At 39.8% G+C, this 144,179-nt stretch overlaps 1 long non-coding RNA gene across 1 annotated transcript; it reads left to right on the top strand.

The window, feature by feature from the left end:
• The first annotated feature begins 61,402 nt into the window (after window positions 1–61,402).
• LOC115911100 lies at window positions 61,403–120,476 on the top strand. Its single transcript, XR_004061243.1, has 3 exons — window positions 61,403–61,907; window positions 89,276–89,323; window positions 118,805–120,476. It is a non-coding gene; the product is annotated as an uncharacterized LOC115911100 (long non-coding RNA).
• Window positions 120,477–144,179: the final 23,703 nt, after the last annotated feature.

Raw genomic sequence — 144,179 nt, 5'->3', positions numbered from 1 at the left:
AAGAGGAAAGTTTGTTCCCATTTTTCGAGCCTAACTTGCATGTCAGGTCCAGAGGGCTAATCTCCCTAGAGCTTCTTTTTGGAGCTGAATGAGGGAACACTGAATAGGTGAGCCAGCTACCTCTCCTGTGCAGCACTAAGCCACGGACTGCATGTGCTCATTTGCAAGATGTACTGGCACAGGGATGTAAAGCATCATATCTATTAAATAGCATGAGAAAACAACAAGTTTAGAAAAAAAATGGTCAGGAGAAGATTAGAATGCATCGGATTGGTTCTTATATCCCAGCTCAGCAGGAAATTACTGAACTTCAGTGACGAGGTTTTGTCCCTAATTTGGGAGACTCAGCTTCTGGAAAGGGCATGACACAGACCAGTCAGGCAAGCTGAACATGCAGTATCCAAGAAGCACTAAAAAATGCAGCTGTCTTGCAGGATACATTAGTCTTCAGCATAATTTATGCCACATATTGTCAGGGTCATAGGCAAAACACTAGTTCAACAAATGTTATCAATCAATTGCTTACTTTTCCAATCCATGGGTTTTTACACAGATATTGATGGCTTTCAGCAACTTCACCCAGACATCTGCACTCCTGATTCAGACATGCAAGTTCCTCATCACACAGAAACAATCAAATGGCTGTATCAGTATAAAACAGAGACTTTATTCCAGGAAATCGCTTTATTCCAGGAAAAACATTTTGTCCTAAAAATGGACAAAATGTGCAGTGTTTGTTCCTGTTAGAGTTTCCTAAATCTTCAGAGTATTTCACAATTTAGTTGTTGGCATAAAACTTGTCCTTCATAAGTCTGGAAACAAAAATTTTAAGTGACTTTATTCTAGCAGTAGATAGTGGGAATGCTTACCTCTGTAGGGCTTTTTTGCAAGATTAACATAACTGCTGAGAAAGAGCTACATAAAAGAATTTTACTAAATCAGTTTTTACGTTTTTGCTAAGTGTGACAAGGCCTAAAACTCATCTTGGTGGCACTTCTGCTCTGCTTTATGACACAAGGCCTTCAGAGTGCTGTCACTGTGCTTTCCTTTCCTATCTCCACGTGTCCTCTGGCAGCATTAACTGCAGAGCCTCTTGGAGCTCCTTGACCGCAGAGACCACACCCTGCTTCACTGCCCCCTCTCCTGGCTGTCCAGAGCTTCAGCAGGATGGTTCCATATCCCTGACCTCCTCTCCTCCTTCTGACTGCCAGGTTTTTTTCTGTGGTTGTGGGGCACAGAGGCTGTTGGAGCTCTGTTACCAGAAGGGTCTTATAGAAACTTGGTTTGTCTACAGAGTCGAAGGCCACTGTACAATTTGCTTATGGCTCTTCTGGTCAAAATACGTTGGGCAGCACAGGCATCTCATGGAGCTGTTGAAAAGATCTGGTAATGAAATAACCTCTCGAAAAATTTCCTTCTTTTTTCCCCCATTTATTTTACCCCACCCCAAGCCATGCCCTACACAGAACAGGGCACTTCTTGAGTCCCATCATTTGCTGTCTGTCAAGTGGCCATTTATTGCCACATGTCACTGCCTGTCTGTAGAACTTCTGACTCCTGTAGCCACAGATCTTCCTGATGCAGGATTTTGTCAGAAGTTTAAATGACTGAAGTCAGCGTATCTCTCCTCCTACGTAGCGTCCTGTTGATGTGACACAGGAGATCAATACACACAAGCTCAGGAAGAGCTGTTTGCACCTAAAGGAGTCAGCATGGTTAACCACAGTGACCTGTTTCTGCACAGGAACAAAGAGCTGCTGTCTCACACCAGGCCACCAGCCAGCCCAGCAAGGTGACACACTGCCATCCCAGACAGTGCAGTCCAGGTGCTGCTGGCTCTGAAAGGAAGGACAGAAGTTGCACTTGCACTATATGGAGGCCACTGGTACCTGAGGAGGCACTGCCAGGTGCCACCAGCTTCCTTCTGCCTAAATGCAAGTCTGAAGCCTCCAAGAAGACTGCATCTGTTGCTGTTCTCTGACATGAGGAATTTCACGCTTGAATTGGATTTTTCCTGGGCTTATCCTGCACCTTGAGTCTTTTTGCATTCTGTGCCTGAGCAGCAGCCAGCAGAACAGTGAACGATTGTCTTAATACTGGGGTCTCTTCTGCCTGTGCCAACTCATTGGAGCTATGTGCTCTCTCTGATGGTTTGCACCAGGCCAGCAAAGCCTGGGGTTCACTGCTGTGTGGTTTTTGACACGAAAAGAGATGGTTAAGACAAGATCTCCATCAGTCAGTGGTTTATATTTCATATTGTGCCATGGGGTTGGTTTTTACACTCCCTAAGGTCTTGTAAACTGTTGAAAAAAATTATATTCCACTGCCACCTCTTTAGCTGACCTTGGCAATAGGCTGGGCACAAATTACATTCCGCACTTCCCCAAACGTAGTCTGTGTCACTCAAAACCTTGCAGGTTGTTCAGCTCCCCCAGCATTTTCCTCTTCTCTCTGTCAATTGCTCATCTATGTCCTGCCTTTACCTCAACCAGTGCTCACTGGGCTCATTTACATCTACTCTCATTTTCTAATGAACAGATGAACAGAAAGAGGAAAGTGTTCATAGAAGGTCCCTCTAGCTAAATATTCTTTATTGCTCTCATTCAAAAAAAAAACCAATTTACCCTGGGAGTTTTTTCACAGCTTGTTTTGCTGGGGTTTGGGTTCATTTGTTTCATAAATCATTAATCCAAGCTAGCAAGTCTCTCTGCCTACAAGGAAAGCAACAGACGGTCCTCTGAGACTTCTACCCCCCACTGGGTTTTTTATCTGAAAAAAAGGAGGAAAAGAGTTTCAAAGAAGAGACTGCTACTGGGAAAGCACCAAGATAAAAAAGGAGGACCAAGGACAACTGGAAAGAATTACCTCACCCTGCATCCTGCATGTGTCATCACCCTCCACACCTTACCTCTTGTTACTCCACACCAACCTTTTCCTCCTGCTCCCAGAACCAGTGACTCCTCCATTCTGCTGGCATGGAACTTACTTGCACTCAGCCTTTTTATATCTTTCCTAAATTTACCAGAAAGGCTTCCTCCTAAGAGCCCACGAGGACATGCAGTGTCAAAGACAGTTCTCAGTTCCCAATGCCTTCCCAAGGCACCCACAAACACTTTTTGCCAAGGTTCATAGTGAGTAAGTGGTCAGAAAAGTATAGACATTGTGAAGTAAGCTGGAAACCCATGAACTGGACCAGGAGGGTGAAAGATGACTCATTAGTCAAACTGGATATAGCTCTCTTTGCTTTTCAAAAAAGAGATTAGTGGGAGTGCTCTCAACACTTTCAGTCAGTCTTAGAGAAAGGCATCATGATATTACATCAGCAACGTTTACTTTATTTTCATTATCACTACCCAAAGAATAGTTAATCACACATGAGAAGACAGTGTCAGAGGGAAATCATTTTCTATAAAAAGCCTGTTTCATAATAGGTGACTGTATTATCTTTCCTGCCTATGGGAGATGATGAAAAGGAGACTCATCACCAGCCACACTGTCTCCAGCATGACAGGTCAATGTACAGGTGGTATTTCACTCTGCTTAGGAGAAAATTCATATTCATCTCTAAAACAGAAGGACATGAAAGAAATTTGGAGGAAATTGATAGAATGCCAGGCAATGATATCATGGCCCCAAGGGAGGGGCACTTTTAAGACTAAAAAAAATTGACCCCAAGAATCAGAAAACACTTAGCAATCTGCTTTGCTTCCACACCTTGGAAGCTCTTGTTCTTGGTCCACAGGCCATTCCTTCTTTCCTTGCCTTCATACCACAGTGGCATCTCTTCTCTGTCCTCTCCCATGAGGACAAAAAGCCCCATCGGACTGCGCAGGACTAGAAGGATGTATGTAATCTGTAACTAGTGCTCCCTGTTTTCCAGAGTTCAAAGGGCATTTTAAGGACTTTAGTGGGTGTCCTGCACTTTAGAAAATGGTTCCTTTCAGAGTAATTCAAACAAGAAATTGTATCATCCAATGGACCTGGACTTGAGGCTTAGAATCAGCAGATGTGAACTCCACAATTAGTTGACTAATTATGAAGCATCAACTCTGGAACCCAGTTTCTTTGTCTAAAAACTGTGACTGGTGACTCTATGTGTTCAAAATGTTTTGAGTGCTGTTAATAAAGGTGATATTAGGGAAGCATTTGCTGTTCTTACATCCAAATCCATTTCCCTCCTCCCTTCCCCCCTGAATATTTCTTTCAAATTAACATTTTCTAGACTCCATTGGATAACACTTTGGAGTGGATTAGTAGGGAACTTGACAAGAAGAAAGCAGAGAACCTACTGCCAGGAGAACAGAGGGTATGTGCTCTTCTTAATTTTTTTCTTCCTGACTCAGTTACTTATGGAAAAATGTGGGGTGGTGTGCAGGGGATCTGAGGAGAAAAAAAAGTCATCATGAAATGACAATACTTCTGAGCAGGAATAGCACTGTGGTATTTATTTAATTGAAGCTGTAGGCAAATGCAGATTCAGAAGAAACAGGAACCACAGAGACTTGATTTGGTTTGGAAAATTTCAAAACCCTTCCTGGTAAATAAGTTTGGAGGCTGGGTTGGGTTGTTTTTTATTTTTTCATTTGTAGTTTTTCTTTTTGGCATTAACTTGGTCTCACAATCAGTGAGATGGTAAAAATTATTGCAGAAGGATCTCAGTTCAGGCTTCTTGGGTTTTATGTGCATAATGCCTAAATGAGGAGCTGTGAGCTGTGACAAATGCCTCGTGCATGCCAGCTGACTTAGAAAAGGTGACTTGGAATTTTTCTAGTTCAGTATTTTCATTCTTTTTACAGTTCTCTGTTCTTATCTCCTCCCCCTCAGTGTATTTCCTGTTTCCTCATCCTGTAATAGTTATGTACACTCAAACGGTGGATCAAACACCTTTTGAGCTGTTGTTGTCAAGTTTCATTAACATTTCTCACATCGTTTCCTGTTTTGATACTGATACCCCAGCAAAGTCTGCATAAGTGGGCAGTGTGGCTGATCAATACCTCCCCTGAACTGCTGGCAGATCATTCTCTTCATAGAGCATCATCCATTCCCAAACCCATTAAAACGCTGGTGCTGCAGCCATAAACTTAGAAGACATTGAAGGAAACATGTCCCCATAACCAACAGAATTCAGCCAGCTTTGAAAGAGATGCAACAAACTTTAAATATATAGATATAGCAAGACTGAACATGGACCTAGGCCAGGCAGTAGCAAAGGAAGTTGCATGTGCCAAAATACAGGGGAGGTATATGTTGGTAGAAAGATGTTTCTCATCGTGGTGTAGGCATTATGCATCCCACAAAAAAAAAAGACAGAAAATGTCATTTTGTTTGTGTAGGCTGCAGCACATCAATACCAAGTCCCATTTCTGAGACTACACTTCTAGCACTGCTGTGTCCCAAAGAGCACTGGAGACAGGCACTAATAAATTTAAGAGAAAAAATAAAGTTTCCACTGACTTCAAAGCCACAACTGCAAGAACAAGGCTTGTGCTTGCAAGCATCAAGGTCTACTAGCACAACACTTTCGGCATACAAGATGTCACAGTCTATGAGTATGCAATGCCTTAGTAAAACTGATTGACTAAATCAGCATCAAGCAGTGACTTTATGAAGGTTTGTACATTGGTCTCCCATATAATTCCCCTGCAAAATATGGCAATATTTTTCCACAGAAACAAAAAAAAATGTGTGTCAGTAGGAGGAAACAAATCTAGTGCTCTTTGTTAGCCAGCAATACTAAAAGCAGCGGACACATCAAGGCACATTCAGAATATGTCAGACAGTGACTGAAAGCAGTAGGGAAAAAAGCCTGTGTTCTCCCACATCAAGCTTCAACAGGGTTTGAGGGAGGGGAGTGGAACTTTATATGGTTTGAGGATTAAAAAGAAGCCAAATCACAAGAGAAAGCCATTTCAGATGCAGTATATTTGTGTTTCTAACCAAAAGTCTTTGTTAAAAAAAGGAACAGAGAAGTGTGTTTTTCACAATTTTCTCTTTGGTGTTTTGCTAAGTCTGTTACTTCACAGGATGTTCTATTGTCTTCGCTGCCACGATGCACAGAAATACCCTGCAAGCCGCTGTGGGCTCTGATACAGTGTCTGGGGACATGAAAGAAGCGTTTTGTTTTTAATACTGACAGACTGAAAATCAATATTTCAGAGCTTTGCCACCCACACCTGGCAGGCAACCTTCCCAGTTCAATGATATTTAAATGTTAAGGAGGAAAGCCAGTAAGTCCACTGCATCCAGATGCAGCTTGGTGTTTGTCAGACTCCTGAAATCTACTTCCTAAAGAAATCTCAAGACTTAACTGTAATTGTGCTCTTTTTTGGTGCTTTCTACAAACCTAGGCGGGGTGGAATGAGGAGCACTGACTTTTCAAGCTTTTATTTACCCTGCTGGAGCCAATTTATTTTTCAAAAAAATATTTGCAGCCAGGGTTACTGTGTGGTCAGCTTCTAGGACTACAAGAAAAAGCAGCAAAACTTTTCTGGAAAAGTTGTCAGCACAGTCCTGGGACTCCACCAAGACCTGCAGCAATCATGTCTTTGCTCTGGTAACCTGAAATGAAGGGCCCAGCATCAGAGAGAGAGAAGCCCATACCCTGTACCATAGATATCAAAATCCCTTTTTTCTCCATAACTCAATAGGACCTGGATTTCCCCATTCCCCAAGAAGCAAGGTCCTGAAGCAGCGGTAAGTAGGAATGGGAAAAAGTCGATGTCCAAAGATGTGGGACTGCACTGCAAGAGAAGGAGCAGACTTAGGGTGACTTACCTGCACTGAGACCTTTGGCCAGCATCTGTCTGCACGTCTTTAGCAAAGGGCAGCTTAGGCCAAAGTGGGCATTTCCACATGGGTGGTTTTGGGAAAGTAAGAGCAGCAAACCCTGTTCACATAAGGCTCCCTCTGGAACCAAAAACAAGAGGTCCTTGTGAAGAATAACTTCAATAGCCCCTTGAAGATCCAAATCTACCTCCATGGACATGTCCTTCCCCCTACCAACCGGCCTATGGGTTGTCTGGGATGAATCCTGCCCAGAGCTTCCCCAGGGTGCAGGACCCTGAAAGGGCCAGGCTAGGCAGCCCAAGAGGAAGTTCAGGAACCCCTCATCTTCTTGGAGACACCAGGATGCAGATGAGATGGGGCAGGGGCTCCTGGAAATACTATGTCTGAGAGCCACCTCAGATCTCTGCACTAACAGCAAAGTCACCATACCTCAGTTTCACTGTGGAAAGGAGCCAGCCTGTCTGGAAGAGCAAATTCTGGAGAAGACAATCTATCATCCCCTAGAACCATCCATTATCATCATGCAAACGTGCTTCTCCTCATACAAACCCATCCCAGGGCATACTCTCTCACAAGCATCCCCACCAGTCCACTGCTCCTGATTTCCACACCATGCCTCCAACTATTAAAGCTTTCTAGCTCATGGCAGGTCTTTTTCCAGAAGCCACCTGGCTCAACATGTTCCTGCAGCCATAGAGCCATCCCTCACCTGCAACAGACCCCAGGGCAGAGTGGGGTGTGCAAATCTCTCCCTCCCCAGCATTTGAACCCAGTGTAGGGTTTGCCTCAGCTTTTGAAGCCTGTGACACTCAGTGTTGTGCAGATGACTGGTGGTGTGTATCCCAGAAGAGCTGTTGGACTTGTCTGCTTCCCCTTCTCCCTGGCCATGTCCATGTACACTAAAGCACAGTCCAGTTTGGAACACTGAAGGTACAACAAATCTCTCAAAGAGAGGTGAAATGAGCCAAAGTGTCAAAATAAGAACTCTGTGTGAGCATGGTTACACCCAGCTTTGAGGCAGTTAGGTTTGGCAAGAGGGGGTTAAAGGTATGGGAGGAGGTTAGTCCGTGTCATAAAATGTCAGTAAGCTTTTTATACAACCACCAGAAAAAGTTTTTTTGGGTTTTTTAACACCTACGGAGTCTTACATGTTGTCTTTTAGATGCCCCAAAAATTCCCCTTAGCACTTTTATCATTCAGCATCACTCCAGAGTTTAGTCAGCCAAACCATACCCTTTCCCAGTGTTAGATAAATTGCATCTTGAAAACAGCACTGACACCAATATCACATCGTCCTAGAGCTGAGCCACATGTGAAATCTCTATCCTGTTTTTCTACAGAGATGAGTAAGATTTTCCTGTGTAATTAATTTATAATATCTTTCTGTGCATTTGTGTAAATATATAGAGCAAAGATACCACTGCGAAGATAACGATTTGCCAAAGCGCTTTTTGCATTCTTTCAAATGTGGTGGTTTTACTTGCAGTATACAGCATTTTAGTCATGTTTTGACATTTGAAGAATTTTCACTGAAAACAGACCTTGTACCAATAACAGAACCAGACATGAAACTCGTAGTAATAAGGAGCAGCAGTAAACAACAGATGCACTATTTATTGTATGTGTTTATTATGTATTAATGGAATAGAGCATTTAAGTAAAATTGTGATATTTCTAGAGTTGAATTAATCAGGCTAAAATATATTATTTAAGTACCTTCCATATATTTAACAGTGATAGTAATTATCATTGTTACATATTTTTGGGCAGATTTTGCCATTTTTAGACCTATCACCTTCTTAAAGACATGACATCTACTTCTCTATGTCTCTCATATTGTGAGGAAGGCTGCAAATTCTCTAATAACACCAAGATAAAAAATAATTTACAAAAATAAAAGAAAACAAAGTCGTGGTTGAAAGAAGCCCATTATTGTCAGAACTGCAAAGAATTGGGAATTTTGCCAGTTTGGGATTCAATCCTTATTTAATAATTCAGCAGTTCTTTTAAAATTATCAAGCAGATCAAAATATTCAATTTATCAAGGGTTTTTACAGAATAAGATTTTCTTCATGATAAGCTATGGGGACTTATGAAACAGCATGTTCTTGAGAAAAAACACAGGAAAAAAAAATCACGAGTGAGCAACAGACAGGGAGCATGGAAAGACTAGACCATGACTAAAATAAGGACAGCCGGCCCTACCTGCACTTGTTGGGTTTGTACAGGAGGCATTTTTTCAAATACATTCATTTCTAGTGGGAGGCTTTTCATGTTACTTTTGCTTGGACTCTCCCAGAAATGTGATGCTTCTGATCTTTTCGCAGAGTTAGGAGCTTATGCACCATCTGAAGCACTGGAGCAGGGAAGGCGACAGGGCCGCTGTGCACACTGTGTTGGCTGCTTGACATGACCAAGCCATGCTCACACAGAAAAACATTAACTCAGCTCCACTTCTTTGAGCACATCTAGCACAGGCCTTCCTCCTCTTCCTTCCCCCTTTTAGCTGCCCTTGTGCCTCCCAGCTTGAAGTTTTCATATTCAAAACAAGGCTGCTTGCAGTCGCAGCTGCATCTGCAGTAAGCGTGACACCTGCTCCCAGCAGTGCCAACCCTTTGCCTGCTGTCCTTTGGGTGGCCTTCTGCAGAGCTGTACAGCTCCAGCTTGTGTTTATCACCATTTACTAACTGCTGGGCACATTAAGGTGGCACAGTTTACTTAGCACACCTTTCTGCTTTGCTCTAAAATCTGAGCAATTACAGCAAGGGAAACAGTTCAGCAATGTACCATTGCCTTGGTTCTTACCCTCTGTTCCCACCTTTTTAGGATTCTTTTAATTTCTGAGCAGACTCAGGCACAAAACCACCTGTGTGCCCTATAGCTGCAACCCACATGTGCCAGAAGGTCACCCTGTCCCATGGAACGCTGCGGCTGGGAATGCCCCACTAAGGGCCTGTTCAGGCATGAAGTCTGACCAGATAGGCCAGAGGAGTATGGTGTGGAAGGGAAAAGGGAAAGGGTATTTCCCAGGAAAGGCTAGGCAGTTTGACTTTTTGCCAGTTTTGCTTTGAATAATTAGCAGTGCTCAGGAATGCCGGCTGTGCCGTCAGCAGGGTGGTGTCTGGTTATGCACTCTGAGGTTGTCTCCACATTTGCCAGCAGCATCCAAGACCCCTGTGCAAAGCTCTGCTCTCTCATACACAGCATGGGGCTGTGGCCCCTCTGTGAGGCCAGACCCTGCCCCAGAGCTGGGCACAAGAGCAGAGCTCTCCAGGCAGGCACATGGAGCACCCACTGCCCTCATGACACTGGCACCTGTTGTCTCATCTGACAAACTTTGCCTCTGCAGAAAGGTCAAATTCAGAGGCTAAAGCAAAAAAAAAAAAAACATAATTTATTTCAGAAACACATTTCTGAATGTTTCCTATTCTCCTCCCCCACCTCAGCAGAGCCCCATTTTCAGAGCACAGGTGTGAGAGAGGTCCTGTTCAGTGGGACCTGCTGCAAGCACAGGCACAACACAAATGTCTTCTCAATGAGCACATCTGCCCTACTTGCACCACACTGTCACACAGTCAGAAGTGTCTGTGTCATACAGAAACTAGGTTAAATGAAAAGGGTGTAGCCCTGTGAACTTTGATTTCAGCATTGTTTTGCACCTTCTGGGTCAGGAGCTGAAGGTTTTTATCCATTCTTGTACAGATAGGAGTAGAGCCATAGGAGGTTTGCCTGAGTAAGAGCTAAGGCAGGAAACAGGGATTTGAGCCGGCTGCTGTGAGGGGAAAAAGACACCATCCCGAAAAATAAGCCTCATCAGCCTTCAAGTGCTACTGTGTGCGCATGTTTTATTGTGTTTTTAGCTGCCCCACTGAACCCAGCCTTCCCAAAGGATGCATTGGAATGTCCAGCTGTGAAGCTGCAGATACCCCACCTTTCCAACTACTGCAAGTCTCCCTGTCAAAATAATAAATACTTGAAATGATAAGTTAGCGTATTGTGCTGGGGGCAGGGAATTCCCCTGCTGGTATGGACACACTCCCCATCCCATGCCCCCAGACTCTCACCTGCCCTCTCTGCCCAGGGACAGGGATCACCTTCCCAAAAGCTGCTATTCGCAACCCCCAGGGATGAGGCGCACACTGACATTTAAAAATACTGTTGTGTTAGAAGTTGTGGGAAAGCCATGAGCAACCTGAAGCACAACTCTGGGCAGGTTACTGATGACTAACTCCTACATGGGCCACATCTTACTCTGCAAACATGGAGCAGGGGCCCAGGCTGTGCTTTCACAAGCAGTTCAGCTCGGCAAGACTGAGAAAATCTGCTTTACCCCTCTTGGCAACAAATCAGTACACAGCTTTCCCAGGTGGTGTCATTCCTCCCATGCTTTCAGCAATTGCTATTTACACTGGGAGAGAAGGAAGAGGGGGCTCATGCAGTCCTGGTCTTGTCTTTAAACAGGATATTGACCTTAAAAGGTGATCTAAGGTTTATCTAAACAAAATTTCACCTATGAGACATCAGGCAATGAGCTTTCAGGTGGTGGACACGAGTCAGGTCAGTAAGCTGGTTTACATTGTCTGTAAACTCCGGTTTTATTACAGGTAAGGTATTTAAATGCTGCTGGTTCATGTTGAGTTCCAATGACATTGTGCTTGTTTTTCCATATGTATCCATAATGTGGCTATCAGCACCAATTGTGGTTTTCATGGCCAGCTTGTCTTTACTTTCCTCCTCCAATCTGTGCTCACTAGTACCGGCTACTGAAAAACAAGCCCGTTAGCAGATTCACAACATCCTCTCATTTCTGTACCTTCTTTTCCTTCCTGGAAACCTCCTGCTAAAATGCTGCTTAATACATGTAGAAAGCAAGAGGAAATCAACATCATACAATTGCATTTTAAGCCCAAATACCAACCAGAAAGATTCTGCAATATGAAAAATTATGTTTACAATGTGATAACAGCATTTTCTCAGTGTGAATCATAAAAGCAGACACCTTAGTACTGGCAATCATAAAAGCAGGCACCCTAGGCCAGGTCTACTGAGCACAGCTTAAGGTATTGGTCCTGGGGGAGCACGAGGACTCCCGTGCTCAGCGAAGGATCTCTGGTGTAACATATCCACTGACCTGCACTTGAACCTACCACTTGCTGTTTTCCTCTTATAATCTAAATCTGGAAATGTGCTGTCTGGTCAGTAGCCTACTACCAAATCATTCAGCGAAATGCTCTGGATGCCATAAAAGCGTGCCTGTGCTTGCAGCGCCACAGCAAACAAACTTGTAAAATATAGCCCGAGCACGGCCCGCAGCCGCTGGCATGGCAGCCGGCGCATGTGCTGCTGTGAGGCACCTTTGTAATGCAGCCAGGCAGCAGCTGTGTGCATTGCAGACATTGTGGGTGGGTGGCTGTCTGCGAGCTCCACAGCTGTCCCCGCCGCCAGCGCCCGGCCTCCCCGGAGAGCGCCCTGCATCCCTCCGCCGGAGACCAGTCGGGAGCGCCCCAAGAGAGCGGTGCTGCTGCTCACACCCGTCCTCCTCAGTGGAGTTTTGAGGGATGTGGCTGCCCCAGTCACAGGGAGAGCCTGGTCAGCCTGGGCTGACAGGGTTCAGCTCTGAGTAACTCAATCGGCTGCTGTCCACCTTCCCAAAAAAATGACTGCAGACACCGACTGTTTGGTGGATATATTTGTGTTAAAAAATACCAGGCAGTAAACTGCAGCTTTGCAATTTTGCTTGTTTTTATTCCCCAGCCCTGAAGTTCGGTCAAATCCACGCATTTTGTGAGCCTGCAGGCTTGCTGCCTTTTGGTAAACCCCATGTGTGGATCCTGGTTGTTCTAAAATCATCCGCATGTTTATGATTGCAGCTTTTGTAAAGCTTACAAATAATCTTTCCATAAACCTTCTTACTTTATGCCATTGAGTAAAAAAAGCAGCCCTTGGTTTTGTTACCCAAGGAAATCAAAATCCTTCATTTCCAAGTCTACTTGAGTGGAGGGATGTCCTCGGCCATGCTTGTAGAAGCTCCTGGCTTGTGGTGTGAGGGGGCTGGGGCAGGCCAGCATCTCAGAAACATGAACTTCCAGAACTGCATCTTCTCACTGAAATTCAGAAACTGCTGCAGCAGCTGTAGGGGCTACCAAAGGCTTGGATGGCTGTGAACCCCAAGGATAATGGCAGTCAGAGAGAGCAAAGTGCATGACCTCACCTAAAACCGCCTGAAATCATTCTGCTTCTTTCTATTGACTTCAGTGATCTTTGCCTCCCTCCCTGAATGAGTAACAAGGATCTCCACAGATTAGGCAAGTGAGAGGCATGAACAGACAGCAATAACAGCTTTGAAAGTGCTTACTTATATTTAGATACTTTTAACTTTCTACAAAAGTCTGACAGTCTCCATGAGTTGTCACGGGTTGGCTTCTGGGGTGTTTCCCAGTTTCGCAGCAGAATCCCTACCAGCCGTTTTAATTGATCCTGTGAGCACAGAGCATTTTTCACTGTGAAGTGGGGGTTTTTCAGGCTGTATTTTGCACTGACACTTGAATAACATCAAGCAAACTGTTGACTCTTTTTAAGTTGAAATGTGTTGCTTAGAAAGCCTTTAAAGCAGGACCATATACTTTGTTCATTCTGATTAAAACACAGTTTTTAAAGCTGCACAATAAGCAGGAAAGCACCAACTGTGCAAGCAAAACCTTCTTTTTCCTTTCCAGGGTAACTGGTGAGCTCTACTGGATTTTCCATTCTGGTGGTTTGCTCTGGTCAGAGAGGCAGGGCTGTGGCCCTTGGGGGAGGAGGGGCTGGCAGGGCTGGGCACACAGAGATCTGACTCTTCAGGACTATTTGGGGAGTGCACAAAACATGGATGTGGGGGCTGATTTTAAAAACAATGTGTTCCTTGCAACTGTCAGTACTGAAGCTCCAGCTCAGAGCACAGGGATCACAAAGATGCAAGTGAAGGCTAAGCAGCTTCAGCGCAGGACTGGGAAACCATAGCTCTAAACCCTTCTGCAACATCTGACTAAAAAAAGAGAAGAGGACTTCTTACAGGCTTGATGTCATACTGAAGGGGATTTTTCCAGGTTTGGAAGAGCGGGGGAAGACAGAAAAATGAACAGGATTTTTTTAAATCCTTCTCTGACTTCTTTTTATTTTTTCACATCAGAATATTCATTTCTTCTTTCCTCCCTCTTCATATGGCAAAGCAGCTGCCCCCAAAGAGAGGCAGGCACAGATTAGGTATTGGGGCTAGTTGGGCAAGCATTTCTCATTGCCTGGCTGAGGTCCTTTCTCAGCAATGAGTCTGCTCTACCTTACCTGAAAACACCTTCTAAAAGCAAATTGAAAGGAGGAAAGGAAAATGGAGTTACTTGAAGGATTTTTGTCCTGCTTGCTCCCTCTGACCTGAGAGAGAAGAGGAAGGTAGAAGAGAAAACAAGCTCAGAGGAGTCTGAGCAGATGCTTTTGTGCTGTCTCAAAGCCCTCTAAGTGCACCAAAGATATCTCAGAGCCCAGAGCCAGCGGCAGCACAGACACCAGAGGTCTCAGCGAGCCTGACACCCTGCGCTGCTCTGTGATGCTGGAGTTGCTCCACTTAGATAAGAGTGAACAGCAACCACCAGCGCCCACGCTTCTCAGCAGGCCTCCAGGGCTTGGCAAAGGGAGCACAGGTCCATTTTGGGGACCTCTTTGTCCCTTGAAGAAATCAACTTACAAGCCAAAGGAGAGAGGTAGATCTGTGGTTTCCAATGAGGCCTATGGGCCAATGCCAGAAGAAAACCACATGATAAATTACATATTGTATGAAATTATCAAATCTTAAACTGTGTATTAAGAAGTGTCCAGAAACAGTTATTTTCATTACTCACTGAGGACCGTCTATCTAGCAACTGATAGAGTTTGGAAGTTGATTCATCAGTGCTTGCCAGACACCCACTTCTCTTATCAGACCCTTGCTCCCAGGGAGCACCGGGTTGGGAGAGCCCTCCTATGATCACAACTTCTCCTTGGATTACAATGACTTCTTTATATTTACAAAATCTTTATTAGCCCCCAGGGGCACCAGATAAAGACAAAAGACCATAAAAACGTCCTTAGGAGGTCAGACTAAAGATCCCTCTAGCCCAATATCCTGTCTCTAAAGCTGAAAATGGGGAAGAGTACAGGACTAGGGCAAGCTGTAGTAAAACTACCATGATGTACTCTGTCAGCCTCCAGTGATTTGGAGGTCAGGAACTTCCTGACCCAGAAATGGTATGTTTGTGTTTGAAGGCAGAGAAGGATTTGAACCTCTATTCCAAGCATTTGAATGCTACAGGAAAAAAACACTTAACTCTGCTGGTGAGAGAAATAGAAGTTCAGTATAAATACAAAGCTGGTGGAAGCAGACCAAAAGTTCATTTCAAAGCCCATGACATTATCTCCAAGAACACACTCAGCTGTCTGAGGCCAAGAAGTATATTTTAGCCTGAGAGGCTCTGACTACTCAGTATTCCTGAAGCAGCACTCACCCAGCCCTCTTTTTTCTTTCAGTTGATTCTCCAGAAGAAAACAGGGAGGAGATTGAGCTCTTAGCGTGCAGGGCTGAGGCATTTGAAGCCTTCCCCTTCAATAACTCAGCCAAATGCTAAAGGTTCTTTTCAGAATAAATAGCAGGTTAGGTAGGTGTTTCCTTCAGGCATCAGACCAAAACAATATCTCATACTAGAATGTGGTAGGCAAGTGAATTATTGACTGGCCAGAGCACAGCTAGCCCAGCTGCACTTAGTGCAAGGAAGTATTCAGATGTTAAAGTCAAGGGGTTGTCATGGTGGCCCAGACTCAGGCCAGACCACTGAGCAATGCCTTCACCCTTGGCAGGTGTGTGTCAGCAGCACCTCGGGACCACACAGCTCCAGCAAGACGCTGCCACACCACAGCCAGCAGGCTGGGACCTGGGTCGCAGGGACAGCCACCACAATGGGCCTCAGCAGCAGCAACAACAGAAACAAGCACAGGTCCCTCTGCCACATGAAAGGCTGCACAAACATTTGCTCCTTCGCAACCTTTCTGCAGGGCCCCGGTGCTCACGTGAAAGAAAAACAGCACTTCAGACCTACCCCACTTTTTTCTGTGAGCCACCACATCCCCTATTGAAATAATTTCCTGTTTTATTTTTAAGATTGCTGCTGTCATAAGTTGTTGCTGGCATGGGGGTGGGGATGGGAAGGTGGTGTCTGCCCAGTGAGCACAATAGCCAGCTGTCACCTCCTTCCCAAGGCAGCTTTTGCTGTTGCTGCTCTGCACTATGGCATGGTGGCAGAGGGAACACCACGAGGAGGAAGGAGAGCGATGCTTGTCGCTTTGTAGCATCTGTCCTGGAAAATCAAGGAAAACAGGCTTGATAGGACAAGCAGAAAGAGAAGATTTAATGTTTCAGATCCTTGTGGTGCAAGAACATAAAAGCTTCAAGGGACAAAAGTATCTCTTTGAGAGTGAGTCTGTGTAATTGGAACAGAAAAGCAACACAAAAATCCAAATTCTAGCTAGCAAGAGTGGCAGCTGGCATAACTGTCCCCTCTCCTTATAGCACGCAGAGCAGGAAAAAAAAAAGGAAAATTCAAACTGAAAATGGTGCTAAATTATATTACTAAGCTTCATTATTCCTGATATTACCTTTGCCTCTGAATCCCAGGTCCATGCTCATCTTACACTGGGACAAGTCTGTTGGTCCATCACGCCCTGCTGTGAGATCTTTTTATTTGTCTTAAAAATAACATACCAAGTGGCATAGTTTGAGTGAGATGAGGGTCAGATCGGAAGGCAGAACTGAAATTAGTAACAAACCAGCTGCTGGAAATTACTTCACAGACTCTGGAACAAACTACTCACTTTCACTAGGGGCCACTGTGCAGCACAGGATCAGCCCTTTCCACAGGGCTGGCAAGAAGGACCAGTCACATCATGGGCACCACTTGGGAGAGGCGGGTGTGTTTTGGTGCAACAAATTGATTTGAGGATAGCCAAGATTTTTTTCTCAGAGGAACTTCTTAAAAATTCACCAGCAATCCCCTTCTGAAGCCAGAGTAACTGTGAAATTTAGCTGCTTCTTTTTTTTTTCTTTTTTTTTTTTTTTTAATGCCAGAACTCATGTAATTTTCATGGCTGTGAATCAGAACATCTTCATTCTTGTGGCATGTTTTTCAGTTTTATGAACACTAATTTCACTACATTTTTAGAGTGGTGACTTTAGCCACAGCGTGGCTGCTGCTAAGTTCCCACGGCTACCAGTAGGACTTTTATGTGGGAAATCTGTGGGCAGCAGGGAGCCTCCCTGTTTGTATCAATATGAACTTCCCAAGAACATCAGACTGACATTTTCTCAGCCCCAGTAAGAGCACACATGCTCTCACTTAGAGCTCTCTTTTCCTAAGCTGAAGGACATGTGTGATCATTTTATTTCGTCAGTTTTCTAGCAGGCCTTTTGCACACACAGAAATGCTGCCCCAGCGAGGTTTTTTCCTCTCCAGCCAGCGGAAGCCCAATCCTACAAACTGCTGAGTGCCAGTTGTAAGGCCCTAAGGGACTTCAGCAAACACCAGGACGTCCTGGTATGGGGCATCCTGCCAGCTTTCACGCTCCCAGCACTCTGGAGAGGCTCAGGGCTGCAGAGACACCCATATCCCTCCCCACCAGCGGAGCCCAGGCTGTCAGTGCTGGCAGGTCAGCAGTGGCACAGCCGTCCGCAAGAGTTTCCCAGCCTTTCGCTCGGCGGCTACGCATTCCAGAGATGACCAGACACAAACACATCTCCTGTACTTGCATACTGGAACACTTTCTGCAGCTGGATAATGAGTCCAAGAGCACATTAGAAGCATATATATACTGTCTCTCCCAGCTGAAAAAAAAAAAAAAACACGTGATTTTTTTTTTTCCTGTCTCAGAACATAAAAATGTGGAAGGGCAAAGGGTGAATTGTGCGGCTTCAGCTTTCTTAGAGATAATATATTGCTGAGCAAAAGTAGCCATGGTGGGACACTGTTCAGTCAACCTTTAGAGAAGCCCACAGACACAACAGGACCACACTTAGTGCTCATATCTAACTATTGCTTCCTATTTGCAGAACTGCAAACCTGTGGAAAGGTTTCAGGATCATAATCACTAATAAGAGGCATCCATACTCAGGAGTGTGAGGCACTGGGAAGCAGGGAAGCAGAAACACTCAATCTATTGTTTACCACTTTGGTCCAAAAGACTGGTTTCTTTGCCAGTGAGAGATGCCCCAGCTTTGCATGAAGCTGAAGCCAAGAGAAATCCTTAAACCCTGATCCTTCAAAACACTCACAGCTCCCCCTTTTAGATTCAAAGTGTTCAACTCTTGTATGAACCTGTCCTTTGGAAGCTGCTGCAGCCTTCACTCTTTGTACCTGGCTGCAGGTAAAGTCCACAAGACACTGCTCCGGGCATATTCCTCAACATCCTGCCACGTCCCACATGAAGACAGCAATATTGTGAGATATGCTGGTATTCAGCTAGCAGTGAGAATGTCAACATATAATTTAGAGGGCTTGAAACGGAAAATATAAAGCTGAAGGTAGTTTTTATAGTTCTTGCAGCCAAGATAGTCTAGGACTGTAAGTGTGGTGAGGTTTGGAAAGAGGCCATATCTTTCCCAAGACCAACAGACATATTTGGGGGGAAAACAAGATAACCTTCCTCTAACTCAAAATTGTCATTTCTGGGCTTCAAAGTTCTGCATATTTCACTGCAAAAACCTGGAAACTCTTTTCCCAAGCACAACTGTCTTGCTGCTGTACTCATTGTAGGCTTACAGCAGAAAAAGAAGCATTTGCTCAGCTGCTGAGCACTACACAGGGTTGTGCTGTTCCTTCACGATCAGAGGGAGCCCTGGGCATGTCAAATACCCATGAGCCACAGTGGCAGTGGGGAGAGAAAAGGTGTCTCCAGCCCATTGCTAAATGGTGTCATGTTTTGGCAGTGCTTTATGTAAAAGCCTCAGGACAATGAGGTTTTTTTAGGAGGGGAAGCATTGGAGAGTATACAGCAAAATTCAAAAGCTGTGAGGTGCATGAGGAAGATTAATCACAAAGGGTTTGTGTACTTCTCTGACATCAGGACAATATTTTAATATACCTGTTATGGGATGCATTGAGCCATTTGGTATTTCTCTTACTCTTTATCTCAAATAATGAGACTGGTAGCACATTCCAGGACTGTTTCAAACATTTCTCAGTGAAAGTCAGAAAGTGAAACACCTAGAGACACTACACCCAGATCAAATTTCCCAGTGAAAATCCTCATCAAGTGCAACCACTAGTGCAAGAATGCCAAAAAGATTTCTCTGCTGTCTGTAACTTGGGCCTGTTTTGAAGGCAGTGTTAGTGTCTGCATGTGCACATCTGTGTCTTTTCTCTTTGAAAAGCTGCCGAACTCCTTGGCCAGGGAAGTCAAATGAGATAAAGATCTCCAAGTTACCAGCTTTTCTAAAAGCCACATGAAAATAATTGGCCAAACAGAAAAGAGGAGACCCATACACAACCTCTGCAAGAAGTCAGGCTGAAAGTGGGGCTGTGGTACAACCCTCCATGTTATGTCCCCTGACACCCATCCCAGGGGGAAGAAGCTGTAACACTTTAAGAGGGAGAACAGCTTCAACAGCTCATTGCACTCACCTGTTACACAAATCCACCCACTCTCGGCAGCCCTAAAATTCAAGGGATTCCTTATGGACATCAGGAGTGTGCTCATTTTCAGGGCATGGATCTACAGATGTGGTTTGGCTGTGGAGCTCAGGGCTTCAGCCCTTTGAGTCAGCAGCCAGCTGACCGCACTCTACTGACTCCCTGACCTCAAACGCCCACTGGGCAATCCCACCTGGTGTCTGCAGGGAGAAGGCATACGTGGGGGTGAGCCGAGTGTTGGGCTGGTGAGAGGGGCTGGAAAATGACAAATGTGCAGAAAAATAAGGGGGAGCAACAAAAAAGGGGCAGAAAAGAAGAAGGTCAAAACTTCAGTCTCACTCTGCAAAACCTGCAAGAACTTTCTGGTATCGAGTCATATGAAGGGAAAGTGGGCGGCTCTTGAGACACAGTAAAAATGAGATTAACTCACCTACTAAATTCTCAGTCATCCTCCTCTTATAACCACTGCCAGGAAGTATGAATAACCAATCTAAATTTAAATAGAACAAAAAAGAAAATACTATACAGTATGACTAGTCCACAAAGAAACCATGAATTTGCTCTTTTAAAAATTAAAAGCAATCCAACAAGTTTTCCAGAGCACTCATGTCTTGTTCATGAAATACAGCACTATCTTCATTGCTCATGTATGCCAAGTGTGCTGCATTATCTGCCCAGATAATTGCATTATTTTTCCCGTTTGGATGAAATTGCATTTTGTGAGAGTGACGAAGTAATTCCCCAAGTGCCAGTTATTTCTCTGCTTAGAAAATACCATGTACAATTATTCCATTCATGGAAGAATCGAAATGCTTTAACTACCTACTTGCTCATATTTTGTAAATTAAGGAAGAAAAAAAATGTTCATTGCCACTACCAGCATGAGACAAATGTTTTACTGCATATGACCAGGGCTGGCAAAATTTCCACCCCAAGCCCATTTGAGTTCAACTTGGGACAAGCTTTACAGACTTCTTTGGGGCTTTTTTTAAATTCTTGCTGTGCAGAACCAGTATACTCCTACAGCTCAGCTAACAGGCTACGTGCTTTGACCTTCAAAACCAGATTTCTAGATATCTTCACTCTTGGATATTTGAATGTATTTACTTCACCAAAAGTAGAGGTTTTAGAAATTTAGTATTAGAAATATTATTAATCTCTGTGTCTCAAGAGCTCTCCTCCAGATACTGCCTGCAACGTAGCTTTCTGGGAGCCATTTGGAGAGAGACCATTTTTAATCCCTTTCAGCAGAACTTTTTCACTCAAGTCAGTGAGTGGGGGTACTATGCAAAATGAGTAAAGGTGGTAAGAATGAGTTCACAGGCAAAACTCTCCATGAGTCAAACTGTCCCCCAGCTACCACATTAAATTGTGCTGATAAGAGGTGAGATTGTCAAATGCCATGAAGAGGGTTTTGGCACATTAGCATCTGATAGCGTTTTCCCAGACATGAGTGTTGTCCCCAGATCTGAAGTCCATTAAAGCCTTTTAGTCACTCTGGATTTGGCTTTAGGAAAGAGGGCAGTTTCTGGCCTGGTTGAGTTAGAGCACTGAAACAACCCAAGTCGTTGAACTGCCAGCGCTGCTGCGATGGAAACAGAGGAGGAAGCGGAGCTGAAGGGATTTCTGAGAAACATTGCAAACCAGTGAAGGGAGCAGGAATTGGACAACCTATCAAGCCTTATAGAAAGAGGCTGCTTTCCAGAGATATGCCACCTACAGCCATTTTGTCTTTCAGTGCTCCAGTAATCAGATCCATACATACGGATTATGCTACTGGGCAAGAAAAAATACGTCACTCAACAGTGTCCATAAATTACAGACATAATCAAAGTTTTAAAATGCATCTGTTTCTGCACCACTATGCACAGCAGTTCCTGACTAAAAATTAATAATGTATTGCTGACTGTGCCTACATACTGAACCTCAACAAGTCTGATTTCATGTTAAAATCACAAACCTTTGCCTTTTATCAGAGAGAGAAAAGAGAAATTAGCATTCTCTTTTTCATGTTTCAGAACAGAAGTGTGAGCTTTGAAGTCCTGTATTTGTGAAAGAAACCATCATAGCCTGTTAAAATGAGGTTTTGGTAGTGAAAAGGTTAACTAATTTGGTTTCCCCGATAAGTTTATCTATGATCAGAACTGAGTCATACAGAAAATACTCCTACAAGATTTGACCTTTTACTTGTATCCCACACTGAGATAATATACTTAAAATGGATATCAATAAGAACTTTGTTTTAAAAAGCATATTTAAAATAAATTACTTTTAAATAACAGAAACTGTTTTCAATTAGCCCTGTTAAAGGAAATCAACTAGAAAGTTATGTATGCTTTTTTATTTTCTTTATATAAATTATACCCAGGAGTCCTATGATAGCAGCACTGTACAAACTATGCACTACCTTTATATTTATTTCTTATCAAAATAAACTTAACAAATTAGATTTGTTTTTACAGCACTTTATATCCAATAATGACAATGTTGTATTGGTCCCAGGATAAAAACAATGAAAGTAGCAGCTGAATGGTATTTTTATTAAGAGTTAACAAAAATGTCTTGTGCAAACAGAGTATATAAAGAAAATTAATTCCATAATTCCTCGTGATGAAGGCGTTCTTCTCTTCTTTCTTTTTTTCTCACAATATCAATCTCATTTGGAAAGACCATTTTGAGGGGAAAACTTTAAGTTTTAACATGACTTACTCAGCAAAATGATATGGCTGAACTTAAACATTGCTGACTGCTAGGATTTAATATTAAGACCTGGCAAATGTTTTGATAACTTAATACTTTTCAAAAGAAAACTTGTTTGTTACTGAAGATTTTGGGAGCCCAGAAGAAATATAATCTAAAAAAATAACAGATAGAAAGATCCAAAGAGATGTTTCTTCTTTTTCCCATTTTTTTCCTTTTCTCTACCTTGAACTGGTTCCTCCATGCTAGCATTTTAGAAGCTTCTTGACTGGTAGTAGATTCAGATATAGCCAAGATATTTACCATACAGCTCAGCAAGAGTCCACATTTTCCTCCAGCAGTGGAAAAATGGCAGAGCTAATAGTCTGGGGTTTGTTACTAAAAATGAGTCCTTATACAAAAAAAAAAAAAAAAAAAAAATAGAACATTGTTTAGAACATGTGGTTTGCTGCTATTAAGTTAACAGTGGGAAATCTCATTACTTTTAATTTTATTTTGTGGTGGGATTGTTCTCTAGACTGAAGCAGATTTTGTCTTGAGCAGAGCCTCTAATCCTACCTTACAGTCTTCTCTTCAGCCAGTCACTTTCTGCATAGTTTGGCTAGATGCATGCTTAAAGTCAAGTGATGCATTAAAAGGTAAAAAGGAAGAAAAATAACTTTTCCCCATATGTGCCCCTGGGGCTGCTAGCAGTCACTCATGTGCTATCTTCTCCAGCTCTTGCTCTAACCAGAGGAGTTGTCCAATAAAGATCTTGGGTTAAAGATGCTCTTTTAGCAGTACTAACAATGTTTCTGCTTCTAATGCAAGATTTGAGTGCTCTGCTGGGACAAATTAGAGGTTGGGCAAATTCTAACACCAGCTCCATGCAGGAAGCACCATGGAGAAGCAGGGGTGTAAGAAAAGTTTAAAGTGATCTGATGGCCCAAGGGCTCTGAAAATCAAAGGGGTGAAACAGAGAAGAAAGTAGTAGCCTGTAAAGATTTCTAGCCCACTTTTATTTTCAAATTTTGGAAACAACTAAGCTGACTTCTGACTTTCAATTGAGGCTATAATGATTTACAGTAACAGAGAATGAAATCTACAATTTGAGAGGGAAATTACTTCAAGACATTGGGAGTCATTCAACAAAAGCCTTGTTTTTAGCCTGCATGCTATATATGCATACATATATATATAGATATATCTCCTGCTTACAAGTTCTGATGACTCAGATCTAAACTGTCATGGTTTAAAATACCAAGTGAGATTCAAAGTCACATAATATTTGCGTTCCACCAACAGTCCAATGTTTTGGGGGTTTTTTTGGTACCATATGATCATACTATAAAAAATTCACTCTTGTGCAAAGGTGAGCTATTATATTGCAAATTCCACTCACAATAAGTCTTGTATAGCTCAAGTCTGTGACCTACATTTCAATACACCCTAAAAATTTTGTACTCAGCCATTCCCCTTGCACTTTTCTATACCAGCTCACGAGTAAATTTTGACATGTGAATAACTAAAATACATGCACACAAGATCTCTGATTATTTTATATTACATTTTTTTTCGGAGCATCACTCTAGCTCTTCTCAGCTAAGTTGCCAAAGTATGAGAGCTGCATCTAGAAGCCCCCACCTTAGCCCCACTGCTGCTGAGGTCTTGCTTCTCCATCAGTGATAATTTAGAAAACTCAGGAGTTCAGTCCCTCAGTATTTTGGGGGAAAGCAAATGGACCAGCTGCCCAGCAAACAAAGGAGTTCTGAGCTGTCTGAACTCATAAGTACACAGCAATGCTCTGTTGAAAGTGTCTGTGTCTCTTACAGTTTAACCCCAGATGGCAATCAAGTACCACACAGCCACTTGCTCACTTCCCCATCTGCTCTGGTGGGGAGGAGAATTTGAAGAAAAAGTAAACGTCTTGTGTTGAGATGAGCAGTGAAACAAAGAAAATATTAAGATAATAACAATTGTAATGAAAATACACTGGGGATCTAGGGCATGTGTAAATAAAACCCAGCAGAAACAAGTCATGCTCAATACATTTGTTTACCATACACTGCTCAGCCCACTCCCAAGCACTGATAGCAGCTCCTGGCCAAACTGCAGCAGTTTATATACTGGGCATGATGTTCTGTGGTATGGAATATCCCTTTGTCTACTTCAGCTCAACCGTCCTGGCCATGCTCCCTCCAGATTCTTGTCCTCTTGTCCACTGGCAATGCATGAGACAGTGAAAAGTCCTTGATTCAGAGTAAGCACTACTTAGCAACAACTAAAACACTAGTGTGTTATCAACATAATTCTCATCTCATAAACATAAATCCAAAACACAGCACTGCACCAGCCAGCTGGAGCCAGTTCAATATCAGTGCAGCATCAGTTTGTTGTGTTTCACTAAAATTTTACAAAAGCTGAAAACAGAGCAGAGGACTGCTCACTGCAATAAGAGCACCTCGAGATGAGGGATCTTCACAAGGGTATGAGTTTCTGCAGCTTCCATACCAGCTAGGAACAGCAGCAGGTGTTCAGTATCCCTGAAATACCAGGTTTTGAACTTAAAGCACATGAATGCTTGCATGACCTCCAAGTGGTGAAGTGTCTACTCTCATTTTGGGACTAGGAGCCATTTAGAGCATTGATAAAGATTTGGGAAATGAGTTCTTGGTGCTGGATACAACTATAAAAAACATACAGGCTGAATTTGGGTCTTATCACAAATTCCTTGTTCTACAGATGTACAAAAGCTCAATGTAACTAACCTAAAACTGAGAAAATTTCATCTCTTGGCAGATGAAAAAAGTATAAGCCAAGACAGAGAATGAGAGCAAGACCTTTAGAGCTGTGCTGTTTATCTGTGCCATGGGGTTGTGAAACTAACTCATTTTTGACATCTCACACATGTGCAATTGAAAAGTGAACTTGCAGAATGGGGTTCTTTCAAGAGCTTTCACATGAGCTTTTCATGTGAAAGCTGAGTGAAACTAGCTTGCTCAGTTTGCAGAGTTTTTGTGTTAACTTTCTTATGTTTTATTTCATGCAGTTCTATACTCCAGGAGTTTTGTTTTGAGTTTTAGCTTCAAACAAAGCAAAAGTGATTGTAAACCGCTGTATTTTGACTTTTCATGTTGAAACTGTATCTTACACGGAAAGTTTCAAAAGCCAAAGTGCACAGGGCTGGTAGCCGGGGGTAGTTCAGCCTGTGTTCAAGCAGGCTGACTGACTGAGGGTCAGAGACAAGATCTCCCTACATGCAGTGATGCTGATACCTGGCTTTTCTGTGCAGTTCCATGTTTGTATGAAACTACACAAACCCATCCAATTTTATGTCATTTTCTTCCAGGAATAATAGAAGAAGCTTATAGGCAGAGTTGTCAGATTAAATTAAGTAGTGGCAAATTAGTAACTTATTATTATTAGACTTTTTTCTAGCTAGGTCCAGTAGGATTATTATAAAGGCTTTTTCAAACAGAAATCCAGACATACAGATAGCACTATTTTCTGCTAAATGAATGCTGATTGTTTACATGTATATTATCAGATATGATTTGCCAGAAACAGCATGGCAGCAAGGTGTCCAGAAACACCTTCTTGACAGAGGCTTTCCTTTATTTTCCACATTCATGTTCTTAGCAGCCCTTCAGTCCAACTGTTAACAAATTGGAATATTTTAAATGGACACAAAATAATTTCTCTTCATTTTCCAACAGCACTTATTATCATGTTTCCATGATCATCATTTAACTTTCCACTATATTAATAACTAAGACAAATTTTACCTAGCAAGCAGCAATCTAAATCCTCTAACTTGACAAAAATATCCTGTGCCTATTTCTCTTTCTAACCATCAAAGAAAGTCACTACAACAACCCTGGGTATCAGCATTTTTCCTGTGTGATTCACTTACACCAAGCAAACCCTCTAGATCTACAGTTTTCCTTTTTTGAATTTCTGCTTAACCAGTATGATCAACAGGTCCCTTTCTCTGTGGGTGGTGAAAATGTCAGTATACCACTGCCCAAATAACCTTTCTCTATAGGGAAATGCTAACATTTAACTCTTTAGATTTAAACCACCTGTATTTTGGTCTCATAACTGCACTCTGTATTAACTGACTTTTGTTATTAATTTGTATCACTAAAAATCTTAATGAAACCAGTTATTGGAACTGATAAGTTCAGTAGACATCTAAAATTTGTGTATGAGCTAACATATTTAAATGCTGACTAAATATTTTCCCAACCATTGTAAACACATTTTCAGAATTGCTGATGACACTGCTCTGTTCATGTTCACTGTAAAGCTGGGTCTCAGAAGAGTTGTTCTTCCCAGTCCATTCCAGGGAACATAAGCAATGGCTTTCAAATGGTTTCTATCTCTTACCTTCACCTTATCCAGAAACATAAAGTGTCATTCAAGTGCTGCCTACATGAGACCTCCACCAAGAAGAGCAAATTCTGTGTGCTTTGATTACTTCCAGTTTCCCTCCTGGTATTCCCTGTGAGAGGCACTGCTGCTGCACAGGGTCTTTGCATGCATTGCCATCAGGTGACCACAAATATACAGCTGCCAGTGTAGGAAAAATATTGGTATTTGGGACAAACGCTCAGGGACTTCTTGTTCAAACAACACAAACCACAGATTCAACGGTTTCCCCAAACTAAATTGTTCCTCAGTAAAATTTAACAAAACTACAAATGTTAAAAAGCTAATATAAGGATTAGCTCTAAAACTGCAATTATATTAAAATCTAGTGGGGGAAGAGGTGGAAAGACTGTATAAAATCTTTAAGTGTTTTCTGTAACCTTTAGAAATGAAACCGTTTATTTAATGTTTATACATATGATTTAGGTAGTATTTACACAATTCTATACTTATAGCCATTCTTTTAATTACACATATCATGTTTCATCGTATAGGTGTGTTATTTAATACATATGAAAATGTAAAAAAATTATCTTTAGAACAGCATTTTTTAAAACGGATACCAACTCCTAGGTACAAATTAGCACCACTTTTTTTTAAAATCTGAGTTCTGTAGCAAGTCCCCTAAACTATATGTTTCACTGGTCAGAATACCCTCCAGTCCCCTGGAGTAATATTAATAAAAGGAATGTATTTTCCCACTCTGTCTGGGGAAGGGTGCAGGGGCTTGCAAATTATATTTTAAAACAACAGTCATCTGAGATAGTTCCATCACCTCTAGGTATTCTGTGGGCTCAGTTACAAATTTCAGAGTGCTTACGTTGTAGTTCTCCAACACTTCCCATAATGTGAATTCTTTCCCACTTCACAATCTTTCAATTAATTCCCAGTCCATAAACTCTTATCACCTGTCCTGATATTTGGTAGAGCTTTAAAAATGCCATTATACCCCTCTTACAAGACAAATTATTCCCAGTGCTCTGTAGGAGTTTTCTTTCACCTTCCTTCAAGCTCTAATTCCCAGTGATCAGAGATGAATGACAGCAAGAGGGTATCTGTTTCTTGTTTCAAACAACCATTGCAGCCATGCCTTGGGAGTCCATCCTGAAAAAGATTGATAAATACTTAGAAAAAAAACCAAAACAACAGAGTACATGGAAACAGTTCTCTCTTTCACTCCCAAGCTATAAAATTCATATTGGACATCACTGAATCAGATGTTATGATTGCTCCGCCCATCATGACCTTTTCTGTAACAATTTCATTTCTTTAGCTTCTACAAGAGTAGTCCAAACTCCTATCAATTATAATGCTAGTGAGTGACTTTTAAAAGTTCACAGGAAAGTGTTCTCTGTCTACACAATCCTAATTATTGACTGTGGTGGATTTTATACAGAATTCATTACTTTCCATTTGCTTTAATTTTATTTTAGGATGAGTTATGTATTTTATACATATACGATACATAATTTTTATGTACTATATGCAACAAATTGCTCTTGTTATAAAACAACAATTCAGAAATACTCAACCCCACATTGTGCAATTTATATAACTATACTGACTAGTATAGTCAAGATTTTTAACTTTCCTCTTATTCAACAGACCATCAAAACTGGACATGATTAATATAAGTTTCTAATGGTGTATGTAATTATTGCATTTTTTAATTTCATTTCTTTAATTAAAAAGGGGTTTTTTTAATTAAAGAAGTATTTCTTGTGTCTATCTGAGTGTCTTGCTACCTGAAATTACCACTTTCTTCAGGAAAATTAGTTTGCTGCATCATGCCCAAAACTGGGAATTAATCTTCCTTTAGCCAAACTCCCAAGAGTTTTGAACCTCCAACCAGTCCTGAGGAGAAGCCCCAGGCTCCTGGCCAGGACCTCCGTGGTGCATTTGCTCAACAAGAGCCACTCCCAGCTCACACACAGGTTCAGTTCAGCCACTGAAATTCAAAACAGATCCTTGACAGCATCCCATTGACTACAGCAACTCTGCCCTTGGTAGATAGGAAAGAACTCTCCTGCCTCTAGGCCTTGTTAACCTGAAATAAAGCACCTTAGAGGGAATTCCCTTCCCAGACATGATATCTTTAATTTTCTTAAGCATTTGCAGAGCCATATTACCATTTACAGCAGTTTTCTAAAGGGGAAATTCAGGTTCCTGAAAGAAGGCACCTAATGGCTGCTAGGATACCCTGGAGTACCCAGGATACATGTGCAGGGCTGGCATGTTGTTGGACCTACAGGGGACTTTTGACCTTTGACAAAATCCCACACCTTTGAACTGGCAGTGAGAGGCCAGATGGGATTCCTACAAGCTCTAAAATGCACAGGCCTATGTTTAGGCACATGAGTTTTTTTCTAAAACTAGTAAAATAAATCACTAAAATTAAAAACCAAAAGAGACTAAACATAATTTAATGCTATTTCACTTAATTAAAAGCCTGAGAAAAAATAGTAAAAACTTTAAAGAAATAACTTTGTCTAAATCTCATCCTTTACTGTACAAAAACCTGCTGAAGATTATCATGCCTTGTTATCTTGATCCTATAAAGGCCATAAAAAAGGCCACTAGTCATATTTTCAATGGTTTTATACTTTCTAACTTCAAATTTTAGAATACCACTAAATTTTCAAAGTTAAATACTTAAAAAGTCAGAAAACGTCAATACAGGCTTCATGCAAACCCAAGAATACAGCTTTTAGCTATTTTGGAGTAAAGTTTTTAATTCTATGTTTACATACTATTTTTTTCACTCAGCAACTGAGTCCTTGGTTCTGTTCATAAGTGTTGTTACATTTGTAATTAAATAACATCTTTGAAATTAATGGCTGCCAACAGGACAACCGTTTTACATCCCTTTGTTGCAAATAAGAATTCTAAAAAGGTAAAATCAATTCCCACTTTAATGTCCTCCTTGCAGCCAAGCCTTGGAACTTGCTTTCATGTTTTCCCTCAAGCAAATTTCCCTTTGTTTCCAGGAAGAGTTTTGGTGGGCCACAGTAGCACACAGTCGTTTGTAGGCCTTCTAGAAATAGCTGAGAAGTTGAACCTGGCTGGACTAATCAAAGGGAAGATGATTGTGATGAAATTACAAGGAAGAAATTAGATACAGGGCTAAGATGTAGCAGGTGAAGTGTTTCCAGCGGGGCGTGGAAGCTCCTGCATTAATGGTGCATGCAGGGCAGCAAGGAAGGGAGCACACTTCTGTGTGCTTTTGTTTAAAGCAAAGCAATTTAACTTAAAGTAATGCCAGAGGATTTGAAACCTAAGCTTCTGGAAGAAAACAAATGCAATTTGGGTTTGTTCAGGCTAGGGTGCTCAGCTACATGCCAATGCAAATGTTAGGGGGAAACTATTTAGTGTAAAAGGACAATAGAGATACAAGGGATCTGGATAAATGCAAAAGACAGAAAGACAGAAAAACATCTATAATCATCAGAGCTGTGATGGGTTGGAACAAATTTCCAGTAGCATACAGGGTGGTCAAGGCAGCTCCTGCATGGATTTCAGAGTAAGTTTGGTTTTAACAGCCAAAGATTAGACTTGATAGACCAGGAGCCCTCAACAATGAACCAGCAGGGCCTTGGTTCTTTACAGCTCTGACACAGCTTTCTCACTGTGCTCATGAGACATCAAAAACAGCTCTACATACTAAAGGAGGTTGCAGTTAATACCCAGATGAACACTTAAAGGAAAACATAAACATTATAAGAGACATTAAAATTATTATGAGATTATTTTCTGCTTGAGGCTTATTTATGGAGTAGAAAGTTAAATACTACTTTAGGTTGTTTCGGACTGAATTCCAAACATTTATACTTCAGTTGCTTCAATGAGATTACTTCAAATTTACCTTGAAGCAAATGAGATCTGAATTCAGGACCTCAATTCTTTGTTTACTGTGGCAAGGTTGATGAATATTGCTGATTTCATAGTCATGGAGGGGGGCAGTGCTTAGCAGTGGTAAACACATCAGAGAAAACAGTAAAAAGCAGAAGACAGCTTTAAGTAGACATTGGTTTGCCTTACCAGTTGTCTGCCCTTTGTTATTTATAGGTCAAGATTACACACTGCACAAAGATTATTAAAAAATGCAGACCAGCCAGCTTTCTCTTCATTTTAGTTTGAAGTAACCTTCAAAAGCTATATTTTAAGCAAACATTTTTTCTTCTTCTTTGTCACAGCCAAATTCTCCAGTTCAGGAATTTACAATATTTTCCTTTTTCCAGAATGACACCTGCTGGTGGGAGAAGCATGGATGAATTGCAGATATTTTAGAGGTTTGATTGTTGCTAACCAGACATATTCTCTGAGCATGCTCATCACCCGTGTGCAGGCCAACTGTGGAAAATAAAGATTTGGAAACTATAAAGGTGCTATAAGGAGGTTTTTTTAGAAGTAATATCATTTTCCAATATGATTTAATATTTGTTCTTAGTAAACCACAAAGCTATCTACTACTAAGCCAGTGCTTCCATGGTGTTTCAGTGCTGGACTCCAGCCCTGTTTTGGGAAGCCTAAAGCATCATTCTGTCAGACTCAGGCAACAGACAAAAGGAAACCCTCCCTACACAATGCAAAAAGCTGCTGGGCTGCTTCAAGCTCTCAACTGCAAGTAAAACCAGCTATTAATGAAACTATTTGTGCTCACCATCCCAAAAGATTAGCTCTCAGAGACAAGTATTGTGCACATATCCCTGACTCAGTATGAGAGGACACAAATATGAGAGACAGAAAGCAACATGTGCTTTTGCCAAAACTGTGAAAGATCCTGCTCAATGCACCAGGCAGTGTTAGGCTCTGCAATGAGCTTCCATATTCACAGCTCCTCTGGTGCTGGGTCTCTTGCCACAGCCTCCCCTACAGCTAAAACAGAGTCAGACCTGAGCTTTTGAGACTTCTAACACATTTACAGCAATATTTCTAAAAGTGATTTCCAATGCTAAGAGCAATAAATAACTCTATTTCCTTTTTCTGAGCTGCAAACCATCTACTGTCCTATGTAAAGGCAAGCTGAAGTGTAAGGTGCTCAGGATCCTGAAGAAGACTCCGAAGTTGAACTCTAAACGGTTTGTTTTAAACACAATTTTTGAAGAAATTGTTGTGGGGAAAAAGAAAACAGTTATAAAGAAAACCACTATATAATAAATTCACTATTAGAACTCAAAGAAATCTTTCTAACTATTTACAAGACCATAGGCAAATATATACATTCAATTGTGTTCCCCTTGGATAAATACCTAAGTGTTGTTATGGCACACCTCATTGTAACATCAGAAAGCAAACTTTCTTTTGATTACACTGGCTTGTTATGGCATTAGATGGCAATTTAGGAGACTTGGATTCTACACCTGGATTTATGATTGGCTTCCTTTATGGCTTTGAACAGGTAACTTCACAGCTCTGTTCCTTCAATTCTCTCATTTGTGGAAAGAAGATAACACTGCGCTATTCTGATGGTTTAAAGGTTGATTTCCAAAAACCTTTTTTTTTTGTAAATTTAAACACATGAGAAGGGGGTACCTTTCTAAAAACTCACTTATAAATACAAGACACACAAGACTTCAAAAGATAGATTAGATCTGGAGAGTTTTTTGAACATATCTTTTGCAAAGTTGATCAGAGTTTCAGTCCTACCCATGGCTGTACATACTTCTTTTTCTACCATCCTTGTTTGTCACACATACAATTAAGACTATCAGAATCTGGAAACATGGCTACTGCAGTTTAACTTTCTTAACCTCATTAACAAAGCAGTGGCTTCACGAAGAGCCCAGCTGCATCTCAATGCTTTCAGAATAGCCCAGGGTAAGCACTTTGCTGTAAACAGCAGCAGGATGGAAGCAGAGAGACTGATCTAACACCAGAACTGTGGACATCCCCACAAGGTTCAAGCTAGATGAAAAGCAAAGAGGAAATAGCAGAAGTAAATGCATGTGCAAATATGTTCCTACTTTTTAGAGCTAGCGCCTGAGGAGGTTTAGTGAAAAAAAGTTTTCTAGCTGCTTCTACTTAGCTCAAGGAGTGTCTCCTTGAGCATATCATTATCAATGATTGACCATGACAGTCTCCATTCTGTGCTAGAATCCAGCAAAAAGATACTTCCAATCCCAAAGGGATAACATAGCTTTTTGTGTCAGATTAGAGGTCAGGATGAGTTTGAGCTCAGGTTGCTGCTCACCCTTTAGCAGCCATTCCAGTTTTTACTGCCATACATGGGGAATGAAATGACTGCGCGGGATACAAATAGACTGAGATTCAAATAAACCTCTGCACAAGGATAAGAGCTCTGAGAAAAATGGTCACATTTTTCTCCTCTCTACTCTCTACCTATCAAACTTACATTGCATGGAACAAACTTGGGAATACTTTCAGATCCCATTCTCTTTATTTCACCTAGGACACTCTTAACTTCAACACTTTAACTCTTGAGATGATGCGTGAGATGTGCATGATTGCTATAGATCACTCCAACTTCTTATTCAGCAGCTATTGGGAAACTCGTTTGGACCAGAGCACTGCAGCTGCAATGTTTTTAAGCACTCATCACTCCTGGCAATGTGTTTCCAGCTTTATTTCCCATAGAAGTCCTTCCATCCCTTCCCCCACCAAGCAGCATATGCCCCTTGATGAGTCACGGCTCATCCAAACTCCCTTAGCTGCTAAACCACACAATGACCAAGAAGCTCTTCCTCAAAGGCATCCTGGCTCCAGCTGACCTCCTCAGGGACAGCCACAGGCTCTGCAGAAGTGACCTCTAACATCAAAGTTAAACATTACTTCAAACTGATACACACAGAACAAGACATAACTGTATATGATACCATGGCTTCATTTTCTCACTAGTTTTGCATGTGCAGCTTTTTTTGTGCCTGAGGGACATACTTTACTTTCCCCTGTAACCAGCTTCCTCTAACTTTAGTTGGTTCTGTACTTCTAAGAGTACTTTCCTTCCTTCAAAAATACGTCCTTACCTTCCTCTCTATTGTCTCGAGCTTTCTTGTCTTACCCACATAACTCTGTATTCGTATGGATCTTTATCAGCATGTGCTTTTTCATTTGCCTCAGAGAAATTTTTCTCCTTTCAACCATAGTCCTTTGCAATCAAGTCAGAGGGAACTGTTTATCTGTAGGGTGCAGTAACTTCTTTGGGCTGCACAGACACTGTGCAGCGCTTCTCAGCAATCAGGTATTTGTTCCACGAGGATGAATACCAGGTAACATATAAGTTTTGGGAATGTCACCATATATTGGCCTGAAGAGGTCTGGAAGACCCAGTTTTACAACTGGGGAAGTGAGTCCATTTCTTCAGAGCACTAAAGGCTGGTGAGCACTGGGAGTCTCCAGTGTGCAAGGGGATGCAGTGTGCACTGGGAAGTGAAATACTGTGTAGGGAACAGCTCCCAGAAACCTGAACCAACCCATCTGTCTGCACGTCTGTTTGTGGGTCAGATCTGATTGCAGGCACAAGTATGTGCTACCCTCACCACCCCTGAGGAAAGCCCACTGTGCTTTTTCCTGGGCAGAGTCTCCCTGTCCAGAGCACAGGGCAGCAGAGGAAGTGCATACCACTGTTTCCTTCCCTTTGGGAATTGTTAGTGCTATATGGGAGTTTGAATGCCAAAAGTGATACAGATCCAGAATCTCAACAGCTCCCTGCACTATGGAAGTTAAAAAGTTCCTGAGTGTTACATACTTTTGTATTTCTTCTCTTTTGCATTGTCTTTTTTTCCTTTCCACACCATTTCCCTTTCTCAGAGTTGTTTGCCGTTTTACAATCCTACCCTGAACACCAGAATGACACGTACGGTTCTCCATCTAAAGACAAAATGCCTTCAGCCAAAATGTCTTATATTTTAAACTCTGGTAAGAGCAAAGCAAGAGAAAATACACACTGTGAGTACCTTCTGCATCTGCACAAGACTGCTAAACACTGCAAACTGCACAGGATATAATGTCAGTCCATGGGGGAATAAAAGCATAATTACCTGACCCAAACCAGCAGATAAACTCAGTCAGAGAATTGCTATTTCCTACTTTTCTCCACCTTACATTTCCCCTACTTCCATATTTGTGTCCTTCTTCTCAGAGATATATCTTATGGGGATATATCAAGTATGTTCCTATACCACAGAAACTCTTTACTGGGATCCAGAAAGGTTAGCTTTTACAAGATGTCCCTTTTGCAGTAAATCAAAGTACCAGATTTGCATACCATGGGCAAGGTGGGGGCTTTTTTTTAATGAATGTTCCCCCTCCTACCCCACATTTACTATATAGAAATTTCTTTCCTTCAATATCTCTTTTAAAGCTTTGCACCCCTGAGGTCAGAATAATAGGCCAATCTTCACACCAGCCTTTCCTCCCTTCATACACAGAGGAACTGTCTCGTCACATGGTCCCTTTCATCTTCATGAGACACTGATACATATGGTTTCATAGACCTGTTCCTTCTGAATTTTGAATAACAGCTATCCCACTAGCCATGAACTGTCCTAAGATTTTTTCCTTTTTAGTTGGTTATCTGCCATTTCCACACCCTCGGAAAGCCTCCAGACTTTGCCCTGTTGCTAGATCATCATTAATTTACCCCACACAGATTAGAGTTCCTCTTCACAGCACAAGTCTTTCTCTTTCCCTTTCCCACATTTTTTCTAGATAAGAACTTTTTTCTCAAATGCTGCCTGAATACTTTTCTCAAGCTCCTCTCACTTGTTTGTACTTTATTCCTGCATTTCCTGCCTCTGAGATACAGCTTTCTATTCTGATCCCTCTTTTTCTTCTGTTCTTGCATTACCTACCAACATCTTTTCTGTGATGATTACCCATCAAATTAGACAAGGTGTTTTTCCCAACTGTCTTTTGTTTGGAATATAAGTTCTAGGTAGCTTTCATATCTGAAACTTTTAAAACTTTACACCTCCTCCACATTTCAACCCCGAGGCTCCTCAATCTGGTTGATTTGAGTAATTAAATCATATAGTTTATGAAAATTTTCCTCTTCAAAATCAGGAGCCTTAATTACAATGCTGTTTCTATTTAGTCTTATATTTAGTGTAAACACAACAGACCTGTGAACACTTCAAATTTCTTTTATTTTTATTCTTCCATAGAAGCCACAGTAGTCTTCAAAACTAAGGCAAAACAGGATTGACTGAGATGGCATTTGAAAAAGTATTTAATCTACCATGTTAATAGGTTCCTTAAGAAATAGATCCCTACTTCTGCACAGCTTCCTCCAACCTCCATCTAGCAAGTTTAAGTCTCACTTAGACACATAATTTCCAGTTGTCATTTATTTCTCTAATTATACTACAGAGATCTCTGTCCATGTCTAGACTGTAAAGATGAACTAAGGGCTACAGTAGCCATCTGGAATGGCTCTCTTTTACTAAATTTTACCAACGTAGTTTTGACACATACAAATTTTGTCTTAGGCCAGCAATAAATACTAATAATCTTTTTTTTTCCCGGAGGAAGAATTTATGACACACTGGGTTTTTTGAGAAAGGCAGTATACAATATTTCCAGGTCATTCCCAAAGCAATTGCATCACTGGGCAGGAAAACACCAGGGCTGCTGGACTCCTGGCTGCCCTCACACTGGGATACCTCAAAAAAGCAGTCTCCAGTGGAGCCTTGGGGAAGGATAACGAGAAGGGGCAGCAGTCTGAGGACTCAGTAGGCTTCAGGGGGCAGACCACAAAGGTCTGATCTGCCACCAGGCTGGCAGGAGACAAGGGAGGAAGTCAGAGAGCTGCTAGTCCACTGCATGGACAAGGTGGCAGGGGGCTATGCTGGGGTAGGGGAGACGTGGGGTCTGGAGGGAAGAGGTGGCTTTATCCATTTCAGTATTTATTACCATGCCATCAGTCTGCTCAGCCTAGCAAAGAGCCCAGGGCTGGTGAGGGGAGCAGCAGGGGCCAGGCAGCAGCCCCTCAGCTCAGCTCTATCTGCAGCTCCACTGGAGCTGATGCACCCCAGGGACACCATTTCCACCCTGCACAAGTGGCATTTTTCAACTGAGCATGGCCCCAACCAAACACTTTTGGCAAACTCTTATCTGCAGTTCTACCAACTCCAGTTACCAACAAAATATCTCCATCTTTCACAAGTGTTAAAAGTGTGAAGCAAGACCGGTATTTAGGCCACCAAATGAGTAATGTCTGAAGCAGACTCAGCAAGAAGCTTGTGGGAATTTTTGTCTAGCATTGTTAACTACTACAGATTACTTACCATATCTGGCCAGTTCAGACTGCTGTGCTTGTTGCACTAACACAAAAAAAACCTGAATTCTGTGAGTCTTTCTTTTGTTGTGGGGTACTGTCACTCACTTTCACTAACACGATAAAAAAATTATGCCTGGAATTACAATAGCGTGGTGGAAACTTTCTACTACACTGCAGTGAACCTTCAGGGAAAACATGTACACGTGCGCTACAGATATTACATGCATTTCCATGAACCTTGTCAAAATAGATCACATGAAAAAAACAAAACAATTACAAAGAAAACTGCTTCATCAACTTCTTCCGTTACTCACACCATAGGGCAGATGTAAGATCAAAACCAAAAGTGTAATTTTCAAAAGCCTTTTGAAAATTGGAACATTTGGCTGGATTTCTTACCTTGTCACCTCCATGAACCCTGGAGAAAATGAGTAGTCTGCGATCTTTCGAGAAGGAAAACACCACCTAAAATATCAACATGGTTCAGGATTAGGGCCAAACACTGAACTGTTTAATTCAAGAACGAACTGCATTGTACTTTTCAAATGCATCTGTGAACAGAATTAGGATATGATGAAACAAAAAATTCTCCTTGTGGTTTTGTGTATATCATCCTTGCCACTTTCATAGTTAGAGGGCATAGGCTACCATTAAAGTCAATTGCAAAGTTCCCATTGACTTCACTAGATGTAAACCAGGCTTTAATATTATGCTTTTCAGTTTTCTTGAGGTTTAAACACCTCATAAAATAAATTTACAGATGAACCAGTAAATGCACACTTACAAAGAAGCCTCCTGAGGAGTCCCTGAAGCCATATTTTTAAATGCTGCTATTCATTCAGGTTATATCAGACAGATTAAGCAACTGTCAAACATAGATCAAGAACAACAATAAGAAATGCTGAAAATATACTCCAGAAATATAATTTTTAAAATATCATTTGATAAATTTGACAAAACAGACTTAGAAGAGGGTTTTATATTACGCTACATATTTCACAAGCTCAGAAAACCCTATCTATTTATCTGCCTATCCATTTCAGTGATCTGTAAATGAAAACGTGTACCATATATACAGCAAGTTCTAAGAACCATTTCAAAAAAAAAAAAAAAACCCACTCACATAAAAATGCAAGAAAAGTTAATTGAGAAAGGGAGAACAAGTGTGGGAGTAGAGAGAGTCTAACGGATGAGAAGTCAGAAATACTACCATCTGGAGCTGACATTTTCCACTATAGAGCTATGTGCCCACTGGGCATAATTTTTGGTCTTGCCGACTTTCCACAAGTAAGACTCCAATTGACTACAGTGCAAATGAATGAACTGCAGGATCTAATTAATCCTGCTGAGGTTTGAAAAACAAACTCACATGCTGCCTGAATATTTCAGTGAATTTCAGAGATTTTCAAGATAGTTTGCTCAATTCATTGATAAATAATTGTTTATAAATATTTATAAGTATAAAGTAGAAATATAAACAGAAGGTGAACATTACATGATAAAGAGATATAAGGAAGTAATAATTACCTAACCTGACTTGATGAAGGCTTTATTAGATGTATCATCATAGATGACATTGCCAAAGAAAGAGTTGTGATTGCAGGATGACATTTGCACAGTCATCTTTTTCCAGATACTACTGGAACAGGCAGAAATGGTCTTTTGGCAATTAACCACTGGGGAAATGTCTGCCCATTACCACACAGGATGACAGCAGGAGAGGCAAGGATAGTGTCCAGCTCTCCAGAACAGACTTCAAATACCTGAACCTGGAGATCTTGTTTTCTTTTTCTACCATGCCCTGTTTCAATCAGAAAATACCTTGTACCTTCTCAACAAGTGAGCCAGAGTTCTGCATCCACCAAACCTTCTCGGTGCTGCTTCATCTCCAGAGCAGATCCATGCTAGATACAGAGATGAAGCCATGTGAGAGAAAACACAGTGCAATCACAAAACTAGAGTCAGTGCTTCCACACAAACACATGTTGGAAGCATACTGAGGCTTCAGAGATAATTTTTTTAATCTTAATCCAGATATCTTTTAGGATATCTGTCCATGCATCTTGAATATTATCTTAATAGGTGTTTTGAATACACTTGTTTTTAAAAATACAGTAATAAATAGTATTTCCACTGTGTGCATCATACCTACAGAAACCCACAAATGAGGATGTTGCCTTTAGGCCTACACACACTAGTGGAGAAATGGTCAGTAAAGAGTCACAGGACCATGGACTTAAACAGAGAAGGACTTTCAGGATGTTGTCTATTCCCACCCCCTGCTCAAAGCAGGACTCGTTCCACCATTAGATGTGGCTGCTCAGGGTCTCGTTGAGGTTGTCCAGCTCTCTGTGTGCGTTCAGGCTAGCAGCAAAGAGAAACTATGCTGGAGGCTGGCCAACAGCATGCAAACTAAAACTTGGGAGCCCTAAGATGCATTCCAGCTCAGGAGGGAGTGGCTCCCTGCTCCCAGGTCCACTGCAGAGCATCACTGCAGCTCAAAGGAATGCCCAGGGACAGTACAAGAGGGGTTGCCTCAGTTTTGGCCTCTGGTGCCCCCAGCAGTGACTGTTCAGTCATCCTGTGAGGACGGTGCATGGAAAGTCTGATGGTGGCAAGGAGCTGTGCAAGGCGGAGAAGATGAAATCTCTGGAAATATTTGCTGTTAGGCTTTAGTAAACCTCTATGGGATATTTGGTAACTGTGGTTTTTTCCATGTCTTGAAATAGTCGACCAAACTTGAAAGGCTTTATGACGATGGCAAAAGGCACATACCTGATTCAAAGGCAGAGAAAGGCCTCTCTTTGCTCAAAAACACAGGGGGAAGATATTATTTTTTTTAAAAAGCAAAAATCTGGCCTTCTTCTTATAAATAGCTCAACAATTTTTCGATTAAAAAACTTAAAGACCTGGAAAGTGGCAGTGGATAAAAATAAATCTAGCCTAAATACATTCACATTGGCAGAACTCTGGGAAATTAAAATTTAAAAAATATAAATAAAATAAAATAAAATAAAATAAAATAAAATAAAATAAAATAAAATAAAATAAAATAAAATAAAATAAACAAACCAGACTATTGAAACAGGAAGCACTGTTCAGAAGACCTTAGCAATGGCCAGAGCTGCCCATCATGCCTGTAATATTGTTTGTTAAGCACATTGGAATCCCTAGAAGTGAACAAAATCATATCTCTGAAGCTGCTGGACTGCATTTCTCTGCTCCCCATTTTTCTGCTGTTAATTATTGTCATTATAAACCACAGCTGGCTGGTGGGAGCACCAGTATGTTTTCCTCAGGAACTAAACTCCAGGAAAATAAAAATCTCTGAATATGCATTGCATCAGGATTAAAGACAAATTTTGAAGTTTGCTTCCAGAGAAAATGCTGGTGAATTTAAACTGTATTAATGTACAGGGGAGGCAGTGCCAAAGGACAAGAGCACTCCACAAATACAGCTGCAATTCCATGAAGTCAGAGCAAGCAGCTCCTTGCCCACAAGATGAGGTAAGTATGGGATGCAGTGTAACAGCCTGCAGAACACAAACAGATCTTGCAGCTCTATCTGGGTTGTGAGGCCCCAAAACTAGCAGAGTTAAATACATCATACATACAGCTTTTGTATTCAGCTTGGGTTTTATTTGACAGCCCTAAATTTTCACTTTTAAAGAGTATTCTTTCTATCATTATTATTATTTAGGGTTGTTTTATTCTGAGCTTCCAGTATGCCATGTCACAAGCTGGTAAGGGATTGCTGATGGACTCTCCATCCTCTCATGCACAGTAGAGTGTTTGCTACTGGTTTCGGAGGAGCAAGATTTCACTCCACAGGAAATCAAGGTTAATGGGAAATAATACTCATTTCATTCAATTAAATAGTAAAGCTCACACATTTTCAGGATCGCAGTCCACAGACATTTCCTTTTTCTGTCACAAAAATGCAGTTGGAAGGATATGTAACATAAAGTGCCAAAAAAGGTGCTATAACACAGAGTGAGACAAGGGGGCCAAAGCTGTAAATTCCTTCCATCGACATGGTAATCTGTATTTGCAAAAGGCCAATATTGAGCAGGCAGTGAAAACAGAAATGCATAACCACATCACATCATTCCACTGCCAGAAACATTCATACCAATTTCCACCATCAAACACGCAGTATGATTACTTAAAAGCTTTTTTAACTTATAAAAACAAAACCCTCAAGATGGTATAACTTCTCATTTTCATATTCTGTAACATGAATATACATCAAATTGGCAACAATCTGCACCTTGTGTACAAGCCTCCTTCAGGGTCATTAACAGGGGATAAACTCCTTGTAGTAAGTAAACACTTCTTTTTCTTGGGTTTTATGTTAAAAATTGAAAATTAATCTTGCCAGCATTTTGAGCCAGCAAAACAGGATTGACAAAGCAAGCACTGTAGTATGATATCTTTTATTAGGCCAACTTAGAGTTCAAAAGTATGCAAGCCTCCTTGACCACACACAGGTTCCTGTATGCAGAACTCCAGGCTGGAGCCATAAAATGTATTAAACTACTTGCTTTGTCACTACCTATATATATACATAATATATATGTATATAATGCATATGCATACACATTTGAAATGCTTCAGAATAAACTGTTCATTGACACAGGTTTAAAATAACAACTCTGCAGGATTTCTGTGGGTTGGCATGTAATCTTGCTATGTATTACTGAGTTTAATAATTTATCAGTACACAAAACAAATCCTGCTTCTGATTTCTAATGAGGTCTAATTCCTATGAAAAAAAAGCCATAGTAAAAATGTTATCAAATATGCATTGTTTGTTGTTTATAATAATAACAATGAGAATACATGGCAAAGACACAGTGCAGTGTTTCACATCATGTGTTTTATAAGGAATAATATAGAGCGTCACTAACCTTGTAGTACTTATGATACTTCAGGATGCTTTATGCAGGTAAGACCCATTCTAAATAGAAATCTCTTCTGCATAAGAATTCAAATGTTTCTAATGTTGTTATGGAGCCCAGCGAGGTGTGTACATTACTTGCTCAGCTCTGCTCGCCACCCCACAAGCACACAAACAGACACCACCATGGTATTGAGCCGCTCTCAGTCCACAGGACAAACCTTCCTCCCTTGGAACAGAAGGACCAGTGCTGGGAGCTATATACAAAGAATTGTATCAAAGAACAGTGACAGAAGCAACCCCTCTTCTTCCTTTCAGTACTGGCACCTGTGAAGCTCTTTCTGGGTGTTTCATTAGGAGTGCTGTCACACCAGTAAATGAAAGCCAATCATTGCTACAAAGACTGAAGAATTGGTGTCCCTCAAGCCATTGGGCTACCATATGTAACACTTCATAAACATGAGTATCAATGACTGCGCCGTGTCTCTACAGCCCTCAGCTACTCCAACTCTGCCAGCAGAGGCCGTGGCACTGCCTTATGCTCCACCGGTACATGCCATGGGATGGGTTGGTGGGTCTGATAGCATCAAATGTGCCTCTGATGAAGTGTGCTAACTCACTTTCAATGAGCCTGAAGTTGATGCTACATTTTCTTAGATTTTATCCTGAACAACAAAGGCTGTTTAGGACCAAAGAACATCACAGATTTGTAGAAGAGTTTTGTCTGGCTACGGCAGTATGCTCACAAAGGATCAACATTTTGAACTGGATCATGGGAAAAAAATATTGGTAAGTAGATATACTGATTAATTAGAAATCTCAAACCACCTTTAGAATAAATTTAAGATGTGGCCTCAATGTTACCCTATCCACCTGAAAATAATATGGAGGATTAGACATGAAAGCTAGAACGTCATTTATCCCTGAGCTGAGGTAATGGCTACTAAAAATGTGGATTTCATTGACAGATGATTTAGTGAACATGATGACAGATGCTCAAACATGGCTCCATTAAAAATAAAAGCAACATACTTAAATCTCATGAGGAGGCATTTTTTCTTATTGGTAGAAAATATATGTCAAGACCTTTAGAAACTTAGGAACCACGTAACAAGAAAATAACAAAGCATCAGCACTCCTAAGTGTCTGGCTGAAGTTCCCACTAAACAGGTTTTGATAGATCATTTTTTCCTGACAACAAAGGCACCAGAGATATTGGCTGGATTCTAGTTCTCCACTACAACCTATAATGAAAAATACTTCCTGTGGCCAAATGAAAAGACAAGAACACTTTCTCCCTGAAAATGTGGGTTTGTTTGCACTTCTGAAGTGAATCTAGTCCAGGGATATCATCCAAGGACATCAATACCATCAGGGCCAAAGGGGGAGATGTAGTTATAAAAGTGTCCCATATATTGGGACATTGTGTTCTTTGAAGATGAGAGTTTTATCAATGACTGAGAAGATACTGAAAATCTAGACAATAAAATTAGTATTCTTTTGCTTCTGAGAGTCCAAGCTCCACTGCCAGATGTAATGCACTGCCTCAGTGTTCGGTGTCAGTGAGGGTGACTCAAAGGTGTCTAGCCCAGAGCTGTCCCCCTTTTCTCTGTGGGTCTCAGTGACAGCTGCCTGCTGCTACAGCACTGGTCTTCTGGAAACACTGGTCTTAAGTGCAGCTGATGACAGTGGGTGGCCTCAGCCCACTCATTAATAGGACACAAGAAGAGAGAAACAGACCCTTCTAACGAGGCTCTTCCCACCAAAAAGTAAATGTCAAAAATAGGTAAGCTGGATAATTCCCCAGAAGTACCCACTCCTCTCCTAAGGCGATGCACTTAGATACAAACATTCACGATGCAGACATCTACAAATAGATTAGAAGAATCCCACCTCAGACATCTGCATTTCAGAAGAGGAAAACATTGGAGCCTTATGGCACAAATGCACCTAAGAGGTGATATTATCATACAGTCTTACACATCACAAAGACTAAAGTCCCAAATCTTCTCTGGGCATTCACAAAGAATGTCAAACTGCACATTTGAAAGGAATGTGGCCTGTTTCTCAAGAGAACAAAAATTATGCCCATCATGTCATACAACTTTCACATATGGCTTAAAGCCTGAGAATTTCATGGAGTTGACTAATAGTCAAGGAAATTTCACGTATATTAACCACTATTTTGCTTATTTGACAACAAACTCAGAAAAACACCTATGACAAGAAAATATAGTACCTATGAATTACAGTAATAATAAACTATCCCAAATTAATATATCCAAGTAAACACTAGGACTTTGCCAAGGAACAATAAACTAAAGATTTGTGACGTTTGGGGCTCCTTTTTACCTTTGGATAGAGTCCTTGTAGAGAAAGTATACATACTGTGATTTAACAGACTCAAAGAAAAATAAGCTTTTAATCTTGCTCTATAACAAGATTCCTCCATAATATTTTCATAATTAAAAACTAGGAGTAGGCAGGTGAGAGGCAGAGCTGTTCCATGTGAACAAAGAGATGAGAAAGAAAGGCATAATTGGGGCTCCTACTTCCAGTTCCTACTGCTCAAGCTATAAAATTGCTGTAATGCCTTTCTAAGAGAGCTTTACGATGTTTTTTTTCATGTCTTCCAAACTAAAGTAGACCTAAAGGCTTCTTTTGATATGTTTACACTGAATTAACATTAATTAGAGATAAAGGGTAAAATGAATGATCTGTTCAGCTGACCCAATGTAGATGTCTAAATGAGAGTGAGACAAATTATCTCTAAGTTCTCTCTAATCTAATGACTCTAGTGACTAGTCTAACTACCTCAGGGGAGGTTCAATTTGGATATTAGGAAAGATTTCTTCATTGAGAATTAGGTTAAGCATTGGAACAGGCTGCCCAGAGAAGTAGTGGAGTCATCATTCCTGGAAGTGCTCAAAAAATGACCGGAAGCAGCACTTTCTGATATGGCTTAGTGGGCATGGTGATATTAGATCTAATGTTGGACTTGATCTTGCAGGTCTTTCCCAACCTTCATGATTCTGTGATCTATGATTATATGACTACAAAGAGCATTTAAACCCTCAAGTCACTTGTGGACATCTACAGTTATCTAACACCTCTCCCAGGCCTCACAACCCTCACTGACAGATAGCGAATATTCCAGACTAGCTTAGTGATGAATGAAATTACCCTAAAAAAAAGAAAATAAAAATGTTCTTAAAATAGGAGACAATTCTATTGAGACAAGAATAAAATTCTGTATTTGGGCAGCCCTTGGAGGATATTGGGCTAAGGAACAATTCTGAGAAAAAAAAATTAATAAACTGAAGATTAATCAACTGTGTCAATTGGTAATAAAAACCAAAACTGTCATAATATGATGGGATGTACATCCAACAAGGCATATGAAGGGATCCTTCATTCTATTTGTCACAGGTTATACTGCACCTAGGAATGCATGAGGAAAGATGGAAAATAAAAATAAAGCTATAAGAATGGCTGAAGGTCAAGAAAAATAAGTTATCCTCAATCATTTTCAAATCAAGATCCAGAAAATGGCCTTAACTTGCAACAAAAGAGACTCAGGTTACAGATCAGGCTTGTATGTGTGATTTGAACATGTCAAAAAGGACAGTTTTCTAAAATGCTTAAACACTGGATTTAACTACCTTGAGAGGATCTGCAATCTCCATTCTTGGAGGTCTTGGAAAGCAGATTAGTCAAATATCTGTTACAGAGAACATAGGATATTTAATGTGACTTGATCTGAAGTAGATGACCTCATATCTGCTCTAGCATTGCTTTCTGTAAATCTGTGATTACAAGTCCCTTTAGAGACTTGTCTTTGACTGCAACACTGTGTCATATCCAGGATTAGAATGTTCTGTCTTTTCTCATTCTTTTAAATAACACCAGCCAGTAATATTGGCCTATTCTCCAGACCAAAAAAAAAAAATCTCTTTTAAACAGCCACATAAACAGGTAATAAAATCACAGAATAATTTGGATTGGAAGGGATCTCCAAAGACCATCCAGTCTGATCTCCCTGCCATGAGCAGGGGCTTCTCTTACTAGATCAAGTTGCTCAAAGGCCCATGCAACATGACCTTGAACACTTCCAATGATGGTTCATCCACAGCTTCTCAGGGAAACCTGTGCCAATATCTCACCACCTTTAGTAAAAAATTTCTTCTTTATGTCTAATCTCAACCTGTCCTCTGTCAGTTGAAAACCATTGCCCCTTTTCCTTGCCACTACAGTCCCCCTGTGTTTCTTAGAAGTTCTCTTTCTATACTGAAAGGCCACAATGAGTTCTATCCAGGGCATTCTCTTCTCCAGACTGAACAACTCCGACTCTCTCAGTCTTTCCTCATAGTAGAGGTTTTACACCCGTCTGATCTTTTTTGTGACTCTCCTCTGGACCCACTCTAACAGGTCTTGTCCTGTACTGGGAAGTCCAGAACAAGTTGGTAACTGCCATCATCCTCCTTTTTAACACTTCAAAACTGGGGCTGATGTTTCCCTTTTTCTATCCACTTGTGACCTCACAGGATTGCCATAACTTTACAAGAATGATGGAAAGCAGTTTGGCAACTGCATCAATCAATTTCCTCAGGACTCTGGGATGCACCTCATCAGGTCCCACAAGCTTGTGTTCAGGAACCCGCTCTTCTCTTACAGTGGGAGGGACTTTGCTGCCCCTGTCCCTGTCTGAAGTTCGGGATTTTGAGAGAAGTGGGAAAGAACATTACCATTGGAAACTGCCAAAAAAAAAGAGAAGGAGTAACTGAACCTTCTCCATGTCACCTGTCATTAGTCTTCCTATTTATCGGGGCAGGAGTTGGTGGTGTAACCCTTGCAAATTTAAAATTTTTAAATATAAACTGAGGATTTCATCATTGTTATGTCTAAAAATACAAAACTGAGTATGCAATGTCATGCAGTACTTTTGCACCTTTTAAAGTTCCCTGTAAAATCCCTGAAACAAAGACACTAAAGAAAACTCTGAAGACTCTGACATATATAAACATCACTTTCATTTTCTTCAGCAACACCCCTGCAGAATAATGTTATCACAAACCAAGAAATACGACCTCACTCTTTGACCTTTTCAAAAGTGGTGGGTTGGGGGATCACCATGAAAACTGCAATTTCATAATCTTCTAACACAACTGTTAAAACCCTCTGCCTTCTCAGAAACATGCTGTCCATTTGCACTGAGTTCAGGCAATTATCTGGCATTATATTTAAATTACCTTTTTCCCAGGGCTGAAAAATTACTTTGTCATTTGTTCTAGATGGTCCAAGCATACACCCACCTCTTCTGTGAGGTCCTACAGCAATAATACAGCGCCTTCCAACAAAGTGATGTTTGGGAGGAGAAGTATGAACATGGCAATTAGCATTTTAAAGCCAAGTGTTCTTTTACATTTGTGGCTTCATCTGCCTATGCTTCTTAATTCCTGAAATTAATTATCATGTTACTGTTTTCTGTTTCTTGGGCATTTTTACCAAATTTTAGAATTGAATTGAATTGAATTTCCCAGTTCAGTTTCAGCATGAACATTCTTATTTGCATCACAGAAGACCAGGGGGGATTTCACACATAAACAGTGTCTCATGCTTCACATACAGCTGTAAATGGATACATAAATGTCTCTTCTCTGTGCCTTGGCAAAACTTCCTTAAAAACTGCTATTCAGCATTTTGGTTGTTTCTATACCAAGCTTTAAAAAGTAGAAAACATGCTACCGAATTCAATACTGTGACCCTATATATTTAAAAAGTCATCAGATCTGTCAGATTATACTAAAATTCCAATGCCATTATTTTGCTTCTATAACCCCTCAAGTAGCAATGTAGAAGCCAGTGGCTCTGGGACAGGCACTGTCCTCTAGAACTCCACCAGTGGCACCTGCTACCCAGATCCACAGATGCTGTAGCACTGGCAGTTTATCTCTGTTAGCAGATCAAAGACACACTCAGGATTTGTCTAGATAAGGCACTCCGAGAAAACTAATCTGGATCAACCAAAGAGAACTATATGTTCTAGATATTAACTTAGCTTTACACTCTAAGTATCTGCACAGGTGTTTATTACTATTCAGTAAATCTGCATTATTAATCTATTGAGATTAATTTCCATGTCTCATAGATAACTCAGTGGCAGCTTCTTAACAGGAAATTCCTAATGTGACCCATAAAGCCATCCTTTTTCTTAAGACTTCTTCAGCCAGGAGAGACTCAATCTAAACCTGCAGTTTTTAACCAGGCAACAAGAGGAATGATGGCAGCTATGACAGAAGTGATCTGTTAAGCTGACTAGAAGTATTTGGTATTAGATTCAGATCATTTAGATATTCCATATTTAAATAGAGCCCTGTTGCTATCAAGATTTCCTAAAATTTAAACTAATGCCACATTCCAAATGTGGAGATATTACCCCTCTTTCCATAAGAATTGAGAGAACAGACATGATTTGTTATGCACCTGACACAAGACAACAAAAAAGCCCTGCATAACGTAACATTAGACACATAAAATACATATGTCTACATCTTACCTGCCAGATCATGCTCTGCAAAGTTGGGTATTTATGGGTGCATCTCCTCTCTAAAATAGACAAGATGAGTTATATATTCAAAGTACCTACCTCTCTCTACTGACCGTAAAGAAGTGTAATGTGACATGGTACACACTGTGTAGCTCTAAACTACATCAATGTTTACCAAGTTTTCCCTAATATTTGTTTCATCTTGGCATGCCCTGCTAATGATGATCAAGTTAATGACAGCAGGTTTCAGATCTCTGACTGCAAGCTGTATCTCCCCTTCTCTGCAGGTCGTCTTCCATGCATTTTCATTTTAAATCTGAATGAAAGTCATATTTCAATGTTGGACTGTTCCAATGATCCAACTATTTTGCTACAAATAGCATCTGAGTGTTACTTGGCATGAGTGCTGGTGTTTTAAGAAACCATGCTCACCTGTAGAAAAGACAGATGGAAAATGCTCAAGGGCATTGTCTCACATGAGATTGCTCTAGCAGTCCCACTGCTAAAACTGTGACACCACAGTAACCCAGCAGATGTACTTCAGCCTGTGAGCCCCACTTCTCCAGTCTGATTTCAGAAAGGTTGGTGCATCCCCTCAAAGGCCCAGCCTTCACCTGAGGCCACAGTTTGAAAACCAGTGCTCCAGACCTCATAAAGGCTTGAATTAAGCATATATGGCATTTTCTGGATAAGACTAGGTCGAATCTAGTTTCCTTCTGTGGCAGGATAACAGATGGGAGAAGCAGAAGGTATCATATCTTGACTGTTTTTGACACTGACATGTATTATTCTTCTACCTCAGACACAGAAACACAGTTTAGAGGAAACTGATATGGGACGAGTACAAACTGGCTGGGAAATTATTCACTAGAAGTATTTGTCAGTGGTTAGTTACTGAAATGGAAGCATATATAGAGTGGAATTCCTCAGGAATCCATGCTAAATTTGGGGTTTATCAATATCTCTATTAACAACCTGAATGAAGGAAGATAAAATATGCTTATTCATTACTGCAGATAATCCCATAGAGACCATCAGCTCACTGGAAAATAGGACTGAAATTAAGATTATCTTGACAAGTTGGAGAAATAGTCTTAAAAATAGGTGGTAAACTTATGTAAGGACATATGGAAAGTCCTGCACTTTCACACTACACAAATAAAGTCTAGGCAAGAAGTGGTAAGACAGCAGCCCCATAGGGAGGAGTTAGGTGAGCACAGCCAGGGTTTACTCAACAGTGCTGTTGCAATAAAAAATATATTAAAGAAGAGTAAACCCCACAGTGGGATAGTAACAGTAAAGAGTAAGATAGCCTTGGGAGACTTGAATTGTGGCAAGGTCCTAGATGGAATACCGAGTCTAATTTGAGATACAGTGAAAGAGAAATTGGACAGAGTTCAAAAAACAGAGAGAATTGTGAGAAGTAAAAAAAAAAATAGCACACCAGTGAAGAAGATGCAAAAGGACAGGCACAGTTTAGTCCACAGATGACTGCAGAAGACACTCCAAGAAAACACTTCCAGCAGGAGGGGTGGTTAAACACTGGCATCAATTGCATGAGGAGCGTGTAAACCCTCCATCCATGGATATCTTTAGGAACAGGCTAGACAAATGGAAAAGACAAATGGTAGCAGATCATCAGGGCATAGGGAGAGGTTCAATGATCTCTGGGTTCCCTTTTACCTCTAGTTTCTAGGATGCAGTCATTCTGCATCTTTAAACTTTCTGCTGAGAGCAGTTGTGTTTAGAGTAATTGTGCAAAGACCAGCATTTCTCATTCAGCAACCTTGAAGCTGAATGAACCTGAGCTTTTTACTTGTTATAAATTCAGCAAGTTCGCTACTGCTCAGAGTTCACTGCACTAAAGCTAAGGCAGTTAGACAGCCTGCTTTTATAATGCTTTCAGTGAATAAATTTGCACAGCTGCTACCTACAGTCTACATTATTGCTCAGCACCACTTTGTTAATTTGGAATCCAGATCTGGTGACTGATTTAGGAAAACAGTTCAGCTAATCCCTAGTGAATAGAAATCCTCAGCCTAAGATTGTACGGCTCACCAGATTCCCACACGTGCAAAAGCAGCAGCTGCCTTGCAAAGGGAAGTTAAAATATCAAGCACAAACTTCAGGGGGTTTTCATATGACATGCTTATTTTCCTTCCTCAGAGACCTAGGGCTCCAAAAGGAAGGAGTAGAGACAATCACAAACTTTCCCAGTAGATGACTTTCATAGTAAGGTGGAAAGTGCACTTATGTGTTCTAGAGAGCTCTGAGAGGGCAATGATCCTGGCAGGACAACATTCAGGGGTAGTGTTAAAGAAAATAAATTCTGCTAATTAGCCTGGTCTTGTTTCTTCCATCAGCCAATACAACTAGTGTGCACAGCTATGTAATATTAATAACCCATATATTTTAAACTATCTTCATGTAATTGCCTTCTGCATAATAAAACACATTCAGGCAGAGTACTGTGAACTACAGTTCCTCGGTGAGAGTTTCTGGGCTAGAATCCATTGTTATGGGAAGGCTCCTGTGCATCCTTCATGCCTGATAGGAATTCCTTGACTGACTCACAATCTGTTGAGCTTTGGGAGACAACATAAGACCCATTACTTCACTTGAACTTGGTGTGAGGTAGGCAAGCAGCTGGGATATGGAGATAGGCCAACCAGTCAAACATATGTTATGTACCATACCTGTTCCTGCAGTAGCCATCCAAATTTAGAAATAAATGAAAAAATATAATAAAATCAACTATTTTAATTACAAAAATGGAAATTCATTTCTTCCTCGAAATTGTTGTTATAAAGACATAATAACTGCTCTCAAATAAGTCCTTCTGAGTGGCACTGCATTAGTGAATGGCTCTGCTGCAGCGGGAACTAGCTTCTATTAAGCACAAAACTTCCACCTACCTATATTCAGGATAAGGTCCCCAAAATATGATTCTCTCTATTCTCATATTTATAATACAAGCTTTGAGAACATTATGTAAGTTGTCTAGCTATATATTGATTTATATATGCCCCTGGATATCTCAAACACATGCCTCCCTTTTCTCATTCTTGCTGTGCTCTTGCACTGATTTTTTCACTTTCCCCCCATAATTTCTTCCACTGTTTCTGAGATTTTTTTTTCCTTCCAAATTATGATGTATGGAATTAAACTTAGAGGTTCCTATTCAATAGACTTATGCTTCTTTCCTGTTCTCAAGAGCAAAAAGATTTACCCATGAAATACTCTCACCTCCTGCCAATTACAAAATGGAGCTCAGTGCAGTGCAGTGCAGGCCAGTAGAGCAGAAGAGCTGAAATCTGTTCATTAGAAGTAGGATATTCTTGTCCAAGGTTATTTTCTAGCAAGTTCATATTTACAGGTACAATGAGAGATCTCTGATGTAATGCCTAAGGAAAAAAAAATGAGAAACGAGGCTCATAATCTAAAGCTATTCAGATACTTACCTCCTACTGTCAAGCAAAAATATTTAAACAGGAGTCAGATGACCAAGGACCCCAGATGACCTTTGGGGATCCAGGCCTATGGTCCCATCTGAACTACTCAAGCGCCAAAAAATTCAAGATGCTCTCAGGTGGAAAATTTAACTTAAACTTAACTTAACTTAAAGGGTCTCATGTGGAAAACTTAACTAAAGTTTCTGATGTAAATATACTTCTGGGAAGTGATCTAGGTGTTGCTGGTCTGTTTTCTGAGATCTGTATTACAGATAGCCAGTGTGTACCAGAAATGGTTGTGGGCAAACCATGTGTTGATTGTGTTAACTTACAGGTTTTGTTGTGTCGCACATTGCTGAGCCACTCACTTGACCTGTAAAAAAAAGAAAAAAAAAAGGAAAAAAAGCCAGGCCATATTTACCAAAATTATATAACTAGCTTTTGATTAGCAAATTCTTTCTGAATATCATTTTAGACTAACAAGATTTCCTTTTCATAGAACATTTTAAAATTTTTACCTTTAGCCAGATACTGACAGATGAGGGATCTGGCATCTAAGGTAGGATACAGACTTCCAAATCAAGTGTTTCAATTTGCTGGGCAATACATGAGAAAATATGGACTCTTAGAAGAGTGATAAATACACAGTTGCACATTAAACCACGAAGAGTCAGGTAATACAACAGGCCAGACATGTGAAGGTGCTGAAATCTCATTTCTCTCTGGAGTTTGCATGCCTTGAAGCAGCAATTCAAAACTAGTTTGAATTCTAGACCAGCACCTAGCATCATCCTGAAGCACTGAGCATTGCTAGTATGGGTGAGCACTTCAACAGGAGCAGTACTATTACATTTGCACATTGCAAATCTCCAAAGCCACAAGCACACGCATTTCATCACCCAAATACTTTCATTTCTATCTATTCAGATGTACATTAGAGATACTGAAGGTATCTGGATGATACATTAGCCATTTAATACACTAATCATTTTGGTTACTCTTCCTTCAGTTCACTCTAGAACACTTATTAATTTATGACTGAGAAGTAATATTAATTAATCTATTAAAAGGAGGAAATATACATTCAGATGTATGAAGGGAAACATTTTTTCTCTGCTCACTCTTAATTTACATCTTGATGAGTCAAATCCCCACTGTTACACTGCCAAGTCAAAAAACATTTCACCGTCGATTAAAATCATCCCACGGGATTGTAGAACACAAACCTCTTTAATGAATTTGGTCCGCTAAATTATTATGGCCAAGAAAAAAACTGTATTTTGCATCTCTAAGCAAAAGTTATGAGGAAGACACCTTTTCAGAGCCACTAGCTTTTGAGGGGGGGAATGATTTGCAGTTCAGTGCTGGAGCATCGGGGACCAGCTGCACCGCCCTGGAGGCGGGATGGCCGCGGTGCCGCCCCGGGTGACCCGCATGGGCGGCCCGGCGGCGGGGCGGGGCGGCGGCGGCGGCCCGGGGTCTCCAAGGGGGAGGGCAAAGGAAAAATCGAACGAGCGGGGAAACCACAAGGTGTATTGGTGCAGCTGTACAGAAGCCAGGAGGGATTGATGTTATCAACAGCCTTTTCGAGCTTTGGGCTAGCTATGTGCTTTTACAAGGAGGAGATGTGGAATGCGGACACTTTTTGAACTCCGCATCTCGGCAGCCCCGTGTCAGCGGAGAGCCGGGGGGAGGCGGCGGCCAGCTGTAGCGAGCCCTGGGCGAGCTGAGCGGGGAGCCCGGGGCGGGCTCTGCCGGCCAGCCCTTCCCCGCACGGACCGGCTCTGCAGGCCAGCCCTTCCCCGCACGGACCGGCTCTGCAGGCCAGCCCTTCCCCGCACGGACCGGCTCTGCAGGCCAGCCCTTCCCAGCACGGACCCTTGGCCGCGGCCGCAGAGAGGCCGGGCAGGGCCGGGGCCGAGCCGCGAGGGTCCGGGGCGGTCTCCGCTGCGAGCGGCAGAAAGCAAGGCCGAGGCTCAGCCCCTCCGGGGGCGGCCCGGCCCCGCCGGGGTGGCGGCCGTGCCACAGGCAGCTGCCTCCTTCCTCCCAGCACGTCCTGCCCGGCTCGGCCTCCGCCCGACCCGGCGCCTGCCGGCGCTGCCCTCTGGCAGCACGGACTGCTCCGGCTGTCCCGGCACCGTCCCAGGAGGTACCAGCACGGTCCGAACTGTTCCAGCACTAATGCAGCCCTGCCCCAGTCTGTGCCAGGACTGTCCCAAGGCAGTTCCAGACTGCACCAGCGCTGTTCCAGCACTGTCTCGAACGGTGCCAGGGCAGTTCCAGTCTGACACAGCTTTGTCCTAGCACCGTTCCAGGATGTCCCAGCACTACCACAAGTGTTCCAGTACTGTACCCGACCATTGTCAGAGACTGTCCCAGCACTGTCCCAGACTTTCCCAGTGAACTATCGTGAACTGTCCCAACATAATGCCACAACTGTGCCGGCACTGCCGCAGCTTCTCCGCGGGTACCCATCCCACCTGTCCCCCGGGATGCCCTAGGGCGAAGCTCGTCCCCCGTGTACCGGCCAAGCGGCACGAAACGGAGGGACTTAGCGAGTGCAGCCCCGGGTGACAGTTCCAGGGCCACGGGAGGTGTTAATCGTGACCCGGGATAGCACATGGCCGCTGTTAGAGTGACAAGCACGGGAAAAGGAGCCGGAGGCTCTGCCGGTGGGACCCACACGCTGCTTTGCTGTGGTGTTTGCAGTTACTGTGCTCAGGGAAAGATCAGCAACGCTTCAGCTCCCCAAGAAAGTCCGAGCATGGACAAACCCGCAACTCGGGGTGTCAAGTTTGCAGAAAATGGCCGAAGATACTGGGGCTTTTTTTCTGTATTTTTTCCTTTTTTTTCTTCCCGGAAATAAAAACAGTAAGCTGAACGCGGGAGATAAACAACTGTCTGGTGGTAAATACTGACCAGCAGTAGCAGCAGCAGCTAGAGCCGGATCACCAGCACGGCCAGCGTATTAACAGCAGCGTTCAGAGGAGAGCGGGAGAAAGGGGAGATCTCCGGGCTGCCGCAGCTGTCTGCGCGCCCACTGCCTTCACTGGCTCGAGTGTCTGCGAGAAAAGATAAGAGGCTGGTGCAGAGAAACAATAACATAAAAAAACAAAAAAATATTTAGGGAAGGCGGGGGGGAGAGGGGAAACAACAAAGCATTAATCATTTGGAAGTAGCTGCAGAACCACTGTCCTCGGCCGGGGCGCGCCGGGCAGGTGGCAGCGGGTGGCGGTGGCGGTGCTGCCATCCCTCTGTCCTGCACAGGCCAGCCAAAGGGGCCAAGGGGGCAGCGGGGAAAATGAACCCCGGCCGCAGGGAGACCCCGCTGCTCCGCTGGGAAAACTGCGGGAAATGGACAAGGCGCCCCGTAGCATGGATGGCAGGACAGGCGGTGATAAAGGACTCCCCCACTCTCCAGAGGTGATGGAAAAGGAAAGCCAAAAACTCCCCAAGCACACACGTTTCAGTTTCAGCGGAGCGGTATGGAAATGACTGTAGTTCGCTAGCAGGTCCTGAAGGCTTTCTGAGAGTCAGAAGTTACGTTTCGAAGCGGTGTCATTGTCGTTTCTGTCTTTACATATTTCCAACACCCCGGGAAGTTTCCATCCGAGCAATTTGAGCATTTTACAGTAGCCACTCTTTTCCCCGGAAGCCAAAACCAGCCTGGGGATCAGATCTGCAGCAGGCTGGCAGCTGCTCTTCGCCTCGCTTCGCCTGACCAGGAGGTGACGGTGAGGACGGCTGCAGTGCCAGGACCCCCCGGCCCCTGGCTCCACCACCGCCTCACTGGGAACTGCCCCGGGACCAGAATCGTGTCCCTCAGTAGCTCGGCATCTTCCCTGAACGAGTAAATGAGTCAGAAGCAGCAGCTAACTCAACTCCACAAGGTCACATTTGGCGAGGGTAGGGTGGGGGGGCGGCGACCCTAAACAGTTGCTGCTGCTTTTTTGATTTTTTTTTTTAATAACGGCATTCCAGCTTTTCCCGACTCTGAACTTCTTTGCTTAATTGCACCGTATGACTTTCTGCTAAAAAGACGCGATCCCTTGCTTTTTTCTACATGTTAAATAACTCCTGATGTGTCAGGAGAAATAAAAGTGCCACCAGACACCCAAGGTGCCGAGTATTTGCGTATTTGCCGAGATTTTAAATCACATAATCCTGAATTTACACCCAAGTCTGTGCAAAGTTTGACAAGAGACGAAACCACGCCTCAATGCCACTGGGGCAGGAGAGGGACGGGGGACACAAAAAAAATATGAGCTTGGGGACATCTCTGCAGGAAAGGGTGTTCGAAAACGGGATGCTGAGAAAGCTGATATCGAGAGGATGAGCAGGGTGTTGAGCCTGGCACGAAAGCGAGCCGTTACACAGATATTTTGTTATCATCAGAGAAATCTTTGGATGAGGGAACGAAAAGGAGCGAGAAACTTAATGCTTGCGGAAGGAAGAAGCGATGTCCCCATGCCCGTGGTCCCGGTGCCCGGCAGTCCCTCTCCAGCCAGAGGCGGCTAGGCTGCCATGGGGGACATCTATGAAATTACACCCCCTGCTCCTGGCCACAGTTCTGAAATCACGGAAGTTTTAAAAATAAATAAATAAATTAAAAGGAAAATAAAGGAAAAAAAATTGGAAAAGGCAAGTGCTCGCTGGGACACTGGTCATCCAAACCCAGGTTACTGCATTTCTTTTGCAAAGCGCTGTCATTTCTTGCGGTATATATCGTCCCAATCGTGACGAGAACGTGTTAAAGACCCCACTAATTTACAAAGAACAAAGACACTTTCCACTACCCTAGGAAAGAAAAAGAAGAAAGGAGGCGAGGAAAAAAAAAAAAAAACCAAACAAAAAACAAAAAACAACCCACACCAAACATCGACTCAATTGAAAACAACGATTTTGTTCTTGGACGGCTACCAGGTTTCTGCTTCTAGCGTCCCGGGACTTTGATTTAACCTCAGTAACATCCTGAAAGGCTACAGTCACTTTGCACACATTGCATCGTACCTTCTCGGTCCCGCAATAGAGAGCAGTACCGAGCTGACGGCGGGCTCTCCACAAAGGTACTTTTCTCGGTAGAAGAAACGTGACGAGCCGCACGGGGTTAAATTAAACCTCGCAGAGGTCCAGTTTGTACGAACAAAAATCGCCTAGTCTTTAACAACCTGGTCACACACGCTGCACATCGACAACGGTGTCTGAAAAATTATTAAGAAATTACGCGGGTCTAGACACACCCAAAAAAACAAAAAAAAAGATCAGACAAAAAAAAATATTTTAAAATGCCCCAAAAATCTCGGTAGAAGTGACCGGTGTTAAGTACGGCTTACTGATCCTTCAGCTTCGCTTCGACACGCAGATCACGTCCATTCTCTCCACAGGTTTCCCAAAATCTCGCCTTTCCAGCCCATTCTGGAGGCTTAACCGTACGGAGAGCTATCTGGGGGAGCGGAGGGGGCTCCGCCGCCCGCCCTCGTCCCGCTGCGGGGCTGCCCGAGCCCTCCGGAGGCGTTTGAGCGAGGGGCAAGGGGAGGTCAAGGGATCCTGGGGCTGCCCCGCAGAGCCCGGGGAGTGCAGCCCGGGAGAAACCTCGGTGCTCCCGCAGAATTCCCAAGAAAACCGCCGAGGAGGAAAGCGGGATGCCGGAGTCGCTCCTGCTTCGCTGGAAGCGTAGGCGCACCGTGTCAGCCACGGTACAGCTGAAGCCCCCGCTCCTCGCTCCCTCTTCCCTCACTTCTCTCTCCTCCCCAGCTATATCTGGAGCTTTTATTGTTGGGCTTGGATTTTTGATTTTTTCGGTTTGGGTTTTTCTTTCATTTTTTCCTCCCTTAAGGGCAAATATCTCCTCTTCTTTGCCTTTGACATTTGGGGCTTGTGAGCAAGAAGAGCTCTCTCTTTCCATGACACCACGGGGGAATTTCAGGGGTTCTTTGAAAAAATGAAAATCAGGCAGGCGAAGGCGTTGACTTTATTTGGTGGTGTTTGGTAGCACCCGCCGAGCGCAGAGCCGGAGGTGGCTGAGCGACAGTGGCTCGTCCCCACGGTGAGGCAGGAGGGACATACCCCCGTGTCCAGCTGCAAACTGGGAATCTGCTGGGAAACGGGGCTTGGGGAGGTGCCGCCACCAAACCGAGAAACAACTCTTTCCCGACACCCAAAACCGCAGGAGGCATTTTCCTGCCCCCCTCCCTGCTTAGGGGCACGGGGAGCTGCTTTCAGACTCTGTCTCCGAATTTCGCTGGTTTCTTAAGAGGAGACGCTGAACTATCACTGTTGCAAGAAACTCACAGCTGCTACAAGTTTTTACTAAAGAGCATCGAATCAAGTCTCTATCAGTGCTGTGAGATTTTCTTTTTAAAAATAAATAAAGAAAAGGAAATTAGATGTTTTTGTCCTATTATTAAATGCAGTAAGTTGCCGTACTTGACCAATAAAACCCTAAAAGTTTATAAAAATATATCAGTAATAATGACAATAACACCAAAAGCAGCGCTCGAAGCGGTGGGCAAACCCGGTAAAAGCCTAACCGGAAAACCAAGGCGTTTGGAGCTAAGTTTTGTCTTTTCAGTTCTCCTGCTGGTGGCAACGACGTGTCGATAAACAAAAAGTGAGAATTGAGGGGGAACGGCGGGGGGCAAGGGAGAGGCGGCAAGCGCGGCTTTCCAAAGGCGGAGTTTTCTGAGGTCATTTCATCCCGAGTCTTTCGTCATTTTGAATATCAAAGAAAGCTGACTGGATGATTTTCCCCGTCCCTCGCCTGGCCGGGGTGATGCGGTATCTTCGCGCACAGATTACTTTAATCAAGATGTTAAAACATTCAGGGCTCTTCCCCTGACGCTGACCGTGCGTTTAACAAACGCTCGGTGCAACTGTCCGAGCTCTCTGCAAACTGGATTCAACTAAGAATCTTGACAGTGTGGACATTTGGAGTTTAATCGTTGCTACTTTTACTTTACATTACAGAAGAAATACGGAAAGTTGTTTGGTAAGTTTTTGATTGGAACTTCAGAGTTTCCTTCTCTATCGTAAGAGCAAGCAGTGTGCAACATGTAGTAACTTTTCCCTATAAGGCATCTATTTCCCGGTGGAGAAAACAATGACTACCCCTTCGAGATATAAAGTACAGCTCTTAAAAACTTGGGAAAAGACCTTGTCCTCCGCTTAAACACCTTCCCCCTCAAAAACCAGCCGGTAAACCGGGGCTGAGGCAGGCAAGCTGCTCTGTCCGCAAACCTGGGAGGAGAGAGAAAAAAAAAAAAAAAAAAAAGCAGCGGAGGCATTCCTTAGAGCAGAAGTGAAACCGTCTCGATCCAGGCGAGTTTGTTTGTAAACCCGGGAAGCAGCGAGCCCGGGCGGCGGCGGGGGGGCGGCTCCGCCCAAGGGGTGCGGGGTGCGCGGCGGCGGCGGGACCCGCCGGGGCTGGGGCTGCAGCTGCTGACTCAGAACAGCAATGTAGGTCATAACGAGTTTCCTTAAGTTACCTAAGTTCCAACAATTCAGCTTTTCTTTAGAGACTTCCAAAGTGCTGTTGCAACATTTCTGAACGCCGTGGCTTCTGCTGAAGCTCAGCCGCCGGCTCCGAGCCACCGGGCTGCGGCGGGGCAGCGCCCGGGGCGGGCATACCCACGTCGGTACTTTATGCCTTTTACATCTCGCTTTTATCATCCCATTTTCACCACAACGCTATTTTTCTTTCTTTGCTCTTTTCTCTCAACATGTTAAAAAAAAAAAGTGCCAACGCGTCGCACTCCTTTTTCAGAACAGAATTGAGAGAATTGCCTACCTACTCTCTGCTCACTTCAGCTCTTTCCAATAAAGTTTATTCACGGTTCACAGTTTGGATCTATCCTTTATTTCCACTATTTGCTACTTTCCACCACCAGTCAGTTTTTACACCATCAGTTAAAAGACTGTTAAAAGATCTCACTTGTGCCAGGGATTTTGTATGCAAAAAAAAAATCTGACACTCCACACCATCCGTCTTCGAACTACATAATTTTCGTTAATTTTCTTTCTTTCTCCTTTCCTTTTTTCTTCTTTTTTTTTTTCCTGCAACCACAGCAGAAGGAGCAAAGAGTAGCCGCAGTCCCTACGGAGAGCCCACGGAAGATGAAGCAAGCGCCGTGTTCTGTCGCAAGAGCAGCGATGTGGGACGGAGATCTGGCGGTGAGGTAGTTGAGGAGAGGAAAGCCCGGCATTCAGGGGACGCTTCAAGAAAGGCACCACACTAACGGAATTTATTTTATTCGCTCTGAGCTTTCCTCGGGCATTACCTGCGCTCCCCATTCCGCAGAGAGCTCCACCACAAGCAAGGACCGTGCGTGGGTTGGGCGGAGCAGGAGGGGGAGAGTTCCGAGGGAATAGCACTCTCCCGCAGAAAATCATCATCGCGAAGGCATCTGTTGTCCGAAGCCTAAGAAGAAAACTCATCCGCCCATAGAACTCACGAAAAACAAGGAGCGGGAGAAAAACCCCTAAACCTCGCCCTGTTCGACGGTTGTGTTTCTGCTGGGCAAGGATCGCCCGCGGGTCCATCAGGAGCATTTTTAGGGCGATAATACAGCCGATGTCACGGTCACGCACGTCTTCAGCCTTCCTCCTTCCCTCCAGCTCCTCTTTAACCCCGCAGTGACAACCCACCGGCCTGTGTGATAGCAAGGAAGGATTTTCCCGTCTAAGTATAGAAAGATTTGCTCAACCAAGCAGGAGCCCCGTGGATGTTTCCCCGAGCATGTTACAAGTAACAGCATCAGCAGTTCCACGGAGCCCCGAGGCTGGAGCCGGGAGCGCTCGGCAGGCTCGGACAAGCCCGGTCCCGGCCTCCGCCCGCCCGGGTCACAGCGGCTCTGCCTCTCGGGGCGGGAGGGACGAGCCCTCGCTCTCAAAAAAAAAAGCCAAAAAGCCCCCACCAAACCAACAAACTAACAAACAAAACAGCAGCAACAACAACAACAACAAAAACCCACCCCCCTTCCCAAAAAACAAGCTGAAAGGAAACAAACAAAACAACAACAAAAAGGACACAACAACACTTGGTTTGGTTTTTCTCCAGTCTTGCTACCCGGCGCCGTCCCCGCCGGCAGAAAGTTCCCCCCCGTCCCGCGGCACCCGAGGGCGGTGGCCGGGGTGACCGTGGGCGTTCAGGACCCGGAGGGAAACGAGGCGTGGGCAAAGCTCTGCGCCCCTTTGGGAACACGTCCCCCCAGCCTTGGCGGCGGTGGAAGGCCCTCCTCTGGTGTTTGCAGTTTTCTTTGTTTACATTCAGTTTAGAAACATTGGCCTTCGGCCAGAAAAGCGGCAGTTCCCCTTCTCTCTCCCCCCACCTTCTGTGCCCCCTCCCCCCGCTTCTTCTTCGGTGTCGGAGAAAATACTTAAGTTTCAGACCCCGAGGTTTTAAAATGTTTTCCCCTCGGCTCCCCAGATTCACCCTTCGGCGCTACCTCCTAAAGAAAACGGAGCCGGGTGGTGCGTGCACCTGCCCCCGGAGCTCCCAGCCGAGGGGCTCGCAACAGGTTCTGCCGGGAGACGGAGTGTACCGGCGAGCCGATCAGCGCCCAACCGAGCGGCGGGTCCCCCCCTCCCCGTGGCCCCGCCGCTCGGCTCGGCGCGCCTCGCCTCACCGCCCGCGGGGCGGTGCTGTGCGGCGGCAGCCGGGCGGGGAAGCGGCGCGGTTCTCCCCGCCGCCGCCGCCGCGGCTGCACCGCCCGGTTCTTCCCGTGGTCGCGGCGGCGGCGGCGGGTGGGGGAGAGCGCTGAAGTCGCTTGTACTCGCCGGGCTTGCACGTCCCGTCCCCCCCGCCCCGCCCCTCCACCCCGATATCTTCCCCCACCACCCCTCGGCGAGGAGTAAGTGCCACCGCTCCGCCTTCTCCTTTTCGCAATGTTGACGCAATCTATAAATAGTGGAACAAAAGGACCAACTTCCTCGCAGCTTTGCTGAAACTGCACAAAAAAGGCAACTGGGGGGGGACACACATGAGGTTATTTTTTGATTTTATTTTTCTCTGGTTAAAAGGCGAATCCTCCTCCTCCCTTCCTCCCTCTCTCTCCTTCCCCTCCTCTCCCCCCCTCTCTACTGGAAGATCTTTTTAATTTTCTCTTGCTGCCTCCTATGCTGGCAACGTCCTGCGAGTGGCTATTTTGCTTTTGCACCGAAAGAAGAGCTTCCTCCCTCGCCCTCTCTTCTGACAGTAAGTGCCATTTAGCTACTGTCTTTTCGGGAACTGGGGGGGCCGCCTGCTCGCCTACCTGCCTGCTGCCCCAGAGAGCGGGCAGCAGGGACCGGGAGCTCCGGGGAAGCGGGGGGAGCTTTGGAGGCGGTGAGGGGACAGCGCCGCCGAGCGAACGGGGATGCGCGCAGGGGGGACCGGGCGTGGGGGACCCGTGAATTCGGCCGGGGGGGCCGCCCGGTGAAATAAGGTGATCGGGAGAGGGGACGGCGGCTGCCGCCCGCCGAACAAAAGCTGACGCTGATATTAAACGGGCTTTTGTTAGGGGGAAGTGAGTGTGCGTGCGTGCGTGCGTGTGTGTGTGCGGGGGGACACCCCGCCCGCAGCAAGTTGCCGTGCGGCGGAGGGCACCTCAGACTTGTTTACCGCTCGGCGCGGCGCTCGCTGGCGTGTTTACCCTGCACACACGGCGCGGGGCTCCCCTCCTCCCCCAGCCCCATCCCTCTTCCGTGCCCCGGGGAGGGGAGGGATGAGCGGAGCGGGGTTTAAAGCGGCGTTGGGGGGCGGGGGTGCGCCGTCAGGAGATGCTGATACGATCACGCGTGAAAAATCCACCCCCCTCCGGTTGGCAAGTCGGATCGGTGCAAGCGCAGGCAGTCACTGGCCGGAGGGAGAATTACATCATCCTCTGCTCCAGTGATGCTACCTTTCGTGCCGCTACCATGCGCGCAAGGAAACAACCGGGGGCGCGCCTCACGCCCCCCCGGCCGGCTCGGTGCCACCCTGGGGGCGGCGGGGGGGAGCTGGGGGGCGGGGAGGCGCGCCCCCGCGTCACTCACACACACAAACACGCCCGCCCGAGTGTTTACAGCGCTCACACAGGCGTATTGTGACGTCGCCTGAGTGACAGCCCGCCGCGCCAACGGGGGGGGCGCGGCCCCGCCGCCGCGGCAGAGCAGGGGCGCCCCCGCCCGGCCCGGCCGCCCCGCCCGCGGGACCGGCGCCGGGAGCGGCTCCGCGGGGCGCGGCGGCGGGGGCTGCGGGGCCTCGCCGGGCCCGGGGCTGGACGCATCCAAAGTTAAATCCAACTCACACGCTGCAGCAGCGGCGTGGCTTACGCGATGCCGATGGGTTTGAGTTGTGACGTTCTGCGACGTTTTAGGCGCACGCTGTAGAAGGGATAACTCGTGAGAGAGGCGAGGTGTATTTGCAAGCCTGGGGTGTCTGTGAAGTTACACCGCTCCCTCTGGGAGCGAGCGGAGACGCGGGGCCGGTCTCTTACTGGGGAGCACGGTCTTGATGGGACTTTGGGACAGGGATGCCGTCAGCGTAGAAGCTGTCATATCGATGGCCCTGGACACTCCATTGTCCAAAGTGGACAATAATTTTTTTTTTTTTTTAAGGCTATAGACTTCAGTACCGAGGACAAAATCTAAATATCACACATCATATGCTTTCCCCAGTGTTACAAGTGTAATGCTATAGGGTTAGAAACTTGTTGCAATATGCTACTGAGTTGGGAAAAAGTGTCGTGGGGTTTACTCAGCCTGTGAAAATATTGAAGCAGTACTTACACACTGCAAAGTCAATAAAACTGTATCACACTAAAACCAACAAAAAGTGCTTTACAAATTGATATTTGTCAAGAATTGTCTGCCAGAATGCAGCAGTGTAAAAATTACTACCAAAACACCAGCATCTACTTCGTGCAAAATTCAAGTAACCACGAAGCCTTGTTTAATAGTACACACGGTTTTTAATGTGTTAATGGTTTGGGGCTCTTCAAAGCATATTACTTTTTGAAGTCTGGGTGTTTCTATTTGTGCAGAAAATAGACTGAGAAGCTTTGAGCTCCTACTGTTACAAAAGTTAAAAGGAAACAAAGTTTAGCTGCTAAGTCGGCAGTCTGGAATGAGTCAATAGTATCTCCTTTGTCCTGCTAGCTTTCTCTGCTGTGGTGTATCTTTGCTCTATTTCCTCTGCAAAAGCAAATGAGCATTTCTACCCTCAGCATATTTAATAGACTTAGTAGAACTCCTGGCTTCTAAATGTTCCAAACTACCAGTAATATTCCAATGTGTCTGCCTTTCCCAGCTGTGTACAACAGTCATGCTACCATCAATGACAGTATGCTCAGTTCTTTAACCACAGAGATACTGCCACATTTTCCATTATCTATAATTAATAGAGCAAATTATTATTGCTTTGTTGTAGTATGCCTTCATAAGGGAACAAATATGCCTTTTTAAAGTACTCCATTATCTCTTGGGTTTTTGGTTGGTTTTGGTTTGTTTTGTTTTTAAGAAAAAAAAAGATTGGTCTGGAGACATGAAGGACATATAAATAACTCCCCTCTTCATTTACTTGGGGATTCCCTGGGAGTCTCAGAGGGCAAGGAGGTAACATAGCTGGCTTTTACAACAGGATGACAGGTCCTGACACAGGGTCACAGAGAATCTATGCTTGGCTAGCCCTGTGCTCCAGTTTTGTTTAGCTGGTAGCTAGTCCCTTGAGGGATCAATGTCAACTTAAGCATGCTAACTTCACAAGCAATGGGCTGGCCAGTGATGGAGAGCTGGGACTGGCTTCTCCAGGGCTCCTACTCCTGCTGGACTTGGAGCTTGAGTGCTGCTGCCAGGCTGCTCCTGCGGCTCTGCAGCTTGTCACAGAGAGAATTAAAGTGGCAACAGTACAAAGCAAGCCCCAACGCTGCCTGTTCTCTGAAAACAAAAGGTGGCTAGATGTATTAGGTGGATAGGAAAAGCAGCTTGGGTAGGGACGTGGCTTCATGACTGAGGCACAGGAACTGGAGCTAACTCCCGCCACCATGAGCTAAATTTCTGCGTACCTCAAACCCACTTTCCCCTTAAATTCTGGCCTTGAATTGGTATTAGTTGTTCCACAGATCTGTCACACTCCCAGAGATAATAAACAAATGTCAATTCAATATCCCACACATAAAGGTACTAGATATCAACCTACTTTCTCCTTTAAGATATGTATATCTTAAATTTATTGATTAGGTAACAAAGTATATGTGTGCATGTGTTTATGCACACACACATACACACCTCCTCACACTGTCAGTCCTTTCTGGTTTAACTTTCAAAACCCACTGGAGATTAGAGTTGGGTTACTAGAGTTCAAAGAAGAGTGAATTTGTATTAAGTCACTGCAGTTGAAACCTGTATTTTAATATGTACAGTATGTAGTTTTTACTCAGTTTTATGTTACAGTATGAAGGCTTTTTAAGTCTGCAAGATCAAGATAATTTTTTTGTGTTTATAAAAATAAGGCTTGTTTGTTATTAATTTATCTAACTCTGCTTTTCTTTTGCTGTCTAAAGTACATAAATGAGTAATTTTGTACATTATTAGCTGAATGACCCTTCCTTTCCTTTTTTCACACTTGAAAAAGATTATCAGTCAACTACTGCTGTATCACTGTATATGTGACCAGTCTGTCTGTACCATTTGATGTCTGATACTTTTAATTTTTTTTTGTAGTCTTATTCTGTACATAGGATCCCAGGGGGTTTTTGTCTGTTTGTTTTTTAATGCCCTATAATTCCTAATGATAACAAGCAGTTTTCTCTGATCACCATAAAGGCCTATGCTATGGATTTCTACAGCTTTCATTTAAAACTCTAGACACATTTCCATCTTTTTATTTGTAAATGGTGTTACTAACTTACATTTGGAAATTCGACTGATTCAGAGAGGACAGTCTTCCTGGTTCTGCAAGCAGGCAGTTCCAGTGTTTCAGCTTTTGCACAGTAGCACTTTAACAAGCAGCAGCCATGCATAACTAACAAGATTGCAAGTCCAGTTACTGCTTTTTAGAAGCCTCTACCCAGCCCTTATGTTATCCAAAATGTCCATTTTATATTGTTGCAGCCATATGACAGTACTGCTTACAGCAGGAAAGTGTAGTGGTTATTTACAATGGATAAAATACAGGGGGAGAAAAAGATGTTTTAAAAAATGGAGCCTGAGGTGCAGGAAGAAAGAAGAATAGATCCAGCTATCCTTTTATAGTAACTGGTGTTTTGTGGAAAGTGGTTAAGAAAGGAAGACTCTTGCTTCCTTCCAGCAGTTGGCCAGTGATGGCATGATACTTCTAACTGAAGGCTGACAGCATTCTTGGATAAACCCTTATGCAGGTTTCATATCTAGTATCTCATATTGCTCAGCTCCTTCTCTTGAACCTACTTTTAGATTCTGGGTCTTACCCTCTACCTATATTGATGGATGTCTAATAGAGCAGTTTTCAAATTTGGCATTAATGCTTCATAAAAAGTAACAATTTAAAGTACCATTTTAGTTTTCATTAGTATTTTTTTACCTGTGCAGTTAGCATTGTGAATACAACATATGTATAGATAATATTAGCTAGACAGGGCATCACTTCAAAAGGCGTCTTATGAACACATTTTGAAGTTATGCCCTGTGTACACAAGATAACACCTAGCACAGACTCAAAAAAGTGTTCTTAGCATGGATTACAGGTACAAATGAATACTTTGATGAATGGAAACTAGGAAGTCAGTAGTAGTTCACCAGATGAGAAATATGCCTTTAGACTCCAGAAAGAAGTAAAAAATAAATATGCTGAAAACTAGTCAACACTAGCTAGAAAAACAGATTATCAAGACCACTGTACTTTTTAAGGACTCTTAGTATCCTCATTTCTGTCTGCGTGTGTTATTTGCATTAACATAATTTTTCATAAAACAATGAAATTCACACAGATTCCACTGTACCACACTGTACTGTTTGGCTGTCACAACTATGGACTAAATATTAATTTTGGTAATTTTTCTAAGTTAAATCTATAAACTCCTATATTTGGATAACTTTTAAAACCCTACACACAAGTGAAACACTCAACAAAACAATTTCCTGACTTACACATTGTCCGTCCTTGTTTTTAAAGATTTGGTTAGTAATTTAAATTAGTTTGTCAATTTAACTTTTATTAGTTAGATAGAGAAAAATTAGATGGCCTCTTTTGTTTTGAAGTGTGTTTCTTCTCAGTTTTATTACACTAAGGAGAGCGATAAACACTGCAGGCTAACTAGGAGTTCCACATTGGCGCAATCACTTTGGTTTCTTAACTCCTACAGATTTTTATCCCTTACAAGCAATGATTTACATACCATTGAGGGAAAATGAAAATGAGGGGGAATCTCATTATGACACTGCAAAGTGTTCTTAGTTTCTCCTAACATGGACTAGATTAAACCTGGCCTATGTCACAAGAAATGTGAAGGGTGAGAGCAAAGGATCCTTTCCCATAATAGTCAGGCACAATTAATGCTCTCTTCACTCAATAAAGAAAACCAGACCCAAAATGAGGAGGAGGATATGGACTCCTATTCTTTCACCTTCACTCCCCACCCCCATCCTCTGAGCTGTAAAGAAAGGATCAGGTTGCACTATTTTAAAAGCTGGTGCAGTACGCACACTTCCTCACTACACTGGCAAGCGCTGGGAGAAAATATCTGTCAGAGCTCCCTCCAGGAGTTCCTACTGCTTCATAACACCCTTTACACAGGATTATGACTTCTCAACAGAGCTGAGTCTTCCATAAAGTGATGAAAACTTCTCCCATAAACATACAATATTTTTAGGGACATATACAAATATCAGTATTATTGAAATAACTTACCTTGGACACATGGCTTTGAAAGCTTCATGCTTGATGCAAATCATAAAAATCAAACTACCACAATAGCTCAGCACTACAGGCAAAGTAGACCTGTAAATAAATTAAAAGAGCACTTTTAATTAACTTACTATACTTTTAATATAACTTACTTTTAATATAGCACTTAATATAGCATTTGCTTTTAATAGAGTTCTTAAGCACTTTTAATATAACTTACCATAATTTCCTGAATATGCTTAAATAAACAGGATTGATTAACATATTAAAGAATAGAATTGCTTTGTCTTTCATCCTACTGTCTGAGCACAGGTTTCTGGTTACTGCTCCTATAGACACTTCAAGTTAAATCACTCTGCTGATGATAAATCTATATCAAGGTGGAAGATGGATGGTGCTTTGGTCAAAGTTTGGAATGGGAGTCTAAACAAGGGCCATAATCCATAATCCTGTCCTTGACTCAGAATTTCACCAATGGCATTTCCATTCTAAGATAGGGACAATTAAAACTGTCCTACATCTCACTGAATCTAAGAGATAAAATAATGCTTACAGGATGTGCCCATGCTACACATACCAAGGTTATAAAAGTCAAAAATAATCCAAGATCTGAAATAAGTGTTTAGCAGCATTTTGTTTACCTCTACATTTGTCTTTTTCAAAATATAAAACTCACAGTTCCCAAGGCAAGGTGCCTAGTTAGCAATGCCTAACAGATGTCAAGAGGCCAATCCAACCCTGAAGGTCTCTCTTAAGGGTAGTTCCCATGCCATATCATATCTCCACATAAAAAAAGAAACCCAAAATTATGGTGATTGAAATTCTCACCAGTCTTCCACTCTCTTCACATTAGAAATTAAGACCTGACTGGGAAAGGGCACTAAAAGCCTCATATGTCACCCAGGAATCCTCCTGTAGGAACTGTGGAAGGAAGCCATAAGCCATGTCCTGTTGGAATAGGGCAAGTTTTGCACTGGGAGAAGGAGTCTGCACAAAGCACTGCATAAATGCTGGGCTGAGCCAGTGGCACTCAGGGGCTAGAAGAGCTGTATCAATCTGTCAAATGGTCTAACAGTGAGAAGGAATAAATCCTGTTTAGTCTTGCCTCAGCCACTATTACCTGAGCTCTGAGAGTTTTAAAGGAACAAAATCTCATTCCAGGCTTAAAAGAAGCTTGAGGTCTACAAATAAAAAGCTGTATACTACATCTAAGTACTACAATTGTAGTTGCAAATAATACAAAAATTTCAACATACAGACTGGGAGATATTTCATTTGAAAGCAAGAAGGAAAATAATGACAGGTTGTGTCATATGACAACAAATTTACAAGTAATAGCAAAACTGTCCTTTTCTTACGCATAAGAGTCATCATTCTAGAGGGAGAGCCTGCTGGAAACAGGAAAGAGGCACATGAAAATGGAAGGAAAGATAAGAAGTTTAATGGAAGATGTTGATCTGGAAGACTGAAGTCTTCATCAAATAAGAAAGCAGTCTGCTATTTACTTTCTGATGCTGTGTAAATGAGTGAATCAAAGCCCACACATTCTCTTGCAAATCATGTCACAAGGATTCTACGTCTCTATGCCCCTGAGGTCATGAGTGACCATGTACTGACCCCTGACAGACTCCTGCTGCCTTTCTTTAATACACCTCCCTAACCACTTGAGCTCCTATGAGTGCTATACATTGCATGCTTCCTACCCTACCTTTCTTTTATTTTAGCAATCTATACCCCACAAAAATTTCCAATAATCTTATGTGTTTCTCTACACCTTTCTTGTACTTGTGAAGTTTCTCAATACTTAAGCAGACCTATTAAGGGGTAAGGAAAAATATAAAAAGATAAGATTAGTTCAGGGAGAGACTCAGCAAGTTTTCAGAAAAAGGAATACTGTATTTCAAATAAAATAAGATTGTTTTCAACTGGAAGAGGCTCACATTTATATTACCAGTGATACTTCTGCTGAAAGGGGAGGAAACAGTAACTGTAGACAGTAGCTCAAAAGGAAGTTCTGTTACAGTACAGACCAAAAAAAAAAAACTTCTTCTTACCAAGTATAAAATATGTAATTAATGCTGAAGTCCTGCATATACCTTAAGTACTGAGCTCTGAGTGTAGATTGCTTATTAATGTGTCCAACAGCCTTAATGCTGAAACCTATACAGGGAAATAATTATGACAATAGCATTCACCAAACACAAAACTGAGATATTCTTTCATTGAAACTCCTCCAGCTCTAACAAAGACAGCATTCAAAAACAACAACAACAACAAAAAAAAAAGCAAACAAACCACAAAACAAAACAAAACGAAAAAACAAAAGAAAACAAAAAAAACAACCCAGCATTCGAAAAGACCACTGTAGATGCTGGACATACTGGACATAGACTGATTCTTGAGTTAAAGTCAGACATCCTCTAGCCAAAAGGAGCAACTCAAACAAAGAAGAGACCTTCAAATTTAAGACTTTCAAGTTTCAGACCTCTAGTTTGAACTTATCTATGCTTTCACACATCAGTAGGTTCAGTGGAGTTAGAAATATCCAGTATGTGTAATGAAAACAATCTCTATCAGTAGATACAGCACGAACACGATAACGTATGTTTCCCAAGCCTAGAGCAATTGTCAAGCAATTACTGTTTGTCAAGACAACACACTTGATAGTCAGGGTCACCTAACCCCAGGTCATCTCCTTCTACCTTACAGTGAGGCAGCTCTCAGTAGTTAGCTGCCCAGCTTTCTTTCATTTGCTCTGAAGCCAAGCTGCAGACGCAGGTTTCCCCGCTGCACGCAGCCAGTGAGCCAAGGCAGGCGCGGTGACAGGGGCTCAGCTCCGCACCGCGATGGCTCCAACAGGCAACAGATGCTGGGGTTTTGTTCCCTGGGAAGGAGGGCCCGCGCGGGTCAGAGGCGACTCCTGACAACTGATTATTAACCAGGCCTTTCTAAAGCACTTGCAAGGCCCATATTGTGTTTGTTTAGGACCCAGAACTACAAGTGCATGTTGTCGGCAGACTGGGTGAATTGGTTGGTGTCTCTGAGTTCAATTACCAATTCTAGCTACCTTTTAAAACAGAAAAGAGAATAGCCTTGTCTTACACAGTCTATTTTGGCCCAGTTTTATATTTCCTTTGTTTTGCCTTTCATTTTAAAGACTCTTATTCAATTAAACATATCCTCTTTATAAAGTATTATTCTTTTTGCTATCTAGATTGTGATGTCATGCCTGCACAATTTTTATTTAATCATTTATATAAGGGAGTTCTTATTCTTAATTTTTACATCTTATGATAGAAAATTTAATGGCTTCTCTTAACCATGATTTTGTCTTCCAATTATGATTTATACAAGTCTGTATTAGATGGAAAATTGAATTAAATTTAAATGTAGCAAAAGAGCCCTTAATTTTTTCACAGTTAAATTAAACAGCTATAACTGTACACAACATGTAAGAATAAAAAACGTATCAGAACATACTGTATTGAAAACTGATTTATTCAACAAGGATGAATCACTGCTAGTTGGGGAACTTAGGTGATTGTTTCTGGCTATCATGACCTTCAAGACTGTACAACTAGTACATCTCATCCTCTTTCAGATTTCATTCACGGACCTAATAAGAAAAAATGAATTACCTGCTTTTTCATCTCCCAGTAGATTTTTCAATTTTGAACATACCAGTCATTAATATAAAGTAGATGAGTACATTAAAAGAGAAAAAGAAAAGCCATCAGAAGCTGGTTCCACATTCTGCAGGTTATAATTCCAAATGCTCTGCCAGTGACTTCCACTCCTTCAGTGGTTTGACTTTATCTAAAACTTTGGCATAAAAGATGTGTGGCACAGTATTTTTATTTTTATTATTTTAAAATACTGTAGTAAATTTAACCTTAATTCTGGCTGCCCTAATTTCATAATTAATTTTAAGTGGTCTTGTTAAATAAATAAACTTTTAATTTAAAGAAAGCATACAGATAGAACTCATTAAACACATATTAATCATTCCAGGAGTCCACATAAGTAACAGAAAACATGATTTCCCTCCTTTCTCTTATAGCCATTTAGACTATAATATGTTGAAACCAGCATGGGTCCCTACTGTGCCTGCTGGTGCACATACAGAGTTAAAGAGACAGAGCCCTGGCACAGAGGTTTGCCTTCATCTCCTCAATACCTGAGGCACTAGAAGTAAGAAGCCAATCAGGATAGGCTGTTTCTTTAATGCACTGGCTGTTCAGGTGCAGATTTACCATCAGCAGGAGGGAAAGGGTGAAAGGATGCATTGAAGAGCTCTAGATCCTTCCCTGTTCCTTCACCCATTCTTCTCCTCAAGTTATAGCTGCACCTATGCCTATCTACTGAAAACTGAACAGACTCCAGACTAACCAGGGAACTGAACATAAGAATTCACCATCTTAATCTCTGCTAAAAATAGAGACATCATTAAACTTCCTTGTCCTTGCAAAGTGACTTAGAAGGATAAACCTACTGTCAGGACACCTTCCCAAGTTTAAAGAGGAAGGAAAGTTATTTCTGAGAATTTCCTATAGTTATGATCCTGGCTTGCTGCATTTTGGAATGTGACTTACAGATTCGGTATCGCAGATCTGTGGATTTGATCTATTCTCTTAAGATGGATGAGAATTAAATTCCTCCTCCTCCCAAATTACTGTGATGGAAACAACACTATCCCATGGATTTTCTATTGTTTTTCTTGCTCTTTTCATTGCCAGGCTCAAAGATTTCCTTTCTGTAATAAAGAGAATCTGAAAGCCAGCAAGGAATAAGAAAAGTCACTACTCAGAATGACAATGGTACCAACAAGACTCTAGAGAGAGAAACATGAGTAAAGTTTGATTTAAGGAAGGGCAAGATTAGGTGAGAAAAAAAGAGAGGTAGAGGCATTTCATTAATATATGTCAAAAAAATTTTGAAATACTACAGACTGGGAAGTTGAGAGTGCAGTAAAAGGAATAAGAATGACTAAGGTTGACTCTTGTTGATTGAATTCAAATAAGGGACAGTCCTGAAAGTATTTTGTTTCATTTTTGCAAAGACTGGGAGTAGGTCATGATTCATAAACAAACTTTGTTTTAAGAATACTAGAGAGGTCAGACTGGTTCAGGCCAGGCATACACTCGGCCCATTTACCCATGTCCAACAGCTGACAAAAGCCACTTCTTATCCAAATATTCCCTCAGTGAACAGCAGGACCAGGACAAGCACATTTGATAATGCCCATACATTCCAGCAACCAACTTTGTTTTAGCTCAGAAGGTTTCCTGAACCTGATGTGATTTGTCCAGTCAGTGATTTTAACTAGATCTCTCTTCCAGGGCCTTGTGCAGTCTCTCCTTAGATTGTTGTGAACTTTGTTAATCTACACTGTCTTTAGTAAAGGAATGCTGTGAGTATAATACCCATAAGCATATAAAGTAATATAATTTATTTTATTATTTACTTTGAACAGACCTACTACTATCCTCTGATGCACCCTTATTTTTTTATTGATAGAGAAGGTGAAAAGTTGATCTCCATCCATCCCTTCTGTTTGTGACTTTAAAACATTTACTGCTGTTTTGAAAATGCAAATTTTGCTGTTTGTTAGAGGGGTGCTGTAGTTACAGCGTCTGAAGAGGACCGAATTGCCCCAGGGCTGGATATCTATTTCTTCTTAGCTCTGCCAATCCACCACCAGTCTGCCTGCTATCTGTGGCAGATGCTGAAGCTGCTATTGCAAAGAAGTCCTTCCAAGATCCTGGGGAACTGGAAGCCTAGATGAGCACATTCTGAGAGAGCCATTCTTTTCCACTGTTAGGGAAGGTGCATTAGAGGAAAAGATGCAGTCATGCATATTGTGCTCTTAAAACCCCGCTGGTCTTTCTGCAAGCAGAATCTAAAAGAATTGTGGGGAGTGGAAATAAAAAGAAGAAAATTTGCCACTGTACAGAAATCAGGCCCATTTCAAGAAAATTACTTGCTAATAACTAAAGCTCAAGGAATCAATGTAAACTTTATCTAAAATTGGAAGCAGAAAACTGAAGCTAAAATAGTTCAAGCCTCCTCTAAAGGAGGAGGACATTGTTTCTAGAGTAGACCTTAAGTGGGCACAGTTAACATCATAATGAAAACCACAGAAGCTTGTGAGAGTTTCCTATTATTTCAGTAGGAGATTCTTAACTCATGCAGTATTCTCCCATTTTCCCTGTCATGTGTTTTACAAAACACAAAAATATTTCTCAGGCAGACATGAAAACACAGTTTCTATTAGTAAAAAATTATACAGATGGGTAAGACAGGTCTCCATTGTTAGGTAAAAATATAAACAAAAGCCTTTCCTAAATCTTACTACAAGTTAAGGTACATTGTATCATTGAACAGAAGAAGATAAGCAGGTATTACTGAAAAATGCACTTTTAGAGAAATTATGTAAACTCTACTTAGTGTTAAAATTATTTAACAGTCCTGTACTATTGAAGTAGAAAAGGCTAAGGGAGGCTGACCATGCCAGGATACTCAAACAGAAAGTCTTTTCATTCAGGTTTGTGAGTAACTCTAGTTAAAGTGACTCTATTTGACACAAAATGATCTGCACTGTTGCAAAATAGTTTCTGTCAGCAGATTTCACTTAGGCAACGCCCTGTCTATCAGCTATAATCATACCAGGTTTGGCTGCAGGATCTGATTATTATTTCAGAAGGGGATGTCTGGCTAAGCAGGTAAAGAGAATGCACTGAAAGTTTCACAAGACAAAAAGAAAGACTAAAAAAACGCAAAAAGCCCATGTTATAAACAGCTAAACAAAACAGGAGTTGCCAGGAGCTCTCAGCATCCCTCTAGTTAGAACAGGACACCTATTTGTATCTGTTATGAACAAGCACACATTTCGAAGTCCTCGTTTGAAAAATGTGACTCTGGAAGACAGGTCAGTGCCACTGACTCCCTGCTATGATGGCTAGATATGCTGAAGGTTAGAATGGCTCAAGGCTCTAACATTTTCAGCTCTAATCCCAAATGTTCCCTCATTCTGACTGCCTTAACTTAGAGCTGTATGTCACATAAAAGCTCCTGAGGATGGTCTTGCGCCTAACTGGCTTCTTGACAAGAATATATGATTATCATGTTGACTATTGGCACTTGTTTGGGAAGTCCCTGAAAAACAACCCCAAATTTATTTATTGTTCAAGGCAGAGAGTACTGACTGAAATATTTAAATGGAGAGCAGGCATCTCCTGAACATCACAAAGATTTTGAACGTGAGCAAATCCCTGTCTCTGAATAGATCTGTCTGTCCCCTAGACCCTTGGTACTTCAAGGTAAGAAGGCAACACTGTAATGAGTATAATTCATTCAAAGTTTAATGAGGAGAGGACTCCTTTGTGTACCCCACACACCTGATGCAGCAAGTACCAGGTCATTGCAAGGCTGTGCTTTCAGAATGTAGCTCAAGCACAAAATGTTTTGGGAGAGACTATAAATACTGAGATTTACTGATTTTGAAAGATGACCTAGAGGCTGATTTAATTGACCTGTTGTTATCTACAACCTCTCTTCTGGGAAGTAAAAAGCTCTTGATAATATGATGTCTAACAGTAAAAAATCACAAAATGTTTTAAACTGGTGTTGTTTCTGTAAGTCTGAGAATTGTTGATGATATAGCTTTAGACCTGTGTGAACTGGATCAATGATCTCTTGTGGTACTGCACCTCAATGCTTTATCTTCTGAAGCAGGCTGTGGTGATGGCTACTTTTTCTGGGAGGAGGCAGGGTGAACACTAAGTCAGCAGAAAATTCCTTTTTGGTTCACAACAAAGACTCAAGGGTAGCACTCTGTAATGTAATGCAGAGTTCCTATGAGGAATCTTATGTCTTTCTCTGCTGCATGGATCCCTATATAAAAATAGACATCTTGCAGGCTGGCAGTTCAAAATCCCTGAGGATTAGTGATTGGTTAGGAGATTATGGATACTACTCCAATTGGAATTTGAAATAGCAAGTGAAATTGCTGAGGCACTGATAGTTGACACTGAACTGTTAGCCCCCTCACCCTTCCTGTAGAGACAGAAGGTTCTGCCACTGATTTGGAATGGTACATTTGCTTCTGCAATCAGTTGTAGAAGACACCCTGTTTCTGGTGTTTGTTGTTTCTAATAAGGAGGACAGCTTGTTAGAAAATAAGAGGGGAAAGCCACGAGGCCAACAAGTCACTCGGCACTATGTATGACACCAGGCTGAAATACAGTCACTACTATTGAGGCTATAAATACATAAGGCACTTAACACAAAGCCAGCCACTATCAAGGTCCTTGCAGAGAGTATATAAGTAATAAAATTAGTCTTTTCAGGATCTGAACTTTAAAATACATGAACCAAAGACATGTCATATTGCTGAGGAGTATTTTATCCCTTCTACATGCATGGGCAGCAGCTTGTACTGAGATTCACGTTCCTCTTGCCTCCATCAGACTTCCCTGTCAATACAAGTGGATCCTGATAATGGATATGCCCCAGAAGATCAGAATCACAGTTTTTAGGACACCGAACAAGAGACAATGTCTTTAATCATAACTATAGCTTTACTTGTAGAATTTAGAAATAAACTGATCTCTGTTTAAGGGAAGTCTTCTTCACTCTCTCCCCCTCTTCCCTGCTCTTTGTTTCATCTCAGAAAGAGGAAATGTTACTATGGGATATGTTGCTCCCTGAAGAATCATGCTAGGGAAAATGTTAAACACCAGTAACCTATGACTCCATTATCCATATACAAAGAGGTATATCTAGTATGTTACCTCAAACTGTATTTCCTTAGAGGTATTAGGAGTCTGTATTAGGAGACTTAATTTATTGTATGAAATTAATTATACTATTACAACTAAAGTTAAGTAAATCACACAGTACACGTACTGCATGATTTCCATCTCTGTGGTATGATGGAAATAATTAAATCATCCACGTTTGTATTCACAAGGCTAATTAATGCCCTGAGGTCAGTGGACATGAGGGTGCTTCAAGTATCTGCTGATACCATTTAATGGACCTTTCTGTTCAAATAACTTGTCTTTGCACTCATGGGGCACATGCACACCAGCAATGAAACACTTCTACACAACCACTTAAAGAAGCATCCAAGGGCATCCCAGAAAAGTTATTCATACTCTTTATAAAAACTGGGCAATTAAAGTACCTGTCTGTGTTTTGGCCAACTTAGATGGAAAACTGGGTTATATAAATTAACACACAGAGAAACTGAATTAATAAACTAATTATCTCTTTATGCTGTTGCTGTACCTCACACTATTAGTCTGGAGAGCCCAAAACTGCATAGAAATGCAATTTCTAGTTCTTAAAATAAAACATTTTTCTTAATTCTGACATTTTCTTATTTATTTCTAAAAACTGGCCAAAAAACCTTAACACTCCTAAATATTAACACTTTCCAACCTATATCTTTCTGATGTGCAGTTTGTACTACTTCATTCAGTCCAGCTGCAGTTATGTTAAATAAGGGGATTACATTACTTAATTAAATCTGCTAAAATAGAATAACTCACAATAACTGCAGACCATGTTCTACCAATTCTACTCCAATCATATATTCTTCTGCCAACTTAAATAAATATGATATCATTCCAGTTTCCTTGCATGTGGCTGTTTACCTCACAGCATATATTTTTTCTTCCTAACCACCCTTTAATTATTCTGGTTTTGGATGTCCATATTTAATCTGTAAGTAATATTTTCAAAATCATTAAATGATAATTTCATGAACACCTTTCAAAATGGGGGTTATATCCATCTATATATTATTAACTGTATGTTTCTGTGTACCATACTACTCAAAATAGATACAGTCATCTTGCTGGGAATTGATTTCTGTAGTAGTTGCACTGGACCTCATGAAGGAAAACTAAATTTCTCATCCTAATAAATCCCCTCTGGTTACAGAAATACTTTCTTTAGTCAGCATTTTTTTAACTGTTCAATAAAATATTACATGGGAAAGCTTAAAAAATATAGTTTGCATTTGCAACTTCAAACTGTGAAAGCGAATGTTCCATTACAAAAGTTCTTAAATTAATATACATGTTGAGAAGCAAGTTCTTACAAGTAAAACCAGTCAACTGTAGGTTTCAATTGTAAGTAAAAGAAGCTTTAGTATTTTTTCTCAATTTGTTTAACTGATTAAGGCATCTTGCAATTTAAAACCATTATTCTCTCTTCAGGAAACACCTTGGATCAGAAATTACATTTCTGACTTACATGAGAAGTCAAGTCACACAACTTTCAGAGTCCTCTCAAAAGCAGTATTCACTTCTATCCAGGAATTATGTTTTCCTATCCTTGTAAAAAACTGTAACTTAAGCATTCTAAAGTTATTTGCTAGACATGCTCCTCTAAAGACTTCTCTGACCTACACTGTTCTCCTTCTACATAGACTGCATTAATATAAAGATGCAGTGTTATGTGAGTCATATTTTTGAATAATTCTATTCAAGCCAACAACAACCTTTCTTCAAATAGGCTTGCATCATAAAAGTTTTAAGACTTTGGTGGTCTCTTTCTAAGTTAATTCTCAAATAGCATAAGATGCCTCCTACTTTAAAAAGAAACAACAACAACAACAAAAAAACCAACAAACCATAAACTAAAGCCAGGTAAATCTAACAGCTTCAGGTGCAGTATCAAACAAAAAAGTCATACTGAAACCCCTTGGTTCCTTATCAAGATAACAAGATAAAATGAGCCACAAAACTGAAGGGGTGCTACTTTTTTCTCTCTGAGGTGTTAGCTGAGTGAAAGCTATTTGATTCTCTGTACAATACTCACATTTTTAATACAGCTGCATCTAATAATTGAATCTTTTCTAACACAATTTGAGGAAAGAAGGTAGAATAAAATGTCCATTTGCAAATGTTCACAGCCTTTCCTGTTGCAGACCCAATATAAGAAAAACCACTGGAAGATGAACACTTTAATTTGAAGACTTTAATTACTGTTTGATATAAACACATAAGTCCTCAAGCATCTAACAGAGTACAACAGAGTAATAATTATTAATACTTTTCTCATCATTCTTCAAGTTGAATTTCTAAGAGAGAACAGACACAATAGCCAGTATTCTGAATAGATTGAATTCTGTCAGTATTCTGAATAGTCAAATGATCTTCAGTCCTTCAATATTCTTGTTCTCATGTTACATATTTTATGCTCTAACAAAAGCATATACATGGATTATTCCCATTTTAATCAACGTTATGAATGTTGGTAACATGAACCATACATTTTCTTTAATACTGTTTTTGAGTACAGGAAAATAAAATAACTTGAGGTTTGGAGCAGAAATACAAGTGATTCTTTCTAATATCACTAACTAATTTCACTTTAGGGTTCCATTATCACAGCATAGATACTAGGTTTCATTTTTATTACTAACAGACTTTATTTGTCACTGTAAAAATAGCCTGTTAACCACAGAAAGTAAAATTCACCATCAAAGTTCTGGTTTTGTTTAGGAATCAGACTTTTTCAGATATTCCGTCAAGTAGCAAACCCTAGTTATCTATATGTGCCTTAAAAGAAACATGTGCTTTGAATTCAGAATATTTCCCTGTAATACCTACAAAGCTATACATACCTGAAGAGCATGTGCTAGAGAGAATTAGAATTCAAGAAAAAAGGGCACTGGCAATGCTGAAATTAGCTTCCTGACCAGAAAACCAAGCAGTGCAAGCAGAATAATAGCACTGCTTGCATGAACAGGTAGCATGCTTTATCCTTACTGATGATCTGTAAATAGAAATTATACATAAATAAACTTTAAATTTAAATAAGTGAAAATTAAAATACACAAAGGCATGCAAAATTCAAGAATACATCCATTAGAAGAAAAAGAAACCTGCATTTATGATGATTGGTCATGTGTTCAGACTATACAAATTAATGTCCACATTCCAAATTTATTTTTCAAGTTACAACCTAATGTTTTGGGTTATCTATTGTGTGGAGCCAACAATTATGAAAGAAAATAGATGTAAGAGCATTATTATAACAGAAACATTTTGTCTAATCTGTTCTAAATTGCCAATGAGGAAGATGCTGCAGCATCACCAGATAACTTCATTCCAGTCTTTAACTATCATCGTACTTAAAAGGACTTTCCAAATATGTGGCCTTTCCAAATTACAGCTTTTTTGGCTGTAAATTAAGATATTTTTTCCTTGTCCTTCTCCAACTGGGTACAAAAGACCATTGGTGACCATCTTCTTCACAATAATCTTCAGATATCCTACTATTTTCACCAGTCTTCTCTACTCTAGACTAAACAAATACAACTTTTTTGAAATATGCCTTATAAATTTTGCTTTCCAAAAACACTTTCACTCATGTGTTCTCCTATGGATTCCCCTTCACCTGAAAATTGAAACAATTTTCCTTTTGTAAACTTTATTTTAACACAGAGATCAAATAATTTTATTCACTGATTTTTATTCTGGCAATTTTGCATGTATGTTCTTTGCTTCATCTGTAAAACTAGGTAGTATCCACACTACTTGAAATTTTATGGAACTGTAGAGCAGTAGGCCCACAGACCCTTGAAACAAAATACACCTCCACATCTCTTCAGTAGCTTTTTTTGGAAATCAGTAGTGACAATTTTGTTTGCATACAAAGTAAACCACTTTTTCTTTTTTTTTCCCTTTACTTCAAAAAACTGGACACACCAAGGATTTTGTCTATATTCTTAGTTTTACATTTAACAGCTGAAACAATTTTAATATTCTTAATAAATAAGTGGACAGATGGATGGACAGACAGGCATAAATCCAGTTTTTCTTTGAGAATCAAGCATAATAGAAGGGAGATTTGACTCTCAACCCATATCTCTATTGTCTCAAAATAGGTAATATCTGCTGAAACACAGTTAGAAGGATATTTGTAGTTGAAGTACACTAGGAATCTCTTTTTGATGATTACACAACTACTATTTTGTGGTAAAAATATGTCATATTTTCATTATTTTCAATGAGTTTTGCATGAAATATTGCAAACAAGAAATATTGTGGACCAAGGAAAGTAAAATAGAGGATTTAAGATAATAAGAGATCAATTCTGCAGCAACTATCTGTATTCACATTTACTCCCAAATGCCTGCCATTAGAAACCCCAGTCTCTTTACTTTTTTTCTAACCACAGACGATTTCTTCCAGGAATCTTCGAATTATTTCCTTGGAAGGAAGGTGGCAGGGGTGGCAGGGGAGGTGAGGGGAGGGGTAGAAGAAGTGATAAACTGCAGAGCAATTAATGACATTTAGCCCAGATTTTCCATTTCTTTGCTGTACTTCACTTGCGCAGACTATGCATAATCACATATGAAAGTTCTTCTCAGAAGTGGTTTCTACAGTTTGGTTTGGCTTTTTATTATTCATATAGTTTATTCATAGAGTACTTTCATAATGAATTTCTGAAATGCAGTAGTTCTTCTTTGTAATCTAGTTAATCTATCAATGGCCAAAATATCCCTAAGTGTGCTCTCAACAGGCTAAATGAGTAAAGAGGCTGAAGGACTCCTCACAGCCCTACACTCCTGCTCAGAGCCACCCAATCTCAATCTCCAGAAAAGACTCTACCCTTCAGCCAAACTTCTGAATGCAGTTATCTCCTCCTTCCCATACTTCCAGCAGCTCCTAAAAACTATGTCCCGCCACTTCCTCAGGAAACATAGACAGGCAATCCTTCAACAAGTGATTATTTAAGCAGGAGTAATGGGCACTGAATACAATCACAATGAACAGAGAAGTCTGTGAGGACTTATTTAACAGACTTGTCCTATCTGCTGTAAGATTTTTCAGAGTCTCTTTTTGCAGAAGTCTTGAAGCAACTCTTTACCTCAAAACAGGAACTACCAGTTCTGGCACTTCAGACATTAGGTTTAGCATATATAATGTACTCCAGAGAGAAGTGGGTAACTTCAAATATTTTGTTTGGCTCTTTCATTTAATTTTCTAAAACTATACTTAAGGGCATCACAGTATTGTAATTTTATATAATCCACCTGTGTTTTCAAAATACAAGGTCATTATAAGAAAGAAAATTTCTTTATATGCAGCTAGGTATGTAATATGTGTGACAGATTTGCTTTATATTGTTCTCTATGTGCATCTAATTCCAGTTTCTTATATTATTTGTTGATACTCTCCCTTCTTTTTATGTAGCTTCTACTATTGGCAAAAACATAATCCTACTGATGTAAAGCAAGCCAAATGTACAGATTCATACATTCATACTACAAAAGGGATTTTTCATAACGCAGTTCCCGACTGTGTTACACATCCGGTCCATGGCAATATGGTAAAGCCAGATCAGCCAGTTTGTTCCTCCAGAAAAGCTGCCTGCATTTCTGCAGAACAACTTCTCCAAATGCTAAATCTACAGGCAAATTTATGCTGAATTGTTGTTATGATGGTCTATTTTCTTACCAGTGTTCCAATAAGAATAATTTCATATTAAGAACTGTTTCCAAATCCCTACTCCTAATCTTACATCTCAAACTCTTGGCTATTTTCCTTTGATCTATAGCATCCTACAATTTTGCCCAATTTCTTTCGTTTATGTACTTTATTACCTCAGCACACACCAGAGTAGCTGACTGCTTTCAGAATATGTATTTGTTTTTATTTGAGTAGTTTATTTCCTCTCTTTACCTCCAAGTGGCTTAAAAGACAATACTCAACTGAGTGCTAATTGATAATGGTCCAGCATTGTCTGATGTGCCACATTTTCCTTTCCTTTTTTATTTTCTGTCTTCAGACTTAAGCACTTTATCCCAGGTCACAAAGAATTCTATGAAAGTAATTGCATTTTCCCTTTTTGTGCAGTTTTTCCTGCACATAGTTTTCTACAACCTGTAAAATTAGAAATTACTATGGAAATAACTGGTGACCTCACAGGTCAAAAGGTGACCTGGAACCTAATGGTAATTATATCACATACTGAACACCTGTCCAAGTAATAAAGACATTGTATTCATTCCAAGACATTACTGCATATCAGTTTGTTTGAAAGATGTATAAATATTCAGTAGAGCCCTTATCCCATCTTGGGCATGATGAGGTGACTATTTTATATTGAAGCATGCCCACTTCAGCATCAGCTCCTTCTCAGAATAAAATACCACAAGCATATTTCAGGCTTTTATCCTACAATGTAGATGAGACCCAAACTGCATTTTAATAGTGAACAAAATCTATTTACCCAAATGGTCCTATGCTGAGTTCTTTATTGTAACCTTGCTTATCTTGAAAAGAATATTCAGTCATCTGACTGGCTTTCAAGTTTCCATGTTAAAATACTTCCACATCAGATAAGTACTGTTTTCCCTTCTATTGGCCTCTGACTTTCTTAATTGCCAATTTTTCAGATTTATGATCAAGAAATAGTAGTCTGTAAGACTACTGGTTTTCATGCCATTGCATTTTTGATTTAAAACAAGCTAGTACAGTTGTAATTATTGCCAACTGGATGTAGTTCCTAAGGTTACATCTGTGTTACTGAGCTGAAGAGGGCTCAGGCACATACTTGAGCTCTACCATGTGATAATCCACACCCTTTAACTGTTAGCCTGCTCTTTGGTGTGCTTTTGGCCGAGGCCAACAAGCACTCAGGTAAAATACTGAAGGATTTGAGGAATAGCATGGGTTAGGAATTCTTGTAACAGGCAGTACAAATGAGGCTACCCTGGCTCAGGAGAGCAGGTGGGTTAGTCAAGCACACATGAGCTGTAGTTTGCTACCAGCTCTTGACTGGGCTGTGGTGCATTTTCATTTCTGTGTGACCTAAGAAATTAAATGCAGCCAAAAACTGGTAGAGAGACACCTTCATATGATGCCAATCTCAAACCTGCACAGAGAACTGAGCTGTTGGTATGGGTGAAGGACAGACCAGTGTTAGGCTGACTGTGACTTCCCCAGAGCAGGCAAATTCTCAGCCTGTGAGTAGGAAAGGATCTTGGCTACCTTGTGCTACCTCCAGTGAGCAGAACAAGGGTACGGAATCTAGAACCCTTCAAATTTTCAGACACTTTTCTACATTTTCAATTACCATTATTGTTCACTGTTTCTTCAACTATCTTTTCAAATAAATGCTCCAATTCATAGACAGTGGTCCTAAGACTCCCTTTTATTCAGTATTATTCTGTTGGGGAAAAAAAAGAAAATTCTTAACTGCTCAAGAAACTTGAAAAAAATCTGCTTTCTTGTATTCTTTTAAGATTTTCACATACTTTCAGAATATATTAGCAAAATTGTACTAATTAAGTGGATAATTAGGCTTTCTTAGATAGCATCACATGGTCTGAGCTCTCTTTCTGTTCTTTCTTTGCATGATGGCAAGTTTAAAGTTCTCCTTTCCAGTTCCGCTTCCTTTCTCCAACTTTATACTTCACTAAACATTTTTTTACAGTGGAATCTCTCTTATTCTATTACAATGTTACTCTGAACCAACTTTTTGCTATTACTCTTCAAAATCATTCTGTCACTCTTTCTGTCAGTGATTATCACAGTATGTTTACACTTTTTCTGGTCTTTTTATTAAACCAGAAGTATTGTACTGTCATAAGGTCTTAATCTTAGAGCTAGTATCTCCTTTTGTCCTGATCACTATCAGATCCAGTACTGAATTAACTCTCATTACTTCTTCCAGCTGTTTTAAGTACCATACAAAAATCCTGTAACCTATTTTGAAGCACCTCTTGCACATAACTCAAATTCCTCTTTTACAACTTTTCATACATTTCCATATATATGGCAATATATGTATGTATAATATGAATATAATACATTTGTGCATATATATGATAATCATGGAGACCCTCATAGGCCTAGAGAAAGTCAAATGAATCAAACCTTCAATGCAATCTTCATGGATTTTGCTTCTTCCATTTTCATTTGTGAAATTATTTCTGTGTCTGCCAGCCATGTGATCTGCAGAATCTGCAAGCAGGGTGATTGTTTTATAAATTGTTTCCCTCACCTTATATTCCTTATATAACTACAGATAGTTATATTCTATTTATGTCTTAGCCAGGCCTGTTTCTAATGAAATCAAAGAACAATTCTTGGAATTTGTAGTGGTTTTGCATCTCTCAAGACCACCTGTACCTGAGCTGTATTTATGAACAGAAAGACCTATTTTTTCATTATTATTTCCTGCAGGACTTTATAGATTACGTTTTCACATCTTAATTCACTCAAATTGATTCTCCTCTGGTAAATGTTTCCCTATGGTTACACTTACTATTTTGCTGAAATCTTTCCTGTTTTGTTAGTATTTTCAGCTATGCTTTCCTTACCGTTCCTAACAGATTTAAAAAGAAAGATATTTTAACTGATTTTCAAAGCGAGATTTTATCACTCAAAAATCTCAAATCAAAAATACACAAAGTTGAGTGTAGAAATAATCTTATCATCAAACTACAAGTCTGGATTTTAGATTAGTAGTATTATCAAAAAAAGTAATAGTTTTGTGACTTAAGCTACACCAATACAGTATTCTCAAAACTAGTTTTCTAAAACTGTGCTAAGTCAGTTTGATGTACTTCCTTCTAACAATAATATGCCATTGTTAAAATTGTATTATTTTTCATTATGAGCTAGGCCCTAGTCCATAGCAACTCTGCTGTAAAATGAATAGGAGTATTAAGTCACAGATTATTTCAGGATCTGTATTGCCTTATATTGTTAATATAAAGGACAAATCTTCAGCAACCAGTACTGACTTAAATGTATGCTGCCAATGTGCATCATTTGAGGGTATACTGCAGAAAGCCCCATCAGGTTTTACATGGGTTTTAATATTCTTTTGCTTTCTATGGATAATTTCCATATAGTTTTTCTTTATAAACTTAGTTGCAGTCAATGCAACTTAATTTGAGCAAAAACTTACTGCTTCTACTGTTCAACACAAACTCATCATTGGTGTAACTATTTTAGAGATTCTGAATTTCCTCTGCTTTCTAAACATTGTCTGTAATGTCATCCTCATGCTCAGTACACACATCTGGCAAAGGTGTTTTGTTAATGGCTTCCAAATTATGCAAAGTCCTGCAGGTAACTACACTAGTTAAAAACTTCTGGGCACCATAAATAACTCTCACTCACACCTACAATAATTTTCTAGTATATTGCTATTATTAGTGCCATTATTTTTGCCTATATTTTACACATATAAAGCAAAAGTTATGAACATCGCTTTTTATGCTTTATCATGGCATTCATTTTACTGCAATCCAAATAATTTAGATTATCTAAAGAACATATAGTATACCTAATAAAATAGGTAGGTATCTATCCCATAAAAAACATTAACTATTATTCAGTATTTCTGCTACAGCAGAGCAAGATTTTCAAAAATTCTTCTGATTTTATGCATGCATACATTTTAGTTGTCTTTTTAAAAAAATTCTATCTCCTTACATTGCTACCAGTACAAAGCACTCTTTCCAATAGCATTTTTATTTATATGCAAACAAAACTGAAAATGTTTGCCATACCATTTATGAACACAGCATGGGTTCATTCATGCTCTTTTTAAGTTAGCATTCCTATATTGAACAAGTACCATAAGTCTTTATTTTTACAGGAATGTTTATCTCTGTCTATAGTTACTATTCCATTGATGTTGGAAGCAAGGTACTTTGATCCTCTGAAGGCATATGTATCATAAAAAAACCCTAAAACACTGTGATGAATTGTTAAGTTTCTTTTCTGCTTTACTGGAAGTCCTAAAATAGCAGATCCATCCAGCATTTAGAAGTAAATATATTCTTGGGTATATATGATCATGCTCAAGGCAATATTCTAGGCAAATGGATGCAAACATATGAGAAAAAAGGCATCAGTATTGGACCAAAAGAGTTAGAAGAGACCAAGGTGGAAAGGAATCACAAACTTAGGTTAACAAAAGGAACAAAAAAAAAGGGAGAAGACAGAACTCAAGAGAAGGAGAGATTTTTTAACAGGTATAACAAGAAAATATTACCAGAGGGAGAAAGAAAATAAGTTGACCTTTTAATAATTACTGAACAGAAAAAGAAATTTCACCTTTTAGTAAGTCAGATTTTACCAATACGCAACTTTGTAAGTCTACCCCACATTTTGCAAGTGAGCCGTGTAGGACTCAGTTGTTAAAATAAAGACTAATGCTGTATTTCATTACATTTTTATGTCTTTAATATGGATTTTATACTCTTCACATTTAATTTTACATTTCTACAAACATGTTTAAGTTACAATTACATTGGGAAACCAAGACATTTTATATGAAGGCAGAAGAACAATATTTTTTGACTACTCAAACCATAAAAAAGTTCATGAGTGCCATAGTCTTCTTTTTCTATGTCTTCATTACAATACTATCAGTCAAGAAAATACTGGTATCAGCATCAAAGGAAGAGCCAGCAATCTTCCACATCACAAGTTAGGACAATACTTTCAACATGGAAAGGAGGATTGTCAGAGAGGTAGCAAGTGAAAAGCTTCAGAAAGGATTGTAGCTGTAAAGAGTCAGAAAAAAAAAGAAAAAAAACAGGGAAAGATAACAAGATTGAAAAGGACAGGAAAAAACAATACACAGGAAATGGCAACAGCAACAATCGTGTTTATTCATATTAGAAACAGTACAAGAACACTGACAGAAAAGGTGAGGAATAAGGCAGCCATTCTTAGAGTGGTCTAATGACAAGATCTACTGTGGTACGCCATGCTCAGTTATTTCTCAATGAAGGTGACAGGTCAGTCACTTAACTTTTAGTTTGAATTAGTCAGTTCAGAGCAGGATTCCTGTGAAGTCAGCAAACTAAAATGGGCACCTCCAGAGGGCGATTCATCCCATCCTAAGATCTAAATCTTAGACTCTGAATCACGTATTTGAAATGTAATTAATTTTGTGAAGTTCACTAGATATTTATGAAGCTAACATTTTATCTTCAAGATGAATATTTATAGATAATAGCATCTGGATTAAAATAATAAGTGATTCAGCATATTTTCAACTTCCTTTAATGTGAACAAAGAAAATTTACTAATGACTTTCAACTGCACAGAACATGTAATAGGTTTGTGCTGCAAAATATTTTTTACTACCGAACAATACTTGTGTGAACTATGCTGAGCACAAAAATGAAGTCTGACCCACATAAAAGGAAGTTTGCTTTTCTGTTAGAACGAATTATATACTACTGGGTTTATCTGCTGTAAATAAAAAAATAGGCTTAATATCACTGGGATTCTCTATTCCAAAATTTAAGACACAATTAATTAAATATCACATTTAACTGATACTTAAAATAGCATAGCTGATATTTCAGTAATTTGTTACTAAATACAGTAAATACTGCTGCGAAAAAATGCTGAAATCCAATGTCATGGTCATGGAGACATATTATAATGGTTATTTTAAACTAGCTATAATTAAATAAAAAGTTATGGGTGAAGGGCTGGTTTTAAAGTTGGTATACAGCCCAGTCTGTGCAGGAAACTTCAGCGTGGAACTGGTCTGTGGAAACAACCTCTTCATACCACCTTCACCAGCTTGCCAGGCCAGATGCAAAGCCAAGACTGTGTGCTTACAGAACAGCAGTACCGAAGCATAACTAATCAGAGAAGGGGATGGGAAAGTGAGCTTTCCTCCAGGGCAGTGAGCTGGGGGCTGGAAGACACCAAAGGGACAGCTCACCATTGGCACTTCCTTGTCAGTATGGAAAGTCTGAGAGACATAGTCCTGAACTGGAGTGGTCTTCCACTAATAACTATTTCAGAATACAGTCATCTTGACACTGCCTATTACATGAGGACAACACAGAGTTGCCAGTTACAATGCAATTAAAAGACATCTCTAAAATCTAAATATACTTGAAATGGGATTTTGCATTGAACAATTTACATGACCTAAACCATTCTAGAATCACAAAACTTTAAATAATGTAACATCAATGCAAAACAATGTAACAGCAAGGGATTAACCATAAAATAGACCCAAAAGTCTCTTATTTGGAACTTCTAAAATTTTATCTGCATTTAATTTCATTTTCTTTTCAGAACAAAGAGTACAGTTATATTAGTTTTTCTGTTTTCATATCTTTACTGGGTGCCCTTAAAAACTGCTGCCCAGTGACACAGACATGGCATAGGAATGGGAACCCTATCACACAGCAATTTATAGCATAGTTCTTATGCTGGCCTATCTCTATCAGCAGAAATTAATACACTACATTCCAAAAAGTAGATGTTACCATTCCAAAATTAATTGTGAAGTGGCACCACAAGGCCTCTCCCTGCCCCACCCATTTTCACTCCCTGTCCCCTTTTAAAGTGGATGTTATTCTGCCATACATCAGCTCTGGGCTCAGTTACACTGAAGTGTTGCTCAGGTGAACAGGTAAAACGTTTTATGCTTACCATTGAGTGAATTTACAAAAATGGGAGATCCTTATCTCTGTAGTTAAATGGGTTTTTGCATGGTAATTCATGAAGACCAGTTATAGCCACTGTATGAATATTTGTTAATTACTTAGTTTAAAAATGATAAAATTTTCCTAAACATATACTCTTGCGATAATACTATATACACTTATGTGAATCATGCAGAAACTAAGCACATCCATGATCAAACTACTGAATGAAACATTTTTTTGCAGCTTCCTAATTTATTTTATTTTATTACAGTTTATGGATGAAATCCACACTGATGTCTAACCTGTAATGAGTGCCAATGTAAGTAATCCATTGTTCTACAGCTACATTTGGTTATGAACTGATTGACTTTGCCTAATCCTGCTGAGTAACAGCTAGTTAGCAGGTTTTATTTTCAATTTCAGTATTATTACAATTAGGTTTTACACAGAAATTCTGACACTCTTTACTGTTACTGCATGCCTGCTTTTGCCTTTTCGCAAGTGCTAGTGACTAGAATTAACAGAAACATATATTTTAAAAATGGTTTTTATTTTTTTCATGTCTAATAGTGGGTTTTTTAAGGGGTTTTTAAGACTAACGTGGGAAGACAAACATTGAGGTAGTCATCATTTCAGCATGAATTTGGTGATTCAGGTTGGCCCTGAAAGTCAATTTAAAGCCTTCCTTAGAAGTGACTGTGCTAAAATAAAAATGCACAGGGAGTAAAGTACAGCTCAGAACAGCAGTTAGAAAGCTGAAGTCTCACTCTGTTTTCCATGTAAGCACAAAGCATAACATATCTGAGCACTATATAAAAAATATTACTGGAAATACTCACCTGACTCCTCTCTTTCATCCTATTATTTCTCCTATGCTCATTAAGTTTTTTTCATCTTTCCTTTTGTAAAGGAGAATAATTTCCTTCTCTCCGTTTGTTTCTTCCTTTGCTTTTTCCTACTCACCTGCACAGTTTCTGGAATTCCAGAATTTAAAAGAGCTATGGATCCAATCCTGGGGTTAAATACCAAGTTCTGAAAGTTGTAGCATGGATGAAGATCAATAACTTAAATTTCAAGTGTTTGTGTTCTCTTACGTCCAGCAAAGATATAAAAACACTGGAATAAAGTTCAGCAATGAATCTATTTAGATAACAGTAACCTTAGGTGATGAGATCATCATTCTAAAGAGCTGTGCTCATACAGCAAAACATAATGATTTCTAGAAATTTGAACAATATCACTATCTCTGCTACATTCTTCTCATGTTTAGCTGTTATGAGAAGGGCATGTCACTTCTCTCCTTTAGTGTGATTGTAAATGATGCACACAATGCTTCAACAAATTAAATTATTCATATCTTTAAATATTTATAACCACCTTATTATTAGATATTTAGGAGATAAAAATAGCGAGAGCTAAGACTACCATCTTGTACACAAATATATGTATTTTCTATCCTGTAACAATTAATAAACAACATTTATTACCTGCATCCATGTCATAGATTTTAAAATGCCAGGTCTTCTAAACACAAAATCCATCTGTATAGTATTTTTTCCAGTAGCTTAATAGCCAAAATATCAAATGTTGTTTCACACATAGTATCAACATTTGATGTTTCATTGACACAGTAACAGGAAGCCAGTTCAGTGTAAGTTACTTTGTAGAAGATAGTGCCAGAACTTCAAGGTGTTACTTCTCAGGAATCATGAACTCCCGCAGTCTTTAAAGATAAAATCACATATGACAAACAGTAAAAGTAAAGCCAATTTTTAGGGACCAATGTTGACTAACTAAACGAATTATCTCTATATCCAGTATCCGATCAAGAGAGAAACACAAAAATAGTTTCCTTTTAAAATAATGTACCCTCTTAGAAAAAAACCCAACCCAAACCAACCAACACTCCCCACCCCAAAAGTGCTTTTTTTTTACTATTGTTATGGTGATTTTGGTACATAATCTATTTGTATAGTCATGTGCTGACAGGATTATTAATTACTAAGTTCCAAACTTGAGCAGAAATCATGTATCTTGTTAGCTAAATTTAGTCATAGACGTGTGCAATCATAATCAATATTGAGAAGGAAAACTGTTAAATAAAAGCTGAAAACTTAAGAAAAGATCAGTGCCAAAAAAACCACACTGCATTTAAAAAAAACCTTTTCATTTAAGGGGATGTCCTATGACATTGCTTTCAGTCTTACTGCAGACTCTTTAGTCTTCATAAACAACTTTCTAGGGATTTGCAAAATAATAATTATGAAAAGCAATCCTGCTCTCCATAAACTTCAATTTAACACCAGTAGGTGTAACAATCCACTGGATTAATCATAGATCACAGAAAAATGCAAATCAAAGAGACTGGGCTTTAGAAATCCAAGACTTTTTTCCTGCCATTTAGTAAGACAAACACTACCTAAAAGTCATAACTCATCATGTGGAAAAACTCCATCACATTCTTATGCGTTACATAGGAAGGGGAAAAAGGAATAAATGAATCAGCAGATTTTGAATAATGGGACATGTCCCACTTGGAGAAGATGCCAGCTGTACATTGTAGAGGAGAAGAATTACCATTGTGCAGCCAGCTTTCCACAGCATCTCATTTGAATCCTTTTGTATTCACTGGTGAGGCCATGCTGCCAGTACTGTGCTCCTTGCTACAAGAACATGGATGTGTTGGAGCATCAGAGAAGGGCAATGGAGCTGGGGAAGGGTCTGGATCTCAAGTCCTATGAGGAGCAGCTGAGGGAGCTGAGGTTGTTTAGTCTGGAGAAAAGGAGGTTCAGGGGAGAGCTTATCACTCTATACAACTGCCTGAAAGGACAGTGGAGCCAGCTGGGGGTCAGTCTCTTCTACCAGGTAGTAACCAGCGACAGGATGAGAGGAAATGGCCTCAAGCTGTTCCAGAGAAGGTTTAGATTGGATATTAGGAAACATTTCTTCACTGAGAGGGTTGTTAAGCACTGGAGCAGGCGGTCCAGGGCATTTAAAAGACATGTGGATACAGCACTTAGGGACACAGTTTAGTGGTGGACTTTTACTGTTAGGTTTACAGTTGACTTGATGATCTTAAGGGCCTTTTCCAATCTAAATAATTCTATTTTGTGATTCCTTTGTCCATCTGCATCTGCAGTGCAGAACTCTGCAGATAGGAGGCTGAAGAAAGTATAGTGGGACAGAAGACAAGCTTTAGATGTAAAAGATTTATAGGACCATTTTTACCTTTGCATGTAATTGTTCCTGAAGTAAGCAGGAAAGTAGGTTTTCCACTCAAAAGGGTCATGAGCAGAAACTGGAGAAGAAGCTGAGATTTCAGAAGACAGGTAAGGGTGTAGCTAGGACAAGTGTGGCGTGAGCTAGAGTCAGACAGAGAGCTGTAGCCATGCTCTCTAGTAACGTGGCTTTCAACTGACCCCAGTGTATTTATCCAACTGTGATCTTTCCAACTCTTATTGAAACCCCTTCTCTGATACCTATTCCAAATTCTTCATTCTTATGCACTTATCCTCAGACCTAACAATACACCCCCATCACTGCTTCTATACCCATATGCCTTGCCTGGAATCATAAATTCCTCTCTCCTGTTGCTCACAGGTAAACTCAGGAAACCAACTTTCCCCACAGTACAGCAGAAGTCACTCTCTCCTTCCTTACAAGTTGCTTTCTGATGCAAGGCAAAGATTCCCCTCAATCTCATATTCAGCTTGTAGTTCAAGCCTGACCAAAGACAACATCAGAATCATGTAAGCTAGCAACAGGTATTTAGCAAGATAATATAAAAACAAGCACAGCCCCCCTTATTTCCACATTTGTATCAAAAGACATAAGTAAGAAAAATAGAACATGAAAAGGTTAAAGAGCACCTGCCAACTTGTTTTATCCTTTTAAAAAAGTTATTGTCAGTATTTGTTTCTAGTATTTTGTTTAAATTTCATACATCATAGTGATTTTAGATCAGACAAATTATTTCTTTAAGATTTTTTTTAAGATAAACATATTTATACCACTTGAATACAGCTTATAGTTTAGTGTACCTCAAACTTGACACCACCACAATTCCTAACAAAAATATGCACAGAAGGTTGGAAAAGCTAACATCTTTGCAAATTACTTATGGATGTGCTTGTATGGTACTCAGGACAATGGGAAGTAAACTCTGACAAGGGCAACTAAAGCACTGATAATATAAATGTTTTATGATGCTGGAAAATTTTCAAAAGTAAGAAAAAAGTAATAAGAGACATGATATGAGGACAAAGAAGCTTTTTACAATGTAAAATTATCATTCAGGGAAATAAAATAAGTTGGTCAAATACAATTGAGATTTTGAAAAAGTAACAAATGGGTAATAGGACATGCTAATAATTGTAAGGAAAGTTTCTGCCGATTAATAATGACAGAATGGAAAATTCTAAAATCTGCTTTTCTGGCAATGAGAAATCAGGCTTTAATTCAAAGGATATATATTGTATCCTAGAAGAGTTGACAAGTTTATTTTTGTGAGATGAGGACCCAAGACTTGAAAAATCATACTTACTTACCAGAAAACGAAATCTACTATTTGGGACATATATGAAAAGTAGGACTAGTGAAGAATTTCAGAGATACTCAAGGACAATACAATGATTCAGAACCCCATACTTCTTTTACTGGGGAAAGCATGTTGGGGACAGAAGGATTAATGCTGCCAGACTACTTTTCCTGGCTGCTTTCTGGGCATCTTTTGCTGTTGCTTCTTGTGAAGAGAACGCAATGTACCTAAAACTGAGAAGGTAGGGAGTGCTCTCTACTTTTTCATACACTCCAGAACATCAGTTGCCCCTTTGTTTTGAGCAACAGATCATTATCAGCCCTCAGCAATTTTCAAAAGCCACCACACACCCATCTGATCAAATTTTTCAAATTTTTAATTGGAAACACTGTTTAAAGCATAATTATGGTTTAGCCAAACAGATGTTCAATTCACCATAACCTTGGAGTCCACTAGGGATTTGCAAACAACAGCTTGAAAACCATTCCAGGTGTTGCAAAGGTACAATGATATCTTCTATTCCATCCCTCCCTCCAGACCTTCTGGTTGCTGCATCAAATATTTCTGCTTCTTTATCTGATTTCCCCTGGGATTAATTTTAGGGCCTGCATTTAGCTTCTGAAGTAGCAGCAAACTGGCATTTACCGTTGCCCACAGGTTAGTGAACAGTAGAAGTAAAACTGGTCTGCACATCCATAATATTGTTACTGCTAGAAAAAGGAACAATTTAAAACCATCTACAGATTTAAGAAAACATACACTTGATTCATATGTAAAAATTTATCATCAATCAATGAGGACAACAAACTTATTTACAGATCCAGAATGATTTTAAGAAATTAATAGAAGCTGCTAAAAATCCATGCAAACACTAGTAAGGTGGCTTGAGAGCCCTGGCTTCTCAGAGCAGCAGCAAGACATTACTTATCACTTTAACAGTGATATTTCAACCCTGCAGCAGGCAGGAACTCCAAGTTCAGAACAGGTACTTTAAACTTGTTGGGGTTATGAAACTCTGAGAAAACAGGGAGAAAGAATCTTCTCTTCATTTTGCAGCCCCTGCTGTTAAAAAGAACAGCTACAAGTCCTTGCCTCCTGAGTGGCAGGACTGGACACAGCCTGCTGAGCTCATGGTTTATGGGCTGATGGCTGCTGTAATCCAACTGCCACTGCCTCTGTCTGATGATGGATTCAGCTGAACAGTGGGGTCAGTGATATCTGGCCACTGTGACAGACACAGCTCCTGGATCACCACAGGTCCTGCTGTGAGATCCTTCTGCAGCTCTTCAGGGTCAGCATTAGGTCTGCCTCCAACTGTGAATATTTTCCTTTTATCATCTGCAATATTTACAATTGCACTTTTCCAGACTCTTTAGGAACAGGTGGACCAGCAAAGGTGCCAGTACAAACCTCCATGAGGGGGTAGTGTTAAAACTGCCCATTAGTCTCTATACTGTTCCTTATCTTCTAACCCTTTACTAATCCACAAAGAATTTTAAGTGATTCCCTACTTCATTTTATTAACAGTCTTCAGTTACAGGACTTTTAAAAACCTTTGGGTCACTTTTTCCCGTGCATCTGGAAATGACTCTTTCAAATAACTAGCAAAACTCTAAGACAAAACTACTTGTACAAAAGGCATGATGGTTGCTATTACACATATCCATGTTCCTATAAACAGTATGCTTCATCACAATCACTGGCATTTTGTCTGTCATGGTAGCCTCACTTTTTAGTCCATTAGTCCATGACCATCCCTAAAACCCTTGTCAAAACTAGGGTCACATTTGTTACTTTCCATTCCTCTGTTATCAAGGCTAATTTAAGTACCAGATTATACAACACAGTTCATGGTTTGCTCACCAATTTAATTTCTGAATTGTTCTAGGGCTACTGAATGAACAGCATGTTATTGGGCAATTTATTAATGTGTATTCAATCAAATTGTTTAAAAACCTTTTATTGAGATATCAAATCTGAACTATTCCCTATAAAAACAACTCCTATTTGGGGATGTTCCTAATCATCCTGTCATAAACCTTACCAGTGCAATGAGTTCAATTTCTTTCAATTTCTTTCAATTTCTTTCTGTAATGGCTTTGTATTTCTCCTTAACCACAACTATCCATTAACCTCGCCTCTCATCTAGCAAAATTTACACTGGAAAAATGTGGGGTTTGGCTTTTAGAATTTTAGCTCGTCGCATTTCAAAATCTTTTTGTTCTGCCTCATACTAGGTCTACACTTGCCAGAATTGTGCTCTTTCTGCTTTGCTTGCTTGGATTTTGCTTTTCAAAAAATCTCTATTTCTAGTAGCTTCTTTTACTGCTGAATTGTGTTGGAAAAAGCTTATTCAATTGGGTTAGAATCAGAAAACAAAGCCCCTGTGTATTTTGAATATTTATTTAAACTGTGTCTTCATTAGTATACAATTCATTTTTAAATAAGACTGGACTTCTAAAAAATTTTATTTTAAGCTTTTTTTCTCCTACAAGTATGACAAACTTGAGTATGATATCTCACTACTGAATGGTTCTTCCACAGTAACTTGTTGCATGTTGATCTAGACTAAATTAAGGGCTGTCTTTCTCCTTCTGGATTCCCTACCTTGTTTGCTCAAAAATTAGTGCTCAATGATGCCTAAATAGACAGCTTACGCATGATGGCCTAATGAGGCCTAACATTAAATTTATCCAGTATATATATATATATATATAAAACCAAGAACTGTTGCTATGATCAAGCTTTTGGGTTGTACAGATCCCCAGGCTCCCACAGTACTTCACAGCAATTTCACCTCCATCTCCCCAACTAGCCCAGAGCTCTTACTAAAGTTCTCCTACTCAGCCATAGAACCATATAGAACTACAATTTGTGGTTTATTCTGATAAAATTAGACTATTGGACTATATTTTCTTTGGTACATACTGCACCATTTGTCTGCACAGTCCAATCTACCATCTCTAATCAGCCAGGCTCAACATTCCATCATCTCTGTACAATCTAAACATGGACATTTCAGGGTGCCTTTAAAAGAAAGGGTTACATGCAAACCCACTTACAGAAAGAGGGTGACATGCCTGGGGAATTCCCAATTGCATTAATCCTTACCACTTCTCTGAAGGCTCATTACTTTTGAAGCACAATGGAAGCAGAGCATTATGAGATAGGGATGTACCAAGATACCAAATAAAACAGAGACCAAATGGCATTTGAGAAAGGGACTGATGAATGGCACAATTATGGTTATTAAAGATTTCTGCACCAAGAGATGCTGTGTCAGGAATGAAATGAAGTTTGCTACAAAAGTAAGAAGACCGTCTGCATACACTGCATACCATTGTGATATTTGCATTTACTTCCTTATATGAGAGGGGAGGGGAGGGGAGGGAGGGAGGGGGAGGGAGGGGAGGGGAGGGAGGGGGGGGGAGGGAGGGGAGGGGAGGGGAGGGAGGAGAGGAGGGAGGAGGAGAGGAGAGGAGAGGAGAGGAGAGAGAGGAGAGGAGAGAGGAGAGGAGAGGAGAGGAGAGGAGAGGAGAGGAGAGGAGAGGAGAGGAGAGGAGAGGAGAGGAGAGGAGAGGAGAGGAGAGGAGAGGAGAGGAGAGAGAGGGAGAGGAGAGGAGAGGAGAGGAGAGGAGAGGAGAGGAGAGGAGAGGAGAGGAGAGGAGAGGAGAGGAGAGGAGAGGAGAGGAGAGGAGAGGAGAGGAGAGGAGAGGAGAGGAGAGGAGAGGAGAGGAGAGGAGAGGAGAGGAGAGGAGAGCTTTCAGGACACAATGGCAGTAGCTACAGACTTGAGTTTGACAGCTGAGAAGGCCTCTGGGGCTAGCATTTTTTATATTGGCTGCAACTCACTTATTTTCCTTTTGTGAGGCCTCTGGTTGGAGCACCTTCTTTCTGCATTAAATTATGACATGGCATTAGGCACAACAGAATCCAACAGCTATGCTGCAGCATCCAGTGTATATTCATTATTATTTATCTATACTACCATAAATCTTGGAAAGCCTCACCATGGGCCACTTTGTGTTACACAGGGCCATGAATAAACACACAACAAAATATAGATATGCTTAAATTCTACATAAAGAGGCAACAGAGGGGTTATGGCAGAGTCCAAATGCAATGACACAGTACTACTGTGATAGGCATGGCACTTATATACCCGCAGTATAACTGTTGTCTAGTTGGATTGCTTAAAGCTTCACAGTGCATAAAACTTTCAAGAAAAAAATTAGAGGGAAGATAATGAACACTTCTGTTTATGAAGAAGTCAATCAGTACATGAGAGGCAGCTGAGGAGAAAATACTCAGTGTGGTCTGAAAATTCAATGACTGAATGAAGGAAGCTGGCATCATATGTTGATCAAAACCAGAGTCAACCTCTTGGTACTGAAGGAGAGGTATCAGGTAGAAGTAGTCCTGATGAGCCTTGAAAATAAAGACAGATAGCTTATATTTATTGCTTTAAAATGAAGCAGGAAATTGAAAATAGCAAAGGAGTAGGTTTGGAAAATGGTATTTACAGTAGAGCAGCACTTTGACAGCTAATGAGCAAGGCAAGGCTGCATTTTGTCAAGGCAAAGTAAAAGATTTTCTAATAACGACTTGATCGATGAAAAACCTGCTGACAGAGAAGAATGATCATCCTTTATGGATTGGAAAAAGATTCCTAAAATGCAGGTTTACACTAGATTTTATGATAAAACAAATGACAACATGATGGTGTCATTCATAAATGGTTCAGAGAAGTTTTGTGAAGGCATCAACCTAGATTTAAAAAACCTAACTAACGAAAGAGTAATAGTTCTAACTGTAAATAGTTCTAACTGCAAATGAGGGCATTGCTGAAGAAAATTTTCATGCATTAATTCTGCCTAGGATTGGAAAAGAAAAACGTATTTGAAACACATAAAACATTGTTTTTCCTATAAATACTGTGAAATAAGAAAATTCTTTCATGTCACTTTTATTACTAACTTGTTACAGCTATCTATGCTACCATGTTTTGACTTTCAAGGGTTGAAGAAAAACAATGTTCCTGATGTTACAATGTGAGGAGTGCCTCATTGATACAAATAAAGACATGCTACATTCAGGACAGTCACCATACAAGCAGAGTGCAAACAGCAGCAGGGGAAGAGATCTTAAAGGCTTCCAATTAACATGCTGAATGTTCAGGCACATTCCTGTGCTCTTCCTTCTCAGTGCACAGAAGGAAACTTACTCTGTTGCTGTAGTTTGGCATTCCAGCTCTTGAGGTATTCTCAAGAGCTGACAAAGTGTAGCTGTGCAGCAAATGCCCACTCCCTACGTTCCAAAACACCATCTCCTTCTCTTGATATCTGTTTCCTTGCTTTGGTCCTGGTTTCAGTCATTTATAGCATCGTGGCATGAGTTAAATGAAAGAGACAATCAGATCAGGTACTTAACAGCAGGGCGTATTGGAGAGCTGGTTACAGCAGGAGACAATTCAGAGTTTCTTCTCTTCTAAACATTGGTGGCAGAGCTGCTGCAGGCAGAACAGAGCTATGCTCCACCACTATCTCCCTCAAAGTACTGGGAAGTTGCAATCACAGGAAGGGGAAGCAGTCACACCCAGGTGATCTGTCTCTCAGTGGTGATGAGAGAAAAAATCAGACAGAGATGAAACATGCAGAGGATTCCCCATACCCACTCACTGGCATGTCAATTTCCTTCCTTTTCTCCTCTGAAATTAGATCTGTTCTGAGGCACTTCTGATCTAGAGGCTCAGTTAGAAGGCTCTGTTTAGGGGTTTTTTGCAATCACCTAATCTAATTCTGCTTTCCTTTCTTTCACCCAACTTACTGCAAGTAAATTATATATATGGCCAGTAGGATTAAAAGGTGAAGATGGCAAACATTTAGGTCTACACCTTTTAAAAAGAAAATACACTGATCAGGATTTTTATGCAAAATGAAACACTGTTCTGAAACATTTCAGTTTCTGAAATGAAATCATGATTTCGTTTCATAATGAAAAATCTTAATTTCATTTTATATTGCAAAATCTCAAAAGAATAAATGTTCAGGTTTTTAAATGAGAACTCTGAAAATACCCATCCTGTAATTAACATAATATTGTGGTTTGAGTGCTGTTGAAGATGATACATTTCAAAATCATTGAGTTTTGTGTTTGAACAAGAAATTATGGCTTCTGCTTGGCACTAATTTTATATAGCAACCCATTGTCTTCTCTTCTTAGTTGTAACTGTCATCTTGAATCCCCAACTCATACTGTAATTCACAAGTAGTCACTGAGTCTTCTTTAACTCTTAGAAGTTCTACTCCTCTACAGCAGAAGAAAACAAAAAACTTCAAGAAAAGCATTTACTGAAAATTTTAAACTTAAATCTATCATATATTCAGTGCAATGAAAAATACCAGTAGCTATCCATTTAGTTCTCCTTTCAGGTATATTTTTCATACCCATATTAAGGGTTTTGGTTTTTGGGGGGGGGGGGTTTTGTTTGTTGGTTCGGTTTTTTTTTTTTTAACTGGACTCTTTAGTCTGATTTTTCTGATCTGAGTCTGATTTCTCTTTTGGTCTTGCTCTTTCTTCAAATTACTTTCATTTCATGCTGCTCTTGTGCCAAGCAATAAAAATAATCCTGTGCTCCTTAACCTTTACTCATCAATTATTATCTGTGCCCTTGCTTCATGAGAAAGAATCTCTAATTGTCCCTACACACAATTCTTCCAGACCTTTACAGCCCCTTGGTAATTATCCACAAATTCAGTAACATTTCCAGTTCTTCCTTTTTTTTTTTTTTTTTTGGATTAAGACATAGCTGAAAACATCCTTGAATTTAAATACCAGAAAGGAAATACAACATCATAAAAAAGGGCACAGAGTTTACAATGCCCCTTTTGTTATACAGGGAAAGTACCTACATGTAGTTTTTGCTCATTTGAATATAAAAACAGGAGTCAAAGCAATGACTGTACCCATAACTACAGGAAAAGAACTTCCTCCTTAACCCAAGCATAGATATTTATAGCTATTTTTGGGTGAATCCACTGACATATGATATGGGTAATATGTAGTCCCTGTCTAAGACTATAGCTAATCAGCATGTATGATCAGATTCACTCATAATGCCAGCTCAGTTTAATTTAACCAAGGTACACTGACACAAATATAAGTGTATATTTATTAACATTTCGGTATTCAACCCAGCAAGACAATTACGTTAGTAAATCAGTTTGCAATATCTATACAAATATTAGCGGTATAAACAGGTTTTATAGATCTATAAATTTCAAAAAGTTTATCCATCAAAACACAGAGCAAGTCAGAGACACACCATTCTGAAAATAAAGAAAACAAACAACTCTCAACTTCCTAACTAATTGCAGTAGGGAAGAACTTCAGGGTCCCATGGTGAATTACCTAAGAATAATAAGATCCTTAATGGGTATACTCTATATATTTTCTAAAAAGAACTGAAGTAATTTGACATAAGTCAAACCTCTTGATTCACATTTTTATCACTATGAGTTTGCCAACATCAGTAAAGACTAACTATTGAAAAAGTCAATCATTTTAATGTACTTACAGCTGAATTTTCTCATCATGTGACCAACTATCCACAAAGCCTCAGTGCCATTAAGAAGTTTTGAGGAATATAGTATTTGGTACTGCCAAAAAAACATAATTAAAAGAATGTATGTAAATTATACTAATTTTCTAATTAGAAATGTTTTATGGTTAATTCACATCTAAAGTACAAGTGGGGGAAAAGCAGGACTTACATCATCCCAATAGGCAGGTTCCAGTACAATCAATGAGACAGTGACAGAATGCACAGTAAGGAGTCACAGTAGGGTCCTGATCTTGCAACTGAACTCTCACAAAAAGAACCCCGCACTACTGCAGAATCTCCTGAATTTCAATAGGGCCCTACCCACACATAATCAATTACAGAGTCTGCCTATGTGGGAGTAACAACAGCGAGAACGGGACCTGTTCTTCCACACACCTGCAAAAATACCAAGATTAAAAAAAAATAAAATTAGTAACATGCAGCAAAACCTACTGATAGCCTGTTTTATTACAGCATTTAGCACATAATAAAGGAGTTCCATACATCTTTGAGTTGCATATTTTTAATAGGAATTTTTAGCTCCTTCTTTAAAGAATGCTGGCTTAAAATTGCTTATGAATTTTACATGTAGTGACAGCACATTATGAAAGCTTTTACTGATATTAATTGAAATATAATTTTTTAATTATCACTTTCTAAAAATTAATTATCCTAGTTTCCTTGGTCTATTGTGCAAGTCACTTTTTAGTGCTTCAACCTTCTTAAAGTCTGTCCCACAACATCCATTTTAGGGATGCAGCATAGGTCTGTGAATTTATTGAGGTCTTCATGACTGTGAAAGTATATGACCACATACAGTAGCATCCATGACTGAAGTCTTCAAAAATACATAATGAAAAGCAGTTTAGAATTAGTAATTTTTAGTCCAAAAAGTGGTATCTTTTTAAAACAAAAAATCCTTATGAAAAACTTTATTAAGTTTAAGGACTTTGTGAACACCATTTAAAACACAGGAAGCACACAACATAGTTAAACAACACACCACCACTTTGCTGTTCACACAAAACTTAATAACCATTATTTGACCTTACTCTCCTTATTAAAAACACATCTAGGTTGATCTTTAAAAGGAAAATGTTATAAATTACAATATGTTTATATGTTATAACCATTTAAAAGCCAGATAGCCATAGGTTCCATTAAGTAATATTTAACTGGTGACACTAGGTAAGACTACTGGTGATAAAGGTTTTAAGAACAAACAGATCCCAGAAACATGCAAAAATACATTTCTTCATTCCTTTAATAAAGATAGCTCTGCAGAAGAAACAACAACACTTAAAAACAAATAAACAAAATAGCTGGGACCAAATGAAAGGATTTGAGAATCTGACAACCCAAAAGTTTCATAAAATTGAATGCAGTTTGTTCGAGGGGTTTTCTTGTAATGACTAATTGTTCTCTTCTTGGCTTTGATTTTGTGAAAAAACCCCATGAAAATTAGCAGAAAATGGAAAAGACTGTCACAAGCTTTTGTTCCTTGTTGAGAGGTTGATGGTTTTCAACTGGGCAAACAAAATTTGACATTTGAAGACAGTTACCTTATGATACTGAACTGAAAGTGTTTCTTCTCATGTTACTTCTTTCAAATTTTACATTTCATATGCATGACTCAGGCTTGTTATTTTGAGAAATTCAACTGCTTTTAAATATGCTACAGCACTAAATTTTGTTTAAAGAGTGTTGTATCTTGACCCCTGTCTAACATAACACAGAAATTTTAAAAATATCAGACATATGCCCAGTTAGTGTGCCTACCTGAGCCTGTACAGTGAGTGACCCAGCACCTCTGGCAATTGTAATCTGCCCATTTCTCACTGACTGAGATGAATGGGCAGACAAGACCTTTCAGAATTATTTTGGTGACAAAATCACACAGCTGTGATTTTGCATTTCTCAAGTTGCAATGCAGTGTGGTAACTTGATGAAGCCTGATCCTAATACTGTTTTCTCTCCCTGTATCTATCCCACATCTTTCTTCACAAATGAAGTATATTGGAATACAATGCATATTTTCTGCGCTGTTCCAAAAGAGGATGTTGTAGGATGGGTCAGGGACACGTAGCTGCAGTCTAAATTACAGTCAGTTTCTGGAGAGAGCTGAAAACACGGTTTTACAATTTTGACAGCCTAAGAAATAGCTCAGAGCTAACATACAAACAGCCAAAGAAATGAAACACTGAAGCTGTCTCAACAGATCCCTTCTCTGACATAGACAAGAAAAACATTTTTCTAATTCAGGTACAGAAAACACCATATCATGGAATGATTCACAAGTGTTTTGGAAGACTAGAAGGCCCTGGCAAAACCAAGCCTTTTTCATGACTAGCAGAAATAATGAAGTGTAGTTACCTACCTGTGTGCTTACAGGTGCCACAAACACTTGTACCAGAGCTAGCCTGGCTGTTTTCCCCGTCTCTTCTAAACAGATTTCTCTAAATTTCAGCTTCTGATGTTTAGGAGAACAGGAAGCAGCTCACATTGTGGCCAGGTCTGAGCTACACGTGTCAAGTGGCAGACCAACCAAGCATGCTGACCTGCAAGGCAACAAGTTGAAGAGAATAGAAAATTTCTGAGTCCATGCTGCAGCTTTTTCTACCCCACAGGCACTAATTTGAATCCCTTCTCTACTCACAGCTGCTAAATTTCATTCAAATTGCAGAAACTTGACTTTGTGACCTCTACCTCTATATCAAATGCAGCTGAAATTAAGCAGTGGATTTGAAAGTTATTAGGAGATAACACAATCCTATAATATATCTTGTTTTGCTCAGAACCTAGGCATGAAAACACTGTAGCATAATCACTGTGATAATAATGATTTTTATGTCACTTACTGTTTTCAGTCAGGAGTTACACCACAAAGTCAGATACAACAGAACACAATTGTTACACAGTGATAGCATAAATGAATGTAGAGACTTTTAATAAAACTAGATTCATTTTGCAATGTGAACAGGGCCCTGAATACAGGTTGCTTCATAAAGGTGATAATTTAACAGAAATACAGTTTTTTTTTTAACTTACCATGACTATAACTGACTGCCCTTCATGGAGATCCATGCTTTTCTTCCAACTTCACACTGTCTTTCCTTAGGCTTAAAAAAAGTTAAATGATAGACAGCTCAATAAAACAGCCACATCAAGTCTAATCAGTCTATTCAGTATACCTGTACTTTTGTGGGGGTTTTTTTGTTGGGTTGGTTGTTTTTTGGTTTTTTAGGTTTTTTTTTTTAGAATAAGCGTAGTGATTTTTAAAGCATCACCTTAAAATCCTGATCTTACTGCCTGGATCCTGGTATCCAAAATTAGGGAATAGTTTTTTAATAATAGGCAAAACCCAGTTCTTTTTCTAGAAATGGCATCCACAATTCTCTGTTTACCGTTTCTATTGATATAGCGCTACATTTTTAACTTGCGTATTTCTCACTGAAAAGGCAAACTTGAAATCAGAGGGGTTTATATGTTGCTGGATTCCAGGATGAAGGAAGGAAAGAAATTGAAGAAGTATAATGACCTCTCTAAAACTCCAGTAAAAAAAAGAAGAGAGACAAAGAATAATCAGTATGGAAAAGTTAATAGAAAACTGAACATTAGAGGAGAGGTTAGCAGGACACAACAGGTATTAGAAGAGTCAGGGAAGTGAAAGTGATTCAGCCAAATGGGGATGGAACAAAAGAAACAAAGGTATATTCTAAGCAGGGTAATGAAAACAAGCCTTTCAAAAGAGTTTGACATTGGCCTACCTCTTCATCTGTCAAAGTGAAAGAATTACATCAATTCAAAAAGTGCCTCGTGAAAACCTTAAAACCATTTAACTTAAAGCATTTGGAGTCACTAAACTCTGCTCAGCTAAGCAACTAAAGAAGGGCTTAAATCTGGAAATCAATTTACATCCTATTGTTATCTTTCACTAGGTCTGTAGTATCAAAAACACATCCAAAACTGAGCCTCAGCTCCTTACCCTATAAACAGACTCACACTTTGGTGCTGGTTGGGATCCAGCCCATTGGTTACCAGATAGGCAAAGTCAATACAAGATGCAAGGGACTAATGTGGGTTCAGACTCTTCTCTCCCACACTCATGCAAGGATTTTTACTTAAGTGCAAGATTAACTGATGAAGAGAATGCAGATAGTTAAATGCTCAAAATTAATTCAAGAATCAGCTCTCTAAAAGAAAACTAAAGAAAAAATGGCTGAGAAAGAACAAAGAAACCAATTGTTGAATCTGTATTAAAAATAAATGACCTCTGGGTTACATCTCAATGCACTGTGCCTGAAAACTGTTGCTTCTTTCTGGTTTAAGTATTAAACCTTGTTTTTAAAACATGAAATGGTAAAGAACCTTGGCAGAGGTTAAGCAAGTTTAGTGGTTGATAACAGTACTAAAGTAATTCTTAACACAGGGTGTAGCTCAGATGTTGGAATAAAGGGCTCAGCATCTCTCTTGGCTATTTAAACACATTTGTGCTTCCAAACCCAGTTTGGTAAACAGCTGAGACAGGGTAAATATCCCATATTCCAAGAGGATAAACTGTGGAAATCATAAGCCACTAATAGGGTTCTGTCCCTTTCACTCCTTACTCTACAATACAGTTACTAAAGGAAAACAAAAATTGATTTGTTGAGATACTAAAAATGTCAGGGGCATCTCTCAGCATTTTTTGAACTTCTGGTCACCTGTGATCCATCTCCTGAGCTATGGATCATTCTGTCCACCATTATTTTAAACTGTCACCTATCTAAATTATCAGGAAGTCAACAACAACAGTTAAGAACTATGTTCTTACACAAGCAAGCCCCTGCTACCATCCTTTATTTATATCTCTAAAAGAAAGGAAACTCCTCATTTTAAGATCTATGCTTAATAAACCCATACATATAAAAATCATTACCTAGTGATTTTTATGACTAGGATTAAAGACCTGATTAAGGAAAAAGAGAAATAGTTCCTCTATATTCAGTCACCTTTTCACAAAACGGCTAAACAAAATAATGTTTTGTTCTTCCCAGTATTATGAACACTGCTAAAATTTATAGATGTTGTGAAGTTCAGAGTTCAAAACTTCCCAGAAGTTCAAAACTTCCCAGAAAATGGGAAATTAGAGAAGCAAATTAACATCTTGCATCTTTCAGTCTTAAAAGAAACAAATTGTATGCAAAAGAGCAAACAAACTAATACTAGCTAAAAGCACTTTCAGATCCCCCACTCCTGCAGTCATTTCAACAGCATTTCATTTAGTTGCAGGCTTTCACATCTGTAAAATTTAAACTTCAGTCTTTCAAACAGCTTCATGTATCTTGAACTTTACTCTTCTAAGTAGTGCTATTGATAAAAGTATTCATTTGAACAGAGTTAGGCACAGGACTAAGGGTAAAGAAAGTAAAAAAGAAATTAACTAATTAATTCAGTGCATCACTAACAATTATTTTTGAAGTTAAGGACAGCAAGGAATAAAGCAAAGCTCGAAAAATTAACAGCTGAAATATGGGGTGTGGAGGAAAAATTATGTTTTGGTCCCAGAAACTACCCCACAAAAACTGACTTCAATACCTATTAAATGAAAGAATCAGTGCTAAACAGGAAAAAAGAATACAGATCCCTAACTTAAAAGTCATGACAACCATACTCTTTTCTCACCATTTGATGAGTCTTCTTCTGTTCAAGATTGAAGTTCATGGCTGCTGTGGAGATCACTTGGCCACTGTTCTGCTGTAATTAATCCATAAACAAAAGAGTGGGTTTCAGTTTTCACAGATACCAAGACAGAACTTTTCATAACCATTAAATCCACAAAAATACTAAGATGTTTAGAAGGTACAGTTAGACCATTTAAGCAAAACTTTACCATAGAACCTAAGTTTAATACCAACTCCTTACTAAATCCTCGGGGATAGGTTTGTTATTATGAGTCAGGCCTACAGATATGTAGGAGTCAATACTAGAAGACGCTAACAAAACATAGAAATCCAACCTTTTGATGACTACATCACTAGCCTTCATGCCATATTGAGTATTTCAGTGGTTTTAAAAAAATATAAATTGAAGGTTTGCTCTTGAAAAATCAGGAGGTAACAGAAAAAAGCTAGTTTTATTTTTCATGTGGAAGTATATAGGAAATCTAATAAAGCATATGCATGTCCTAAGCCAGCACATACTTCTTGCAGTCCTTGCAGTCTATAGAAGTATCCTTAGACCAGATTTATCTTGGCAAATTCAAAACTCTGTTTTCATTGTACAACAGTAAATGCTGTCCACTTCAGTCCTTTCTAGATTACAACTGCTATCATTGCAAGCAGACTAAAATTGCAAAGCAATGAATTCCAAATCCTGTATTTGTTAGGGTAAAATAGAGACTGAATGGCTATAGCAGAAAGCAAAATGCACATGAAGGAGGATGCCCAACTACAGTTACTAGGTTATTAAACTGAAACTTTAAACTTCAAGTGATACGAAATGTACAGGGGAGGCCTGAAGGGAGGCTTTGATGAACCTATAACAAGGATCTAGAAGGCTGGATGAGCATCAGGGGCAAGGCAGGGCTCAAATTAGAAAAATAAGTAGGAAAAAAATTCAAATTTCCACTGGCTATATGTCCATATACAGTACAAACACTGAATACCAAAACAATATGTAGGTGTGCAATTGTTATAATCATGTGGGTGTACCTTAGTGCCCCCCAATTGGTCTAACTTATCTAGGAACTTTCCAGATGAAATAGAATAATGTGCAAGAGCCAGGGAAGCCAATAATCTAACTAAAAAGTTACACAGTAATAACACAACGCCAGTTTTCATTACAACAAATTCCTCTAATCCTCACAGTTGTAAAATAAATCTTAAAAACACATAGCAAGGTAATTTGTAAAGTAAAGCATGCCTGAGCCAGAAGACAGCCTCCAGCTTTCTAACCACCCCTAGCTATGAGTTTCTGTGTCATTTCAGCAGCTTTGGTTTTGCCATCTCTCAGCTGGATCTAAGCAATCCAGTATATCCAAGCACAAAGCCTGCGGCATATAGGAAACTCCAAGTACAGGAAGCTGGGGGGGATGTCATCTTAGCAATGTAGGTTATTATAAGCCCTTATTTACACTGATTTTCTCTAGACTTTTAATTTACAAATTTGGGGGCTCAGGATTCTCCAGGGCATAAAACCAGGACTCCTAAAGAAGTGCCTTCTAGGTCTCTAGACTGGATCCAGTTGGCAACAGTTTCCCACTCCTGACATAAGAGCACCTAGGTAAGAAGTGGGAAAAAATGCTGAAAGTTCTACAGACAGAACTTTCAGTCTAATGAATGAAACTGCCCAAGAACTAAGGGCCATCAGAAATCTAACTGCACCTTGCTTGAAGAACAAAACATATTACTTCAGCCTTACCTCACTAACATAAAGACATAATGTGTATGGAAGAAAAGACAGATACAATAAACTGAAAACATTCAATTGCACATGCTCCTTCCCTTGGCAACAAAAGAGCAGATAATATGACAAATGCTGGTCATGTCACTTCTTACTGTATGAGGAGATTCTCTGACAATTTAATGGCACTCTCTGAGGAGAAGGACCTGTAATGCAGGACAGGGACTATGAGGAGGTGTTCAGAACGAGAACTGCGTGAAGAAAGGAGTTGATTATAGAAACTTCAGCTTAACCTCATATCTGCTTCCACAGCAGATAAGACATCCACCACTCTGAGGAGTCCAATTTGTTGGGGATGGAAATTTGATCTAAAAGATTTACATTATTTTTGGTGAGGCTCAAAATCCCTTTCTTTTCCTTCTGTCCTCAGCTGTGTTCCTGCTGTGACTTTTTGGCTTGGTTAGTCACTGAGGAAACACACTGATGATCCTCTCCCAGATGCTACAGCTAAAGAATGCAATAGCCACCTCCTCTTACATGGATTTTTACACTACAGCAATTGCTTTTCTAAATTGTTCTAATTCTCAGTTAAATATTTACCCATTCTGATCCACAAATTATTGTAATTGTGCATTATTTAAGAGATATGGATAGAAGGTGTAAACTAAGACTATCACATTAGGTTTAAGATTTATGCAGCCTTAAGTAATTCTGAGAATAATGATTGTGTAATGTCACTGTTAGCCTTGCAAGTCCGAAACACAAGAGCATAATAATAAAGAGAACTGCTCCGTGTGCTTACACATAATAATATACATTTCAGTCTGTGCAGAACAGGGCCTATGTACATTAAGAATGGAACCTGAGAGCAAGTACTAGATATCAGGGCATCTAAAAATTTGAATGATATCTGAAAGTAGTGTCCTGCTCATATTGAAGAATACCATGCATCACAGAAATAGTGTTTCGCAGAATATCGACATACTATTTTCTACATCTTATTTTTATATTAGGGTTGGAAAAATGGGTGGAAAATAATAACTAGAATTATTTTAGGGTAAAACTATACAAAATATAAGTACAGAGAAGTGGTATCAGCAACACCATAATTTTATATTTTTCTTTACTGTTTTCACTGCTATTTCTACTGCAAAGTTTTCTTTTCACAGGCACATAACCTTCAGGAAAAAAAATTAGAAAATATGTACCATCATTCTTTTCAGTTGAAAGGCATACTTTCCAAAAATTTTGCTCAGAGTAATTTTAATAAAAGAGCAAAAAAGTAAAAATTCTGCAAATAATTTATATTTCCTCCTTAATAGAATGGCTTTACGATCTGAAGTTTTGTCATCTGGCGCATTTTCATTGAGAACCTGGTTTTAAATAATAAGCAATCAGTTTCTTTAGTAGCACCAAACTTCAATTCAGACGAAAATATAATAATATAAATGCATAATATTTGCTATGTGATTACTTACATGTTGCATCGCACTATTTTCTTCCTTAAGGAGCTCCAGAATTACATACTCTCTGAGCAGCAGTAGTTTTTGTAGCCATGATGGTCTAGCCCAAAAGCTTGCCGTTTTGTACTGTAGCAGTGGTTAAAAAAAAAAAAAAAAAAAAAAGAGAGAGAAATTACCTCTCCCTTTCAAAACTTGTTCTGCTTATATTTTGTCAGTGCAACTCTAGCAGGGAACAGTGGAATCATGAAAAGCATTAGGCCCTGAGCCTGCTAGCGCTCGTCTGCCAGCAGTCCAACCGAGTTCAAGAGGACTAGCTCACAGACGTGAAGATTTTGAAAGTCAGTGGGAACAGAGCTCCCAGACTCCCATTATGTATTTTTGAAAAATCTTCCTCTAAGTCATGAGAACAACAGTTTGCAGGTCTGAGGCCCCTGCTTTCCTTTCCCTTTCTAAAAAGTGCATCAGATTAGTAAAAAAACCCCGAAACCCTGAAGGCAGAAAGCTCGATGAGCGGCTGGCAGGGATGCGCTGGGTCTCCCAGCCGAGGCAGGGTCCGCGGAGCTCCCAGGGAAGGACCCTTCATGAGGCACAAGTCAAGTGCAGGCAGCGAGTGGCTCGGGCGGCACTGTAGCCTGCCTTCTCCCCGCGGCTTTCGGCAGCCCGCTAACCTCCATCTCGGCTTCCCCATCCCTGAAACGCGGGTGGGAGCACTAACCCGGCCATCAGGTATGTTACGATCAGTCACAGCTTGGGGCGGAGGGGAGGATGCGGCGTCAAAATGAAAGTTCGCCTTCTCTCCGAGCGCTCCGCTCGCAGCCGAGGCGGGAGCGCTGCTCGAGTTGAACGTCGCTCAGTGAAGTTCCTCTGAGAGAGCTTTTTGCCTTTCTTTTTTTTTTTTTTTTTTTGTGGGGGGTATTTTAGTTGGTTTGGGGTTTGTTTTGGTTTGGTTTTCTTTTTGGGTTTTTTTTTGGGGGGGGGGTTTGGTTTTTTGTTTTTTTTTTTTTGCAATGACCAGTGTAATCCGCTCCGGGCCCGCTCTGCCTCAGGATGAGCCCACACAGCCCCGCTCCGCCGCTCAGGGGCTGCTCGCAAGCCCGGCCGGGGGGCGCCCCGGGGCGCTGCCGCCCGGAGCCGGTGCGGCGTCAGGAGGGGGATGGGGAGCGGCGGCTGCCAGTGGGGATCGGGATCGGGCCCGCGCGCTGCGGGCAAGCGCCGAGCGCTCCGAACGCTCCTCTGGCTGCGGCGGGGTGCGCGGCCATGGCGGGGGGACAAGGGGGGTCAGGCTGCAACCTGAGCGCAGCGGGAGCCGCGGGGGTCCTTGGAGGTGCGGGGGGGCGCGAGGAGGGAGGCGCTGTTCATATTTTCCTCAGGTCCTCTTGGCGCACATCCCCTTCCCCCAGCCGGGCTTCCTTTCCCTACCTTCCCAAAATCCGCTGTCGTGCCCCCCTATCCACCCCCCTCCCTTCTACCGGCGCCTTTACCTTGACAAGTTCGCGGGGCCAGCGGAGGTCTCGCTCCCCCTCTCTCTCTCTCTCTCGCTCCCTCTCTCCCACACACATCTCTAACGCGCCACCTCTCCCCCGCGGGCCCGGGCTCCGGGTGACATTTCCCTCTCTCTCTCTCTCCTCCCTCCTTCCCTCTCTTCCCCCCCCCCCCCCCCCCTTTCCCCATTAGCGGCGGTTGGGTCGGGAGCGCGCGGTGAGCGGGGAGGGCGTGGAGCGCGCGCGCGGGCGGCGGGAGCGGGGGGGGAGGGGCGGCATTGACAGCGAGCGCCGTGTCCGTGCGGCGCTGCCGCCTCAGCCCCCGCGCGCCCCCCCCCGTTCCCGGCATGCCCCGGGGCGGCGGGGCTGGCGCTAACGAATTTGAATGAAGAGCCCTCCGCTCTTTCGGCGCCATTTTCGAGTGATGCCCGATCGCATCGCTGCTACCGCCGCCGCGGGGGAGGCGCGGGGGCCGCCCGCCCTCCCGCCCCGCGAAACTCACCTCCCTTCCCCTCCGCTACCCCGCTGCCACCCTCGCCGTCGCGCTTCGGAGCGGGTGCCGCCACTGCCGCCGCCGGCACAGGCGGTAAGAGCCGGAGGGACCGGGCGCGGCTGGGGCAGAGGGAGCTGGGCGGGCGGGGGAAACAGCGTCTTTGGAAAACGGGGGCGACCTGCACCCCGCCGCCAGGAAAAGTCACCCCGGGAGCGCGGCGGGCAGCGGGCTAGGAGGCTCCGGGAGCCGGCGGCAGGTCCTGGGCGGATCTGTCACTCGCTTCCCTCAGCCTCAGCGGTCGGGAGCGGCCGTCTCCTCCGGCAGGTAACCCCGCTTGCTCCCCGGGCGGCACCGCGCCCGGGCGGGGATCCCGGGAGCGCCGCTTACACCCGGCCCGGGAGAGCGGCGCGGGGGGGCGGGCGGGGGCCGCGGGACTGCCGGAGCTCCAGAGGGTCCCGGTGCCCCGCGTTCCCGGGACATGATAGGACAGGCTTCCCCTCATCTCCCCTCTGGTCCCTACCGCCCCCCGCCAGCGGATCTCTCCCTCCCGCGTTCTCCCCCTCCTCGCTCTCCGCCGTGGAAATTTCGGGGCAGCGCCCGGGACACGGAGGCTCCTGCTTCCCGGCGCTGCAGCAGCAGCCGCCAGGATGACTTCCACACTTATATGCACATCTCCCTTTCTCGCCCGCCGCCCACAACCCCCCCCCACCTCCTCCTTCCTCTCTCCCCATGTTTTCGTAAGCTGGATTAATGCCCCTTCGCTCTTTCTCTTCCCTTTCCCTTCTCTCCCCGCATCCCCCCACCCAAAAAAAATATGTAGAGGACAACCTTCAGGGTTTTTTTCTCCGTTTGTTTCCTCTCCATGTTAGCAGATTAACTTCTCCGTTTAAGCGCTTTCTCCACCTCCCACTCAATCGCTTAATTTCCCTTGTCGCGATACGGAGCCGCCTTTTGCAGGAGCCTGGGTGACGGTCGTGCTGCCACATGCTGTCACATTTATCATCTCTGCCCCTTTGGGTATTAACGAATGACCAAAGTGCTCTTCATCCCCTATTGCACAGAGCTATTTTTTCCCCTTCGTAGCGTTAAAACGCGAGTTTCCTTCCTGGACTGGAGGGGGGGAAACATAATCCGAGACCGTTTGAATCGTGCCAGCTATTTGTAGGTGTTTTTCCTCTCCTCCCACACACCCCAAAACCGAGTAAATACCCTCCCCATAGATAGCCCAGCCTAATACTGTGATCAGAGCTGGCCATTCACCTCCTCTTCTCCGCCTACAAAATTCTCTGTCTCTGTCAACCGGGTCGCTATTTGTCATTGGCTTAGCTATTTTTTGGTGGTTGTTTCTATGTCATTTCTCGGTGGCCAGCAGCTCTCGCTCTCTCGTAGCTGTATGAACGCGATCGTGCTTATTGTGATAGGCGCCGAGATCTCTCGCAGCCTGTGCGCCGGGCGATTCCCTCTCCACACACATACACACATAATATGTGACACGGTGCCTTTTTCTCCACGACGCCGTTTAACCCCCTCGGGGCCGGCTCTGGCGTGGGCGCTCGCGTTTCGGAGTGGCGCACACAGGCTCACAAGGCATCTTTTTGTGGCGGGAGCGCCGGCAGGGACAGCACCGTGCGGCGGGGCCGGGAGGGAGCTCGGGCGCTGCCAGGCCAGCGGGCTCCTTCCCAGCCACAATTTCTAAGCCTTACTTTTTATTCTTCTTCCTACTTCCCTCTTCACTTTCGGTCGCCCGATCTTTTTTTTTTTTATCGTTATTATTTTAATATTTTTTTCTGGAGGCAGGAAGGCGTATGGATATTTTCCCCGATGCCGTGTGAGCGGCGGGCGCCCGGGGCTGCCGTCGAGCTGGCGGGCGCGCAGGATGCGCAGCGAATGCAGCGTCGGGCCCCCCGTTAAGGCGCCCGTTCAGCGGAGGCTGGAGCGGCTGCTGCCCCCCCTGGTTGCCCGCTGGGAGGTTGGACCGGGTCACAGCCCTTCCCCGCTCCTCTTCCTCCCCCCACGCTGCCCCCCCGTCCCCCCGCTGCCCCCCCGCGCATCCCTCCGCCGCGTTCAAAGCCAGAAGCGGCCGCCTTGCGCTTAAGCACCCCGGGCACCGAAAATAACGAGTTAACCGAGGGACGTAGGAGGGACGTAGAGAAGAGTTGGGGTGCAGAAGTGCTGTACAAAAGATTTCTGTGTACATGGCTGAGAGCGTGTAGTCTTAAAGTGAAATGCAAAACTTAGCGTTTCCAGCATGGCAACTGGATTGTGATTCAAGGTATTTTCTGTGTAATGCAGAAATCCAACAGTTCAAGGAGATTTTTCTGTCTCAAATCCCTAGTTTCCCTGGATTCTTTTAATCCAGTACATAAATTACACTTTTTCAGTTATTTTTTTCCTGGGAATAGCTGCTTAGTTTGTCTCCGCAATTCATACCTTTGTGCCCTGATAGAAAATTCCACTTAATCCTTGAAATTGAGATACTAGTAAGATCCTATTGAGATTTAGCACTCATTTCTTTAGCTCTGCATCATTACTTTCAGAGTGTTCTCAGAAATGTTTTTGACAGTCAGTATGGGAATGTGCACAAAGCTGTTTTACTGTAGCTGTGGATACTTTGAAATATCAGAATTTGAAGAGATTTACACTACTCCGCTGTGGAAGTGCACTCACAAATACTGACTTTCACTTTCAATGAAATAACTGTCCTGACTCATAGCTAATTTACAAAAAACCCCTATAATTCAGTATTGTACAGGTGCGTGTGCATTTTTCCCCACTAGTCATGTTCAGTAGCATGCAATTTATACCTGTTTTTCATTTTAATTAAAATCTGTGCTTAGCACATATTTGACTACATGAAACAACTATTCTTTTAAGCTTTCTTATTTCTCAGCTGCACTGTTCTCATATTTTACAATTACATAAAGGTGGGTGTGGCTAAAATGAAAGCAGTAAGCAATCTAATATGAATATATAGCGTATTTTAAGTAACTTTTTCTTTCTTATATTTGATGTACTCCTTATTTTGAGATATTTAGGGGGGAAAAATCACGTAGTTTAAATAGACCCTTGTAGTGCTGCTTGCATTTTTTACCTCAGTTAAAATGTCAAACATTAACAGGGATTACTTGGCCCTGGAAAAGGTGCATTTGGAGGAAATATCAATTGAACTTGAATATCTAAATGTATATATTTATATTTTATCAATAAGCGAAAGCTAAAATTCTATGCTCAATTAAACCTTGCTTAGGTATAACATGTAGCATAGTGTGGGGGGTTTTTTTAATTTTTTTTTTTTCCTTTGTTTCTTTTGAGTTTAATCCTTTATCTTGATTCTTAGGAAGAACATCCAAATAAGCTTCGTTTGGTTCAGGATTGTTTTTTTTTTTTTTCTTTTTCTCCTCTAAAGTTTTACTGAAAGTTTCGAAGAGGTACCCTATCATTTTATAGATATAAATCTACTGAAGCTGAAAGTAGCTCTTGAGAATTTTTAATTTTCAGAAATAACAGTAATTTGAAAGTATGACTGTGTATCTGTGTGGCCTTTTAATGTGTTAGGCTAATACTTCATAGAAAGCTTATTGTAGTAACATTTTAAAGGCAGACTACATATACGATACCAAGGTATCATGGGGTTCTTTTTCTGTTTAGTTCATTGTTTGGGTTTTTTTTATCCTTAGCTTCTGGAATTCTGAACCTATTACTATTCCATCAAAAATGTAATGTCATGGAAAGAAAAATAAATTGGAGTCTTTCATTCCTTAATTATTTTTATGACTAATAAGTCAGATTCTGCAGTGAATTGCAACTGGAACTGCATGCAAACTACCTGGCTCTGTATACCCTGCCTGTGAACACTGTGTGAAGATGCACATCTCACCCATCTTGAGTGTCAGAAGCCATCCTAACAGGTGTATCACTGCTTTTCTGATACACTTTTACACGTGTAAAAGCAGATGAGCTTTCTTTGCAGGAAAAGTAGCCACAGAGCAGCTAGTGGTCCCCTTATAGGACCTTACTGAGTTTTGTTATTTGCTCTGGGGAGCAATTAACTCCTGAATATGTAAGGGAGAACCAAGAATCTTATCACTGTATTCTACAAATATGCTGCAGGTATTCTGCTTTGTAGATGCAGTCATCCACCCACACCCAAAGGCCCATTGCAAGTTATTTGAGTAATTCACATTCATTACAAACTGTCAAGGGTAGAGCGCATCTTGGACTAGTTTTGACTGTCTGGGGAAGAAATAGAGAATGAAATTGTAGGCTTTTGTGTAGAAACAAAAATATTTTTGTCAGAAAGTTTTTAAGACTAAAAATAACTTCATGTACACCAGTAAGTGTTCTCCACGTTTTTTGGGGTTTTTTTACATATATATTATTATAAGTTCTGAACACTTAATATCTAACACTGGAACCTGATCTCAAAAATTTGTGTTTTCTATTATCAGTAATACTTGAAAGATTTTGTTTCAACAGGCTGTCCAAATTGTTTTTGAACTTAGTCCCCTGTGACTCTTCTCACAGCCATCTATTTTTTTAATAGAACTAGTAATGTATTTTAAAGATAGGAAAAAAAGTTGATATGCCCCTCAAATAGAAAGGGGACATCAGGCAGAGTAGAGGGGTGTAGCCACAGATTTCCAGTAACCTCTTTTAGTCAGTGAAAATGTTGCTTTGCAGGGTTTTTTGTGCATTACTGGTAGGAGTTATGTCAAATTTTTAGGCTACTGGTGTATTAATACATAAGCTGGATTTCAAAAGGAATCTCTTTTTTGAAAAATGTCTTCATTGTCGATACAGGACAATTTCAGAAATATTCAGAGTAAGCTAGGTATAAAAATTTCTGCCCATAAGGGTGTAAGACAATGTCTATACTGATTATTTTTTAACCCTTTCCTGTAAGGTTTGAAAACACTTATTCTATTAACAGAACTTTGGGATACAGTTGATATTACCACAATTGAGGAATAGTTCTGATCTTAGCTTTGAATGCTGTGTGAGAACTTTAGGATATTTGGATGAGTGTTAAAGGAGGGAGCACAACTTGAGCTCTAGTCCAGCTAACACTTAAAGTTGGTCAATTTTTCATTCTAATATTTGCATGTAATAATATTTTTAGTGTACCATTAAAAACAAAAAAAAAAAGTTCTTTTTACAGAGAATATTAAATTTTTTAAGTTTATCTAATTCTTAACACTTTTCCAGACCTTGATAATGAACAGTTGCTAGTATGTAAGGATGACATCACACACACACATTTATTACCATATGCACACAACAGTAGCAAATGTAAATTATGTACATTTAGCTTTTATTTTGTTAAAGGTTTCCCAAGATGTCTTCTAAAACTGAAGGCGATATTGTTATATTGCTTAAAACTGAAAGATAGGAGTGACTTTCAGTGCTCGTTATTAATGTCTAAAGGAAACCACTGTTAGAAATAGGACCCCCCCCACCCCGTGACTATTTAGTTTGTTTTCAGACACTGTAGTCAGTGAATCTGCAGTAAATAGATTATTAATAAACTTTTGAGCATTGAATCTTGTTCCAACTAATTATTTTATTTAGCATGAACTGAAAATTTCTTGAAGATTTGGTCTGAGAAAAAGATAATTACACATCGTATAGGGCTTAGGCATGTATTTTCATTTTAAATAGCTTTATGTAAGTCCAGTTTCAATATAATCTTCAAGTATGTTAAATCTCAATATACAGAGGGGGACCACAACTTTGGTGTGTTTGGTTGAAGAACAAAAACTTTTTTTTAAAAGGTGAAATACATGATGTGTGGAATACACGAAAATACAAACTCCTTTTTCTTGTTAAAGCAGGGTGATTATTATAAGTCCATAGCTGTGAGGGGAGTTGTCATATTTTCTGGAATACTCTCAAAGAATAAAGAACAAATTTATGGAAGTATTTATGAGCAGGTGACCTGATCAAGGCATCAGCTATTAATTTATTAGGCATAGGATGTGTCTTGTTATGGTGTCTACAATGAAAAGTTCAAATAAAGTCAAAACAGATTTAAGATTTTGTCTCTGTGACTGCAGTATTTCCTCCAGTAGCTATTTGGCTATTTTTACTGCATCTGTCAAGTTATACTTTGTTCTTACCTGATCAGGGCTGCTGCTTTTCTTTTAAAATTTTTTCTTTCTTTTTTTTTTCTTCTTTTTCTTTTTTTTAACTCTTTTATTTCATCTCTCAGAATGTATTATATGACTGTAGTTTTTCCATAATATGCTTTAAAGTAGCTAATATTTGTAGGCCAAATTTTAATAAAGGCAATAATGGTACTGCCTTGAAGAGAAAAAAAAAATCAAATTCCTTAAAGTGAAACACTAGAATTTAAATACTTAGCAGTCAATAGCGTATCTTAGGAAATATGACAGCAGTAATCACACATTAATTAAGTACTTTACTTACTAAAAAAACTTACCTGTTTGCTTGTTTGAGGGTGGAGAGAGGGATTGGTAGTGGGTAGGAAGGGAGAACAACACCCCTTACTCCTTTTTTTTTTTCTTTTTTTTACCTTTTTTTTCCTTCTTTTTTTTTCTTCCTCCTTCCTCTTACTTTCATCTTAAAATGCTGTGGGTAGAATGAAAGCAGAAACATGCTAATCTGATTTGTTTCAGGAGGCTTCTGATAATAAAGAGGCATATCACAGGTGTTCCTAATCAAGTCAATTTGGTTTAAAAAAAAAAGTATTTTTAAAATTAGGATTTCCTGTAACATAGACAATGCGAGGGTCAAGCTGATGACCTACATCTATGTTTGGGGATCAACCATGAAACTGTGGGTGTTGGAAATATGTTATAATACATGACATTTTTATTGCAGGTTTTGACCTTTCAATAGAGAGCTGATTTTGGAGAATGGCTTACTCCTGTGATTGAAAAACTCTCTGGAAGGTTGATGGAGCATGAGCATGGTATATATTATATTAACATTTCTCTTATTACATATGTTCTTTATTTTAAAAAATGTACACAGTAGTATAACTTATTCAGAGTATTCAAAATAGGCCCATTCTAATGGGATTGTTCAAGAATTTATTATTTGTTAAAATAATTCTTCTTTACGCTCCTGTAAAATTATGAAACACTAAGTAAAAGTATTAACAGAGGCTGTGCTCAGAAGGAAATGAAGTGGCCAAAAATATGTATAAAAAACTGAATTTGCAACAGCCTTGATCCATTTGAGCGATATAAATTCTCTATATAGTATTGTTCCCATATTCCTGTCTTGGGAATTACTCCAACTGAAATGTTGCTAATCCAAAAACAAAGTATGGATGATATAAAAAATTATTTTTCAATAACTTTATTTTTTTTGTTGGGAGGGTGTGTTAAGAATAGAATAGAATATAGAACTAACTGAGTGTATTTCCATGTAGTGTGTAAAATTTGGTTTTAAAGGCATTAATAAGCTAGCTACCTGACAAGCAAAGAAGCAGAAAACAGAAAAAAAGAACAGGTTTTCAGAGCCTTGCATCTGTACCAGAATATTCAGAAATTTTATTTATTTTATTTGTTGGCAAACAGATATTATATAGCAAAACACTGAACAATTTAGAGGAATTAATATGGACTGTGCTACACTCATATTGCAAGTCCTGCTTTGCACTAAAAGTACTCATTTGGCTGAAACTGAGAAATCCATTCAGAGTAATCATAACCTATCTACTCATATACGAACAGTCTTAACTAACCATTTACACAGACAATTGAAATTAAAATAGTAACTGGTCTTGGATTGAGTAAATTTGTTTAAGTACAAAATGGAATAGTAAAATCTGTAAGACTTTATCTTCAGCAGAACATATTGCAGTACAACAAATTTTATGAACATGTTGTGACTTTAGCAATTCCAACTTTCAGCTGGAATTCAGTTTTTATCCTTAATGAAGTCTGTCTGTCTTCAAGAACACTTCTTCTTTGTAGGAAGTAATTGTACCTTAAAATCAGAGGAGTTTTAAAAACCCAAAATTTCAGTTTATCCCAGTAACTCCTAATTTCTACCAAGCAAATCCAGTGAGGTGTAAATTTCATATTTCCTCATTGTTGTAAGTAGTGGCTGGTAGAACTGAAGAATTACTGCAATTTACCAGCAGTACACCTCCTGTTACAGAAATATTTGAGGCAGATGGGTTCTGAATATATTTTTTATACAATAATATGATTTTAGGGTAGTTAAGGCCTCCTAGAGAAAATTCTTAGTTGAGTAAGAAAATTTTGAATACAGAAAGTATAGGAAGTAAACCTTAACTTTATATAAGCTTTGAAGTTTGTGATTAGTGAGTAGGTAATTCTTTCAGTTTTAATAATTTCTTTATGTGATTAAACACACAGTGAAAGTACTTCTATTAATGCTGTAACTGTGTTTGGGTAACATGCCTAATATGCTCCCAAATAAATAAATATTTTGGTCTGTCCAGAAACTGCTTTGGAGGTACTACATTGCTGTTTTTTCTTTCTTATTTTCTTTTTTTTCCTTTTTTTTTCATTTTTTTTCTACTACCTTTCTTAGGAAAATAAGGATTTTAGGATTTCACTGAATGGTTTGAGTTTGTTAATTTTTTTTTCCTGTACAAAAGCAGTTACATTCTTGTTAATGAAAATCAGGATTATATTGCAAGGCAAAGGTATCTAAGGCTCCCTTGTGAGATATTTAAAAGGTGAAAGTTTGATGGAGTGTTCCTTGGTCTGACACAGGTTTAGAGTATTTCTCATAGATTCTTATTCAGCAAAAAAGGTGGTTTCTGGTTCACAACTGTAAATCAAAGGGATTTTATATTTAGGGCCTAATCCTACAAACTTTAATATACACAAGTAGTTCTAATGACTCACAACCATGAATAAGGATTTGCAGAATGGTATTCTCATTAGATGCACACTTTCTTTCATTTTATAAATTTAGTATATATTGAAGTATTTAAAACTTTAAGACAAGTCTAAATGTTGTTTTAGAAAGTGCAAAGATTTTTGCAGTAATTTAGTAATTGAGTCTTTCCCGTTTACAAGCTCTAGTATCTTTTAAGAGTGCTGCAGTTGTCAGTTATGATTAGAGTCCACTTAAGGTGTTGATTTGCTCTAGAATATTTTTGTGCTGAATTTTGGCCCATATTAACTTCTAATTTTTTTTCTAGAGCAATTTTGTACTCGGTAGTCAACATGAATGTTTCTTGACCTGAAGAGTAGATGAAACTTGCAAGAAAGGTGGTGGGCTGTGTTTGTTTTATTTTCCTACTCAGCCTCTCCTATTGTAGTCCTTATGTACCAAAACAACTACTGATTTTATTGCAAGTTCAGCCTGAATTAAGAGCCTGCAGTGCTTGCCCCTTAAAAATTGCTGGTGTGGCTGTTGCAAGCTGTGTGCTTGACTTTGTAAACTGTTTTGCAATATCTGATTGTAATGAGGTTGAAAAGATAAAAATGTGCAGACTTCTTTACTGAAGTGCTTCAGATGTGAAACTTTTCATGTCCACTTCTACTGTTCCTACTGTAGGTAGAACACTTGAGGCTCTACAAGTCTTGTTAACTAAATCATAATTTGAAAGCTGACCATGCATGCTTGTTGCTCATCCAAAAGAAACTGTTGCAGACTACTTTTACAATTCGTTTATGATTTCTTTAAGGACTTCTCTTGCTTTGCAAAGGCAACTGAAATAATTTTCCTGAAAGTGATCTGTAGCTATAAATGCAACCCATTCCTAGTTACTACAATACATGTAAAATCAGCCATTGCTTGATATCTTAGGCATGACTATTTTAAGTTTTATATCTGAAGCAATTGAATTTTCTGGATTTTGTTGGTTTAAACTAAATCCAGCCCTACATCATTTTAAAATGGAGTTTTGTTGACTGTTAGATTTAAATAGACATTAATTTTTATTGTTACTTCAGACATTCAATGAAACATGTATATAGGAAGAATTTAAGACTGGCATACTTACGCATCATTTTTCCTTGTCTGTTGATAAAATTATCTTGCTAGGCAATAGGAAAAGAAAAGCAAATGGCATGAAAATTCTTTAGGAAAAATTGTTAAAATATGCTAACTGGGATATTTAAATGCTTATTCTTCTCACTCAAGTGTAAATATATATAAGTAAGGCATTGCCCCCTTTTTATTGTTTTTTTTTGTCTCATTTCAACAGAAGTCTAAGGAGGAATTTATGTAGACCCATGCATTGAAGGTTTCAGTGGGGGAATGAGAAATGTAATCAAAATTGTAAAGTGTTCATATGGTGTATTGATGGCTTCTTAATACACCTTGGTTGAGACTGCTGTTTGCACACTAAAAACAGGACATATATGAAGATGCAATTGCTAATTGAGTAGTGTGTTTGAATAAACAATTGTTTCTAGTTTTGTTAATTTTCTATTTCTTTCAAACACGTAGATATTCACGGTAATTTTTTTTTCTGCATTTGTTTGGGGCAGAACTTTTTTTGTTATTCTAAAATTTTAAACCATTATTACTAAAGAATTAGTTCTTTTTATTTAAATACATTATCAATATAATTTAGTCAAAGCAAGATATCAGCAATATCTGTTTTTAATTTGTGAGGTACTTAAAAATCTTAGTAATGTTCAAATACCTCTGAAGTATTTATACCTTTTCTTTAACCCACTAAATTTTAAGAGCTTCATTTGTACTTCCTGTGAGTATCCTATGGGGTTTTTGGGTTTTTTTTTGTTTTGTTTTGTGGATGGTTTGGTTTGTTGGTGTGGTTTTTTTAAAGCCTTTAGTCAAAGATTTTTATGATTTTATACTTCCACTTCCTAGCTGATATGAAGAACAATTAAAATATTTTTAAATTATTTTTAACTGCCCCTTCTCCCCACAGAAGGAAATGCATTTTCATATTCATATGGAAATTAACTTAGAAATTTAGAAAGTATTGTGATTTTGAACATGATTATGGTCTTCCCAAATTTAACTGATCATTTCCTGCTTCAAAATAGATATATAAGTCACTTCTAGACATGCAAGTCACTTCTAGATTTAACAGGACTTCTAGTGGATCTGATAAATGAACACATTTGCTTTATAATTTCTTTATTCTTTTGGAGTAAAATTTTCTCTTGGTAGAATGGGTAGATACTGTGGTCTTATGAATGTTATTACTTTATTCTGAAAATGCCTTGCTTTCTCTTGTTGCAAGTTAGTCCATATTTTAGTCAAGCTCAGAAATAAGACAAAGAAGATGCTCCATCTGTTGTGAAACATTGCAATGGCTCTTATAAGAAAGTCCTTCTCTAAATGAAAATATATTGAAAAGTTTATTGTGGAACAGAGTTCCCTTTTGATACTATAACACTTATTGTCAGCATTTTCCACAGGCAAAAAGAACTCCTGATCAACAAGAATGATTATGTACTGGTTACCCTGTCCCTCTCCTCCCTAAAACCAAAAGATTTTTTCCAGGTTCTCAGGAGAAAGGAAAATGCTACTTTTAATGTCAAGTACAGGAGTTACAAAAGCAGCACTCAAATCTGTACTTTTCTTCATTGTGTTAACACCTAATTCTAAAAATATTTTTTCAACGCTGTCAGAGTGAGGGATTGTTGTTCTGTAGGATCAGAGTATTTTTAAAGCAAAGGGTCATAAGCTCATCTTTAATTCTGTGTGTGGAAATCCATAGCTTGTATGACATGCAAGTGTTACTAATATATTCTCCATATTTCTTTAAGTCCCAGATTCATGACCTCTCTAAACAATTTGAGGGCGGATAAAACCTGGTTTGAAATAAAATCAGGGAAAAATGCTTACCTTCTCTTCCTAGTATTACCAGATTTAAAAGCTGGATCTTCATAGTGCCTGTTTTGCATCTGGGTTTAGGGTGTAACAGGGAAACTCCTGAATTAGCAGGGAGAGAATAATTCCTTCCAGGGCATTGGTACTGCTAAACTCTGTTCTGTTGACACCAGGAACTCCTCTGGTTTTCTGGTGTTTTGATCCCACCGTCATGACAATGATTTTGGCTGTGAATATTGAGTATTTGCTTCAGAAATTGATATTTTTGTGAAACTGCATAAGAAACTCACTGAAATGTAAAATACAATGTTCATAAGTACTTTAATAAATCTGTTGTCCTTGATTTTTTTATATTTTCTTTTTTGGGCTATTTAGGGTATATAGACTTCTTATATTTTTGGTTTTTGGTGTGTAATACTTATTTGTCAACCTCACAGTCTTCTGACCTGGAAACGAGTTTGGAACACTGTTCAAATTTTTTGTTTAATTTTTTTTAGCTTAACATAACTTATGTTGCTGACCCACTTTCTGTTAATAAAAACCTGAACAGCATTTGTCATTGAGGTAGGAATTAATGAAGGCTAACACTAGAGGGCAATTCAAAGCAGCAGCCTACCCCAGAACAGTTACGGGTGCCTGTGGCCCTGAGATGAGAAAGAGGGAGCCAATGGAGACTTTCCCAGGGTCTCCCCCAGACAAAAGCTGCTCTTTGTGATTACCCTCCTAAATGGTTTGTTTAACTCACATTTCATATATTGGAGTACTCCACTGAATGAGAAAGAAGTTAAGATAGTTGTTATGCTTTGCTGAATTACAAGTTAAGAAACATCTTCCACAGTGTCTTACCTCGTTCACTCTTGCTATTGTCAGAAAGGCACAACTTTCTCGGCGGTGGGTTTTGTTTGGTTTTTATTTGCTATCATGTGCTGCATGAAGCTCTTGGAAAGATACTGGGATTTGGTGGGGGTAAGATAACATTGCAGAAAAGCTTAAATGTCTTTTGTTAAGTACCAAGGAAAATGGAGTATGTGGTGAGTAAAATATTTTCTTCCAAAATACTATAAAGTTAGTCAAATTAAGATTACAGTATGAATAATTAATTTCATATTTTAAAAATACACAAAAAACAAGCCACACAATAACCAGAATAAGGCTTCAGAGAGGTACTTTGTGTCTCTAATTTTATCAAGTAAAATATAATATATAGAATGGGAGAAAAAAATAGTTGAAGGTGAGCAATAAAGTGCTGTCTTTAATATTTAACCAAGTAGAAGAGATCATCTGTGTATATTGTACACAATTTAAACAATTTATATAACAGTGCATTACATAATAAATTACAGTTTTCACTGTTGCAATGTTCATTATAGATTTACAGAATGTCTTAAATACTTGTAAATAATAACCTGTAATGCAAATGATGGTGTCGTGGTTCTTGAAAAGCACTCCAGTATTCTTATTTTAGCAATGCAAATTTTCTCATTATATTGAAATGTATGCACCCAGCCGTGTAAATGCTTGTGGCACAGTACAAATTTGAAAACAAAGGGCATTTTATATAAGAGTGCGTGTGTGAGTTTATACCTGTCTTTCTATCTAACTTCATGTGCATATATATTTAATATCTTAAATATTTTGTGTACTTGTATATAAAAAAGCTGATCTATTATTAAAGTGGCATGTTTGTTTCTACATTCTGGACCAGTTAGTCAAGTTGTATTTTCTTTGCATTCTTTTGCACAGCTTACTATTAATGTCTAAAATTTGCTTTAGCTGCAACAACTTTTCAAGTTGTTTTTCTATAAAGAATATTTACTTGCAATCACTCTGGCAGTGCCACAGATCAATATGAATACTACAGTGCATTGTTGCAGTAAACATTTACACCTGTTTTCAGCAGGTCTGATCAGCAACTCTAGTGCAATTTGAAAATATGTAATCTGCTGGCAGTGATGTGCTCAGCCTTAACTGGTGCTGGTGCCTTTGAAAGAGAACTATTGTGTTATAACACAGTATATATAGTCACACAATGACTGGCCTTGATCAGTCTGTCCAAGAAGAAAATAGTTTTCTTGGTTCTTAATTTGCAAAATGCACAATAGGGGGAAAAAGGAGCATGTGACATTTAACCTGCAGAAATTTGTAGGTTCTCTGGGGTTTAGGGAGGATTTTTGGTTTAACTGGGGAAATGGGTTTGAGAAATTAGTTGGCAGCCATGTACAGTGATACAGAGGTCGTAATCACACACATGAGCTCTTGGTTTTGGAATGTATTTCTGTGAAACCTGTCTGATTTTAGGTGATTCAGCCAAGCATGTATGTAAGCTTTTAAGGAACTGAACCCTTAGTCTTTTGCAGGTAAGACACTACCATTTTAAGAATAAGCGCTTTCATGCCAATATGACTTTTCTCTTTTTTTTCTTTTTTGTTTTCCTTTTACCATCTTGATTTTTGGCCCTAAATCAAAGAGATAAGTTCTGTCATTAACATTAAAGCTGTCTTCAGTATTTTGTTTATTTGAACAAAGCAAGAACAAATGTGTAAGTACCACCAATGTGCAGACCAGTATTGCAATATTGGTCTGGTCTGCCTTTAAGCAGGTGGTTTCATGTGGCAGGCTGGAAAAGAGACTCTTTTTCTTCCCAGCTTTTGACAAAAAGATGACGCGTATGACTCAGAATTAGAAGGGGAAATCTGCCAGTTTGCATCAGTTCCTTGACTTGTGGGCTGCTATTCACCATGAGAAAAATCAGTATACTCGCACCAGTGCTGCTTAAGAGATGAGGAGTAATCATTTCCTTCAGGAAGTGTAGGATGATTGGAGTAGGCCTTTCATACGTTACACCAGGCTTTTCCTATATTAAGGTATTTTTCAATTATATTAAATTTTTAGAAAGAAAAAAAATATTAATGCTACATTTAATAATTCATATAGGAATCAGATATTATAACTTAAGGTAGATCAAAAGCAAAGTGATTTGTTTAATGAAATTTGTTTTGTTGGCACTGAAACTCAGCTGTTATAGATCTCCAGAGTCAAAAGGTAAGGGATTTTTTTGTATCTTTTTTAACCTAGTTCCACATATCTGAATCTCCAGTTACAGCTTTTAAGTAAGTTAGTAGGACTGAAAAAAATAATAAAAATAGTAACTTTGAAGACAGAAGCCATCTATTTTTAAGGGGAAGCTAATTACTTGAAGTATGGAAGATCTGTGTTTTCAAAATGTCTTGCCTTAGACTTGCTATAAAAGATAATGCAGATAATTCTGGTTCTTTCATATAGGTTTGGATTATGATGGAGAAACACTTCTTGCAGTACTGATATTGCTCAAGGAGCATACTGTCAAATAACTTTTTATTTTTAAAAAAATTCAGATGCTAGTTTTCAGAAATTTAACATCTTTCAGGTTTGTGGGTATTTATTAGTTTGAGAGTAAAATTCTGATTTTTTTAACTACTTGTGTGCTTTAAGTTATAAATCCTTTTTCTTAATATATTAACATTTAGTTAATTCAGCATGGTTTTACTTTAAGCTTGTTAGTAAAATATTGAAAATCTAGCATAGTATAAAGCCATAAGAAACACCCAGCATCCTTATCACTTGGTTTGGTTTTTTTTTTCATGGATAAGTTCCCTTCATTTGTCAAAACCGTTGTTATTATTTTGGAAAAGCATGTTCTAAATAAAGTTTGTTTTCTAGCTGGAAAAATGAAATTTACTGCGTACTGATCTGTGTCAGCCTTAGAAAGCACCATTTTTTGTATTAGCTCAGTTCTGTGAGTAGTGGGTCTCATTGATGGAAAGTGGGGAACCAAACAAATGTTTTTGAAAGGGAGTACACAGATCTGTGTGTTAGATGGTATCTATTAAGATTAGTAGAATTCTACTAATATTTCATGGAGAGGTGGGGAAAAGATTGCTGCACCAGCTACCACTAAATAAACAATAAGATAATATGACCAGGAATCTGCACCTCAAAGTGTTATGGACACCTGAAACTTCTGCTGAAGTGACTAATTAAATAATGACGTTGTAGAAATACAGCTAAGGGCTGGAAAAGTAAAAGTAGCAGTTACTAGGAGGTGTTCCTCTACTATTAACTAGTGGATTCCCTTAACAGTTGAGTTGATTTCTTCAAACAGGTCAGTTTCACCTTTCATAAGTCATGCTGCTGTTGTCTGGCATTTTATAGAAGTCATGTAGTGATGATGTTAAGGAAAAGACAAATTTACTGCCTGAGCCAGAAGGCAGGCTTACAAAAAGCAACTTCTTTCAGGACACGAAAAGCTCTTTGTTCTGTGGCCTTGGTCTTTTTGTGCTTTGACCCTTATTTTATAGCATTGTCACTCTGACCTTAAATCTTTGAAAGCAGACAAGCAGCAAATGTAGCCCTTTACAAGTGGGGTTTCATTCTGAGCTATGGGCCTGGTTTTTTATCTTTAGGCATTATAGTCCCATACAATACTGAGATGTAACAAAATCTCAATTTAAGATTGTGGTTTGGCATACTGTAAATAGTTATTATTTATATATAAGGCAATTTTTAAAAAAGTTGCTCTGTTGCTGGCCTATAGTTTTTAATTATTTACCAATTTGAGATAAGACAGCAACGAGGAAGGCAGTCTGGCTAATACAGACCAATATATTTTTCACTTTCCTAGAAGTACTTTGGAAATGGATCCTGTGCACAGACCGCCAGGGTTTCTGCACAAACTACTTGAATACTCTATTGAGGACAAGAAATGCCTTGCTATACATTCTAGAGTTAGAAGATTTAAACAGCAGTACTTGCATGGCCTTCTTTCATAAAAGGCTGTGCCAGCTTAGGGGAGCACAGAATTTTACACATGGCCTGTGACTGTTACAAGAGCAAATCTTCTGAGAACTTCATAAAACTTTTTTTTTTTGTAAAAAAAGCCAGCAAATTAAATAATAGAGAGAACCAATACTTGATAGATTTAAAATTTTTATTTGGTTTTTTTTTTTTTAATTTAATGTGTTTAAAAGGAGAACCTGTTTCCCTGTCTTAATAACTTTACATTATGTACCTGGTTTGTATTGAACATTTATTGTTGTTTGGAGAGGGATTGTCACATTTTCTTTTATCACTAATGATTCTATATATTTCAGGTTTTGGAAACTTTAGTTATAATAATAGGATAATCTTTTCTGAATGTAGTAGTGTAATAATCTAAGTTTACATTTATTGGAGAAGTTGAAAATATTTATCTTTTTTAATAATTTTTTTAATCTGAAAAGGTGTTAGAAAATTTTTTTAATAGTCATACAGAAACTGAAGATTATATTCTGAGACAGATCTGGCATTCTTTTGTAGACCCACTATATTTAGTTATAATATTTTTTGTAACAATATTGGGGGAAGGAACATTTCAGTTACTACTAGAATGAAATATAGAACTTACTTACTTTGTAGAATTTAGAAAATAGCTTCTTCATTTTTCTTAATTTTGTATGTGTCCTTTCAAGCAGAAAGAATGCTGGTACAGATTGAAAGTGTTGACACAGTTTTTCTTCCTGTGTGCTTGCCAAAGGTGCAGAGAAGATAGATTTTTAAAAGTTGTGTGCAAGCTATACCAGTCAGTCAAGAGGGGTCTGGAAAGCTTTTCTGAAATGCAACTTTTACAAACTCTGCTAGAACTTGGAGCTTGTTATTTTACAAGTTCCCTGTAAAATGTTTCATATAGCAATCTAGTTAATGCATCAACTTCTGACAAAAAGCTTTTTAGAAGCTGGGAAAAGAGGTGGGAGGGGTTAGTCTTATTCAGTTTTATTTTTAAGCTGCAGTTGATTCTAAAATACAATGATACTATACCAAACAGTACATTGATAAATTTTTGAGTGCTATATCAGCTTCCCATAGTTATGATTTTTTTAGCTAGCAAGCTATAAAAATGGACATACTGTACTTGTTCAAGTCAGAACTGACTACCTTTCATTTTTTGCCGTTCACAGAACTCCATTGCATTCTGTTTGCTATTCATCACTCCAGTAGAAGCATCAATATCGCAGAACCAAGTAACAGTCTTCACTTTGGTTTGTCTTCCTGAGCGCAGCCGGGGTGCACCTCATACAAATTAATACATGAATCAAACAGTATAAGCAGTAGTTGGAGTCTTAGATTAAGTAAAAAGGATTTAAACAGAATTGATGCTAAGAGTCCTTAACTGCCCTTCTAAATTTCTAGGTATTTTTATACTTCTGAATTTCTCAATGGTTTTACTTCCTGGTTTTTATTTTTAGCTGGCTTTGTTATTTCATGTTTATCTTATGCAGTAGTTCTCCAGCTAGTCTAAATCTGTTTGTTCATGATCCTTGGAGAGATGGCTGGACACATGATATAGATTCTCCAAATTTAGTAGCAGTAAATTTCAGTAATCAGCAGTCATCTGCTTTACTTTAGTTATTAATACTTCACATTGCAAAAACTGTAATTCTCCCGGTCTTTTGCCATGGTTATATGGGGAGTGTTGTTGACATAATCAGGAAATAGTGAACACACAATTTTTTTTATGTCAAAGTTTGTGCTACAAAAACTCTAAATTAGTGCTAGTTATCTCTGTTCAAGTTTTCATCATTTTGTTCAGAGAATTATTTAAAGCATTATTTATGGGGTTTTTTTTACACAACTTTATAATAGTCTTAGAAATATTTAGATGCTTGCTAGAAGGTATGGGAGGATCTATTAGACGTGGAGAGTGTGTATCAGCTTGGTCCTGGATTGCTGCACCTCTTTAAGGTGAAGTGAGGCAAATTTATTGCTGTGTTTGTGATTTAATTTTTAAAAAAGCAAACAAACACATGCAACCAAATTACATTTTAGAGATAAATTTTTAAAAAATTTATTTAATTTTATTTTTTCTTTTTAGAACTTAGAAATTTTAGAACTTTTTAGAACTGCAGTCTTAAACAACAATTAAAAATCCCACTGCAGGAGAAGGTCAATCAAGGTATATAGTTTATTCTCTTAATTCTTCTTCCTCTGACCAGAAAGTAACCTCAATTAAGTTGAGTGAATTAACTGAGTATTGTAGATTATGCCTGAACCAAATAATAATGGTATAGCAGCCAAAAGTACACTGATACCTTTAAAGTTCTGAAATATTTCAGTGGAGTCTTTTCTTCTTTTAAAAAATACACACATATCACTTTAAAGGCTGCTGACACCACAAATCAGATGGAAAGACAGTTCCTTAACAAAGAAGGAAGAAGGCAGGAATAAAATAATATACTTCTGAATCTTAGATTTGAGTATGAACAAGAGTAATAAATTCTAGTATGTTTGCAGGATAAATACTGCAGTGTTGAGTAAGCATATGACAAAAATAAAATGAAACTATTGTTTTAACTTGGAGAGAGGGGTGTAAACAGTGTATGAGAAAGATGCAGCTACATACACTTTTAGATCTGAGAATCTTAGAGAATGGAAATGTTCAGATTTCTTGGTAGTGAACAGTGAAATTATCTCTGTCTTTTTCCCAGATTGATTCAATAAAACCCTTAAAGTATTTTCCAGTGTTGAACTGCCATTGTGTGTATGTATAGTTAGTGGTGTGTTGGTGGCACTGAACTGTTAGAGGAGAGCTTGGCAAATTTACCAGCAGTTGTCCAAAAACCTACACTGCACAATGTCCTGTCTAACATAGAAGTAACTTACTCCATTAATGGAATGCACAGAGCAGGACACACTTGTCAAAAATGCCCCACTTCATGCTGTGCCATCTCAGTGCAAACCCTGTCTCATTTCTGGTTAAACTAGGCTAACCTGGGGAAACTGAGATATGGACATGTGTAATTGCTAATGTCAGGGCTGTAGAGGATGGACAGAGGATGCACTGGTGGACAAATGTAATGCTTTTACACTGTGGAACACTTAAGTCTCTCAAGTTCATGTTCAGTTTTCTAATTTTTATCTGAAATAAGGTTGAGAAAGGGTCACGTGAACAGTGAAGCAATAGCCTTGCTTTCATATTGGATGTTTTTGTATTAATGAGTAAGGATGTGTTTTGTATTAATGAGTAAGGAACTAAAGCAATGGAATATGGTTGTGAACAATGGTGTATAACACTATTGATGAGGAAGAGCTTCTGGCCAAGAAGTATCAAGGGAGTGCTTTTTTTGTATGACAAAAAGGCACAAGGTAAATGTTTAATTTTATATCATGTTCTTGGGTATTAGAGACAACATACAGTGTTTAATACAAAGTCCTTGGTGTCTCTTACTCCAAGTCAGTGGCCTGTCAGTCAGATTGCAGGCCTGGTGGTACCTTCTGGATATAATATGTTTCATAGAGGTTTAAGGATCTTATTAGTAGTTATAGTAGCATTTAAGGAGCTTATTAGTATGTATAGTAGCCAGAATTTACTTGTAGCTGGTTTTCATAAGGTCAGAAAAGATTGAGTTTGGCTTGGTGTTGCCATAAACTCTGAACTATAAACAATAAAAGCCAAAAATGATATTTTATATTGGGCTTGGTCTTTGATAAATCAACTAAGAAATACTGAAATTAAGGAAAGGCTCCTTCATTGCTTGGGAACACTCTAATTGCTAAAACAAGGGCAAATACATATGCTTCTCTCTTTTTTCCTTTCTTTTTTTTTTAACAGTTCCAGTACATTTTTTTTCAGAGAGCATTCCTGACTTGTGTGTGTGAGCTGCTTCTGAGGAATTTCAGTTTTGTATCTTGAGGATCCTTCTTCCTCAGCAGAGCTCTTGCTTTTAGGGACTTGGGAAATGTAATGGAGCTTCTTGCATACATGGTTCCCAGCTTTTATTTAGGTCTTTGTCAATCTGTCTCTCATCCACAGACTTAAAACACGAGGATGGAGGTAGGAGAAGCACTCATGGTAACAACTGTATTGACTTTATATAACAACTTTATTGACCAAAGCATAATGGTACACAGCTTTGTGCAGACATTCGTGGATTTCAGTAGATTCCTGGCTCAGCTATCAGTACACTTCTTATCTTAGACTTTCTCTTTTCATTCTTTTCCAGCTCCACAACCCCTTCTCTCACATAGATTGCCTTCAATTTTATGTGATAATTTGCTTATTCTCCTTGCAGGTTAGATATTTAATAGCAGTGTAGAAAACATACAGTCACATTGTGTTCAATTTTGGGTTGGTTGGTTTCTTTTGGGACATTTTGTAGTAAAGTTAAAAAATAACCTCAACAACAAAACACCTTCCAAAATCATTAAAAAAAAGGAAAACTCAAACAGTCAAACTCAAAATTACAGTCTGGAATCCTGTAATTCATGCAAGGTTTTGTGTTCATGTTTTATATGGGTGGGTGGAATTACCTGCAAGTTTTCTTACTAATGTACTTTCTGTAGAAAATAGCATAATAGTTCTGCCAAGTCTTCATTTCATGGTGTGTATCGTTTAATTTTAAAGGGATTTAGTTATGCAACAGGAAAGAAACCTTTCCATACTTAAGCTAGAACCTGAAATCAACCAGGCAATTGGAAGAATAGTATCCGTTAAACACATGGAGTTTCAAATGAAGAATTTGGCCTGAATATAAAAATGAGAAATGCACTTCCCAAAGGTATTAAATGTTGCAGCTGTCTTATTTAAGTAATTTTCTTTTAATCTTTTAAAGTAAATCTATAAGTACAAAACAGTATTTTTTCTTGCTAGAGAATATTTTTCATGCTCTTTTTCCAGAAAAGTTGAAGTAAATCTTTTACTGTTGGCTAGCATTTTTGCTCACATCTATCTTTATCTATGCCTACCACATTACACATATATATGGTGGAGATTTTGTCTTTACTTTTTCTTCTTTTGGTTTATGCCTAACACAGTTTCTTCAGGGGGGAGACCAACTGTCAGAGCATATGTTTACAGTATAGGTTTATTTTGATTTTGCACTCCTGCTTTAATTCACCATGGTAAGTTGGGCAAGTTGTGCCTATTTAATTTAGTTTGCCTATTTTAGCTGTCTGATTTTAAAAATAAACATAGGTAGTAAGAGGTGGGGTGGGGATAAGTGTAAATAGAGCTGTGCATGTACAAAATATACTGGAAATGGCTCTTTGATGCAGTTCCTAAAGTTAGCATTCCGATCTGGATAAACTATATAAAAAGTGTTGCTGCTGTTACCTTTAAATTTACACTGGCAATCTCACTTTAATTGGCACATTTGTGGCAAAGGACTCTTCTAGCAGATATTGCCTTGCTGTATTACTGTAGAACAAAAATAGGAAGGGAGAAAAGAAAATTCCCTAATCTTTCCCCCACATGGCCTGCCAAATCTCTTTTTGTGCTTCCAGATAGCCCTGTTAATTTCCAGAAGTTATCTGTCATGACCTGACTAGAAGGCTTATTGCAATGGAGGGGCGTGCTTGGGTCCACGCTGTGTAAGTAGCTTTTGTCTTAAGAGTTTAGTATAAAAACATTAAAGAAAGCATAATTCATGTTATCTAGGGAACCTGTAAAAAGACTGCACAGACTTAAATCTCTGGCATTCTTTAGTCTAAGAAAATGATACCTAGCAGCACCATGAGCTCCACATCTCTGGCCTACATCAAGTAGCATGGTCAATTCTAGGCTGGGGGCAGATGAACTCCTGCCCATAATAACAGATATGTTACTATTCTTGCTAACAATTGTTTTGGGTTATAATTTTTTTTCCCTCTGAAGTTAATTAAGGCTCTTTTGAGTCTGTCTGCCCAGAAGTTGCAGTAAGGGTAAGCTGCAGAGCTAACAAATGGCTTGAGGACTGATAGAATAGTTCACAAAAGCTTATTTTGAAATTAGCTCTTATTCTCTTTCATATGAAATTTTTTGGGTTTTCTTTTCACATCCAAGTTTCCAGATGACAAAAAGTCAGATTAGAAAATAACCCAGAGTTTTTTGCTTTCTTTTGAAATAAACATATGCATAATCTTTAGTTCCTTTCACTAGAAACACAGTTGTCTAGTTTGTGGTTTGTGTCTCATTAAGATATTATGCATACATGACAAAGTCTAGATCTTCACCATAAATAGTCAGCTTGGCAATGGACAGGTGTGTTCTAAATATTTTGTAGCTCATTAACACAACTGATGTTACTACATGAAAGCTAAAGTTCAATAAGAAAATTCTGCATTCAGCTCAGAGTATGTTTGTGTTTCCTTGAAGCATGGTAGACACCTTGGCATAACGTAGCAGCACATAATGGTTTGTGGGTTTTGAAAAGGTGCAGGCCATATTGTGCTGCCTCAAAAATACAAGGATTTCATCACCCTGAAGAGACATACCACTTATGAATTAGTCAATCTTGTGATGCTGATGTCTGTCATACTTTAGCAGCACGTAAATATTGGTGTTAAGACTGTAAATATCTCCAGTATTAACTGTGCTGCTGAAGTAAGGCTAGCCACTTCTGCACGCGAGTCATGGAACAGGACATTGCATGTATTCCTTGTGCCTTTTTGTTGCTATAAACTTATCTATTGTTTGCATATGAACACTTTCTTAGCTTTTTTTTGTATTTTCATTTATTCAGAAACTATATTTAGAGCTTCATAGTATCTGATGGTAAATAAAATAGACATAGATATAATTTTGTTTTGGTTTATGTGAAAACTGAACTTTTTTAAGGAACCATCTCAAGCTACACCTGTCTAACAATGCTTTGGTAAGTGCGTTTGTTTATATATTTAAAAACTATAAAAATTAAGTTACTTTAATTCTCAACACATTTCTTTATTAAAACTCATAAAACTATTAATTTTTACAATCTTTTCTAAATTAGTGGAGCTGGGAAGTGTTTGGTCATGCTTTTAACAACGAGAGCTCATAAAGAAAAAAGTGTCTTCCAATTTTTTTAACTAAACTTATTAACCACTTCATTTCTTAAACCACTGGGCTATAGACAGGTAACAGTTTTATGGTTAGAAGTTTAAACTGTGTATCTGACTGTGAATTTACTAATTTTTTTTCTCATCTTCCACTAAGATTTTTCTCTTGCAGGAGAATCTTTCATTGAGATGATTGAAATTACTGCAGTGAGAATGGAAATTACTTGGGCTCCTTTCCTTTTAAAAGCTGCATGCAAGAACTGTGTGGTGAGTCAAATGTAGACTAATGGTTATGTAAATGTCACTAATTTTAGATACAGATCTGAAAGTGTGTTTCCTTTTAAGATTTTATTTTCTTCACTATCATGACTCAGTATCACTTGCTAATCTAATTTTATTAGCCCTGTTGTATTTTACCATTTAACATACACATACCTTATTCAAATAGGTCTTCCCAGAGTCAAGTTAATACATCATATAGATGTTTTAAAAGGAGGAAAAACGGCTTATCTGCACTCAAGAGTTGTTTTGGTTTTAGCCTTCACAGAACTGCTACTGGTGCAGTTGCACAGGTACAGACATGATGTAGATGAATATGAATCCAAGTTGTTATAATTCATTAGTTTGCATTATTTGACCATATTCCATAATTTCAGACTGGTAAAAATCACATTCTCATTTTCTACTACTGCTATGAATTTGAACTGACAAAATTACTAATAGCTAAAATTTCCGATTTAGTTCAGACCTGAGCAGTTCTCAATAGCACAGCTATGCAGAATTAGATAGCCTCCAGCTTTTCATAAAGAACATTTGTGTGCACATTTACCTACTACATTTCTCTTAAGATACATGACCAAAATGAAGTTGACTACTTAGAAAAAATATCCTTTCTGGCTCAAAGTTGGATAGCTTTCTCACTGAGTTTCTTTAGGTGAGTTTCATTAGGGAGTTTCTTTTCTTTCTTTCAACCTATGTAACTGCTAAATATTAAAGATCTGCACATATACTTCAGCCATTTGAGAACTTAGAAATGCTTGGAAAGACCTTGAAGGTCTCTGCTTTTTTTCATCATGCTGCAGACTGGTGCTTGCAGCAGGCCCATCCATCCAGTTGCTCTTGTAGATCTAGTATTTTAATGTACCCAGGATTTTTCCCAGAAACTTCCTTGAGTAGATGTGAATCTAAAGAGCTGATCAGAGACTTGAGAGCATACAACAAATAAGCCTGTTTGCCTGGCTTTGTCAAAGTCCAGTGGCCAAACTGTTTGTTCCTGACTACTTCATTGTACTCGTGTTGGCCTTTGTGAGAAGAGTGAAGCAGCCTGTGCTTCCTTCTGGTTCACCATGCAAACTCCTATCACTGGCCCAAGGGCAGGAAATGGCAGGGAGCAGGAAGAAGGAGAAGGGCAAAGGTTGGAGTGCCTTGTTCGGTGGCCCTAGCAGCATAGAATAGTTCAGTGACATGGTGAAAGCATAGCTTGAGCATTTGCAGAACCAGAGTTCAACTGAGGAACCAAAGTTCCTGTCTGGATTAGAAAACTACTTCAAGTGCTTATGAAGGCCTACTGAAATGATTCATTTCCTAAACCTTTGAAGAGGATGTTATATTTCTCACATGGTTCTCAGGTGGCTTAATATTAGCAGTTATATTTTCCAGAGGTTTGCCTGTATGGGTGGTGCCAGAGACTGTGGCTGGGTCAAACTCTCTTCATGTTGCAGCTCTGGGGTCCTAAGTACTGTGCCTGATATAAGAAAGGAAGGCTCACTGTTTTCAGTTCAGGTGCTTATTTTCTGCAAGGCTCGGGAACTGTATGGGAAAAAGATGCTTAGTTCACATAAAAAGGCAAGAAAAGATCAGCCTGCTTGAAAATAAACGAGACTAATAGCTGTATATTAGTGAAAACAACTGGTTTTAGGAACATGTCTAAAAGTGCGATGTTGAAGGGTTGGAGCTGAGAACAGATACAGGAAGATCTGATGAGCTGGAAAATGAGAAGGATTGAAATATGTTGGGCAAAGATTTGGGGGTTGGTTTGTTTATTGAAATTGGAAGAAGCAGCAGCCTGACAGAGGGGATCTGGCTTGAGGCAAAGAGAACAAGTCAGGTTTAGGGAAAGAGGTTTGCACTCCTCAGATGATTCCTAACATTCACTGGAGTGCTCTGCACATCACATCCAGAAGGGAATACAGACTGTTAAGTAGTAGCTTTTGCTGTCATACGGGAAATCACTGTCAATTTCACCCCTCTCCTTGTATTCTACAGAGAAGCGGGCAGGCCTATTAGTACCCTCAGCTACTTCATGGATTTTGGTCCTGAAAAGAAATCTCAAAGTAAGAGTAGTTGAGGTTGTAAGGGAGATCTCTAGTTCAAGCAGGGTAGTTTCTTTAAGGCTATGTCCAGTCAAGTTTGAATTATTCAAGGATGGAGACTCTGCATCCTGTCCTGTCAGCTAGAATTTCATGCACTTCATTTCTTACCTGTGGCCTCTTGTCCTGTTTCTGGACAGAGAAGAGCCTGGCTATGTCTTCTTTACTCTGCTGTACACCCACCAGCAGGCATTTAGAAACATTGCTGAGATCACACAAACACAAGCCCTTTCTTCTCCAGGCTGGAGTCTCAGCTCACTCAGCTTTCTTCATGTGAAAGATTCTTCAGTTCTCTCATCGTCCTTGTGGAAGTAAATAAAATGCTTCATCTAGTAAGGGGAATTAGAATTCAAAGGAGGAAATGTTTTTTTGAGGGGGGTGGGTGGGAAACTAAGTACAAGCTAATAACTGTAAAAAGAATAAGATCACAAAATGAAACATTAAGAAGTTAGATAACTCCTGCTTTAAGATTCTGCAATCTTCATTTGCCCCCTTGTGTCAGTATACTATGAAGCAACCTTCGTGATCACACAGAATGTTTAATCTATTGATAGGGTCAGCCTGTGGTGCTGGGCCAGGAAGGATGTTTGTGGGCTGTGCAAGCAAGAAGCCTGATGTTGCTATAGGTGCTGCAGAAATTAGTACAGAATTCTCTAGGCAATGGAACAAATGGCTGCAAGTAGAGAAAACTATGTCTTCATGGTTATGTCAAGTGAGAATTCCTAAGAATTGGATGTGATGTTTATTTTTCTGCCTTTATTCTTGTGTGATGCTGGACAAGTAACCAGGCCATTGTTTCTGTAGCGCATATATTGTGCTTTGCTTTAGAGATGTCTGATTTAAAACTCACATCTGAAAGAAAAACTGGTGGTTCACATTGGTAGCTGAGCTTCTTAGGAATTGTCATTTGAATTATAATACTCTGTAAAGTTATGTCTGCTGATAGTCTCCTGTCTTCTTAAAGAGAACTTCAAACTGTTGCATACTCTTAATAGTTTCTACACTTCCGTGTCACGTTTAAAGTAGGGGTAACAGACACATATCTTGAAGGGCTGTTAGCTACTTTTGTTTAGTAGCTTTACTACAGTAATGCATTGCCTCATAGAAGTTTCTGTGGCATTTATTAATTCTGATTTCAGAGGAAGAAGTGAGTACTGTGCATCTTTTAAAGACCAGATCTGCAATCAGCTTTCCTTGTTACCAGCTCAGGCTGGGAAGCAGAGTTTCTGTGCTGTTTATTCATGGTCTATTTCTGCAGTCCTGTGAACTCCGAAATACTCTGATTTTTGTCCTGTATTGTCATTGATTAATTTTGTAAATATAACTCATTATTAAACACCTGTGTGTACCATTTTTTGCTTGTCATGTTTGTAAGGAAGATCAACATCGTGCAGTCTTCTGGATAGTAAAGGTAATGTACATGTTTGAACTTCAGCATATTTGACAATAAATTTACCTGTGAGGATCTATTTTACAGAAAGAATGAGGTATTTCAATTGTAACAATTTCTTAATGTACAGTGGTAAGCACTGCATCTCTAAAAATATGAAGTTACTTATACCTAAGTATTTAGGACTTCTACTGCCATGTTCCTCAAATTTCAAAGGCAGTTTTTTTGGTACTGCCTATGGCACACTTTGGTAAATGAGTGGTCTGTACTAGAAATTTGGATACAGTGATCTGAAAATGTTTCTGCTTTTCCCTTAGTCATGGTATCTTGAGTATTGGGGAAAAACTCTCCTAATCAGGTAGCCACATTAGCACTAATGGTTGAATTTGAAGTGTTTAGACTCCCTTTATCTGTATCGCAACCTATTGTCACAGGACTCACAAGAAATTATAGAAATATGCCCAAGGTGGTCAGCTGCTATTGTACCAGTTGAACAGCAGCAGCAATTCTTCATATAAGAAACAAACAAAACATTTAAAATGTATTTGAATGAAAACTTATGTCTGAGATATATGCAAATCTTCTTTCTAAGGTGGCAGTTGTAAGTGTATCACAATAAAATTTTTAACTATAAATAGAAAAGAAAAAATGATGGAAAAATACAATGGCATGAGTGACATTGCTCATCTTTCTGTGATGGGGGTAATAATCATCAGAGTACTTATTTTTCACTCTAAATAGTTTATTTCTCTTAAAAGCTATTTAATGGTTGTCAGGTGCAACTCTTTTTTTTTCCCATGTTTTATTAACTTATAATTAATAGCTCTGTATTTATTAATAAATAAAATTTCTTATATTGCTTCTGCCTCTTAATGTAAAATTTGAACTTTTATGTTCAAAAGTTCTGAAATTACATATTAATTATAGCAACATTTTTCTAGTTTGTATCTTCAGTCTAAAGTATACAGTGCATAGTAGGTGAAGGCTTAGTTTCTCTTGAGAGATAGGAATAATATATCCATAGTGTTTTCTTCTGCTGTTTATAGCCATAGGAGACAGACATGGATAGAAAACTTCTAATTTCCCTATGTTTCTGCAGGGCAAATGTGTGGCTTTATTGCCTATAAAAGAACATTCTGTTAGCAGGTTTTATAATTGTAAGTGGTTTAAAAAGTAAAACATTTTGGAATCTCTCAAGAAATACTCAAAAAAGCCTTAAGTATTAGAAAATTTGAAGTATATAAGGCATAAATTATAGCATAGAAAGTCTCAAGTGTATAAATTCTTGATGTTTTATTGAAATAAAAGCAAAGGAAGAGCTTCAGGGTTGACCAGCTAGAATAGTCAACAATAATATAAGACTATGGTTCTACAGCCTTGTGATTGTTGAGCCAGAAAAGTTTGGGAATGAGTTTTCTTGTTTCCTTCACTATTACCCTGGCTCTCATATCTCTTTGGTGGTTTCACTGAATGACTTTAGGTTAGTTTTTTGTAAGCTCAGCCAGCTGAATGTGCTTGCTGTAAGAAACAGTGCCAGCACTGCGGAAAATACCCTTCACTCCTGAGACTGGCAATCCAGTTTTAAAGTCCATTTACATTGCTTAAATCACTGTAAGGAATATTCAGGGCCTAGTTCTTCCTTTCTTGACACTACTACAGACAGACTTTTCCTATCTGCTCTTTAAATCAATATCAAAGGGTCTAAAAACATTTTGGTCTGTCTCTTTTCTTGTAGAGAAGATTAGTACCAACATGAAACCAGCACAAAAATGCTCATATAGATATAGCTTCTTAGCATCTGGAAGCAGCTGTGATATGCTTTTCCTATTATCAAAACAATGGGAGAGTCTCCCCCTTTTCCAACAAGCAATATCTTGTTGCAGACACATCAATAAATACATTAAAGCTATATTATCCATCTATAATGGAACTTCCAGATCAAAAATATGAAATTTCCAGTACTATGAGAAAAAGATGCACAAGAACGCAAATGTTGTGGAGGTATGAAATGGGTTAAATGATTTGTTCTTCAACCAATTTTAGGAAATGTGCATGAATGGTAGGTTGTACAGTCAGGAAAAGGATTTCACTGCAGATTTGATAACATCATGTAGCCAGACAGCCCCCTGTTGGTTGTATTGCTGTGGAGGTTCTGGAAAGGAATTGTGCTTGAATTCAGCTGTTCATTGCACTCAGCAAGCAATTTTTTTCAATCCCACATCACAAATAGAGAAAGTGAAGGGAGAAGAAAAATGTGTGTGCTTGTAAGAACTGCCTTTGAATCAAGTTTTATCTCTTACGTATAAGAAATGTTAAAGCTCAGTTAAATAGAGTGCCTGCACACAGTTTCTTAATGCCTTTATAGAAATTTATTTCTGAATTGCTGCAGTAAAAATGTAAAGCAGTACTTTGTCCTTGTGATAAAACTTAAGACTAGCATGCTTTAATATCACATTCACAGCCTGACTAAGGCAAAGCATTTAAATCAAGTTCTGTCAAGAATGCAGGATTTTAAAACACAGAAGTTTGTAAGCTGGCAGTGAACTAACCAGGTACAGCCTTATTTAATGACTGAGACTGTCTTGCAGGCACATCTAGGAGAGCTTCTATTTACCAATGGAATAGAACACCCAAAACTCTTGATAAAACTTTACCAAGGTACAGTTTTACCAAGAGTCTTCAGTGTTATTTAATCACATTTGCTTTGCTTTAAGATGGTTTTTTGTATGTTTTAAGTTGCTACCAATGCAACTAGCTGCATACTTTCAGTTTGTGTTTTCTCATATATTGAGAAACTGAAGAAATTCTTATTCAAAATGAAATTAATGTTTCATGCTGACACTTTCATTGCAGGACACTTATTAGGCATTTTTGGCATTTTGGCTTTTTTTTCCCCAAAGAGTTTGTAAAGAGAACCTAAAATCTCCCTTGTAATGATCAGTGTATATCCATGTGTAGTGATGGAATGCTGTAGGTATTATATGAAATATAGTACTGGGTGACACAAAGATTCTAGAAAGAACTCTGTCACAGAGGTAGCAGATTTTCTGCTCTAAGATAAACAATACAGAAGTTCTCTCTGCACCACGTATGGCCAAGGTTATGGCTCATCTTCATTTAAGGAATTGGATTTGTGGCTGAAAATCCATAACTGCAACAGTGCTAGAGAGACTGATGTGACAATTAGTTTCTACTACAGCGCAGAAGACTAACATGATGCCAAGAAAGCCAGAGTGCTGGAGGACCTTTTCTCACTCCTGTAACACATAAAAAAAATCAGTGATCAGATGTCTTGGAACAGCTGGCAGAAACAAGAGGATAAGGCTACACGCTGTGATTGAAAAGGGGGAATGGAAAAGATAGGGACAGAACAAAGAACTGTTTTAAAAAAGTCACGACTTGCTAAAATCCCTCAGAAAAGTTTTAAGAAACTAGCTGAAGCAATCTCAAGGCAAGGCGACTCTTCCACAGAACAGAAAAGCTGGGTTTCAGAAGCCTGAGGAAATTCAAGTTCACATCTCCTGCTTCTGAAAAAATACCCAGTGGAAGTTGCCCACAGATGTTCCCCACCTTTCCTGTTAAATCAAGGATATGTGCAAAAAAGTCACAAAACTATTTTGTTCAAAGGTTGTTGGCAGTGGTAACTATTGCTGTTAGCAGATGAAAGCAAGCTGCAGGTAGGATTTCAAAGGGTAGTGGAATTTGCTTTTATTGGACTAACTACAGTTCCTTGCATGTTCCATATTCTTTTTGTAAGATGTTTCCTGAAGTAATGGTAAAGTCAGCATACAATAAATATAAGTACCCATTGAAGCACACTAAAGGAATACCTTATGTTTCCAGTAGATGAACACTGAGATAATGAAGTATTTGTGAATCACATCACAGTCTTCTATTATGCCAAATTCTGGATTTTATTGCTGAAGACAGCAGCAGTAAAGGTGGCTTTAAACTGCTTTATTCTCCTGCATTCTCTAAATCTGCTGAAGATTAGAAAGCAGGGAGCAGCATTAAAGAACTTCATGTCTGTTCAGCAACCAGCAAGGGGACTCACCTTCCCTCCCGCAATCTACCCTTAAACTGCTTTCTTTCTGTGTTTGAAGCAGCTTTTCGAGTCTTTGCGTTTCAGAGGGTTTTTGTTTTAGTTTGGGTTTTCTTTACAGGAGAGTTTACATTCCCCCCGATAAATTAGCAGCATAGGTAAGAGCCTGTTCTAGGTTGAAGAAGATTCAAATAGCTTACCCTGTTCAGAAAAATTAAAATATTCTTCCTCTCCTGAGGAGTAGTCACTCCATTCCCAAATTAGGATTGAACTTCAGGATTTCCGCATGGTTCTTGGAGTATCTTTAATTTTTAGGTTTTTTAAGTAATTCTAGTCACTTAGAACATACAGATAACCTACAGAGCTGTTATATTGTGATCCCTTTATTTTATGCTTATTCAGGCATAAAGTAAGTCTGAGAAAAGCACTGCCTTTTGCTATGAATGTATCTCAGTTTCCTGTAAAATTGCACTTTTTTCTCTTTAGCTGTGAACAATTGTCCAGAGCAGTGGACTTTTTCAATTGTAATTGACAGAATCCTAATTTTGTCTCTAGTTTTTTTCATGTATACTGTAGGATTCTTTAAAAACAGCACCTGATCCTGGTGATTTATGGTGTTTGAGTTTCTCAGGTTTTCAATTGGCTCTTCTTTTGAGACATCTAGGCCTGGGGAAACTACTGTGAATCCCCATAAGGCACATCCTTGAGAAAGGAATTTCTCTGTCACCCTTTATGTTAAAACCAAATAATTTGAACTTCTTTACCTGTGACACCTTCTTTCATCTGCCTCTGGATATTACATAGACAAAACTAAAAAATACCCTCCTGAACTCTAGCACCTTCAAG

This window comes from Camarhynchus parvulus, chromosome 1 (genome assembly GCF_901933205.1).
Source record: "Camarhynchus parvulus chromosome 1, STF_HiC, whole genome shotgun sequence".
NCBI lineage: Eukaryota > Metazoa > Chordata > Aves > Passeriformes > Thraupidae > Camarhynchus > Camarhynchus parvulus.
This window is presented reverse-complemented; position numbering and strand designations above follow the sequence as displayed.